Source organism: Carcharodon carcharias, chromosome 12 (assembly GCF_017639515.1).
Source record: "Carcharodon carcharias isolate sCarCar2 chromosome 12, sCarCar2.pri, whole genome shotgun sequence".
NCBI classification, from domain to species: domain Eukaryota; kingdom Metazoa; phylum Chordata; class Chondrichthyes; order Lamniformes; family Lamnidae; genus Carcharodon; species Carcharodon carcharias.
Window position 1 is genome coordinate 58,332,559 of NC_054478.1, and position 115,736 is coordinate 58,448,294.

Below are 115,736 nucleotides of genomic sequence, written 5' to 3' on the forward strand. Positions count from 1 at the left end.
AGACTGCTCTGGTGGAGCCCCGCACTATAGCCCACTCATCATTGTTGCCTGCTGCGCCCTTCACAATCTGGCATTGCAATGGGAGAGGAGCTGGCTGAGGAGGAGATGCAGGAGCTAGCGGTCTCCTCTGATGAGGATGTCAACAGAGATGAGGGTGAGGAGGTCCTCAAAGTCAGCGATGAGGCCCTCGCATTGGCCAGATGAGGCAGGAGCACTCAGGAGGCTAGATTTGTGGAGAATGATGACGACATGCAGTGAAGAGTCACCCAATGTGTCCTCACATTGCATCTGTGAACACTTGACTCTAGTCTGACTTATGGCAACGCACATTCCCTCTGTGATAAGGCATCATTGAGAGGCAGTGGGGGTCCTAAAAGTCATTCAATCGCAGGGGGATGATGGCGACATGCAGTGAGGACACTCTGTAAATCTTCACACAGCCTCTGAGAATGTTTGACTCCTGTCTGGCGGAGGATAGCTCACTTGCGCTCTATGATCAGGATCATATCATGGAGACGAAGCCATGAAACTTTAAAAGCACCTGACCCTTTGTCTGCCTTCAACACCTGACTCCTTCAGGAGCTCAACGTTACTGGCCACAAATGCTGAAGAGATGGGGGCCAGCCCCACCTTAAAGGTGCTGAGAGCACACAAAGAATGACGGAACTCTGACGCCTGCCCACAACATCCTGGCAGCAATAACAAGCACCGACAAGGTATAGGCATCAGTAATGTGTCCAGGGAGTGTGAGGCTGGACCATCACTTTGGTCTGAAGGCTGCACAGAGCACAGGGAAGAGACCCTGGACTGAGACACTCGCCTTTATCTTGTGCAGAAAGGCTTCACATCTGCTCATCAGAACAAGGAGCCACAGGCAGGGAGACATTCTTAGGAGTTTATTGATGATAGCGAAAATATGTACAATTGATTATCACCCATGCCCAGGCTGTGCAATGTTTAAGTTTCCTTTAAACTTTGTCTTGTTTTTGCAGTTTCCCTTGTAAGGGGCTGCCTTTTTTAATTTGTCCCCTGATTTGTTAACTTAGTTTATTTGGTTGGACTCAAAACAGTTACATCTTCTTAGCCTTCCTAACCCTGCCACTAATATTTGGTGTTCCCTGGAGATCCACAGTGGAGGTGGAGGTAACCCCATGCCTGCTACGCCCTGTTGGTGATGACCTTGGTGAGCATCCCCTGCAGGGCTGAGACCTAGAGGGCCCCGGCCTGCTTTTGATGTCCTGGCACCCACCACAGCCTGCGGCACCGGAGCTACTGAGGTCACAGAGGGGTTTTAGATGGACCAGTCACTCCCAGGGTCACCTGGATGGATGGCCTCGGGGTGTGCACCTGCTGATCCTCCTCCCTATGGGTGCCCAGGGGTGCCTGGCTGACTGCTTGAGAAGGGGTAGCTGGAGTTCGATTGGGCTGCCCTGCACCCCTCTTGTGTACACACTGTTGGAGGCCAACTATGGCATCAGTGATGAAGTTCATCCCGCGCAGCAGTGCAGGAGTGACATTCTGAACCAAGGTCTCCATGACAGCTTCCATCCTACCAATCTTGACCTCAGTGTGTTGGCATGCCGGCCCTATCACCTCCACCTGAAAGTTGACAAACTCCTCCATCATTCCTTGTAATCTGATCAGTGCAATGGACATCCCTTCTTGATGTTCCCAAGCTTGCCTTTGCAGCTCCAGCAACTGTGACATGACCAAGTCTAGAGGCTCGTCATCTGACTCGGATTCAGCAAATTTCTGGCCTCCGGAAGTTCTCCGAGTGCTGGAAACCTGGGAAGTCCCTGCCGCCACCTGCTCTGGATCAGAAAGTGCGATGTGCTCACCAGATTGTGATCCTGAGGCTACTCTAAAGCTAGGTCCCACCAACGTGTGTGTCTCTGCGCTGGTGGAGGATGTGGGTGAGCGCTGTGATAGGACTTCAAGGAAGGTGCCTTCAGACTCTTCTTCAGGGCTTGATTAGAGGCCCTGGGTTGTGGACTCCATTGGCTGTTTCCCAGGTATACCTGCGAAAGCAAGGAGAGATAATTGGTACACAACACCAGCCTGTGAAACAGGACACATCACTCAGTGGGTTATCTGGATGTTGCACTGCTGGACCTTCCCTTGGTAGACCACCACCGACCTCATCGTCAACACAGGAAAGGTCCAGATCCTCACCACTTAGCTGGATGGCTCTGTTTTTAAAGTCCATTAGGACCTTGAATCCAGACATTCCTCCACTAGTCTGCGACCTCTCCCTCTTGTGTGTCAGCTTGCCCTGCATGAATAGAGATGGAGAGATTGTAAGCAGGACACCTGCCAAGCCGGATGATAAGTATGCTTGGCCTGTGCGGGTGGTGAGTGGTCCCATGGACAGGATGGGGACAATGAAGGGTTGTTCATGAGAGAGTGAATGGTGATGTCCCTTGAACTGGCAGTGAGTGAGGACCCTGAAGATCATTCATCCTCTTGTGGCACCATGTGGCTATCCTCTTTTGCAGGGCATTGGCGCAGACCACTGCTGCCACCGCCTTCCAAGCCAGGTTGGTGATGTTGCCTATCCTGTGGCCAGAGCAGGGGTAGAGGACATCAGGGCTGGCATCCACAGCATCCAAAAAGCACTCGAGGAATGCATCATTGAACCTGGAAGCTGCAGTATTTTTGCCTTTCAAGGCCATGCCTTCTGTGCAGCAGCCCTGGGCTGGAAGTGTGCACTTAAAATATGGCACCCAGCGTGATGAAGCAGAGAGGTGATGGTGTGGCGGGCAAGGGGAGCCCACCTGCCATCGAAACGCCTTGTTTCCCGGGAGTGCATAATTAATGTGGCAGGAAAATATGACATGAGAAGCCGCCATTGCAGCGGTGGGTAAAACATCATTTCACCCGCATACTACCACAGTTAGTGCAAATCTGGAAAGATTCCACCCCATGTTTTTCAAACTCAAAAATGAGCGGAGCCTCATGTTGGACCGGCACAGGTGCTGCATGGGAGTGTGAGCAGTGGGCAACCGGCAATGCTGGTCGACTCAGATGGCCAACTAAGAGAACCTCTGCAAGCAGCATTGAGCATGCTCAGGACATTGAGATGAGTGTGATGGAGCAAGGCTCCGCATGGTGGGAGACTGCTTGCATAAGACTGTATCACACACACACCTCCCTCCAGGATCACTCATGGTCCTACTGCATGCTTGTGGTTGGGGCATGTAAGGGAATGACTTGCGAAGCCCGTAAATGAAGCTGAAAGACAACATTACACACTATTCAATGAAAGTGAATATATTTTCAGATTATAAAGTTACAAAATGTGTTCACCCGGGCAACCACTTGTGATCAGAATTTCTTAACTTTTCTTGGCCTACCAGTTCTTCTAGATGCTGCCCTGACATCAGCAGCAGGGTTGGAGGCAGCCTGTGCAATGATTGGCCTTGTCTCTGACTTTGGCGGGCATCCTTTGGGGAGTTGAGGCCTTGAAGGCCTCGACTTGCTTTGGCTGTCCTCCTGTGGACCAGCTACTCCCTATGCGGTGACAGAGGACGAGGTTGAGGGGGTCACAGGCAAAATGGGAGGACAGCCTCTGAGATTCCTGAGTGGATGAACCACGGGTGCTCAGCTGCTCTTGCTCCTCCCTCGGATGCTCGAGGGTCCCGGCCTGACTCCTTGAGGATAAGGAGCACCTGGAGGGACATTGAGGTGGCCCGTTTCCCCCTTGCATTGCTACTGCAGGAACTCACCCATGGCTCCCACAATGGTGTGCAGGTCTATGCATATCTCTGCATTCCCATGGACCAGGGTTTCCATGGTGTCTGCCATCCGTCTCATGGAGACCTCCACACGTGCACATGTAGACACCACTTCATCAGAGAGCAGGTGGACGCACTCCTGCGACTCATGTGTCACTCTGAGGGATTCCAACAGCTCTGCGTGATGTTCCCCCACCTTCTGCTGACTCTCCAGGATAAGTTAGAAGGGTAAATCCAGAGGCTTATCATCTGACTTGAACCTCACAGATGCCTCTTCCCCAGCAGCCCTCTGAGTGCCGGGGAGTTTGACTGAACCTGTTTCCTGCTGCAGCCATGTGTCCATGCAGTGATACCAGATTGTGAACTTGAGCCTGCTCTAGATCATCTGCCCATGAGCCTCTAGTAATAGTCCCTCACATGATTAAAGTATTTCTCAGTAAAACTCATGCTGTTGGTATGGAGAATTTGGCTTTGAGGCACAGTGAGCTGTTTTAACCCACATAATCAAGTTGATGGATTAGGTTCAGAAAGCTATCACACAGAACTTCACAAACATTACTGCTAATCAGTAATCTGCTCCCATAGAAGCCAATAAATTCGGTGCCAGGGTGTCCATTGGAAAGAGCAGAGGGCTTCAGAATGCACAAATAAAAGTGCAATTTCTCAGGACAATGTCATATCCATCACACCCAGCCTCACTTGCCTAGAATCAATGACAGACAATGTGCCAGAATTTGGACAGGATCAGCCAGCCATTACTGAAGTGACTGTAGCAGATCCAGCTCATGGCTTAGCACCAGAAAGTTCAGGGTGACTTCAATTCAAAGACCAGCAGCTAACAGAAGGACCATTACAATGTACACGTTAAACATCACAAAGTGAAACATTAGGGTAAAACATGTACGCTGAGCATATATTGAATAATAAATTGGCTTAACTTTCTTAACATTTTTTTAAGAGAGTCTATATCTAGTAGTTCATAGTGGGACATTAGCGGGTTAAATGATGGCCACCTGTGGTAATAAAGATAGGGCAGAAGACTGGTGATGGCACCATTCGAGTTTCAGCAATTTGACTAATCTCACTTTTATAAGGGTCTTGTTACGGGCAAGAGAGAGGGCAAAACTGAACTCATTTATTCTCTAACTGTCTGAGGTATTTTTTTGTTTAAAATAGACTGTGGTGCTTATTCCAAAATAACCTTGCTTTGTGTCATCAATTTTTAAAGTCACTCACAGCAAACTCATTTAGGATTAAATTGGGAGTTTAGTTTACTTGCACATTCAAATCCCGGGGTTGAGCCCAACTTTACACACACACACACATGTATAAAGTAAGGGGGATAGAAAAGACGGGAGTTTACAACTATAAATAAATTAACAGTAAAAAGACCCACAGAAATAGGTATCAGTTCACGTGATTTCCAGAGTGCAGAAAGTCCAAAGCCAGTGGGGGTTCCTTCACGAAAGTTTCACTTCAGGCAGTTTCCTAGCTGAAGCAAAAGCACAGAATTCCTTTAAGATGGTGTGCCACAGTGAAATGAGATTAATATTCATAGACTTGGTCTGCTTGGCAGGAGGTGGCCAGTGGCTTCCGGATAAACCGACTTTGTTGCAGGCTGCTATGTCAGCTTGGAGTCCTGCTGTCAGATGTTGAGAAGTTGGAGATAAATCCACAAACTAGCCTGCTTCTGAATTCCCCTTCCTCCACAATTATTTTATAAAGAGATTTTTATCTGGTGTCTGGCTTTTGTTTTATGGTTCATAATGTCCCAGTCATTAGCCTCCGAGTCATTACCCACAATAATGAGTCTGTTCCAGGTAGCTATTACCTTGATGGACCCTTAGATTGTGTTAGAGGGATAAGCTTATCAAATGCAAATGATTTCCATTTCCTTTCAATTGTTTCTTTTTGAAATGGACCCCAATAATCCCAGGTATTGAGATTCCATGAGCGTCATGTCAGGGAATGCCTCCAGTGCAATCCATATAATGCCTTAGTGGTCACCTTACAATTCCAGACATCAGGTGACTTATGACAGCCATCATTTGGTTCAGCAAAGTTCATTTTTAAATAAGCAATTCAAGAATAAAGCTTTATTTACAGAGCTTATGATTTCTTTCATGTCTTACCGACATGTCAATCTGATATACTGTTCTTGAAGGTTGCAAAGGGATTTCCATGAAGCTCAACATTGTCCACTCAGCCCTTGTCTTTGGTCCTCTCAATTACCACAGATGTCCATTATTTGATCCACTAACTAGCTTATTCTGCACAACCAGGAATAACCTCTCTGGACCAGATAGAATAAAGTTAAATCAATTTTGAATGAGGATCACATTAAATCAATCTCTGCCCAATTACTATAGACCCTTTCTTGCACCAGCCAGAATCTGTTCTCTTGCATACTTACTACACATGGCAATATGGAATAGAAAGATTTAAGTTCAGGTAAATGCCATCCATAAAGCACTCTGTTCAAGATAAAGATAGAATCAAGCAGTAAAGAGAATGATAATGCTACATACATTTTTGTCACTTTCATATGCAATTGTTAAAATACTTTTCAATCAGCTTTCTATCCTCCACCCTCTTTAAGCTTAAGGTTAAACCAAAACTTTGCCATCCATCTTCTATCCCACACTAAGTTCTGCTTATCCAACACTGCTGCCCTCACCGATCTACATTAGCTCCCTTTCCTCCAATAGCTCAATATTATGATTCTCATCCTTAAATTGCTTCTCAATCACTCCCTTCCTTCATTCTTTAATTTCCTCCAGCCCTACATCCCACCCTGAATTCTTGTACAGCTCCCTCCTTTTGGCTGACAATTTGCAAGCTATGCCACTGTCTCCTAAGCCCCATGTTCCAGAATGTCCTTCCTAATCCTCTCCACTTCTTCAGCTTCCCCTCCTTAGAAGGAATGCATTGCTAATTTGCTGGAATGTTACCAAGGCTCCAAGGGGGTTGGATTATAAAATGAGATTACACAAACTAGGCTTAATTCCCTGAAATATAGAAGGGTAAGTGGTGATTGAGCATTTTAGGATTTGAAAGTAATGAACAGTGTTAATAGGGAGAAATCTTTTTGCTGGTCGGGGAGTCTAGGACAAGGAGACATAAACTTAAAATCAGAGCCAAGCCATTCAGATATTAGGAAACATATCTATGTGCAAAGGATGACAGAATCATGAAGCCCTCTCACACAGAAAGCAGTAGATGCTAACTTAATTGGTAATGTTAAACCTGAGATTGGTTGAGTTTTGGTAGCCATGGGTGGAATTAGATTACATAGCAACTATGATATCATTGAACAGAATAGGCTCAAAGGGCTGAATGGCCTACATCTGTTCCTATGCTCTAATGCTCCTATGTTCCTTTAATACTCTTGTTAAATAAACACCTTGTTGAACATGCCTTTGGTCACCTCTACTAATATCTCCTTCTTTGGCTCAGCTTCCATTTTTCTAAATTCACCTTAGTGAGGTGCCTTGGGCCATTTTCTACTTTAAAAAATGATTTATAAATGCAAGTTGGTCCTTTTCCTCTGCTATATTGTATGATGAGCTTCTTTTCTATTACAGATATTGATAGTTCTCATCGAAGGTGAGTATGCACATATATTTACTTAGGTGCTTATAAAATGAAGCGCCTTTGTACGTGTATTTTACTCTATGGACAATAAAGCAGTTTATTTGGACACTGTTAGAATAGAAATGATTTCCTCTTTTTTACTCGTTAACTCACTCTGAATCATATCCCTGGGTTTTTTTGACAGAAATACCTACAAGGTAAATGGACAACCTACCTCAAAAAGTGAGAATAGCAACAGAGACGAGTAAGTCCAGAACAAATTATTACATAAATAGTCGCATATAAAATGTTGGCTACATGCTGATTGCAGTTTCTTCATATTCAGATATCCAAGGGTTAAATTGACATTTGATTTTGTTGTATTTAAAGATTAACAGAGAAAAAAGAAGATAGCATTAGGGTCGGATTTTTTGAGCTGGTAATTATGACTTTTCTTATTGCCAATACTTCTGTATTGTAAATGCTATGCAATACTTTTAAGCGTTCAGAATATTTTTCTGAAAAAGAATATTTAAATTGAAGTAGATTTCTTTATAATTGTTTCTTCCCTGGGTTATAACCCATGGATTTCAATTTCATACTTGAATCTTTCTGGGTGAAAGCTGGCCAGTGTATCAAAGCATTTAAATATCACAGGCCTGAAATGTCATTTTTTAGTGCAAAAATTGGTGTAATTCTGGTATAAGTGACCAGAATTTAGGACATAAATTCGATGCCTTAGATTTACACACGAAGGCCCAAATTTTCACCCAGTTGGAAGGGCTCCACACCTTAGCCAAAATGGCACTGGAGACCCGATTCTGGAAGTCCTGCCTCTGAAGCCAGCACCCACTATTTTCACAGGGGATGAGAAATGGGGCAGGTTGTAATTTGTACATCTGTGGTTTGTAGAGGCAGCTGAACATTGTAAAAGTGCAGCTGCGTTCAAACATATGCAATTTTCATAACTGGGATCTTCAAAACATGTGGGCTTTATACATTTGAGGAAAAGGTCTAAAGCTGCCAGGGTTAATTGGAGAGGCAGGGTACCCTTTTGGAGAGGTCCAGGTAGCCTTTTGGGAGAGATAAGGTGCTCTTTGGGAGAGTTCAGGTGCTCCTATGGCCGAGGTAAGGTGACTTTGGGAGAGGTCAGGTGCCCTTTGGGATTGTTGAGTAGGCATGAATGTGAGTAAAAGTAGATAAGCTCAGTGGAACTATCAAGCTGTTGACCATTCAAATCCCCAAGCCCTTTGAATTTTGGGGGAAAAACAGCCAGCTGTGGCTGCTTGCAATTTCACTCTATTGACATAAGCCTGAGGGTTATCATTATAAGATCAGTGCTTCATGCCTGATTCCACAACCTATCATTATCACAGTAGGGAGCCTGTAAGTTCACAGTTTGACTGACAGCTCCATATGATTACAAAGCTTTGATGTGAGGCTATGAATAAGAACATAAGAGCTAGGAGCAGGAGTAGGCAATTCAGCCCCTCGAGCCTGCCCCCTCATTCAATACAATCATGGCTGATCTCATTTCAGCCACAACTCCAATTTCCCGCCCTCTCCCCATAACCTTTCAACTGGTTACTAATTAAAAATCTATCTATCTCCTCCTTAACGTTGTTCAGCGTCCCAGCATCTACTACACTCTGAGCTAGTGAATGCCACAGATTCAGGACCCTTTGAGAAAAGTAATTCCTCCTCATCTCTGATTTAAATCTACCACCCCTCAGCCTAAAACTATGGCCTCTTGTTCTAGAATGCCCCACAAGGGGAAACATCTGTTCCACGTCTACTTTGTCTTAGCATCTTATATACCTCAGTTTGATCTCCTCTCATCCTTCTAAACTCTAGCGAGTATAGGCCTAAACTGCTCAATCTCTCCTCATAAAATAAGCCCTGCATCTCTGGAATCAATCTAGTGAACCTCCTCTGAACCACATCCAATGCAACTACATCCTTCCTCAAGTAAGGTGACCAAAACTGTGCACAGTACTCCAGGTGCGGTCTCACCAATGCCTTGTACAGTTGCAACAACACTTCCCTATTTTTATACTCTATTCCTTTGGCAATAAATGCTAAAATTCCATTTGTTTGTTACAAATTTGTTTGTTACAAATGTTCATTGTCATAGGGGATTAAGGAATTTAAATGTATTGAATGGGTTTTTATGATTGAGAGTGTATAAAACAGTGAAGTCTGCAACAGACACTTAGAATTTTATTTTATTTCATCTCACCATGGCTCCTGAGGTCTGCCCATGGTGGATACTGGATGAGTTGCCGCGGAGGGTGTAAGGGAAAAGGGTAGGGATTGGGGATCATGGATTGCATGAGTCGGCACTAAGGTGGCATAGGGGTTTTAAAAATGCATGGAGTTGGTAGAGGGGCATTGGTAGAGATTGGCATGGAGGATATGAGGGTGCATGGGAATTGGGTACAGGGGAATGAGTTGGCATGAATGGAGCATGAGGAGTGTGAGGGATGAGGGCTAGAGGTTTAGAGGGCTGTTTTTTGTTTCCTGTTTTCCCATTCTTATTGTAACTGGGACAAAGTCCCAGAGCGCCGAGGCTTTCCAACAGCCCACCTCAACAAGCAGCAGCCCCTGTGGTGGCATCAGCATTGTTTCCTGAGGTGGTTGGCCTGATTCCCATTAATACCCACCCCTATCCACCCCCGGAACAAAAATCCAAAGATTCGTGGCACTTTCTCCCATGTTGGTTTTGCACAGTTGGGAATTTTCCCAACTCTGTGCTCCTGACTTGGGAACAAAAATTCATCCCTAAATTAAGATAGAATTGGATATTGGCAGTAGATTCACTCGCCACCACCCCTCACCCACCATCTTCACCACCCCAACCCCATCTCCCTCCCACTGGTGTGAATGTGTGTGATAATGTGTGTCAAAGGCCAAGATACTCTGTATTTACACCAGAATTATGCCTGATGTAAGCAAAACATGAAAAAAGGGGTATGCATTACCTAAAGGAGTTGACAAACCAACAAGTGGTTTTGTTCACAGGCTTTGAATGTCTTCTTGAATGATACTAAGAAAGGATTCTGCAAACTGCCATTCAGGAGTTTCGCAGGGAATTATTTTCTTTCTCATTCTTCTGTTTTGGAGTTCTTTTATTGGGCTTAACAATGGACAATGTCTTATGATGAAAGCAGAGTCGGAACAGGAAGAAGAGAATATGAGATGCTTACAGAGTGATTCTATGTTAAAAGGGAAGACTGATTAGGAAGTACCCTTTCTCCAGGGTCTACAGACCATGCTGTCCTTCAATTATTTCTCAGAAATGTCTACTTATGGAAGTAACAGTTCAATGAACAAGGAGACATCAGCGGAACTGACCTCCAAACATCTTTTCATACATAAATGTATTTCAGAATATGTATCGCAAAGTAGCTTAACTGTGTGCATATATATTTTTGTTTTTCTAACCATCATGCCGACCTTAGTGTCTGTTCTTAAAGATCACTGAGGTTTAGACAAGCACCACACACTTGGGTGTGTTTTAGTAATGAGAAAACAATGACTGAATCACATTTTTTGGGTGTGGAAGAGGCTGATATGATGGCTGAGAAAGGGCTGGCTGCTGTTAAGTGCAGCCAAAGCATTGCCATGGAGTCTTGCTGAGTCACTTGAGGTTTTTTCCCCTCACAGAACAAGCTGTGAAATAGAGCGTAGTTCAACAATGACTTACCACCAGTCAATTGCCTGTTTGCAAAGTATAATGCAAATAATTCATCCAGAGTTAGGTCAGTGATACACTCCATGATACATTAATGATACATCATACTCCATGATACACTAATGACTGGCTTCGACACACTTGGAGGCAGATCCAGAGTGAAAGATTGAAAAGTCTCTTGGCAGTGCAAAGCAAGAGGTTATTGAAAGAACTCAGTCTCCATTAGGAACATAGGAATCAGTGAGCAACCCTTAAGTCACCACTAAACCCTTACCTGCAGCTGTCTCTAAAATAGGGAAAGTAGAAAAATACAGGGAAGAAATGATTACCATCAGAAGAGGACAGACTACTTCTAAGTGAGACCATCTGTATCTGCCATTCATTAAGGTAAACAATAGTTGAATCACAACAGGCCCATCTCAGGATCATCTTCAAGGCTCAATACTACTCCTGTACATTCTTTCATTGGTGGTTTAGAAGCCTTTACAATTCTGAGTTGTGCGACATGCTAAACAGGGTTGGTCTCTTGAGAGCCTGGCAAAAGTGCATTAATTGTCGATTCATGCTACTATATTGAATAACAAAGCATTTGTATATGTTTAGCACTGAATAGCTACATACGAATGCAACATGACATATACCTTAACTCTAATGGCACTTTAACCCCTGACTAAACATTTTGATTGCTTGAAAACAGTGAGGAACCTCCGTCATTGCCAGTGTATAGCAGAAAATCATGCATTCCTCAAGCAGGCACCAAAAAATCTTTGATTTCGTTCCCTGTTTTTAACTAATGAAGATTTTTCTAAAGTCTTTTGGGGCAGAAACTTTGGGTTGGTGAGCGGGGGCTGGGCCCGCTCACCAACGCATAAAATGACATGCGGTGACATCGGGCATGCGCCCTGACATCACCGCATGTCATTCAGATCTTGAATTCGGCGGGCGTGCACCGGAGTCAGCTGCGTGATGCCGAACTGTCAAAGGCCTATTAAAGACATTTAAATATCAAATAAACAAATAAGCTGAGCTGCCCGTCCAACCTTAAGGTTGGTGGGCAGGCAAAGAGTTCAGGTGGCCTTCGCATTTATCATGAAACCTCATCCATGGGCGGGATGAGGTTTCATGAAAGTTTTTAAAGTTTAATAAAACATTTTAATAAAATTCATTGACATGCCCCAGGGGACTCCTCCAATTGACCATTCCAGGTCTGTCTGTAATCGGGTTTTGTGTGAATTTAGCGAGATGTGCTTTGCTGTTACTGCAGGAGTCCCACTATGCACGTTTTCAGATTATAGAGAAGTAATGAGACAGGTTTTCTGAGTTTAACTCAAAGAATTAGGTAAATTTATTGACTCTGCTTCCTGAATTTAAAAAAAAGCTAGGTAAATCGCAACCCTCATTCATACATCACACAAATTCCCTGGGAGCCACACATACACTAGTAAAGATGGTAGAATGCGAGGATAGACTTAATTTTTTTTTACAATTTGTGAAGAAAATAAACAGTCAAAGAAATATACTGTTAACTATCCTTTGGCTGATCTCGATGCAGTGATTCCACATTCCGGCCATTTTGTCCAGTTATCTTCTTGGGTGTAGCTGTACAGAGCAGATTTTCACATGTTCTCCTCTTGGTTTGCAGAAGATTTTCCCTTCTCGGGATGGTTACTCTGCAATATCCATGCACAATACTTCCACACCGCTTGTAGCCTTTCAGTATATCCTTGCACTCTCTTCTCTGACTTGGTAAACAGTTTTTAAAAAGCCTTGCTGTCTGTATATTCCAGAGGAATTCAATTATCATCCCTGCTGTAGTCATGGTGTTGTAGAACAGATAGTTACATTTCTGATGCCTTATCTCAGAAACCTTTGAAGGTTAATAGTGTAAAAGTCAACAGGAGATGGGGTCTTTCATGTTCCCGGCGGTGGTGGGGAAGGAGGTGGTGTTAAGAATCTGTTCCTTTTCATCCCACTTGGGGTAGAATGCAAGGTATATATTCAGCTGGCTGGCAGTCATTCCATTGTCTTAATGGGATTACAGTTTATTAAAATCTGGCCAGAAAAAAGGCATTAGAAATGTATATTTTTTTCTTTAAAAACAAGACATCCTTGTAACACAACCTTAATTCTTAATGCTTCATTCTTTGGAAATTTTCCTTTCTTGAGATCTGAACTGGTCTCCTAATTGTAGCTCACAGGTGATTATAACAATAAAGATATATATTGTTGCACCTCCATTGCCACTATGTTACCTCTTCATTGTTGCCAATTTTTACCTCTAACATCATTTGACCCTGTCCCAACTCAACTGATTTGTTGCTAAAATCCCCAACCCATCCACCTTTGTTACCTCTAAACTTGAATAGTCCAACCCACTCTTCGTTGACCTCTCATTGCCCACCCTGTAAACCTCCAAGGTATTTGTACTACTCTTATTCTGATCACTTGCACAGACTCCACCATTGATGACTACACCTTCAGCTGTCAAGGCCCTCAACTCCAGCATTTCCTCCCTAAACATCTCTACCTCTCTTTCTTCCTTTAAGATACTCCTTAAATCCTACCACATTGACCAAACACCTACTCTAATTTCTCTTTATGTAGCTCAGTGTCAAATTCTGTTTGGTGCTCCTGTGAACCACTTGGAACATTTTACTCCCTCAACAGCACTAAATAAATTCAAGTTGTTGTTTTGTTATCAGAATCCAAGAATTCTCTCCTTAACACCGCTATGGGGAAACCATCACCATTAGTACTCTGGCAATTGAGGAGCTGACCCATCTTCATTTCAGAATAGCTTTGAATGGGCAATAAATGTGACCTGTCAGCATAGGCCACATCCCAAGAATATTTTTTTTTAAATTCATTGTTCAGTTTAATTGGCTGGACTGCTGCGGGGATTTAAATCCCACATTTTAGTTTATGAACTACAAACAGAAAATTAATTGCTGTGCTGTTTTCTTTGTAACTACTCAAAAGTTGCAAGCATTCCTTAGTTAATCCTACAGCAATACAAAAGAAAAACACTGCAGATTTTGGAAATATGCAATAAAAACAGAAATTCTGGAAATATTCTGCAAATCTGACAGCATCTGTGAAGAGAGAAGTGGAGTTAAAGGGCTATATTTTCAAAGGGCCGAGGAGTCGGGACCCAGTGCAGTCGGGATTTGAAAATCATCTCAATATCCCAACGCCCCGGGACAGTTTGCAATTTTGAGTGGGGTGGGGTGGAAGGGCTAGGGAACGGGATATCTGCTCACCACCTTAAGGAGTTTGGTAAGGGCCAGGGCATTTTGGAAAGCAATTTTGAAGTCTCATTTTGGCAATTTTGAACTGTCTGGTACATGTTAGTGCACATTTGTGAGTTCGCCACAGGCTGAAAGCAAATTTGTTTCTATTTGAGAAGTCAACTAATGCCAGGGTGAGCACTGTACCTCAATGTGGTGTCATTGGTCAATTTTCACCATCTTTATCCTCCCGACTCTATAACAAGCTGCCTGCTCTCCTCGGGAAGACAGCAGCCACCCCCAACATGGTTGTCACCTGCCTTTGCCGCTGGCGCCAGATAGGCAACTCCTGCCTCCTGGAGGCACTCGGTGCCTCCATTTGGGTGCCAAATTCACTTCCTACCTGATTAGGGCATTAGCATTTGAACACAGCATCATAACAGTGACGCAATTCAGTTGTGGGGTTGTGCTCCCAATCCTGCTCTGAAAATCTGGCCCAACCTTTCAGCTTGATGATCTTTCAACAAGCCTAGAAAAGATAGAAATGTAATAGATTTTTACAAGATAGAAGAGACAAATGAAAATCCCATCAGAGGGAAGAGCAGAGCTTCTCCAAGATAGAAATTCCTGGAGGAGAAGTGGCAGTGAATTAAACATTAGCACAAAAGCAAAATATTGCAGTTTCTGGAAATTTGCAATAAAAGCATAAAATGCTGGAAATGCTCAGTAGGTCCGGCAGCATCTGTGGAGAGAGAAATAGCGTTACACCTCAGGTCAATGACCTGAAAATTAGAGATGTAACCTGGTTTAACAAGATAAATTCCTGATTAGGATCATTTGTCCACTTTGTTTTGCACACCTCAGGTGTTTCCAAACTCCATTAATGTTATAACCAAATTCATTAATAAATTGTTAGGCACACCTTGGACTGGCCTTTATCAATTTGTTGTGTCACTGCATTAGCATTGGGGAATCTTTTGCACACTTTCCTGAGAATGGAATATGAAAAGCAGCTGTTCCTCTTACATATATGCTAAATGTTCTTTCTTCCAGTTCAGGTTTGCTTCCTGCCAAGAAATCACCCTGATGGTATTTGGAGGCCTCTGCGCTTTGCTTCATGGAGTAGCCCAGCCTACTATGTTATTGGTGTTTGGTTTGTTGACAGATACATTCATTGCATATGACATTGAATTACAAGAATTAACTGACCCGGAAAAAATATGCATGAATAATACCATTACTTGGGTGAATGGGTCAGAATACCAAAACCAAAACAATGAGACAGTGCCCTGTGGGTAAGTCGATGCCTCTATTATTTACTTTCTTTTCATATTGTAAGCTCCTCATTGACATTCCTTCTGCTTCAGGCAGGTGGACTGGGTGATGTGATCTCAGTTTCCTAGTTAGCATTCTGTCAGTCGGTTCATTATTAGCCAGTGACATGATCCAGGAGGGAACTGTGAATAAATGTTGTCCTTTAAGTTCCATGTTTGTCATCCTTCATGTCCTCCCTCATTCCTATATATTCAGTAAGCAATATTTTCTGGCTAGTGGGATGAGCCTTCAGGTGCAGAATTTATGAGAAGAGGCTGCAAATGACTTTCCTGTTCTTTTGCAGAAAATTGAGGAGACTGGACCTATAGTTTGTAGAGTTTAAAAGAATGAGAGGTGATCTATTGAAACACACAAAATTATTGATGATTTCATAAATGTTGCAGGGTAGATACAGGAAGAATGATTTCCCTGGATGGTGGGGGTTGAGTGGTGTAGGGAGATGCCTAGAACCAGGGGACACAGTCTCAGAATAAAAGGTTGACCATTTAGGACTGGGATGTGGAGGAATTTCTTCACTCAGAGGGTGGTGAATCTTTGGAATTCTCTACCCTACAGGGCTGTGGAGGTTCAGTCATTGAGTATGTTCAAGACAGGGATTGATAGATTTCTAGACATTAAAGATATCAAGAGATATGGGGATAGCGTGGGGAAATGGCTCTGAGATAGAAGATCAGCCATGATTTAGTTGAATGGCAGAACTGCCTCGGGGGTGAATAGCCTATGCCTGCTTGGATTTCCTGTGTTCCTATGTCCAAGAGTTTAAAATGTATTGAAATTAAGAGCATTGCAATTTCTCACCTGTTAAGGATAGGAATTCTACTGTGAGTCCTACACAGCCTTCCACAGCAGGCAATGGATAAAAATCCATATACAATAATTCACTTGAGGCAGTAGATCTTTGGGAATTTTGAAAAAATAATTCAATTTATTCTGTTTTTACTGAAAATACTTTTATTATCCATTCTTTGTTATTCATTTTTTTGAATTTTAGAAGAGTAGGAATTTATTCTTTTGAATCAATCAGCTGAATATTTTCAAACCTAGCTGAAAACATTGTAATTTGAAGCTGATGATTTCATAAATGTGACAATGAAAATGCCATTCAGCAACATGACATCTGAATAGAATCTAAAGAATCATATAAACTCCATGTTAAATTAAATTTAACAATGAGGGTTGACCTTAAATTGCCCAAAAGATAGCATTTTATAGCTGTAATGATATAAAAGAAGACATGCCAGAGAAATCAAGTAAAACAAGACATATCTGGCAGCATCGGTGGAGAAGAACAAAGTTGACGTTTCGAGTCCTCATGACCCTTCAACAGAACTAAGTAAAAATAGGAGAGGGGTGAAATATAAGCTGGTTTAAAGTTTGGGGGGGGGGATGGGGGGAGAGAAGTGGAGGACGGGGGGAATAGTTGTAGGGACAGGCAAACAGTGATAGGAGCAGATAATCAAAAGATGTCACAGACAACAGAACAAAGAGGTGTTGAAGGTGGTGATATTATCTAAAAGAATGTGCTAATTAAGAATGGATGGCAGGACATGCAAGGTACAGCTCTAGTGGGGGTGGGGTGAAATAAGACTAAAAGGGCATAAAAGGTATAGATTTAAAAATAATGGAAATAGGTGGGAAAAGAAAAATCTATATAAATTATTGGAAAAAACAAAAGGGAGGGGGAAGAAATGGAAAGGGGGTGGGGATGGAGGAGGAAGTTCAAGATCTAAAGTTGTTGAATCAATATATTCAGTCCGGAAGGCTGCAAAGTGCCTAGTCAGAAGATGAGGTGCTGTTCCTCCAGTTTGCATTGGGCTTCCCTGGAACAATGCAGCAAGCCAAGGACAGACATGTGGGCAAGAGAGCAGGGTGGAGTGGGAGTGTTAAAATGGCAAGCGACAAGGAGCAACGAATGCAGTACCTAAGTTGGGGGAAATGCAAATGAAATGCTGCTTCACTTGAAAGGAGTGTTTGGGCCTTTGGACGGTGAGGAGAGAGAAAGTGAAGGGGCAGGTGTTGTTCCCAATGCGGTCTCCTCTACATTGGAGAGACCAAACGCAGACTAGGTGACCGCTTTGCAGAACACCTTCGGTCTATCCGCAAAAATGACCCAGACCTCCATGTCGCTTGCCATTTTAACACTCCACCCTGCTCTCTTGCCCACATGTCTGTCCTTGGCTTGCTGCATTGTTCCAGTGAAGCTCAACGCAAACTGGAGGAACAGCACCTCATCTTCTGACTAGGCACTTTGCAGCCTTCCGGACTGAATATTGAGTTCAACAACTTTAGATCTTGAACTCCCTCCTCCATCCCCACCCCCTTTCTGTTTCTTTCCCCTCCCTTTTGTTTTTTTTCCAATAATTTATATAGATTTTTCTTTTCCCACCTATTTCCATTATTTTTAAATCTATACCTTTTATGCCCTCTTAGTCTTATTTCACCCCACCCCCACTAGAGCTGTACCTTGAGTGTCCTGCCATCCTTTCTTAATTAGCACATTCTTTTAGATAGTATCACCACCTTCAACACCTCTTTGTTCTTTTGTCTGTGATATCTTTTGACTATCTGCTCCTATCACTGCTTGCCTGTCCCTATAACCACTCCCCCCGACTTCTCTCCCCTCACCCCCCCACCTTAAACCAGCTTATATTTCACCCCTCTCCTATTTTTACTTAGTTTTGTTGAAGGGTCATGAGGACTCGAAGTGTCAACTTTGTTCTTCTCCGCCGATGCTGCCAGACCTGCTGAGTTTTTCCAGGTAATTCTGTTTTTGTTTTGGATTTCCAGCATCTGCAGTTTTTTGCTCTTATAACAAGACATATGAGAGTTAGTTGGCACTAATGCTGAACTTGACAGAGGCCTGTGATTTCTCTGTCTATTCCCTCCATGTATTTTATAAGTAAGAATATCAAGTTTTGCAAAGTCAATGTTAATGACTTCTAACCTCTCAGTTCTCTTCTAGTTTAGGTCTGTTCCCTTCCATTATCATAGAATCGTAAGATAGCCATTCAGCCCTTCCTGCCTGTGCTGGCAATTTTCTGCCTTATCCTTGGCAAGTAGTCTTTTGATGCTGTGAGTAGAATGAACAACAGCACAAGGTCAGCTTTCTGTCCAACCTGCAGCGCATCCTGTGTGCCATTAAGTCAACATACATCATGCAGCAAGGCTGCTTTATAATTACTTCAACTAGCTAGGCTTTGAAAAGGTTTCAGTTGTATATTGCAGGTTAAGTTTTTGCCTTACTAGAGTATGGACATGCATGACAATCAATTAAAGTGCTGTTAAGGTGTGTGAAGGCCTGGCCTGCAATATCTGTTGGGGCATTAATTCTCACTATTCCCAATCACCCACTGGAGAAATGGTGTAGACAGCTTCTCTGTATTTTCCCTGATCTTCTGATGAAGTTACAACAGAAGCTTAAGGGAACTCTACAGAAATCTTATCCCATGGAATAAAGTGACGAGCAACATTTAGTGGCTGCATACTTTGGTCGAGTTATCTGTTAAATGGTGAAGATGGGTCACCTTCAATGTTCCCTTTAAATTGTGCGTCGACACAAAATACCCTGCAATTAGTCGGCCCCCTTAAATTACTGTGCATGCACTCTCTCACCAAAAAAATTAAAGGAGCCATGCACTTAAAGAAATCATCTGTCCAGTTGGAAGAAAATTAGGGAAAATGTTGGTCATGTTACTAATTGGCAGTTTTTTTTAAGTGTGTCTCCTTTTCTTGCATCTGTACACAGCATCTTAATTTGTTCAGTCTTCAAATTCAGTGAATTCAAGTGTACACTGATCCATCACTTGCCCAGAGACTGGAGGCGCATGGGATGGGTTTGCCACTTGCCTGATGAAAGTGTTCAAAGGCCTCATGATCATAGTCACGTCAAGTTGCCTAAACATTTGCAGAAACTTGTTAATCAATTGGGAAAGACAAAAAATTCTAATCATGTTATGTTGGGGGGAATAGGCAATCTCACGTAAGAAGCATGCATGATTATGGCATTGGACTGGCCAATTTTTATGGGGTCAAGAGTGTTAATGCTTCTCCTGACCTCACGAGAATCACTAAAAAAAGTCCTACATCTCCTCCTTGTGGAGCAGCCTCCTGCAGTCCCTTTTAGGGTTAAGGTTTTGCTACTTTTCTTCCAGTACCGTTATTAAATTCACTTTTGTGGTTAAAGTGAAGAATGATGTTGGTGTGGAATGGATCATCCAATGAGTACCACTCCCAGGTCAAGTAAAGCAATGTTTAGTAGTAGGATGGCACTCTAAATAATTTCGATGATTTACCAAATTAAAAGAAGTTAAGGACTATTATGGAGAAATGCACATTTTGCAAAATTCAATTCTACAGTAAGAAAACCTAAAGTATGGTATGATAGGATATTCTTACTCGTGTGGTATTATGAATTTCTAATAAATCAACAGAATGTTATGAAAAACAGGATCTTTATTTCACAGAAGTCTAATTGTGCATTGTAATGAATGCCATTGTAAGCAATGACTTAATTAAGAACACAGTATTAAAGTTAGCATTGCCCAAATTATATGAATAAGTTGTTATTGGTACAAAGTGTGTCTTCAGCAATAAATAAAATATGAAACCCATAAATTTTGATGGTGTCTTTCCAGGGTCTTAGACATTGAAAAAGAAATGGTCATGTTTGCTTACTATTACATTGCAATGGGAGTATCTGTGCTCTTTTTCGGCTACTGTCAGGTAGGTTTTTAATTCAGAATCTCATTTTCAACTCTTAATTTCCAACAATGGATCATCAAATATGGCATGGTTTCGAAGTTGAGAAATATTTTGTCCCCCAGTTAAACTGAGAATGTTTTATGTTGTATAATGTTAGGGGCCTATCAGCAATGTTAAAATCTCTTACGCTTCCTATTATTAAACAAGATATTAATTGTGAAAGGGACCACATTTAACTGAATGCTGCTCAAAATAGCCAACATTGTCTCAAGTGTTGATATACAAATATAAATGAATACTTACTTAGGGAATTTAAAGTCAGTAACTTGTTAGTTCACTTTAACAGGTTACCCTTGTTTGTGGCTCCATGGAGAAGATTAGCAAGGCTTTTGTAATGTTTTATGTATGTTTTGTAAATATCGTTCTTGCTCATTGTGTGAACTTTGATCAGATATTTGTTCAGAATCGGGAATGAGGAATTATCTCCAGTGTGGGGGAATGGCTGTCATATGGATAGAAGCTCTGAATTCTTGTCTAACATGAAGACCAATTAGTTTTCCTTATGTTACTCACTTAATCTACGGATTTGTCGGAAATCATTTCAGTAAATTTACTATCTTCTGATAAAGTATGAAAGCAAACCAAGTAAATTATACTTTTTCCAGTGATGGTAAATATCTTTTCATAATTTACTAGTTTGCAATAATGTCCGATAGGGAAAGAGATCTGTTGCCCTTACCTGGTCTGGCCTACATGTGACTCCAGACCCACAGCAATGTGGTTGACTCTTAAATGCCCTCTGAACAAGGCAATTAGGAATGGGCAATAAATGCTGGCCTAGCCAGCGACGCCCATATCCCTTGAACAAATAATAAAAAAAACAAAGAGGGAGAGGAACAGTAGCATCGTGGTTATGCTATTGGACTAATGAACTGGAGAAAATCCCCCCACAAGCAGCTGCAAATCGTAAATACAATTAAATAAATCTGGAACTAAAAAGCTGGTATCGGGAATGGTGACCATAGATTGTCATAAAAACCATTGCTTCCAATTTCCACCCCTTTATCATTTTCACATGGTCCATCTCCGACATTTCGCTTCCTTTCCTTAACCTCTCTGTCTCCATTTCTGGTAATAGATTGTCCATCAATATTCATTACAAGCCCACCGACTCCCACAGCTACTTCGCCTACAGCTCCTCACACCGTGCTTCCTGTAAGGACTCCATTCAACTCACTCAGTTTCGTTCCACCTATTCCGATGATGCCACTTTCCAAAACAGCGCTTCTGCCATGTCTTCCTTCTACTTTAACCGAGGTTTCCCACTGACTTGTTGACAGGGCCCTAAACCCTGTCCGACACATCTCCCGTGCCTCTGCCCTCACACCTTCTCCTCCCTCCCAGAACCATGATAGGGTCCCCCTTGTCCTAAATTTTCACCCCACCAGTCTCTGCATTCAAAGGATCACCCTCCACCATTTCCGCCAACTCCAACATGATGCCACCACCAAACACATCCTCCCCTCACTCCCCTGTTAGCATTCCGTCGGGACCATTCCCTCCAGGACACCCTGGCCCACTCCTCCATCACCCCCAACACATTATTCCTTTCCCACGGCACCTTCCTATGCAATCACAGATGTTGCAACACCTGCCCCTTTACCTCCTCCCTCCTCACCATCCAAGGGGCCAAACACCCCTTTTGCTCCCTATGTAGTCTCCTCTACAGTGGGGAGACCAAACACAGACTGGGTGACTGCTTTGTGGAATACCTTCATCCAGGCTTTCTTGTCACTTGCCATTTCAACACACCACCCTGCTGTCATGCCCACATGTCCATCCTTGGCCTGCTGCAATGTTCCAGTGAAGCCCAATGTAACCTGGAAGAATAGCACCCCATCTTCCAATTAGGCACTTTACAGCCTTCAGGGCTTAACAGTGAGGTCAACAACTTCAGACCATGCACTCTATCCTCTATCATCACCCCTTTTTTAATCCCCTTTTTTCTATTGGGTTTATCTTTTATCCACTTATTTTTATTTTTAGAACATAAGAACATAAGAAATAGGAGCAGGAATAGACCATTCGGCCCCTCAAGCCTGCCCCGCCATTCAATAAGATCATGGCTGATCTACCCCAGGCCTCAACTCTTCTTTTGTGCCAGCTCCTCATAGCTCTCAACTCCCTGATATTTCAAAAACCTATCTACCTCCTCTTTAAATACTTTCAGTGATTTGACCTCCACAACTCTGAGAGAATTCCAAAAATTCACTACCCTCTGAGAGAAGAAATTCCTTCACATTTCAGTTTTAAATGAGTGTCCCCTTATTCTGTAACTATGTTCCCTAGTTCGAGATTCCCCCACGAGTGGAAACATCTTCTCAACATTTACCCTGTCAAGCCCCCTCAGAATCTTTTACGTTTCAATAAGATCACCCCTCATTCTTCTAAACTCTAATGAATAAAGGCCCAACCTATTTAGCCATTCTCGATAAGTCAACCCCTTCATCCCAGGGATCGGCCTAGTGAATCCCTTTTGAACTGCCTCCAGTGTCAGTATATCCTTTCTTAAGTAAAACTGTACACAGTACTCCAGGTTTGGCCTCACCAACACCCTGTACTGTTGTAACAAGTCTTCCCTATTTTTAAACTCAAACCCCTTAGTGATACAGACCAAAATTTCATTTGCCTCCTTAATCATTTGCTGCACCTGCATGCTACCTTTTTTATGTTTCATGCACAAGAACACCCAGATCCCTCTGTGCTGCACTTTTTTGGAGTGTCCATTTTAATAATATTCTGCCTTTTGTTTTTTCCTACCAAAGTGCATAACGTCACACTTTCCTACATTAAGCTGCATCTGCCAAGTTTTGCCCACTCACTCAACCTATCTATATCCCCTTGCAAATTCCTTATGCCCTCATCACAACATTCCCTCCCACCTATTTTTGTATCATCAGCAAATTTGGATACATTACACCCTGCCCCTTCCTCCGAGGCATTAATAAATAACTGAGGCCCTAGGACGAATCCTTGTGGCACTCCACTAGTTACATTTTTCCAACCTGATAAAGACCCATTAATCCCAACTCTCTGTCTTCTGTGTGTTAACCAATCCTCAATCCTTGCTAATACATTACCCCCAATACCGTGAGCTCATATCTTGTGCTCTAACCTTTTATGTGGCATCTTATCGAATGCCTTCTCAAAATCCAAATACACTACAACTACCAACTCCCCTTTATCAACTCTGCTTGATATATCCTCAAAGAACTCAAATTTGTCAAACATGATTTTCCTTCCACAAAACCTTGTTGACTCTGTTTGATTGTGTTAAGCTTTTCTAAATGTCCTGCAATTTCTTCCTTAATAATGGACTCTAGCTTTTTCCCAACAACAGATGTTAGGCTGACTGGCCTATAGTTTCCTCCTTTTGGTCCCCCTCTCTTCTTGAACAGGAGTGTCACATTAGCGGTTTTCCAATCCGCTGGGACTCTGCTGGAATCCAGTGAGTTCTGGAATATTTTGACCAATGCCTCCACTATCTCTGCAGCCACTTCCTTTAAAACCTTTGGATGCAGGCCATCAGGTCCTGGCAACTTGTCTGCCTTTAGTCCCATTAGTTTCTCAAATACTTTGTCCCTCGTGATAGAGACTGTTGCCTGCCATTTAACTGCCATTTCCCTATTCCCCATTGTCAATTCTCCAGTCATATCCTCCAAGGGTCCCACGCTCACTTTAGCTACTCTCTTTCTTTTTATATACCCATAGAGGTTCTTGCTGTTTGTTTTTATATTTCTTGCCAATTTACTTTCATAATCAATTTTCTCTCTGTTTATTAGCTTTTTAGTCTCGGCTGCTGGTTCCTAAAAAAAATTCCCAATCTTCTGGCCTACCACTAGTTTTTGCCACTTTGTAAGCCTTAGTTTTTGATTGGATACTCTCCTTGACCACTTTTGTTAACCATGGGTGGTTCATCCTTCTCATCGAGTCCTTCTTTTTGACCTGGATACATTTTTGCTGAGCATTATGAAATATCTGCTTAAATTTCTGCCATTGCTCATCCACTGACCTTCCCCTTAGTCTATTTTTCCAGCCTGCTTTAGACAAGTCTTTCTTCATACCTCTGTGATTGCCCTTATTTAAGTTGATGAAACTGGTTTGAGATCTGAGTTGCTTGCCCTCAAGCTGAATTTGAAATTCAACCATGTTGTGATCGCTACCTCCTAGAGGATCCTTGACTATGAGATCGCTTATTAATCCTACCTCATTACACATTATTAGATCTAAAATAGCCTGTTCCCAGGTAGGCTCTGCAATGTATTGCTCTAAGAAACAATCCCTGATGCAATCACAAATTCATCTTCCATGTTACCCCTGCCAATCTGATTTGTCCAGTCAATATGCAGATTAAAATCATCCATGATAATTGTAGCGCCCTCTTTACATGCCTCCATTATTTCCAAGTTTATACTTTTGTCCTACAGTCAGGCAGCTCTTCAGGGGCCCATAGACAACTCCCACCCATGACTTCTTCCCCTTTCTTTTTTCCTTATTTCCACCCAAACTGATTCCGCATCACAATCTATTGCACCTATATCACTATTCACCACCCCACTGATAACTCCCTTTATTAACAAAGCTACCCCATATCGTTTCCCTTTTTGCCTATTTTTCCGGAACATCGAATACCCTTGAATATTGAGTTCCCAGTCTTAGTCACCCTGCAACCACGTCTCTGTAATAGCTATCAAGTCATATCCATTTATTACTACTGGTGGCGTCAACTCATCTATCTTGTTACAAATGCTGCATGCATTCAGATAAAGAGCCTTAAGCTTTGACTTTTTATCATTATTCTCATTCTGGTTCTAATTTCTGCTGCACTTTTCTGCCCCTTCCTGTCACACCTTGATTATTGTTCGCTTCTTCACTCTCCTGCACCACTGCTCTCGATTATTTTTGATTTTCTAAACTTCCCTTCAATTGAATCCTCTCCCCACTAATTAGTTTAAAGCCCTATCTACAACCCAAGTTCTACAATTCGTCAGGACACTGGTCCCAGTATGGTTCTAATGTAGCCCGTCCCAACGGAACAGCTCTCTCCTTCCTCAGTACTGGTGCCAGTGCCCCAAGAATCGGAACCCATTTTTCCTGCACCAATCTTTGAGCCACGCATTTACCTCTCTAATCTTGTTTCCCCTATGCCAATTTGCAAAGGCAATTTGCAGATCTTATTTTTATTCATTTATCCATGGTTTTATCCCCCTCTTCATCCCCCCTTCTATCCCATTTTCTATCACCTTTTTAACTCTGTTTTTCTCTCGACAGATGCTGCTAGACCTGCTGAGTTTTTCCAGCATTTTCTGTTTTTGTTTCAGATTTCCAGTATCTGCAGTGTTTTGCTTTTGTCATAAAAACCCATCTAGTACACTAATGTCCTTTACAGAAGGAAATATGGCATTCTTACCTGGTCTGGCCTGGTCTATATGTAACTGCAGATTCACAGCAATGTGATTGGCTGATAATTGCCCTTTGAAGTGGCCTAGCAAGCCACTCTGTTAACAAGAAGGTGGTTCACTACCACCTTCATAAAGGCAACAAGGGATAGGCAATAAATGTTGACCTCTCTAGTGCTGCCACATCCTATGAATGAATTAAAAAAAGGAAGTTGTGTGAGATGACAAGTTTTGTATTTTCAGTCTATGGAATTATATTCAAATTCTGCAGCCACCGTACTTCACTTCTGTACTGGGTCACTGAAAGATACATTCCAATTCAAGAAAAAGCTGGCATTCCTGCTCAATCCCCACATGCCCACTAAAACTTCATAGATCTGAAATTCATGGGACTGAAGTGTTGACAGTTGCTCCAATAATGATGCTCACTGGCCATTTGTCCCCTCAAGAGAGCCAAAAATTTCAGAGGTGCAACTCAATACTCCATTCAGGCAATATACAGATTCTGGCTGAGGATCTAAGGTGTTTCTAACATAAATAATTAATTTTCTAACTGCTGCTTCCTAGTGATGCCATTAAGAAAGTGTCATTGTGGGCCCTGCTTCTGCCAAAATTTTATCCTGACACTGAACATGCAATCTGCCTTCAGGGCAAAGGAATTTTAGCAGGTGGCTTAGTCTCACCTACTCTTTTGGGCATGGGGGCACAGATTCAAGAAGCTACAATTCCTGCACATAAAGCACCCCCACCAACCCTCCCACCATCAGAATTTTACATTTTGAAAAAGAAACAAAGACTGTGTAAAATATGATCCAGCCCAAATTCCGTCTCTCTGCCCCATTTAACTTTAAAATTGCAGAGGGATCTGGGTGGCCGCATACATGAATCAAAAAAGTTAGCATGAAGATACAGCAGGTAATTAGAAAAGCACATGGAATGTTGGCCTTTATTGCAAGGAGAATGGAGTAGCAAAGTGAGAAAGTCTTGCCACAAGAGGGCAATGCTAAGAGGCACCTAGAGGTCTCCTTATTTAAGGAAACAGTTCAGAGAATGTTCACTAGATTGATTCCTGGGATGAAGGGGTTATGTTAGGAGCATGTTTGGTCTAGACTCATTGGAGTTTAGGAGAATGAGAAGTGATCTTCTTGAAACATAAGATTCTGAGGGGGCTTGACAGGGTAAATGCCAAGATGATGTTTCTCCTCATGAGGGTATCTAGAACTTGGAGGCACAGTTTCAGAATAAGGGGTCTCTCATTTAAGATGGAGATGACGAGGAATTTCATTTCTCAGAGCATTGCTGATCTTTGGAATTTCCTGCTCCAGAGAATAGTGGAGGCTGGGTTATTCAATATATATTCAAGACCGAGTTAGACAGATTTTTGATTTACAAGAGAATAAGGGGATATGGGGGACAAGAAAGTGGAGCTAAGGCCACACTCAGATCAACTATGATTTTATTGAATGGGGGAGCAGGCACGAGGGGCTGAATGGCCTACTCTTCCTATTTCTTATGTTCTCTCGAAGGCCCAGGAATTTCAAAACCATCATTTTGTTTATTAATGTTTGTGTTGATACCCAACATCTGCATTTTGCACTCCCAATTCAAGTACAGCTTGACTAGATTTATAGTTGAGTTCCATAAATTCTACTCCAATAGAATGCTTTACCTTAGATGAACCTCACAAATGCATATTTAGGAACCAAGTTTCGTCTTCCTAAATTCATTTCATATAGAACACTTACCCTGACACCGAGAAAGGAGACTTTCTTTCCATCATTCTGGTCTGAATTGAAATTCTGATTGAGGTGAAAAACAGCAAGCCACCTAATCCCCAAACCCATAACCTCACTTCCTTACATATTAGAAAAGCTGGAGATAGTGGTAAAAAAACAAATCTGCTATCCTAATGTTGTTACATCTACCTTTACAAGATATGCTTCTGGGTCACCGCAGCAGCCCGGCAGGTTCAAAAAATAAGGAAAGCTTACTTCAAACAAATTATGAGAATGGAGATTGGTTGGTTTGATTGTAATTCTGCTGGAGAATTGAACACAAGGATGTCAGAGTAAGTATATTATTTAACTTCATAAAACAGCTTTACTCTGACTATAAAAACAACTGTCCCAATAAGGATTCATATTGGATACAAAGTTAATTATGCCAATAATAATTACAACTTAAAAATAGATGTTATGGGTATAGACTTTAAATAATTCATTTGTTTTACATTATGTATACAGTACTCTAGAGCCATTTATAATTACAGCTGTTAAGTACATGAGGGTTGTTAATTTAAACAGCCCCAATTTCTCCTCTCGCCAACCATCCATAAAAAGGTATTTTGATTTGCTTCCCCCTTTTACAAGCGTTGGCATGTTTCCCAATGCCTCAGTTTTCGTATGATCCAATTTTCTATGAATAACTCCACAGTAAACCTGAGATAGGATAAACTCGGAGGTTAGTTTATTTGCACACACTCAAGATACGGTGGGGAATGGGGTCACTATGTAGCCCCCTGTGCACTTGTACAATAAAAGAGGGATAGAGAAAGAAAGATTTACAGGCTCAATACCACAGAGAAAATAATTATTATTTAACATGAGTCCTGAGTCCAGACTCCAGAATCAAAGTTCAATGAGATATTCATTCATAGAGGTTGGCAGGTTGAAAACTGATGCTAGATAATTCACTTTTCCAACAGCGTTGACTTCTACAACAAGATAAACACATAGGCCAGAATTCTTACCTTGATGGTTGAGCGGGCCCACTGGCTCGGTGGCAGGCAGGCAGCCAAACTCCGCCTCCGAAACAGGGCCTATCGCCATTTTGAGTGGGTGGGCCAATTAAGCTATGCGCTTCCTGTGTGGGGGGTGGATGGATTCCCCGTCTGTCAAAGTGTGCTCTTTCACGCATGCGCATGAAAGAGTGCACTGCTCCCTGAGACTAAGTGGTGTCTCAGGGAGATCACTGAAGTATAAAAAACATTAAAAATAGAAAAATTATTAACATGTCCCCTCATGTAACAATGTCACACGAGATGGGACATGTTAATAAAAAGGACATAAGCTTTATTAAACTTTTTAAAAATGGACATGAAACTTCATCCCGCCAGTGGATGAGGTTTCATGTATTATCGGGAGCCCACTGGGGCTCCTGGCCTGCCCGCAAGCCTTAAGGTTGGACAGGCAGGTCTTTGATGATCTTAATGAGCCTGTCAATAGCCTCAATTGGCCATTGACAGGTCGGTGGGCAGACAGCTGATTTCGCTGTCCGCCCGCCTCCCTAAAAATTTAAATGGACCGGAATGACATCGGCGGTTCCTCCCACGTCATTTCCCGTCGGTGACCAGGCCCCGCCCCCAAATCACCTATGGGAAAATTCTGGCCATGAATCAGTCTTGTAGGCGATGGTACAGAAGGTCTAGTAGAAACAGTGTAGATTGGGCCATGTATTCAGCCGGGGGGTGGGAGGGGGCCCTTTTCTGTTCTACTGCTAGGTCAATGAAAAAATGGCAGACTGAGGTTTCTTAGTACCACAAGACAATATTACTGGTTCCACTAGCTAGGGATTCATGTTACATGACTCCCACATCACTACACTGCTTTTGACAAAGGGTGTGCCTTTGTCTGGGTCCCTGAGATTGTTAATGTTCCAAACATTAAGTCTTGGAAGGGAGGCTGCTGGTTTCTTTGTCCCAGCAGACAAATCAGCTCTGGTTGGCCAAGCCTGGCTTATGAAATGTAGATTGCCTTTGCTTCATTCCCTTTAAACTTGGTCTCTGCAGCTCACTGGGAGTCGTTAGGATTTCTTCAGAGTTAATAAGGTGTCAGTTTCTGCAAAACTCCTCTATTAACTCTTATTGTTCGAGCGTCACAGACAGACCTAGTTTCAGCCATTTTAAACATGGATCTTTGTCCAGTTTTTAAAATTTTAGAAATTAGCCATCAGGATAGCTATATGTATTTTCTAAAAATATAAAGTGTGAAGTCTTAGCCCTGTGACACAGCTAATGATTTATGTTTGAACTACTATCCACACCCATATTTAAGGATGTTAATAAAGTATGACATTACAGCTGGCCAATCAGAAGGCAGATCTGCTATTATTAAATAGTATTCAAAGAACAATGAACCTGAAAACATTCTCTGGTTCCTCCATTACAGCAGCGACTGTACTTCAAATTGCCTGTAAAATATTGATGTTGTGAAAGGCACTATAGAATGCAAGTCTCTCTCTCTCTCTCTCTCTCTCTCTCACCTACGTGTAGTAAAAGCCCAATCATGATCAAAAAGATCTTGGGCAGACATCAGGGCAATCTAATTGTGTTCCCTCACCTAATGTCCTCAGTGAGAATCATGAGCCATTTTGATGGCTGGGCCTTATTTTTGTAATGCCAGCAAGCTGAGAGCACCGAATTGGTGCTGACAGGCAGCTGATTGATTGAGGGACAGCAGAAAAGCCAGAAACTCCTTTGAGGGACTAAGTCAGAAGTTCAACAGTAAAAGGTAAAATGAGGAGGGATGGCATGGAGGGGCTGGTTGCTGGCTGGAATATTTTGGTGAGATCAGGAGGAGCATTCATTGTTTAGGAACAGCTCAATAGGCTGCTTACTGCTTAATACCAATGGGCATTACCTTTGGTACCTCAAAATTACATTGGTCTTCTTCACACTATAAGGAGCCCAATTTTCACCTGAAGGCTGAACCAAGTCATAGCAAAGTGGATTAGGAGTTGGAACAAGTGGTAAATTCAGCTTCTTCATTTTTGGAACACTATTGCTCCGTTCCCATCTGAAAACAGGGTGAAAACCACTGAAAATGTTTATGATGTCACCACATTATATGTAAAATTTATTTCTTTCCTCAGAGTCTTTGATTTTAAACCTTTTTAACTCCCATTATTTTCCTCCATTGTTGCAAGAAAGTAAATGGTCGCCATTCTGTCTGGACCATTCTCAACCAAATGGTCCAGCTGGTATCCAATACTTTTCATGTGAGAATTCCAGACCTTAGTTTGTCTTACTACTTCATGGCACAGAGATTGCAAATTGCGACGAGTGCTCAAAATTGATGTGTGAATAAGAGCAAGATTATGTCTAGGTTGTAGCATACTAAAGATCACTTTTAGAAGTGAAGTCATTTGCTAAATATAGATACTTCACAATAATTTGTTATTGCTGTCAGATACCAGTGCACAGTTTGGATACGATTGCAATTGTTGCCTTTGATTCGCTTGGCTTTACTGCAGCAGCTCTGCAGTAGAACCGTACAGAGCTGAAGGCCTGTTTTCAACCAGTAATTAAGCTCCAGGTTTACTGTGTATGAGTGGGTGCAGGACGAGGGTGACAGTGTTTGATGATCTGCTTTCTTTAATTATAACAATAATCTGATCATTCTTTAGCATTGCAACTCTGTCAACGCACACAAGTGCCTTCAATGTTCTTCATTTTTTTACAGTGATATTAATAAAATCAATGATGCTATCGCTGATCAAGTTGGAATTTTTATTCAACGTTTCACTACTTTTGTTGGTGGATTCCTCCTCGGATTTGTCAGTGGTTGGAAACTTACACTGGTTATTATTGCTGTCAGTCCTCTCATCGGTCTTGGAGCTGCTTTCATGGCATTGGTGAGAAAATAATTACATGCACAACAATTTGTGCCATAACTGTGCATACATCACATACTCAAGACCTCAGATTTCGATTACTTGTCAGTGCTCAGCTTGTCAATGTGAAACTGAATAAACAAACTCCATTGTGACGTTGATCCAACAGCTTAATAATGTTAAAAGCAAAATACTGCGGATGCTGGAAATCTAGAACAAAAACAAAAAATGTAGGGCCTTACGGACTCAAAACGTCAACTGTATTCCTCTCCGCAGATGCTGTCAGACCTGCTGAGTTTTTTCTCGCTAATAATGTTGTTTTTCAGGTTACATAGAATATACAGTACAGAAATAGGCCATTTGACCCAACTGCTCTGTGCCAGTGTTTATGCTCTATATACCTTCTACCCTACTCAATCTAATCCTATTAGCATATCCTGCAATTCCTTTCTCCTTACTGCATTTATCTAGCTTCCCTTTAAAAGCATCTATGAAATTGGTAAGTTCCACTTCTACTAGTTCACAGAAATAGAAAGCATGATCTAGGCTCTTTCTGCTGAATGTTTACTGGGGACGCATATGTATTGAGAAGCATGTTCACTTTCAAATATCTGTAATCTAAGACCAGGTATTATTGGTAGTGGAACCTGGAAGGTCAATGTTGGTTCAGTGGTGACTAATCAGCTTTAGGATCAGGTCACATGAAGAATTAAAAATACTCAGCATGATGGGTACAAAAAAGACTCATACAAAGCAAAGTACTGAAAATGCTGAAATTTAAAAAAAGAGGAAATGCTAGAGTACTCAGCAGATCAAGCATCACCTATAGAGAGAGAAACAGAGTTGAATTTTCAGGGTGATGACCCTTTGTCAAAACTTTTCTCATTAACCTGAAATGCTAACTCTGTTTCTCTCTCAATAGATGCTACCAGACCTGCTGAGTATTTCCAGCATTTCTGACTTTAGTGAAGAAGACTGTTTAATTGTAAGTGGTACAATTTAATTAAAAACCAGACTTGATAATTTGTAGGTTGAATAAGTTTAAGTTCAATTGGAAAGAATTACCAAAGACTAAGGATTTCAGGAAGGAGATAGAAGGGAGAGGGAAATAGAAAAGCAGAGTAATTCTAATGGAGCTAGAGCAAATCATAGTTCCTCAATATGGAAATATTCAAAAACATGGTGAATGGCATGAGCTGCCACGCACAGAGAATCTACATATTGCAACATAATGATTAATTGGTTCTGATGCATAAGAATTAAACTGACCTAGGTTTTAGCTGCTATTTGATTGTCAGAGGAGCAGCAAGAAAATATTGTTACAGCAATTCAATTATCTCATTGTAGGTAAAATAACAAAATATTTTAATCTTGTTGAGGTTATATTGCTGATGGTAATTTTAACATTAGCTCTGTATCTGGATTTTATGCTATTGCTACATAAATTCTTGCTTTTCAATGCAACAAAGTTGCCTTTCATAATCCACCCATAATACTGCAATTTGTTGAATGCTGAGCTTTATGTGCCTGGTCCTCAGGGCGTGGGATCAAAATTCCATCATTGTTGTTGGTAGATACTTAAAAACTACTCCTGCATACCACAATCAAACACTAGAAGCAGGATGGCAGACAAGGAAGATGATCATGTACACAATCTGGCAGCATGTAAAGCAGAACAGTTGCATCAATTAAGCAAACTGTTTATAAACTTATCTTATACTTTCCTGAGATCAACTGAGGTTTTGAAACAGAACAAGACTACACTTCGTTCAGCTCATTTGAATAGCAAGCCATGCAATTCCAATACTGGCTCCACCTGGGAGGGAGTGGCCAGTGCCACGGCTGGCATCTCCCCAGTCATTGCAGCCTCATCAGGTGCCACAGTCACTAGCAGAGGGGTGGAGGAGCTGCTGTCATCATCCAGTGCACCCTGAGAGGAGCCCGCAGAGACAACAGGCAGCTCATGCGCTAACGTGAGGTTGCTTTGGATCTCTCTGGCTCACCATTGATGGACAGGCACCTAGCTGGATACTAGGTACCTCATCCATCTCCCACACTGACACTGACTACCTGAGGTCATTGCCTGTGTGAGGGCTTGCAGGTCCGAGCACAACCCCAGGAACCTCTGATTCTCTCCCTGGATATGTCCCTCCATGAGAGTCACCACTCTCTCAATGGAGGAGGCAGTGCACTCAGCCATGAGGGTCAACAGAGTGCTTATGCTCCGCATGGATCCTCCACAACAGAGATCATGGCACGCAGACCCTCATGGATCTCTGCCAGATCCTCCCACTGGACATCTGGCATCTGCCACCTAATAGACCAAACCAGGTCTCATCATCTGCCTTCGACTCAGCATCATCCTAGTCCCCGGCAGTCCTCCGACTGAAAGCACCCTGGGCACTTTCTTCCTCCGCCTGCTCCTCAAGCAAGTATGAAGCGCCCTCACCGCTGTCCTCCGGCATTCTAGCTGAAGATCTAATGCCCATCGAGGTGTTGGTGTCTGGTTCAAAGAGCGAGTGTTGACGCAGGTGTAGCTGAAGCCCGATGGTTATCTGCCATCAGAGGTGGCTCCTTGGGGTCCTGCAATTGGGTGCGTGCTGGGGAATCTAAGTGAGAACAACAACATGTCATTAGTTTAAGTGATCACACTGTCACTGTGCATGCCAGGCACCCTGGTGAGACAAAGGAGATCTGCATCATGCTGCCATCATCTTTCACATATCAGTGGGGACTGCAGTTTTGAGCCTCCCATCAATGAAGAGTCTATACAAGAATGTGTGCACCATCTGATACTCTCAACTCTGTGCATTGAACCTTACCTTTGTCTGACACCCCAACCTCTCTGCGATCAGCTGACCGAGGTGTGTGGTGCCTCTCTAGCTCCAAGGTGTTCCGCTCAAATCTTGTAAGGATTAGGAGGTTTGAGGGGCCTCTGCCTGTCTCAATGTTGATATGGTTCATCTTCTCCTGAAAGGACAGAGGAACATTGATTAGTCCATTATCTACCTGCAGCGCCATAGCAGCCTGGCCAACCCCACCTGAGGAACACCTCGCAGGGCACATCCAAGTCGTGGCCCTTGAGCCACAAGGCATTCAGTCCAAGCAGCCAGGGCTCACCCCTTTGGCCAGCTCCGGTGACATTGACAGTTGGCACTCAGACTCTAACATCGCTGAGCTCCATGGGAGGATGACCAGACCTTAACACTTCAACACACTGATCTATGCCAACACGGTACTCGCACTTGCTGAGCGCAGCAGGTCATTAAACCTTTTGCAGTTTTGCACCCACATTCACTGCAGAACATCATGGCTGCTGACTGGGGCTGCATCCTCCTCCCAAGCTCTTTTTGTCAAGTGCGGTTGCCTCCTCCTACCATCTCTGGAGATGAGGGTGTCCTTCCTGGCAGCCACCTCCCCCAGGAGGATCTCAAGGCGCTCACCTGAAAACCAGGGAGCCGAGTGCCCACCTGACCTGCCCTCCCGCCTGGCATCTCCAGCTGCACTTGAGGCCATAACTTTGGTCTTCATGCTGAAAATATGTTGTTCCCTGGCAGTCTTCAAGGAGCTGCCTGTGCCATTTTTAAACCGCCTGCTGGGTTGCTTTTGACCCTGCGGTCGACAGGGCCCCCAACCCAGCCCGGCCCTTCCCGACCATTGGGAAGACGCATTTCACGCTGGGTGTGCCTTAATTGGCCAGTGTGAAATCACAGTCAGGGCTGATCGCAGGCAGCAGCCCCTTTCCCAACCAGTCACAGGCCTGCCAATCGAACGCACCAGTCAATCGAACGCACCCGTCAATAGAACACACCCGCCAAGAGTAAAATTCAGGCCTATGTTTTGCTTTCACAGCACTGACACTTGTTCTTCTATTAGCACATTCTGCTATCCTATCTTTAAGCCACTATCAGCACCTTCTTTAGATTTTAACAGCACCATTAATACTCCCTTTGTCCTGTGTCCATGACATCTTTGTCAAATTTCTCCTGAGCTCCCGCCTATCCGTGACCTATTTTGTTCCATCTGTCCCAACCCATCTTAAATAGTATAAAATCCATCACATTTCTATTTTTCTTAGGGTCGGAAGAAGAGTCATACAGACTTGAAACGTTAACTCTGTTTCTCTCCACAGATGATGCCAGACCTGCTGAGTTTTTCCAGCATTTTCTGTGTTTAGACCAAAGTAATGGTCCGGCTTCACACCCACTGGACATATTAGTGATGCCTGCACCTCGATGGTGCTTGTTATTGCGGGCAGGCATCACAGAGTTCTGTCATTCTCCCTCTCTGCTCTCAGCACCTTTGAGGTCGGGCTGGTCCCCATCTCGTCAGCATCTGTGACCGGTGACACCATGCTCCTGAAGGGGGCATGAGCTGAAAGCTGATAAAAGATCAGTTGCTTTTAAAGTTTCACGGTTTCATCTCTATGATATGATCCTAATCTCAGTGCGCAAGTGAGCTGCCCTCAGCCAGACAGGAGTCAGACATTCCCAGAGGTAATGTGCAGATGTATGGAGCATCCTCACTGCATATTGTCATCATTCTCCTGGAATCTAGCGACTATTAGGGTCTCCATTGTGTCTCCATGACATGAGCTTGAGCGCTGGAGGTATGTGCACTGCCGTCAGACACACAGGAGTCAAAAGTTCACAGCTGCAACGTGAGGATGTCAGGACTGTCCTCAATGCAATTCATTCCTCAAAGCTATGAGGGCCTCCCGAGCCTGCCTGCCTCATCTGGCTAGTGCAATGGCCTCATTGCCAGCATCCCTGCCTTCGAGCACCTCATCACCGTCATCCCCTTTGACGTCCCCCTCATTCAAGGAGATGTGCAGCTCTTTGATTTCCCCTTCAGTCAGGTCCTTTCCCCTTTGCAGCGGCAGGTTGTGGAGCATGCAGCAAGTGACAATGATGTGCGACACCCCCTGGGCTCTGTGTTGCAGGACAGTCCTGTTGAGGCACTGGAACCTCATTTTCAAAATGACTATCATTTGCTTCACCAAAGACCGGGTTGCAGCATAAGCCTCGTTACACTGTCACTTTATTGCAAACTGAGGCCATCACATGGGCATCTTCAGCCATGTCCTCTGTGGGTAGCCCTTGTCCCCGAGGAGCCAACCCTGCAGTCTCTCTGGACCCTGGAAGATGTCAGGGATCTGAGATCTGCTAAGGGTGTGGGAGTTGTGGATGCTCCCTGGGAATTATGCACAGGCCTGCAGAATGCACCAACTGAACATTGTGAGTGGAAGCCCTTGCAGTTGACGTAGTTGACTTTTTGTTGCCTGGGAGATCTAAGTGCTATATGAGTGAAGTCAATGGCACCCTGCACCTGTGGAAAACCAGAGATCTGTGCAGATCCCAGTGCTCTTGTTTCCTGGCTTTCCTGATCCCAGGCAAAATGCACAAAGTTCTGTGCTTTTGCGAAGATGATGTCCATGACTTCCTGGATACACTTGTGCGTGGAAGCTTGTGAGATCCCTCACAGGTCACCTGTGGAGTCCTGGAAGGAGTCACTAACGTAAAACTTGAGCACTGCGGTCACTTTCACAGCCACTGGCAGTGGATGCCCTGCATGTCTCCGTGGTGCCAAATCCTGCAGTAGGTGGCATATGTGATCAACCAGTCCCTAGACAAGCACAGCCTTCAGCAGCACTGGTTCTGTCACCAGCAGATGTGGCAATCGCTATCTATAGACCCTGGCTCGCTGAGTATGAAGCAGGCATCTTGAGAGAGGTGCTCCTCCCTTTGCTGAGCCAGTCGCCTCTGTCACACTCTTCCTCTTGTTCTCTGCTCTGTCTAAGCCATGAGGCATACTGCTAAATCACCAGGCTTCATGGTCCTGATGTTCTCCTCCTGCAGGATCAAAGATAGAGATGCATGGGTTAGCAAATGTATCCTAAGAACCTCTCTTGGTTAAATCGGAAGGCTCCTTCATGCATGCAGGAGAGTGCTGGCCACCATTTGGATGGCCAGTTGGCTGACTGGCTGTCCGAAACCCCACCTTCCTCCATCCCCCTCCACTTGACCGATCGGTGGCAGCTTCGACCACTAGCCTGCATGCTGTGCTCTCAGCTCAGGTGCAGGCATTCTCCTAACCGCACTGCAAGGCTGCTCTGTTAGCTTGAACCATAATGGATACTGATCCAAACCTTAATAAAGACATTGCAAGGGGCTTTGAGCACTTCCACCAGTGACTGCTCCAAGGCCACCTTTTGTAATAGGATTCTACAACTTGCCTAGTTGTCCAATTGTTCTGCTCCCCACTAAAATGCTCATTAATTTGTAATCTGTGCCTGAGAGGTTAAAAGCTCTGGAGCATTTGGAGCTGCTTGAGTGGGTAGAAGAGCTTCAGAGGCCTGACTCCAAGCATGTCAATGGAGCTGAAGCTGAGCGGTCTCAGCTGTGGAAGAATGCTCACTTTTGACAAGCTTTTCCAAGTGTGGTATGGCCGCTTCCCTCACCCCACCCACCCCCAACCCCCGCATGTGCTTGTATACTTCCTTCACTCTGCGCTGCCTTGTCCCCCAACACCCCAGCACGTGCTGGTGTAATTCCTTTAGTCTATGATGCCTTTCCCCCACCCCATTGGCCTGACCCACACTGGAGCCCTTGCCCCCATACCACACTGAAAGCCAACCGGCAGAAAGCAACTTGCCTGTGCCCGGCCCCATTAAATGCGCGAAGCATCTTCCTTGATTTCCTACAGGCCACGTTCACGACGCTGCACAAGCTTGTGTGCACACACCTCCGAGCTCCCCTCGAAGTTCACGCCTTTTAAAGGCAGTCGTGAAGCATGCTGTTCTGAAATCACACAGACCTAGGCAGTAAATTTGACATGGGGAGGTAATTTCGGTAAGCAGGGCTTATAATTAGATGCTAAGACATTGAAATTAGGTTCCCGACGTGCGCTTGTGGGAAACGCGGCCCACCATTGATGGGTGGAATGGACATTCGCAAACTGGTTTCACAATGGCGTGAAACCGATGTTTGGCTTTCTAGCCATATTGTTCCACACCTCCACCCCCCCACCATGACACCCAATGCCAATGGGACTGAACAATTCCGTAGTCCACCTAAAATGTATACTACTCCTTAATACCAACTGGAACACTTTGTTCAGGATCCTGGCATTCAGATAGGCATCTTTTGGCTGCATAAATCACACCAAGACATCCAAAGTACAGGCTAAAGGCACTGACCATAAAACATATACCTGAATGCTCAGGGCATAATACTGCATATAATCACTCTGATCACCACACTCCACAACATCTTTCTAACAACAGAGATCTTACGCAACTCACAGATAGCAAGTTCTAAAATAGAGGGCATGTTCCTCCACACTTGAACCTTATACCTTTGCTTGGTTGGAGGCTGGCTTTAGATTCCTGTGCATACAAGTTACACTGAAAATTATCTTGATAATAAATGAAAAAGGTAGGCTTTGAGCCCCTTGAGCCTGTTAGATCATTTAATTAGATCATGGTTCATTTGCCTTTGAAATCCTTACTCAATAGGAATCTGTCAACATCAATCTTGAAAATTTTAGTAGCCTTTTGCAAGGAAGCGTTTTATTTTTCTACTACCCTGTGTGTGGAAAAAAATTGCTCCCTGACTTCAAGAACTAGAATATCCTAGCTGTAATTTTAAGATTTTATTCACCTGTTCTGGATTCCTCCTCTAGAGGAAATAGGTGTATCTACTTTTCGAATTCTTTTATTATTTTAAACACCTCAATTAAATCATCCGATAACCTTCCAAACACAAAGAATCTCAACCAAAGATTATACACTCTGTCCTCATAATTTAACCTATTTAGCTCTGGTATGATTCTGGTGAGTCTGTGCTATATCCCCCACCCCCCCACCAGGCCAATGTCTACTTGAATTGTGGTACTAGTCTGAACGTAGTACAACATATGGGGTCTGACCAAGACGATGTAAAACTGAAGCATGACATCCCTTTGTATTCTAGTTCTCTTTAGATAAAGGCAAAACATAAAGTTTATCTGGTAAGATTTTGTACCTGTCTATTAGTTTGTTGTGATTTATGTATCTGGACACCCAAAAGCCTTTGCTCCTTGACTATCTCTATTCTCTCACCATTTAGAAATTATTCCAATTTGTCTTCCTTGGAGCTAAGTGGATTACCCTATTATTCCCCACATTGAATTATATATGCCACAGTTCTGCCAACTAATTTAATCTGTTTTTTTGCCTTTGTAACTTCATGCTCCTGTCTACAGAACTTACTGTTGCTCCTAATTTAATGTTATCTGCAAGTTCTCTGTCTTCTATCTCTGAACCAATTTTCAATCAATGTTCTAAAGTTACTACCAATTTTATGCAGTCTTATTTTTGCTAATAACTTTATCTAATATATTTTGCAAGTCCATGTTGATTATATCCATAAACATTCAGTACACCTCCACAAAGATTTCAACTAGATCAGTCAGGCATGACCTATCCTTCATAAATCCATGCTCAGTTTATACTTAAGATAAAAACAAAATATTGTGGCTGCTGGAAATCTGAAACAAAAACAGAAAATGCTGGAAAAGCTCAGCAACTCTGCTGAGTTTATCCAGCATTTTCTGTTTTTGTCTCAGTTTATACTTGTTCAAATGCTCGATCACTCTATCTCCAGTAATAGTTTCTAGTAACTCCCTTACCAATGATATTCATTTGACAGGTCTTTACTTTCCTGGTTCCTCCCTCCCCACTATCTTAAATCATTGCATTTGCAGTTGCAAATAGAATTTGTTGAAAATCATTGAAAATGCTAATGGTTTTCTAAAGGTTTCTATGTAGGGTCCATACATTTTTATTTTTCAGGACATTTTCTAAAGCTGCTTAAAGAAGTGTTCAATTTGCAAAATACCTTTTGCTAAAGCTATAGGTGATTTTTTTGCAGTTGCTTAATTGCTAGTAATAAGTAAATAAGAATATGAAAATAGTACATAAATATGTTTAATAAAAGGCTTCAAAAGGGGTTAGGAATTTAAGTCCATTTCATATGAAATTGATGCAGCATGAGAGCCCAATTTGATATCATATATATGCAGTATCCATTATACTAGGGGAGGTGATGGTGCTGCTAGACTAATAATCCAGAGACCCAGGGTAGTGCTCTGGGGACCTGGGTTTGAAACCCGCCAAAGCAGATGGTGGAATGACCATGAAATTATTGCCGATTGTTGTAAAAACCCATCTGGTTCACTAAGCCCCTTTAGGGAAGGAAATCTATCGCCCTTACCTGGTCTGCATGTGATTCCAGACCCACAGCAATGTGGTTGACTCTTAAATGCCCTCTGAAAGCCATTCAGTTGTGTCAAACCATTACCAAGGAATTAAACCGGATGGACTGCCTGGCATTGAACTGGGCACCAGAAACGACAATGGCAATTTTGGCCCTGTTGACCCTGCAAAGTCCTCCTTGCTAACATCTGGGGGCTAATGCCAAAATTTGGAGAGCTGTCTCACAGACTAGTCAAGCAACATACTCATGGAATCATATCTTACATAATAATGTCCCAAACACCACATCACCCTGACCCACCAGCAGAAGTAGCAGCACAGTGGTATACAGTAGGGAGGGAGTTGCCCTGGGAGTCCTCAACATCGACTCCACACCCCATGAAGTCCCATGGCATCAGGTCAAACATGGGCAAGGAAACCTCCTGCTGATTACCACATACTGCCCTCCCTCAGCTGATGAATCAGTGCTTCGAGGAAGCACTCAGGGTGGCAAGAGTGCAGAATGTACTCTGGGTGGGGGAGTTCAATGTCTATCACCAAGAGTGGCTCTGTAGCACCACTACTGGCCGAGTTCTAAATGACATAGCTGCTAGACTGGGTCTGCGGCAGGCGGTGAGGAAATGAACGAGAGGGAAAAACATACTTGACCTTATCCTCGTCAATCTGCCTGCCACAGATGCATCTATCGATGACAGTATTGGCAGGAGTGACCATCACACAGTCATTGTGGAAACAAAGTCCCTCCTTCACATTGAGGATACCCTCCATTGTATTGTGTGGCTCCACCACTGTGCTAAATGGGATAGATTTTGAACAACTTAAGACTGGGCATCCATGAATTGCTGTGGGCCATCAGCAGCAGCAGAATTGTACTCAAACACAATCTGTAACATCATGGCCCAGCATATCCCCACTCTACCATTACCATCAAGCCAGATAATCAACCCTGGTTCAATGAAGAGTGCAGGAGAGGATGCCACGAGCAGCAACAGGCATAGCTAAAAATGAGGTGTAAACCTGGTGAAGCTACAACACAGGACTACTTGTGTGTCAATCAACATAAGCAGCAAGTGATACAGTAAGTAATCCCACAACCAACGGATAAGGTCTAAGCTCTGCAGTCCTGCCACATCCAGTCGTGAATGGTGGTGGACAATTAAACAACTCAGTGGAGAAGGAGGCTCCACAAATATCCCCATCCTCAATGATGGAGGAGCCCGCACATCAATGCAAAAGATAAAGCATATGATAAGATAAAGATAAAAGATAAAGATATGTAGCATTTGCTACAATCTTCAGTCAGAAATGCCCCAAGTGGATGATCCATCTTGGCATCCTCCAGAGGTCCCCAGCATTACACATGCCAGTCTTCAGCCAATCTGATTCACTACACGTAATATCAAGAAACAGCTGAAGGCACTGGATATGGCAAAGGCTATGGGCCCTGACAATATTCCGACAATAGTACTGAAGACTTGTGCTCCAGAGCTTGCCGTGTGCCAGAACTTGCCGCACTCCTAGCCAACATGTTCCAATACAGCTAAACACTGGCATCTACCTGGCTATGTGGAAAATTGCCCAGGTATGTCCTGTACACAAAAAGCAGGACAAATCCAACCCGGACAATTACCACCCCATCAGTCTACTCTGAATTATCAGTAATGGAAGGGGTCATTAACAGTGCTATCAAGCGGCACTTACTTAGCAATAACTTGCTCGCTGACACACTGTTTGGGTTCTGCCAGGGGCACTCAGCTCCTGACCTCATTACAGCCTTGGTTCAAACATGGACAAAACAGCTGAACTCCCGAGGCGAGGTGCGGTGAGAGTGACTGCCCTTGACATCAAGGCCACAATTGACCGAATGTGGCATCAAGGAGCCTTAGCAAAATTAGAGTCAATGAGAATCAAGGGGAAAACTCCCTGTTGGCTGGAGTCATACCTAGCACAAAGGAAGCTGGTTGTGGTTGTTGAAGTTCAGTCATCTCAACTCCAGGACATCACTGCAAGAGTTCCTCAGGGTAGTGTTCTAGGCCCAACCATCTTCAGCTGCTTCATCAATGACCTTCCTTCCATTATAAGGTCAGAAGTGGGGATGTTCGCTGATGATTGCACAATGTTCAGCACCAGTTGCGACTCCTCAGATACTGAAGCAGTCCATGTCCAAAGGCAGCAAGACCTTGACAATATCCAGTTTGGGCTGACAAGTGGCAAGTAACTTGTGCACCACACAAGTGTTAGGCAATGACCATCTCCAACAAGAGAGAATTCAACCATCGCCCCTTGACGTTCAATGGCATTACCATCACTGAATCCCCACTCTCAACATCCTGGGGCCATTGATCAGAAATTGAACTGGACGAGCCATATAAATACTGTGGCTACAACAGCAGGTCAGAGGCTAGGAATCCTGTGGTGAGCAACCCGCCTCCTTACTCCTCAAAGCATCTACAAGGCATAAGTCAGGAGTGTGATGGAATACTCCCCACTTGCCTGGATCAGAGCAGCTCACACAACACTCAAGAAGCTTGACACCATCCAGGACAAAGCAGACTGCTTGATTGGCACCACATCCACAAACATTCACTCCCTCCACCGCCAACGCACATTAGCAGCAGTGTGTACCATCTACAAGATGCACTGCAGGAATTCACCAAGGGCCCTTCGACAGCACCTTCCAAACCCACAACCACTACCATCTAGAAGGGCAAGGGCAGCAGATAGATGGGAAAACTACCAACTGGAAGTTCCCCTCCAAGTAACTCACCATCCTGTTTCAGAAATATATCACCATTCCTTCACTATTGCTGGGTCAAAATCCTGGAACCCTTTCCCTAAAAGCACTGTGGGTGTACCTACACTACATGGACTGCAGCAATTCAAGAAGGCAGCTCACCACCACCTTCTCAAGGGCAACTAGGGATGGGCAATAAATGCTGGCCCAGCCAGCCAAGCCCACATCCTGTGAATGAATTTTTTAAAATGCAAATTATTGTATATTTAACTGAACCTGCAATCAGTTACACAATCCAATTAAATATTTTAATAGAGAAAATAGTTGGTATTCTAGAATAATGTTAACTATAATTGTGTTACAGTCTGTCTCAAAACTGACTGGTCTTGGACTAAAGGCTTATGCTAAAGCTGGTGCTGTAGCAGATGAAGTGCTTTCTTCCATAAGAACAGTGGCTGCATTCAGTGGTGAGAAAAAAGAGGTTGAAAGGTTAGTTACCATGATAAGGTTGCCCTTTTACTTATTGTTTCATTTATTAATAAACAAGAAAAAGGTTATATGATACATGCAGTGATTTCTGTATTAAAGAGTCCAAATCCATAATCCAAATAATAAATCAGGATTTATACTTACAAACAAAAGAAAGGGTCAGGGATGTGGAAATTCTCCATGGTCCAGAATTTATTCCAACATTCCTGTTTTGGATATTAGGAAATGTTAAAATATGTTCTTCAAAATAAAATAACATGCTAGTGAAAAAATGAATCCATCAGAAATGAATGAAAAGAAGTGTGCTATATAAAAAATAACCACTCTCCTACTTCACCAGCACCACACAGCTTTTTATATATTTAACAAATGAATGATGTAAAGCATTGGTAGAACAAGCTTTTGTTTGCATGTACTCTGCAGAATAATTAATATTTCAATATTTTTTATACAGATATGACAAAAATTTGGTGTTCGCTCAACGCTGGGGTGTTAGGAAAGGCATGATAGTGGGATTTTTCACTGGCTACGTGTGGATGATCATCTTCTTCTGCTATGCTCTAGCATTTTGGTATGGGTCTCAACTAGTCATAGAGCAGAACGAATATACACCTGGAGGTCTTTTACAGGTATGTTTAAGAAAAATGCCCAATTATTAATTGACATTTAATAAAGTCATAATGAAAATGAAATAAAATTTTAAACCAAAGAAAAATAAGGTACATTTATATTTTGTTGCCCACAGGATCAGTCATAATCTTATAGAAAGTAAGAGTAGGCTCGAGGGGCCAAATGGCCAGTCCTCCTCCTAATTCATGGGCAGAATTTTCTAGTTGGCATGCAGGAATGGGCCCTGCACGCTGATGCGTAAAATGACGAGCGGTGACGGTGGCCATGTGTCCTGACATCACCGCGCGCCATCCCAATATTTCGGTGGGTGAGGACGCGATTATCTCCGATGCACACCCGCCATTAATTAACTGTCCAGTTAAGGCCCTTGAGCCACTAATAGATGGCGATTTTTCGGGGCCCATGCAATCTTCAGATCGTTGCACGGCGCAACGGGCAGGCCACATTTTTAAAAACCTCATCCACAGGTGGGATAAGAGAAGAGTGGGGTCACAAGTGGTCTTTGGTAGACATTTAATGTGTAAACTTACTGCTACTTGCCTGTGTGAGTAGGACAACTTCAAATCTCTTCACAGCTGCTTGTACAGGAATAACAGGCTTCAAGTCAGGACTCTGGAGTAAACATCATTCTTGGTGCCTTGTTGGTTTCAGGAAGACTTCCCTTAGCCTGGGAATGGGAGTTGTGCTCTCCACTGGAGGCATCCCGTCTGAGGAGGAAGGGAGGGCCAGAAGGGGGAGGAGGCCAGGAGTCCCTATTCAGCCTCCAGAGAAGCCATCTTTGGGAGGACAAGGGGCACAGGGCCAATAGGAAGAGCAAGGCAGAAGGGGCTGCAGAAAATGCCACTGTCCTGCTGCCAGGGTTTACTGGTGGCAAAGCAGCTACCTCAATATGTCTGAGGCGCAATGCTGAATGAGGATCCGTCTCTCAAGGGAGACAGTGACCTCCATCTGTCAGATGATAGGCCCTGAGATCTGCGCCAATTGTGTGGGTGGGCACCCCATTCTAGTGACACTGAAGGTCACAGCTGCCCTCAACTTCTATGCCTCCGGCTCTTTCCAGGGGTCGATGGGTGATCTTTGCAGAGTCTCTCAGTCAGCTGTCCACACGTCTATCAAGCAGGTGACGGACACTCTGTTTAGGCATGCATTGACTTTCATTCACTGCCGCTGGGACGAGGCCAGCCAGACCAAGCAAGCCAGAAGCTTTGCAGTGACTGCTGGGATCCCCTGAATCCAGGGTGCAATAGGCTGTACACATGTGGTCATCAAGGTGCCAGTGTGTGAGCCTGGTGCCTTTGTCAACAGGAAGGGCTTCCACTCCATGAACATGCAGATAATGTGTGATCACAGGATGCAGATTCTGCAGGTCTGTGCAAGGTACCCAGGCAGCTCCCATGACGCATACATCCTCAGACACTCCCAGGTGGCGAGGTTGGTCAGTGCTCCAGCCCGACTGGATGGATGGTTGCTGGGTGACAAGGACTATCCCCTCAAAAGGTGGCTCATGACTTTCAATGCCCCTCTGCCATCCAAGAACAGAGGCCAAGCATCTGTGGTAGGGAAATTATGGGAGAAGATTCTTCGTGACAGGATTTACTACCATTTGGAAGCAAATGGGCGTATTAGTGAGAGGCAGCATGGTTTTGTGAAGGGGAGGTCATATCTCACTAACTTGATCGAGTTTTTCGAGGAAGTGACAAAGTTGATTGATGATGGAAGGGCAGAGGATGTTATCTATATGGATTTCTGTAAGGCCTTTGAAAATGTCCCTCATGACAGACTGGTACAGAAGGTAAAGTCGCACAGGATCAGAGGTTAAATGGCAAGATGGATACAGAATTGGCTTGGTCATAGAAGACAGAGGGTAGCAGTGGAAGGGTGCTTTTCTGAATGGAGAGCTGTGACTAGTGGTATTCCACAGGGATCAGTGCTGGGACCTTTGCTGTTTGTAGTATATGCAAATGATTTGGGGGAAAATGTAACTGGGCTAATTAGTAAGTTTGCAGATGAGACTAAGGTTGGAGGAGTTGCAAATAGTGAAGAGGATAGTCAAAGGATACAATGGGGTATAGATCAGTTGGAGACTTGGGCAGAGAAATGACAGATGGAGTTTAACCCGAACAAATGCGAGGTAATACATTTTGGAAAGTCTAATACAGGTAGGAATTATACAGTAAATGGCAGAATCCTTAAGTGCATCAACGGGCAGAGGGATCTGGGTGTACAGGTCCACAGGTCACTGAAAGTGGCAACGCAGGTGGATAAGGTGGTCAGGAAGGCAAATGGCATGCTTGCCTTCATCAGCAGGGGTATTGAGTATAAAAGCTGGGAAGTCATGCTGCAGCTGTATAGAACCTTGGTTAGGCCACACTTGGAATCTTGTGTGCAATTCTGGTCGCCACATTACCAGAAGGATATAGAGGCGTTGGAGAGGGTGCAGAGGAGGTTTACCAGGATGCTGCCTGGTCTGGAGGTTATTAGCTATGAGGAGAGGTTGGAGAAACTCAGATTGTTCTCACTAGAGCGACGGAGATTGATGGGCGACTTGATAGAAGTTTACAAAATTGAGTGGCATGGACAGAGTAGGTTGTCAGAAGATTTCCCAGGGTGGTAGAGTCAAATACTAGGGGACATAGATTTAAAGTGAGAGGAGAAAACTTTAGAGGAGATGTGCAGGACAAGTTATTTATGCAGAGGGTAGTGAGTGTCTGGAATTTGCTACCAGAGGAGGTGGTGGAAGCAGGTACAATAGTGGTGTTTAAGAGGTAGCTTGACAAATACACGAATAAGATGGGAATAGAGGGATACGGACCCCGGAAGTGCAAAATGTTTTCGTTTGACAGGCAATATGATCAGCGCAGACTTGGAGGGCCGAAGGGCCTGTACTTTTCTTTGTTCTTTGTTCTTTGAGCAGCAGTACAATAGGAGCCATGCCTCCACAAGGGCTGTGGTAGAGAGAACCATCGGTTTTCTCAAGATGCGCTTCCGATGCTTAAACCGTTCAGGGGGCACACTCCAATACCCCCCAGATCATGTGTCGCTGATGGTGGTTGCATGCTGCGCTCTCCACAATCTGGCACTGGAAAGGGGGAACACAATGGAGGAAGAAGATGTAGGTGCAGTTGCTCCGGCTGCGCACAATGAGTCCAATAGAGAGTCCAAGGATGAGCATGTACAGGAAAATACTGAGGGGATAGATGTTGACCTGGGCAACCTCCAGAGAGGCAGAGAAACCTGGGAGGTTTTAATCCATGCTTCTTCAGCTATCCCACCTCAGATGGACCTCCAACACATGCCAGGGCTGCAGGCTCCATACTTGATACCTCAAAGCAACATCTGCCTGGTTAGGAACATTAACTGTGTGCGTTGTCAATAAAACTCAATGACAAACAAGTCACTCATAACATCATGGATACCAGTACACCTGCAGAAGTAAGGGATCACCCTGAGACATGTTCACAAATGAAGCATTTAATGAACGTAACAAATAAAGCAGAAAAGAGACTTAATTCAAAGGTGTTGAGCTGCATATCAAATTATAATCAACCAATAGCGGGGCAACATAGAACCACCAGTGAGAAGCCCGTGGTGTGCTTAAGGTGCCTTAAGTTTTTGGGTGTTAGGTCTAGGTGCTCCCCCCTCACTGGCCCTGGCATTGGGGGGGCCAAGTGGGGAAAAGGAGTGGGGGAGGCGGGGGGGGGCATGGGCGGGGGAGGGGGGCAGGGGGAGATGGGGGGAGTGGGGGGGAGCCTAACTGCTGTGTTAAATGATCCATGCCAACACGGTACTCACTCTTCCCGAGTGCAAGATGTCATTGAAACACTTGTGGCACTGAACCCAGGTGCACAGCACCATGTCGTTGGAACTCACAATCTTTACCACCTCCTCCCAGACACGTTTAGTTATGTGGAGGGGTCTCCTCCTCCCGTCCCTTGGAATCAGGATCTCAGGCCATGCTGCCACCTCCTTGAGGAGGGCAGGAAGGCACTCACCCAAGAAGTGAGGGGCACAGTGCCCTGCTGACCTGCCCTCCTGCCTGGATGCTCACCAGCAGCGCTCTGGGGAGCTCTTCTGCCGGCCATAGTTGACAACCTTTGCAAGGCTGCCTGAGCATTCTTTAAACAGACTGCCGGGGTTGCCACTGGACCCAGTGATCATTGCAGTTCCGCCACCGCCCACCCACTCCCGCTGTCCTCAGGAGCCGCGTTTCACATTGGGCGGGCCTTAATTGGCCCGCCCACTTAAAATGGCGGCCCGGAGCCAATTACGAGCAGCAATCGGCTCCGCGCCACCCCCAGCCACTACCAACCGGCCCACCCAATGGGGAGAAAATTCTTCTCCATATGTTGGACGTTGTGTAATCAGCTCTGCAGATCAGCTGCTTTAACTTTTCATAGATAACTTTTAATATGTAGTTTAAATATTGTTTCATATTTACTTAGATAAATACAGGACACATATCATGATATTCTGGTAGTGTAATTGACTCCATAAGTGTTTCTGCCTCAAGAATCATTCAATCTTAAGTGAGTTACTCCAATATCAGGCTGTGATCTGTCACACCGCTCCCTCAAAGCATTCTGGCAACTTCCAGGTGTCCAGGGTGCTTGCCTGAAAAAAGCATTAGGCACCCTGATTATGCAAATCAGTATGCAAACATCATTTAGGACCCCTTTTGCTTTTGTTTATTAAAAAACAATACAGGTGACATATGCTCTGAGCCATTGTGAAACAATTGCCAATGCAAAGGGTCAAAGTGCTTAATATATAGGATATTAAGTAAAACTGTAAACATTGCACAATGTACAGCACCATTCACGACTCCTCGGATACTGAAGCAGACCATGTCAAAATGCAGCAAGACCTGGACAATATCCAGGCTTGGGCTGACAAGTGTCAAGTAACATTTGTACCACACAAGTGCCAGGCTATAACCATCTCCAACAAGAGACAGTCTAACCATTACCACTTGACATTCAATGGCATTACTATCTCTGAATTCCCCCACTATCAACATCCTGGGGGCTACCATTGACCAGGAACTGATTATGCAAATCAGTGTGCAAGCACCATTTAGGACCCCTCTCCAAACTCAACATCAACTTGGCGGATCATATACTGTTTGTGCTCCATTCAGTTTTTCTGGTTTACAGTGGCTTAACTAACATTCCTTCAAGAGACTGCTGGAGGCTCCCCACAAGTCAGAAAGTAACCTTCTTATTCTGTGGTGCAGAAAGATTGTCCCTCTTGGCTCCACTAAAGTATTATAGGCTGCTGCCAGCCCTGCTCACCTCCTTTCCCCCTGCTAAGCATTATCTACATGCTGGTTAAACATTGGAGCTGACCAACTTTCTTAAGGCCCTAACTGAAGGCCTGATTGGCCTTTTGTGGAAGTGAGGCCTGAGGATCACTTTGCAGCGAGTCTCAGTCCAGCATGCTCTGGTGCGCATTTTATCTGTGGTGTCCGTTTCATGCCGGTTCTGGCGCTACACAAACTTCTCCTCCAGAAAATGTGGATTAGTGCAGTCTCATCATTTATAGGATATTTGGAAGTAATTTTTCACTACAAGTTATTATTTCCCTATTTCATAAATATTCATGCACCAAGGTTAGATTTAGAGTGAGCTGTAAATGTTTTATTTTATTTTAGGTGTTCCTGGGAGTACTAGTAGCTGCTATCAATCTTGGTCAGGCTTCACCTTGTTTGGAGACATTTGCCTCTGGCCGTGCCGCTGCCACAAATATATTTGCAACTATAGACCGAGTGAGTTGAAGTATTTTTATTCAGGTCTTTAATTCAGATTAAAATAGTGTGAACTCAGCAAGCTAGGGTAATAAATTAACTCTTCTTATTCATCTTAGGAGCCTGAGATTGACTGCATGTCAGAAGAAGGATACAAATTGAATAAAGTAAAAGGCGATATTGAATTCCATAATGTAACCTTCAATTATCCCTCCAGGCCAGATGTTAAGGTATTCAAATGCTTTCTGAAACATGTTTTTGTTTATTAAAAAACAATACAGATGACATATGCTTCAAGTCATAGTGAAATAATTGCCAATGCAAAGGGTCAAAGTATTTAATATATGTGATATTAAGTAAAACTGTAAACATTGCACAATATTCAGCACCATTCACGACTCCTCGGATACTGAAGCAGTTCATGTCCAAATGCAGCAAGACCTGAACAATATCCAGGCTTGGGCTGACAAGTGGCAAGAAACATTTGCACCACACAAGTGCCAGGCTATGACCATCTCCAACAAGAGTGAGACTAACCATTAGTACTTGACATTCAATGGCATTACCTTCTCTGAATCCCCCACTATCAACATCCTGGGGGTAACCATTGACCAGAAACAGAATTGGACTAGCCATATAAATACTGTGGCTTCAAGAGCAGGTCAGAGACTAGGGGTCCTGCAGCAAGTAACTCATCTCCTGACTCCCCAAAGCCCACCCACCTTCTACAAGACACTAGTCAGGAGTGTAACAGAATACTCTCCAGTTGCCTGGATGAGTGCAGCTCCAACAACACTCAAGAAACTCGACGCCATCCAAGACAAAGCAGCCCGCTTGATTGGCATCCCTTCCACAAACAATCACTCCCTCCACTACTGAAGAACAGTGGCAGCAGCATGTACCACCTACAAAATGCACTGCAGAAACTCACCAAGAGTCCTTAAGCAACACCTTCCAAATCCATGACCATTACCATCTAGAAGAACAAGGGCAGCAGATACATGAGAACACCACAACCTTGAAGTTCCCTTCTAAGTCACTTTCCATCCTGACTTGGAAATATATCACCGTTCCTTCACTGTCACTGGGTCAGAGTCCTGGAACTCCCTCCCTAACAGCACTGTGGGTGTACCTACACCACAGGGACTGCAGCAGTTCAAGAAGGCAGCTCACCATCACCTTCTCAAGGGCAGTTAGGGATGGGCGATAAATGCTGGCCTAACCAGTGAAGTCCACATCCTATACATGGATAAAAAAATACTTATAGCACGTTGGTCCTGAAAGCTATCTTCAGAATTTATGACATTATTACACCATTATTGCATTAAAAGGATCAAAAAAAGTCATGTTTAGCACATTTTGCTGGTTATATGCTAATAATGTACTAAAAGTGGGTTTTGTTTGATAAGATGAAAATGACAGACTAAAAAAGCCCCATCTAGCCTGCCCCATATTGTTGTGATGCCAAATGTATCACAATATAGATACTCCCCATCCAGAGTCATGTGATCTCCTAGGAGTGGTGAAAAACCAGACAAAATCTCAGGGCATTGGCGAAGAGAGTCCGGGATACTTCCTCTGCAGCCTTAACAGGCAATCAAACTAATCCATGTCGTTTTGACTCTCTGATATCACAAACACCAATATTATGTCTTTGGATACCCACCTCTTTTACAAGGTGAACTCTGTCTTAGCCAGAAACAACTCTAGCTCTGAATACAGTGAATTGGTATTTAGTGTTTCATAGGTCTGCTCTTCTCTGGGAAAAGAAGAATCGCCTAACAGCCAATCTAGTTCTGCTCTTACATGATTTGTAAACATGAACCTCGGTCCTCCATAATTTATTAATCTGAAACAAGAATCCTTATGAACTGCTTTTAGTATCTTGCCTATTATTAATGGCTAAGTTAATAAATCTATAGTTACCTGGTTCTGCCTTTGACCCTTTTTTTAAATTTGGAATTATGTCAGCATTTTAAAAATCTTTTTGGTAGATTTGTCCAAGCCATGGATGCACGGTTCCATAGAAACAGTATCCAGCAATGTGCATGAATCCCCTGCTTTTAGGACAATTATACACTCTGAGAAAGTTAGACCCATATTAGGCAGGTGCTGCTGCTGCCCCACTCACTGATGTAGGGGGATATTACGGGGTAAAGAGACTTGAAGATCTCCAACTTTATGATGTCTCAGTTCATGGAACATTTTTTTCAAACCCATCCCTGAGCTGGGACATGTTTGTGAAGTCTGGAAAACTTATTTATTTATTTTATAAAACCTTCAGGAAACCTCATCCCGCCCATGGATGAGATTTCCTGAAAAACGCGAAGGCCGCTTCGGATCTTCGCCCGCCCACCAGCCTTAAGGTTGGACGGGCCGCGTTCTTAACAAATTTAATTACTTTTTTAATGGCCTTAATCGGCCTTTGACAGTTCGGCAGGTGTGCAGCTTTCTCTGGCATGTGCCCGCTGAACAAAATGTCGAAATGACACACGACGACATCAGGATGCACGCCTGATATCATCGCACGTCATTTACACATCGGCATGTTGGGCCAGCCCCCGCATGCCAACCAAAAGATTCAATGGCTTTCAGACCGCACCTTCCCACAGCATTATGGATGTGTTAATTACCGTGTTGCTCCTTAACTAAATTAAAAATAAATGAATATTTAAAGACATCACCACTACAGATCTACTGTTTGCTGGTGTATACATCAATGATTAACTTACTTTACTCACGTGGTTTATAACTTGCCTTTATACCAGATTCTTGACCGGCTCAATATGGTGATTAAAGCAAGTGAAACAACAGCCTTTGTTGGACCAAGTGGGTCTGGTAAAAGCACAACAGTACAGCTCATTCAGAGGTTCTATGATCCTAAACATGGAATGGTATGCTTTCAAATTGTTTTCAAAAATAATAAATAAATATTTAAGGGTTTGTATGATTGCCTGCCTTTAATTATATGGATAAACTTTTTGTATAACTTACCGTCATAGTCATTTGGAATATTATAGTTTGCAGCATAAACCATTACTCTCTCAGCTGTAGAATCTCACTTTTTATTCATACCTGCAATATTCAGAATGCATTTAAAAACCTCAGGTTATTAATTTGTTGTTAAAGTCCCTGGTTTTGACTTTACTCTGGTCGATTTCTCACTGGAGATGTGGCAATGCAGTGCTTCCAGCCACAGTTGTAAATCTACTGTGGCCATATTACAGTTTCCGGCATTGGGTTTGTCGTCATAGGTCAAGCTCCCTGACAAGCAATATAAGAACTAATAGCAACTAACTGAGATCAAAATGGCTTGCTTGAGGGTATGCTGCAAGGCAAAAAGCCTCTGAGTTTTTAGACTCTTCAGAAGAGGTTTTATTGGCCCATATAAGAGAAAGGGAGCAATTATTTGGTACCAATGGAAAGAGGCCAAATGAAAGTTGGCTTAAACACAATGCAAGAAGATAGCTTAGCCAATCCATGAATCTTACATAGCAATTATGTGCTGGAAAACAGTTGAATGACCTCCTCGGCTAACCAAGGTAACTAAGGGTAGTTGAACCTTATAACAATGCAGCGTGAAAAGCATATTTCACATTTGCATTCATCTTACCTTTAATAGGATGAACACCAATTACAAATTATCAGAAATACTCATAAGAAACCTCTCCCCTTTCCAATTGAGATGTTTTCACTTATTGAAACGTGGCCAGAAATTTCCCCTCGTTGGGGGGGGTTGTGTGGGGGCAGGCGTAATCCCGATCGGCACCTCCGATCGGGGACAGGCCGCCATTTTACATGGGCCGACCAATTAAGGCTGAGTGCTCCCTATGCAGGCAGGTGGGGGCAGGATTTCCTGAAACGTTCCCTGTGCTCTTTTGCACGCAGAGAACACCCTGAGGCACCTCTGTGCCTCAGGGAGGTTTGTTTCAATACTAAACTTTTAAATAAAGATTTTTAACACTTTTAAAACATACCCCCTCATGTGACACTATCACGTGAGCTGGGACATGTCAAAGAAAAAAAGTTAGAAATTTTTATTAGATTTTAAAGCACTTCATGAAATCTCATCCCACCTGTGAATGAGATTTCATGAGAAACATGAATCTTAAGGTTGGATGGGCAGCTCATTGAATTGAATGAATTAGGTTTTAAATGGCCCTAATAGGCCTTTGACAGTTCAGCGGGTGTGCAGCCGAATTGGCTGCCCACCCGCTGAACTGAAAATCTAAATGGCGATTGGTGACATTGGGACGCCCGTCCGACGTCACCGCGCGCCATTTTACACATCAGTGAGCGGGCTCCGCTCCCGCTCGCCAACAGGAAAATTCTTCCCATGAAGTCAAGAAGTAAAAGCCTCATAAAGATGTGTAGGTGTTCCTTAGCTGTACAGAATTGAGCACAGATTCCAGGCTAATGATTGGGTATAATATCTGCCTGCTCAGGTAGATGTAAAACATTCCATGATATCTTTTGCAAAAAAAGAGCAGAGAGTTTCCTGGTGTCCTGACCAACAATCATCTCTGAACCAACAGCACCAAAATAAAACAAAAGCAGCTGGTCATTTATCTCATTATGCACAAATTGTTTACCTTATTAACTACAGTAACCACAAAAGTAATGCATTAGCTATGAAGTACTTTGCAATATCCTGAAGATGGAAATGGTGCTGCAGTAAATGCAAGTTATTTCTTTGTACAAAGCAATAGACAGTTAGGGCTGAATTTTCACCTTGGCATGCGGGCGCGTGCCTGACACACACGAGCGTGAAATAGCACACGTTGAGGTCAGGTAAGCATCCCGATGTCCTCGCGCACTCACGAGATTTTTCAGTCATTGGATGTGTGCGGAGTCAGCAGTGTGCCCGCCGACAATTAAGAGGGTTGTTAAGCCCATTAACCAATTAATTAAATAGAATTTTTCCCTGCTCATCCAACCTTACGTTTGGCGGGCGGGTGAATAGGCCAAGCAGCCTTTGCATTTATGAGGAAACCTCATCCACAGGCAGGATTAGGTTTCCAATGTTAATTAAAAATAAAATAAAAGTTTTCAGAACTCATTTGCAACATGTCTCTGCTCACGTTACACAGTCAGGGGACATGTTCTCATTTATAAAAACTTTACTTTTAATGTGGAAAATCTTCAGCTGTCTGAGGCAGTTCTGTGCATTCAGGGAATGTTCTGTGAGCGCACCTGCGCGCATGCGCTGACATTCATGCCGCCCCCCCCCCCCACCCACCCAGGCAGCGCTGAGTTTCAGTGCATGATTCATGCTGGCTGGCCATTAATTGGCCAGTGGGGAGAGAAAAGGGATCTTAAATTAGTTTGGATTTTTTCTTGCCAAAGTATATTGTGCACCTATTAGGCAAAATGAATATCTAGAACAGCATTCATGTTTGAGATTCAATTTAGATCATCTCACATTCCATAAAGTAGATATTTTTATTTATTTCTTAAAAACAATATTAATATTTATAGATCATATTTGAAATAACGAACAGATTATATTAAATTAACTTGTTTAATATAGAATACCTCATATATATTGTGTTGTTATAAATTTGACCTGCTCTTGCAGGTCACTCTGGATGGCCACGATATCCGCTCTCTGAACGTCCAATGGCTACGTTCTTTGATTGGAGTTGTTGAACAGGAGCCCGTCTTGTTTGCCACCACCATCGAAGAGAATATTCGCTATGGTTGTGATGGTTTGACAAAGGACCAGATTGTCAGAGCAGCCAAGGAAGCTAATGCATACAACTTCATTATGGATCTGCCAGAGGTATCATCTAAAAATTACTCTTCACATGTGGCAAGAGTAGGTATTATCCAATTAGTGTAGTGGCTCAATGGAACAGGCTCCCAGACAATATAATTAATGTTAGCTTAATTAAACTCTTTAGTTCAGAATTGTACAGAACAAGTACAGATTGAAATAATCAAATTTTATGGTCCCTCCCACCAGCGGGACTTCCCTGCCCCGCCGAAATCAATGGACTTTTGAACAGCTCGCCGCATTTTACGACTCCACCTCCGGCGCTACTGGCCATAAAATTCCACCCAAATGCTCTAATGAAGATAATAACCTAAGATAAAAATGGCACATAGAAATAAAATCTTTATTTAACAGGATCACCAAACAACTGTCCTTCTTGCATTGAAAGACTTTCAGTGTTGCTCTTTCATAAATTAGATCTGCAGGGGTGGAATTTTAATGATCCCGTCATGGCGGGGACGGGATTGTAAAATGCATCGAGTCATTCAAAAGACCATTGACTGCGGCGGGTCCGTAAAATCCCACCGGTGTAAAACTCCGCCCCAGGATATTATCACTGCACCTATATGATGTTGTACTAATCTCCAACATAAGAGGGACACATTAGATTATTTTTGCAAATATCCTGAAAATCAGTGCTATTATTAGACTGCTATACTTGTTCTATAATATAGAAACGAAAGAAAAATATACTGACAATCTTTTAAAACTATGTGAATTACTCTTTTTATTAAACACCATGAAATACTTTGTTAAGGATAGTATATTATTCCTTGTATCAGGTCGTTTATATATTTTTGGTAATAGCCAAGATACTTTTGCAGTCACAGAATATTTGAATGGTGTGCCATGCTCTGAAAACAAATACCTGTTTTATTTAAATTTCATTTTTGCTGAATATTTTGTATATTTGTATTCTTCCAAATATAGGGTCTACTTGCTCATTCACATTCATTTTCTTTCAGAAATTTAATACTCTTGTAGGCGAAGGTGGAAGTCAAATAAGTGGAGGACAAAAGCAACGTATTGCCATTGCTCGAGCTCTTGTGAGAAACCCCAAAATTCTGTTGCTGGACATGGCAACTTCAGCACTAGACAACGAGAGTGAAGCAACTGTTCAAAATGCACTGGACAAGGTGTGCTTTTATTACAAGGTTACAGAAAACTGGCAGATATGTCCCCTGAAATTTCCTTCAGCTTAACAACCTCCCCGGGTTCTCCAGTCTTGTATGCCGGCCTTTACTGCATCCCTCCTCAGCACACTCCCCTGTCTTTATCCTATCTTTCGTGGTTGTGCCTTCATCTGCCTATAGGCCCCACTTCCATGATTTTTCTCCCAAAACCTGTCTGCCTCTCTATCCCCTGCTCTCCCTGTAAGCCTATCTCTTTTATAAGTTTTTGATGACCCTGCTTCCTTATTTGCTCATTGGCTTGATGATGTCTTTACACCTTTTGAAAAGCGCTTTGGATATTTTTCAACTTTAAAGGCACTATATAAAGGATTATTGTTGTTGCTATTATTCTTTTTGTTATATTGAATTATTGTTTTACCAGCTATCTGTTGTCCTATATAGTTTGGTTAATGAAGTAATTATACATCATTATCATTTTTAAAGAGACTAAGTTCAGAATTTCTGAAAGCATGTTGAAATTATTTTTGTGCAAAGGTTCGGTTGGGTCGAACAACAATCTCTATCGCTCATCGTTTATCCACAGTAAGAAATGCTGATGTGATCATTGGTTTTGAGCATGGAAGAGCTGTAGAACGGGGAAAACATGCAGAACTACTTGAAAGAAAAGGGGTTTATTTTACTTTGGTAACTCTGCAAAGCCAGGGAGATAAGGCTCTCAATGATAAATCAAGGCAAAGTAAGAAACTTTAACTCCTCTTTTTGTGAAGCAATAACTTTATTTACTCTGTTAAAAACAAAATGCTCATTGAGTAACTTTATAACAAACGACGGAAATATTTTTGGTTACTTTCTAAGTTTACTCATTTCTTCGTGGCAGCAAATCGCCCGCTTGAAGAACCAACAATTGAAAACCAACAGGCTTTCAGAAGAGGGAGCTATCGAGCAAGTTTACAGTAAGAAGCAAAAATATACTGCAGTAGAATCCTTCATGACAAGCTGAGTAGTTGACACCTACGGCCATCTCACTGTCCCAACAAAGGTTTCCCTCTAATGCAAAATACTGCAGGTGCAAGAAAACTGAAATAAAAACAAAAAAAAAATACTGGAAATACTCAGCAGATGAGATAGTATCTTTAGAAAAACAGAGTTAATAGGCTGGATTTTCATGAGCTGGGAAGACTCTGTGGAGGGGTGATAATGGCGGCAGGGACCCAATTTCGAGACTCCCGACCCAGTTTCTGGAGTTTCCTGTTTTTAATAGCGCTGTTTAACAGTGTGGGCTGAGATTAGGTCAGCTTTTAAAGGACTCTGAGGTGGTGCGACACATAGTCTAGATGTGGAAAACTCTTCAAAGGTAAGTTCAAAAGCTCTTACCCAGGACCCCCCGGTAATCTATACCCCCACCCAGCCCCATGGCTTCTCATACCCTCCATGCTGAGCTATGCCCCCCAACCATCCCCACAGCCCCTCATACCCTCCATGCCAAGCTACGCCTCCACCTACACCCAACATTCATATCCCCATGCCAAGCCATGGCACTTCAATGCCCATTCACCTACTGTATAGAACCAATCAACCCTAAAGTGACAATAACGTGTTTAAAAATGTCATTCATAAATTTCCACTTTCTTAAAAATAACTTTCACTACAGGCTTTTCTAACACAAAGTGCCATAGCTTGGCATGAGCCGGAGGCATATGACGGTCCACTGGAATGGGTAAGGAGGGGTTAAAGTTTGGCATGAAGTATATGAGGGGTCATGGGGGGTGGTGAGGGCCATATCATGGCATGGAGGGTATGAGGGGCCATGGGGGTGGTCGGGGAAAGCTTGGCATGGGGGTATGAGCAATGTTATGATTCTTGGCCTGACCCTAAGACGTTTGGGGAGATTCAGTTAGGACCAATAATGTTGTGTTTAAAATAGATAGAAGTTGAGATTCAAGACACCTGCTTTTGGAATAAAGGCACAAGGTTCCACAGGTTTTGAGCAAACAAAAACAAACTTTACTGTACATGCTCAGAAAAGAGTATTGCTGAAAAATAGTCATGTCAAAGGTTTTTGTCTTGCACTCACCAGGACATGTCACAAGAATACCAATATAAGGGCAAAACAGCAATTTATACTGTATGTGAAGACAGTGCTGATTGGTTGGCAAGTGGAATCTGATTGGTAGAAGCATTGCCATGGAGAATGCACCACTGATGGTGACTGACAGTTAACTGCCAAGCATTGTTTGAAATTTAAATCAGGCAGCTCGACCTGACTGGTCAAGGTTTTGACCTGAGGAATGACTGTCATTCACTTTGTTTAGCTGAAACAGGTGCACTATGTGTACATTATCTCTGCAAAAATCAAGGCCCTGTGTATTAATATATATAGCTTCCAGTGCATGTAAATGTACCACACTGTAAGCCTGACTGACAATCTTAAATTGGCTGTCAAGGTAATTCTTAGTACACTGAGGGCTATTTAGCAAACGTTGTCCAATTGCAGAATCATATTGAATGTTGGACACTGTGTTTTGAGTTTTGCAAACATGGGCTGGTTGGGTATGGTCTTGCCCATTGCAGACAGTGGCTGGGGGATACTGTGATATGATATCCACCAGTGTTTGGGATGTACGACCTACATAGCTAGCATCACACTGGCACTGAAATCCATTTGCCACATTACTCATTTGTGCGAAAGGCAGAACATCTTTTTGGCTTGATGGCAGCATCCTGTTAGTGGCGAATATCACTCATGTTGCTACTGCATAGTAGCAGCGTGAAGCAGCTAGCTTCACCTGTTGCTCAAATTTTTGAGAGACTTTGCTCTTCCGGGTAATCTGAGGTAGACTGGGCATTTTTTAGGGCCAAGAGTAATGGCCTTAGGCTCGTTCATGAGTTTGCGTGATATACAGCATGAAATGATCTGATCAGAGTAGCCATTATTCTGCAGGATGCTTTTGATGCGCCCTACTTCAGCATCAAACTTGCATGGTGAGCAAATGGCTCAGGCCCTTTTTACAAGGTTGCTGATAAGAACAACTTTATAGCGCGAGGAACTGTCAGAATCCCAATGTGTATATTGATCAGTGAAGGTAGGCTTGCGGTAAACCGTGGTAGAGAACTTCCCGGCAGATTTCTCAACTAGTATGTCAAGGAAGGGAAGTTCATTTGACTGCTCCATTTCAAAGGTGAGTCTGAGCGTAGGATGGAACCCATTAAGACATGTAAGGGAATTATTACGTGCTGTAGATTTAAATATAGCATATCATCCAAATACCAGAAGTGGGCGAGGGGTAGGAGGTTAGGTGCCATTCCACCAAAAACGCATTTCTGATGGAACCCAACAAAGATGTTTGCGAGAGCTGGGCCTAGAGGGGACCCCATGGCAACACCTTTTATTTGGGCATATGTAGTATCATTAGTACTGAACTCAGCTGTGCGAGTTGCTGAGATCATAAGTTCATTGAATACTGATTCACGCAATGGTGGCAGGTCTAGATTGCTATGATATAATGATGCAGCAGAAATATCTATGGATTCATAAGTAGAACATTGGTGAATAGGCTAGCTATGTTTAATGAGCACATGGACAAGCATTGCAATTGATATGCAAGTCTTGTAAGGAATATGAAGAAATCCTTCACTTTGTATGTGGAAAACTTATTCAAAACTGGTTTGAGCAGAATTTGAGTAATGTGATATATAACTCATGCCTCAGGGCAATGCCTTGACCAATCAGGGTCAGGATGCATGGTTTAAATTTCAAACAATGCTTGGCAGTTAACTGTCATTCACCATTAGTGGTGCATTCTCCATGGCAATGCCTCTACCAATCAGAGTCCATTTGCCAACTAATCAGCACTGTCTTCACATACAATATAAATTGTTGTTTTCCCCTTATATTGGTATTCTTGTGAAGTGTCCTGATGAGTACAAGACAAAAAGCTTCAACCTGTCTGTTTTTTCAGCAATACTCAAGCCCTGTACTACCTAACAACAATAAGTTCAGAAAGATAAAACAATTCACAATTTGTATCTTATCCTCTAACATTCAGGGTAAGTGTGAGGTATGTGTGAATTAACAGATGAACTGTAGTTAAACACACCACACTTCAGAGTAATTGATGGATGCAACCAAGACAGAGTCCATGGATTTCTCAAAAACACACCCAGATGTCAGTCACCACCAAGTCAAACAATCTCTTTGAAACTCTGTCTCACATTGAATTTCCAGCTTCACCTTCAAAGATCTCACTTTGGAATTCTCTCCAAAAGTCACTCCCACCAGGATTGCTTTAACAATGGCTCACCTCAAAGTGTTTCAATCTCGCCTTCCAAGATTCCTTTTCCCTAGATTCCTGAATACACTCAAACACTATCTCAAAAGCACAATTTCAGCTCTTTGGCTATGCCAAGCAGAACACCACTGCTCTGAAGAGGTACTTCTGTCCCAGAAGCCCACAATAACTGCAGCTCTTTCTTTAATTTGGACCCCATTTCTTATCTTCCTTCTTTTAGTATACTTAACAGGACCTATTCCTATTACTGTGTCTGTGACACTTCTGGCTGACTCCCCCAAAACTGACTGACTGACAACTGTTGATCACTGATTCTTGAACTGATCTGGTGGCCTATCAAAACACTGCCAGAGAGTCCTACCCTTGTTACTAGGCAGGAACTAATCTAACAAGCATTTGAATATTCTGTACCTTAAATGTTACGATCTCCACAGACAGCTAATTTAGCACCAAGGGACACAAAGATCAATGGATTTCATGATAGGGGCCACAGGGGGTGCGGGTATAGTTTGGCATTGGGGTATGAGGGGCCATGGGGAGTGAGTGGAGGGACATGGCTAGGGCATGGGGAATGTGGGGGGAGGGGTGAACGGGTGTGAGTGGTGAGGGCTAAAGGGTTCCACTGTTTAATAATAACTGGGACAAAGCCCTACAGCACCAAGGTGGGCCTTTCCCACAGCCCGCCATGGCACCCAGCAGCTCCTGTGGCTGTCTCCGAACTCTTTCCAGGGTTGCTTAGCCTGACTGCAGCCCACACCCACATCACCCAACAGCCCACCCAATCCCCACACTACGCAATGAAAATCCCAGCGTTGCTGGCACTTTCTCCCAAAACGGGTGTGCCAAGCCAGGAAATTTCCCAACTCCCACTACCCACTCAAAGATGACAATCCAGCCTAATGTTTCAGTTTGAAGAAATGTTAACTCTGCTTCCCTCTCATTGCTTGACCTGCTGAGTATATCCAGCATTTTCTGCTTTATTAAACTTTTTTGTCTCCCGCCCCCACCAGGTCCACTGCTGCCTGTCCCTTTCACACCTGCTGCATGCAAATATTAGAATGGGCACAGGGCCCAGGTCCCAGAGGATTTTCCTTCTTTCTGTCCTATGTTACCAACACTTCTTGGGATCACCTTGGGAAAGTGGCAGTGGGCCATGGTAAATAATGGTATATTGTTCTGAAGTGATGTGTCCATTCCGCCCCAATGATTTGTTAATAAAAGGTCTCAATCTCTGCTGAGGCCCATCAATGGTTTGTGATTTCCAATCTTTGAAACATTTCCACTCCTTTAAGATCCATTCCAACTTTCACCTCTGTCCTTTCTCAAATAGGATAGCTCTCGCATATTAAATTCTTCAATATATATAGCCTTCTAGAGTGCCTTTGTCTGAGTTATTGCCTACTTTGAAATAAATAGCTATTTAGTGAGTAAAGCAGCATTCTAGGGGATGACCCCTCAGTTGTGCGTCACTTTTAGCATTATAATGCATCCAAGCTTCACAAAGGCAAGCGCATCCCTGTAACATCCATTTACAGACTGCCTGTGCATCAAGAATAATTTCATCCAGATGCATGTTTTGATTTAATTCCAGTGCACAATTATACCTAATTGATCTCTAACTTTGTTTAGATTAAACAACTTGATTAAATTCTTCAAGTTTTAATAATGCAAAAGGACAATGATAATCACAAAACTGTTTCCTTCCTTAATACTTTTCAATTGAACCAACTGAACCTGTTGTTGTTTTAAAATATATATTGGAAAATATAACAGTACTAGAAATCATATATCTGCAGATCCTCAATTCGTCAGCGTTCTAGGTCTCAGACGTCAAACCTACTTGCTGATCTGTCTGTGCCCGGAGATGTTGCTTCAACTGTCCGTCTTTCCTCTGGGTATCTTGATGATAAAGACAAGGTTGGAAATTCCATTAATTTAATATAAAATCCATTGTCAATTACCTGACTAGATTTATTTTATTGTGGGCAGAAGAAAAGTCACTTGTGATATTAAGTTGAGAAGAACAAAAAATGAATGATCAGGTGTCTCAGGGAGAAGAATGAGAGCAGAGTTCACAGTGATTTCCTCAGAATCCAGCAAGTTGATCCACTTCTTTCTGTTATATCTTATTCACAAGGAAAATAATATATCCTTTATTGTCCAGTTTAATCTTTCGAGAAAAGGTATTTTCCATGATTTTTTTCTTCAAACTTGCAAAACTGAAATGCAATTTTTTTTTTAAAACAAGTATGCATTGCTTTCAGTTCTGCTGTATTGGATTTTATAACAGACTGAGTATATCAGGAACTCTTGTGTTACATTAATAAACAGTGCAAAGCAGAATCTTGCTCCTATGGCACAATAAACTCTCCAGTCCCACTGGAGCAATCATATTTGTAATTAAGCTCTAAAGTGTTTCATCTAGGATGTCTATCAGGCAATGACAGATAAATTTATTCTTTGCATTATAAGAATATCTCTGCAAAATTTTAGATCTAACAAAACTGGTTTGGGAATCGATAACAAATGTAAGGAACAATAAGATGTTATGATGTTAAGTAAAATACACCCTAAATCCTCGGGGGAGAGAAACTAAAAACATAAGCAAAGCTCTAACTAATTTTTCAGGAGCTCCCTGAATCAGAGAGGGGATTTTTTCCAAATTTAAAGTGTGAATTTGCAATGATAAAATCCAATTGTCAAAGCTCTAAAAGCATTAATAACCTGGCTTGTAGTTTTTAAACACTGAGAAGTGGGACAGCAATAGAGAAGAGTAAGGACCATCTCTGCAAAGTGGTTCAGCTAGCAACTATCTCAAATATTGGGAGCATTGGTCTGTGCTTCCAAGCATGAGATGTTTGCAGCACAGTCTGGAGCCCTCCTACTGCCTGTGGTAGTGTAGTGTATTGTTTTAGACCCTTTTCTTGATGTTGTCCATTCTCCCTCGACATACATTCTTGTTGGCTTTCAACCTACCTTAGCAGCCTCTTTTCTGTTCCCATTATCTTCTGGTCTTCAATGACCACATATCCTATAGTCTCTTTCCCCTTCTTCCTCCCATCCACCTAACCAGAATGTAGGCACAGGGAGGGAGGAAAGCAGTAAAGAGAAAAGGACAAGGGAAAGAAAAGTAGATGAGAGAGAGATAAGCAGGAGGAATTGGAAAGAAACAAATGGGAGAGGAGAGAAAGAGAGGAATAATAAAAATAGGAAAAGGAATGAATCAATAAAGAAGAGAAAGGATAGGATACTAAAAGAGAAATTCAAAAAAAAATCTAGAACCATATTATAATTAATGGTCAACATCAATTTCAAAAGGTAAAGTCTTGTTTGACCAACATTATTAAATTCTTTGAAGAATTAGTAAAGAGGAGACTGGGGTAATGTAGTACATCAACATTGATTTCCAAAAGACCTTTGAATAGGTACAATATAACAAACTAATTAATAAGATCAGGGTATGAGAAGTCAAGGGACATATAGCAGAAAGAATAACATGCTGGCAACAAGACAGAAAGCAGAGAGTAGTAGTATTGAATCTTAGTTAGACTGCACCTGCATATTGTGTACAATTCTGCTTACCACAGAAGAAAAAAAGAATATTGAGACACTGGAGAGGGTGCAGATAAGATTTACAAGGATGATACCAGAACTGCAAGGTTACTCCTATTAAGAAAGGTGGAAAAGCCTGGGCCTCCGTTCACTTGAATAGAAAAAGCTGATGAGTGACTTAATGGAGGTCTTTTATAAAAAGCTCTGACAGAGTACACATAGAAAGGGTGGGAAAATGCAAAAGCAGAGGCCATCAATATAAAATAGTCACCAAGAAATCAAATTGGGAATTCAGAAGAAACCTCGTTACCCTGAGAATGGTGAGAATGTGGAGAATGTGGAATTCCCTACCATGGGGAGTAATTAATGTGAATAGTATAGATGCATTTACGGGAATACTAGACAAGCACATGAAAGAAAAGAAAATAGATGGGTTATGCTGCTATAATTAGATGAGGAAGGATGGGAGAAGGATCAAATAGAGCATAAATACCATGGACTGGTTGGGCAGATTTGCCTGTTTCTGTGCTGTATATCCTATGTAAGAACTGGTTTATTCTCAATAACTCTGTTGTAAATACTTGTTGAAGATACTACTTCTATATAAGGAAATTAACCAATAAAGAGAAAGAAATTAGTGATGTACATACACAAAAATGGAAAAGGACATAGACATACTCAGGAGGCTCATGGTACATAGAACGGGAAGAAATACAAAACATGGCAAAAAGGTGTGTATGGTGGGAAGGAGATAAGGAAACTAAATATGGAAGCGAAGAAGAAATAATGTTAAAAGCAAAAAACTGCAGATGCTGGAAATCCAAACTAAAAACAAAAATAAAAATAAAAACACCTGGAAAAACTCAGCAGGTCTGACAGCGTCTGTGGAGAGGAATACAGTTAACGTTTCAAGTCCGTATGACTCTTCAACAGAACTAAGGAAAAATAGAAGAGAGGTGAAATATAAGCCGGTTTAAGTTGGGGGGTGGGGGAGGGGTGGGGGGTGGTGTGGGACAAGTAGAGCTGCATAGAGGGCCAATGATAGGTGGAGATTGCCAAAAGATGTCATAGACAAAAGAACAAAGAGGTATTGACAGTGGTGATAGTAGCTAAGAAATGTGCTAATAGGTAACAGTAATGGTAGAAAGCAGGACGAGCAAGGTACAGATAGCCCTAGTGGGTGAGGTGGCGGGAAGGAATCGAAATAGGCTAAAAGGTAGAGATAAAACAATGGATGGAAATACATTTAAAAATAATGGAAATAAGTGGGAAAAGAAAAATCTGTATAAATTATTGGAAAAAAGTGGGGTTGGAAAGGGGGTGGAGATGGAGGAGAGAGTTCATGATCTAAAGTTGTTGAACTCAATATTCAGTCCGGAAGGCTGTGAAGTGCCTAGTTGGAAGATGAGGTGCTATTCCTCCAGTTTGTGTTGAGCTTCACTGGAACATTACAGCAGGCCAAGGACGGACATGTGGGCATGAGAGCAGGATGGAGTGTTAAAATGGCAGGAATAATGTTAGAAGGGAAAGAAGAGAGAAAACAGTATTGGCATGAGAAGTTGGCTCCTTAACTTGGACTTCTCTTCCACCTAGAAAACAAGTTCAGCAAAGTCCAATTTAATCTACCTGATGCCTTGACTTTGTAAAGGAAATTAATGGCAAATTGGCTGAGATGAGAAAAGGGCAAGGCACTGCTTATAGAGGAATAAGAGGAGTGATAGGTGGAACCCTTCAGGTGTTACAGTTCTTTAAGCAGCATTTCTTAATGAGATGATGAACAGTTAACAAGTAATATCATCAAATTTATAAATGCCTTAATTTGTGGAACTATCACTGAGGTTCCCTGGTTCCAAGATTAGCTAGAAAATAATATAGTCTGAAAAAGCCAAGCTTCAAGCTTCTACGGGATATTTCCTCCATTCTAGGTTACTATTGACTGCATCTTGGGCTGGATACCCTTTGATGAATAAGTTATAATGATGAAGGGGGAGGAATATCTCTGAACTTCAGTGGATGCAAGGCATATGTAACAGTCCAAATGATTTGTTTTGAATTTTAAGTAAATCAAATATGACCATTCATAATTCAAGATTTGATTTTTGCTAAATTTTGCATTTTGGTCCTAGAAACAGCCACTTTTATTTTCTCATTGCTCTTTCACAGTATGTAGGCATTGCTGACTAGGGTGGCATTTGCTGTCCACCCCTAATTGCCATCAAGAAGGTGGTGGTGAACTGCCTTCTTCAACCACTGCAGTCCATGGGGTGCAGGGACACCAACAGTGCTGTTAAGAGAGCTCCAGGATTTTGACCCAGCGAGAGTGAAGCAATGGCAGTATAGTTCCAAAGCAGGATGGTGTCTGGTTTGGAGGGGACCTTGCAGGTGGTGGTGTTCCCATGCATCTGATGTCCTTGTCCCTTCTAGTTGGTAGAGATTGTGGGTTTGGAAGGTGCAATCAAAGGATGCTTAACAATTTGCTGCAGTGCATCTTGTATGTGGTACACACTGCTGCCACTGGTTGTCTGGTGGAGGGAGTGAATGTTACTGGATGGGGTGCCAATCAAGCAAGTTGCTTTGTCCTGGATGGTTCAGCTTCTTGAGTTTTGTAGGAGCTGGACTCATCCAGACAGGTGGAGAGTATTCCATCACAATCTTGACTTGTGCCTTGCAGATGGTGGACGGCTTTTAAGAGACAGGAGGTGAGTTACCCACCACAGGATTCCTAGCCTCTGACCTGCTTTTATAGCCACGGTATTTTTATGGCCAGTGATAATCCCAGAGTGTTGATACTGGATGAATTCAGCATAACTGAAGTCTCTCATCCCTGGAACCATTCTTGTGAATCTTTTCTGCACCCTCTCTAATGCCTTCACATCCTTCCGAAAGTGTGGTCCCAGAATTGGACGCAATATTTCAGTTGAGGCCGAACCAGTGTTTTATACAGGTTTAACATAACTTCCTTGCTTTTGCACTCTATGCCCCTATTGATAAATTCCTGGATGCCATATGCTTTATTAACCACTCTCCCAATCTGTCCTGCTACCTTCGATGATTTGCGCACATATACCCACAGGTCCCTCTGCTTCTGCATCCTCTTTAGAATTGTACCCATCATTGTCTCTCTGCATTCTTCTTACCAAAAAGGAGTCATTTCACACACCTTTGTATTAAATTTCATATCTTTTTATATCTCTCTTTGTTGCTGTGGTCTTCCATGGTCTAAATATTAGTTTGACAATCATGCAAATCTTTAAAGAAAAAATAAAAAGGTATCAAGTTTTATTAATTGGTTTCAACTGTCCTTCACTCAGAATTGAAAGCCACCCAAGAGTCAATGCCATCTCAGCATTCAGATGAGTTTTGAATGAATTCACAATCATGTTCAGCTAATTTACATTTTTTATTACCAGTGCAGTGCTCTCTTTACTCTATCACATCACAAAATTTGATTGTTTTTTTCTTAATAGCTGCCATCCAGTATATGGTCTATAAATTTAATCTGGACTAATTTAATTATAGTCTAAAAGAGATTTATTTTACAATAAGGTAATGGAGAAGGAGGGGGAGGAAGAGGAGGAGGAGAATATTGAGCCTGCACCTGTGACTAGAATTCTCAAATACAATGTTGCTGAATGGCCGTATATGTTGCTTGGTTCACTTGGTGCTGCTGTTAATGGTGGAGTCAGTCCAGTCTACGCACTGTTATTCAGTCAGATTCTTCGGGTAAGAAAGTTCTTTTTCCCATTTTACTGTTAATTTAATTTGGATAACATAATCCGGGTGAAAGGTAATAATTGTTTCTTTCATCTCCCCAGATATTTTCTATGCAAAATGAAGAAGAGAAAAGGAATCAGATCAATTCAATATGCTTATTTTTTGTTATTGTCGGAATTATATCATTTCTGACACAGTTCCTACAGGTATAAACATGTTTTCTTTCAGCAAAATATTTGTTTTTGATTCTAGATTTTTCCTGGTGATTTTTGTTTGTCCCCATTAATCTTTCATGCTTTGTGGCCTGACTTTCTGCAGTTAACACCATCAGATCAGGTTTAGCACAGGCTAGCTGCAAGGACAAGTTCTGTCTAATCCACCCCAACAATACATCTTAACTCCAAAGTTTGACATATCCACCATCTATCTGACCGCTCTGAGAAAAACAATCAATTACTACTGGCCAGGTCATCTGAGCAGTGGCAATGATCATTGGATTTCCGCTGCAATCAAAAATTCCCCTGACTTGAACAGTGCTGCACAATTTTACAGGGATCTTCCAGGCCCGGCTTTCCCAGAAATGCACAGTACCAACATCCTCCAGGGAACTCTGTTGAAGCGGAGTAGAGTTTGGGGAAAACAGTAACTGCCACCGTTTTATGGCACTAGATGTCATATGATGAGCTTAAAGGTCCAGTTTGAATGTTAGTGAACGGATGTGTAGGTGGGTGAGATGGTAGATGGGTTGGGTGAGTGAGATGGTAGGTGGTTGAGGTGGTGGTTGGGTGGTTAGTCGGATCAGGTTAGGAGGGTAGTTGGGTCGGGTCGGGGGTAGTCAGGTCAAGTCTGGAGAGGGGACTCAGGTTTGGGGGGCGGTGGCGGGAGGGGGTCAGATAAGGGGCAGTTGGGTCAGGTTTAGTTAAGCGGTCAGTGGCATTAGTCGGGTCAGGTCTGGTTGGGAGGGCAGTCAGATTGGGTCGGTCTAATGGGTACTAGGGCAATATAAGGTGTAATCGGAGAGAAAAAAACAAAAAAACTGCGGATGCTGGAAATCCAAAACAAAAACAGAATTACCTGGAAAAACTCAGCAGGTCTGGCAGCATCGGCGGAGAAGAAAAGAGTTGACGAGACTCTTTTCTTCTCCGCCGATGCTGCCAGACCTGCTGAGTTTTTCCAGGTAATTCTGTTTTTGTTAAGGTGTAATCGGATCAGGTCAGTTCGGGAGGCATAGTCGGATTGGTTCAGGGATGTAGTTGGGTGGTCAGGAGGTAGTTGATTCAGGCGGTTAATTGAGTCCATTCACTGGGTGGGGAGAGGGGAAGTTGACTGAGAAATTAGTTGTGTAGTAAAATCCAGACTAGGTTTCTTCTGTCTAACATTTCCTCGGTGACTTTTCAGGTAAGTAAATCGGAACTGTCCGAAGTCTCTGACTCTAACCCAAAGTCGGAAACACTTTTGGAACGTCCCAGGGAGCAGCGGAATTGCCCATCGCAGTTGAAGCTTCTCAGTCAATTCCCACATAGGTCCGTGCATCTGGACTTCCACAAGGTCCCAACGCACGTCCTCAGTTGTTCAACTGGAGACCAGAAGATTTGGGCCATTGAATTTTAGGTAATTTTGTATTTTCGTAGAGGAATGTAACCTCATCTGTCCAAATTAATATTAGTTAGGACTTTACATTTTGGACAGGTAATTTGCAATTCAAACCCAGGCCCCAGATATGAAGCGACAGCCTTTCTTTGTGCCATCCAACCTTCCATTATTTTTAGCAGGTCTGACAACATCTGTGGAGAGAAAGACAGAGTTAACGTTTCAAGTCCGTATGACTCTTCTTTGGAGCTAAAGGGCAGTAGAAATGTGGTGAAATATATACTGTTTAAGGGGGGCCGAACAGGTGAAGCTGGATAGAAGGCCAGCGATAGGTGGAGGCAAAGGAGAGATTGCGAAAGATGTCATAAACAAAAGGTCAAAGGGTTGTTAATAGTGGTGGCACTGGCTAAAGGAGGTGCTAATGGTGATATTAAGAGTGGAAAGCAGAATCTGATAATGGACGGACCAGGGTAAGCACTCTAGAAAGTGACAGATAACCCTGATCGGGATGGAGTGGGGAGAGGGGATGCTGGTGAGAAAAAAGATCGAAAAGGCTAAAAGCTGGGAATAAAACTATGAATAAAAATGGAAATAAATTTTAAAAGTAATAAGAATGAAAATAATAAATATATAAAAGTAAAAATGAATAAGAAAAAAGGGGGCAATCAAAAAGGAGGTGGAGATGGAGGAGACAGTTCATGGTCTGAAGTTGTTGAACTCAATGTTAAGTCCAGAAGGCTGTAATGTGCCTGATTGGAAAATGAGGTGCTGTTTCACCAGTTTGCGTTGAACTTCACTGGAACATTGCAGCAGGCCAAGCATGGACATGTGGGCATGAGAACAGGATGGTATGTTGAAATGGCAAGCAACGGGAAGGTCAGGGCCATGCTTGTGGACAGACCAAAGATGTTCCTCAAAGCGGTCACCCAGTCTGCATTTGGTCTCTCCAATGTAGAGGAGATTGCATTGGGAGCAGCGAATGCAGTAGACCAAATTGAAGGCTGTGCAAGTGAAGCATTGCTTCACTTGAAAGGAGTGTCAGGGCCTTTGGACGGTGAGGAGGGGGAGAGTAAAGGGGTAGGTGTTGCACCTTCTGCGATTGCATGGGAAGGTGCTATGGGAGGGGGTTGAGTTGTTGGGGGTGATGGAGGAGTGGACCAGGGTGTCACGGAGGGAACAGTCCCCACGGAATGCCACAGATGCTGTCAGACCTGCTGAGTTTCATTTTTTGTTTTTGTTTCAGATTTCTAGTATTTGCAGTATTTTGCCTTTCCATTATTGTTAATTATATTCTACACTGCCACTTTATTCTGTATCTTGTTGTCAAAAATAGGCACTTTTTTTTCCTACTAGAGCTACTTTTTTGCCAAATCTGGTGAATTGTTGACACGACGACTCCGAAAGTTAGGTCTCCAAGCAATGTTAGGACAAGATATTGGATGGTTTGATGATCGCAAGAACAGCCCAGGGACATTAACAACGAGGCTTGCAACAGATGCATCACAGGTTCAAGGGGTAAGCAATGGTAATTTCTATCAATGGCACTTTAAAAAATGAATAGTTTCATAATGAGCATTGGTGAAGCCCAAAATTTACCCCCTGATATCATGGTTTTGTGGAATATTGAGTTGATCAATGAAATACCCTTCAAGTGTCCTGAAATTAAAAATTGCTGAACCGCCCAGGCAGATTGGCAAGTTCATTTGGTTTTCAAAAAGTAGAGTTCTGTGGCTGTATAAAATAGACATACCAAGTAATCTTTGTTTGGTGAATGAAGCCAAATTTAAAGATAAATTCTATTATCGTATATCATTATTTGAAGATCTAGATTCTTATTCACAATAGTCCATGCTGCTTAGATCTCTGTGTTAAACTTACTGCATCTCCTCTCTGAATAATTTCTAGTTCCTGCAAGTGGAACCTGTGTAGATGAGAGAATTGAGAGTTCTGTCCATCAATGGAAAACCTTGTACACCAGCAGCACAACTAGAAAATTCATGTGGATACTGCCCATGCATTTCCGATGTATTTAATGGTTGGAAAGTCATGGACAATGCATTACTAGCTCCTGGCAGTGCTGCCAATAAGGAAGAACTCCCGGCATTGCTGATGCATAAAATTACTCTTAGTGGCAGAATATGACATAGCAAGGGAACAGGATTCAGCTATTGTGGAATAGAGTACAAAAAGAGGAGATGTGGGCCAGAATTTTACAGTCCTCTGCTGGCAGCTTTGCAGGTGAGGGAGTCCTGTAAAATTCCATTGATACCTTTCCTGTCACTTGCCCCCAACTTGGACATGATCTAATGGGTGGTGGGCAAGGCCTCGGGCTGCCTGCCTGCTATCGTGCCAATTGAGGCCCTTTAGTGACCAATTAACGGACAATTAAAGGTCACTTCCCACTCAGCCATAGTTTTTCAGCCAGCAGGAGGAGTTGGCGATAGGTGGGAAGCCTGACAGGTAAACCTGTTTGGACCTCAGAAAGGGGTTCTGCCTCCTTCATGGGCCCTCTTTCCTTATCAGAGGTCCCTGCCCCCTCCCCCGGAGCCTCCACACCTGGCCCAATGTGCCTGTCATCCAACTCCTGGCTCTTCTTTGCTGGGATTGGGTGCTGTTCCAGCAGTGGCCACCACTCCCAGTCTGCACATCTACACATGTGCATGAAGTGCTCCCCCCTAGTGTTATAGCACAAACACATAAGTGCTGCCTTCATCAGACCGTGTGGCCCCAGGAAGAATGGTGACATTTGGGGAAACAAATTACTGAAAGGACCTCTGGACCTTCTTTGGTTTCCGGCAACTAAAGAACCATATAAAAGCAATTCCTCTCAGTCTAAGGTCCATGGATACATTGTTCAGCAAGGGCACGAGATCATAGACATTTTGCCTCAGTAACAGCATGATAGACAACACAATTCTATAGCGGACATTCTCAATGCAGGTAGTTATCAATTGCATAAAAGCAAAATACTGCAGATGCTGGAAATCTGAAACAAAAACAAAAAATGCTGGAAAAACTCAACAGGTCTGACAGCATCTGTGGAGTGAAAGACAGAGTTACTGTTTCGAGTCCATATGACTCTTCTTCACAGACTTCTTCCTCTGGGACTGAAAGCGGTAACCGGCCCCAGTCCAGTGGGCAGCGAGACCCTGAGGTGGCATGTTGCTGGCAACAGCTTCTTATTTCATTTATAAATTTGGTTTGAAATGCATATTTTGGCTTTTATTTTTGTATTGCATCAGCTGTGATGACCAATGACAGGAAAGTCAGGTTTGGGACTGTTGTTGAATGGAGAATTGGGGCTGTGGTTACTGGTATCGCACTCAGACGAGTTCTTCCAAATCCACAGGACCAGAAAGGAGTTGTGTAGGTTGCCTCCTCATTCTTCTCCTCCTTGTGCTCCTTCTCCTGCTTCCCCTCTTCCTCCACATTCTCCTCCTCCACATGCCCTGTATACTATATAGTTGATATACTTGGTGGCGAGGGATGTCCCCTCATGATGGCAAGGTTGTGCATCATTAAGCAGAACATGATGAATCCTGACACCCGCTCTGCTGAGTACTAAAGACTCCTCCAGTGGCGTCCAGGCAGCAGAAGCATTGTTTCAGTGTGCCAATGATTTGCTCTAACACATTTTGTGTGACAGCATGAATTTATTGTATTAATGCTGCACACGTATGTATGGGCTGCACACTGGTGTCATCAGTGATCAGTGGATAGCTGTTGTCACCCAGTAGCCACTCTTTGGTTTATCATGATAACTCAAATGCAGCGAGTTAACACAGCAGATTGCTATGAAACAAAGTAATCATGACTGCTTCCAGGATACCAGGCTTGACCTGCATGATTTTCTGCCTATGGTTACACACCAGTTGCACATTGAGGGAGTAGAATCCTTTACAGTTCAAGTGCAGGGTAGAATTGGCGTGCAATTCCCACAAAACCATTTGAATGCAGTCAACAGCACTCTGCACCATGGGAAGCTTGCAATCCTAGCAGAGCTACAGGCTCATTCTGTCTGCTTACCTCTGGCAAGAGAGAATGAAATGTAGTTAGCTCTCAATGAATAGAGAACCTCGGTGACCTCCCATACACAATGGTAGATGGCAAACTGCAAGATGTAACAGATATCTCCAGCTCCAGACTCATAAATGTACATCACCTTCACTATCATTGACAATGTTATCCTTGCTCTGCTCTGAGGTTGCAGTTGTGCTTGCAGCAACTGGCAGATTTCAATAAGGACATCTTTGTTGAAGCACAGATATTGCGCACATTGTTCCTTGCTGATGTTCAAGTCAGAGAATTGCACCTTGAACACTCTCATTGAATATGGCCTCCTGCTGAGAGTTCTTCTCCCTACCTCCTCTTCCTCCCTTTTCCAGCAGTTTGTCCTGCTCTAGCGTGGCCTCTGCTTATTCACCCTGTTATAATGTATTCCAGAGGGAATGCCAACTAGTGCACCATGTATGGGAGCAACTTGTTTGTGCAGAAGCCTTGAGGTCAACAGAAACTCCTTGAGCACCTGTCATTGCAGACTTTTGCAACTTTAAGCTATAGAAAGCATCAAATACCTCTAGAATCAAAGCAACAGGCAGAAGAAATCAACCAACAACTATCTTTTAAATAGCACTGGTGGAGGGTTCTTCCTGCTGTTGAACATATGTTCAGCTATGTGAGGTTAATCGAGAGCATTAACTGGAGCACAACACCAAAATGGCACCACTGGGGTCAAATCAGCATTACATGCTGACTGATATCATAATCTTCCTGCTCTGCATACTTCCAGCAGCCATTTACTGTGCCCATGCTGACACTGTCACCAATATAGCATTTGGTGCAACTTACCTAAAAAGTACGCACGTGCACTGCAGATATCATTTTGGTCACCAAATAGCACCAAGAGTGCCCAAACACTGGGTGCTCCCAATTCCAATTTAATGCCAATAATCTGTTTTCTCTGGAGAATGGAGCTATACAGTAATGCTACATTAAGGATGATAATTTTCTTTTCAGTTTGAACAACAGTTATATGAGTGAAGTGGTTGGAGTGGGCGCAATTTATATAACTGTTTTTTTTATTGATGATTGTGTGCAATTTCTAAGCTTGTTTTTCTTTTGTTTATCTTCCCTCAGGCGACTGGATCTCAGATTGGAATGATAGTGAATTCTCTCACCAACATAGGAGTGTCCTTGATCATCGCTTTCTACTTTAGCTGGAAACTAACTTTGGTTATACTCTGTTTTCTACCCTTTCTGGCATTGTCTGGGGCTCTGCAAGCTAAAATGTTAACAGGATTTGCAAATCAGGATAAGCAAGCCCTTGAAGTTGCTGGCCAGGTATATTTCAGATTATTATCTCCATTGCCACACAGAGTTTTGTCTTATTCCAATAAACATACTTTGAATTCAACATTCTCTTACTCTTTAGATTTCCAGTGAAGCCCTGAGTAACATCCAAACTATAGCTGGCCTAGCAAAGGAGAAAATGTTTGTGCAATTGTATGAGACACAGCTAGAAGCCCCTTACAGAGCTGCAATTAAAAAAGCCAATGTTTATGGCTTATGCTTTGGTTTTGCCCAATCTATAATCTTCATGGCCAATGCTGCATCATATAGATTTGGCGGTTATTTGGTTGTTGCTGAAAACCTTCACTTCAGCATTGTATTCAGGTATGATTACTCTGTTATATAACAAAAATATTGTATCATATGTAAGTCACAAAGTTTAACAGTTTTAAAATCAGTAATCTTACTTTATTTCAGAGTGATTTCTGCCATAGTAACAAGTGGCACAGCACTGGGAAGAGCCTCATCATATACCCCAGACTACGCAAAAGCTAAGATAGCTGCTGCACGCTTTTTTCAACTGATTGACCAAGTTCCCAAAATCAATATCTACAATGATGAAGGGGAAAAATGGGTATCGTATCAATTTTTTATCAATAGAGAGCTAGGCTTTTGTTTCAGAACAATGATGTATACAGTGTTAATAAGTTTCATATTACCTCTTTTAAAGGTAATAGAACAGTTTGCTGCATAATCAGGAAAACAAAAACTGAAGACAGCCCTTTTTTAAAAATTTGGTTTACCATTTCAAGCAGTGATTTATGAAATTAGTTTACAATTCTATATAAAGTAGCACAGACTGGAGTTCGTTACAGGACTGTAACACTGGCTAGGAGTGTAGAGTAAAGGGTTAACGTTAGGAGCTCCTGATACAGATGTAACTACTGATTAACCATAATGCAATGACACATAATTAAAATACTGAGATCTGATGGGAAGCAAAAGTACAACCTCATGTAGAATACTGGGATATACAAAGATCTGTAAATAAACAAGAATGGTTTTTACAAATAATGGTCTATGGTACCATTCTTAGGTTAACAGTCAAACCCTAAAGAAACCCCATCATGACCCCCAAGCTCAAGATGAAACAAGGAGCTCTGAGAATTCATTGAATACAATGGTTTTGAAGTAAACTTCTTCTTTCACATGGTTGGGTGGAAAGCAACAACTATAATTTTACATAAAGCAATCAAGTCAGGATATTGTGTCAGGAGTGGTGGTGTGTATCACTGTAACACCTGCTTCATATTTAGGAGTCAGGCATTGAGTTGTTTTGTGTTCCATTTTCTGTTCTGGGTGACCACAATCTCACACAGGAGAGCTTTTAATTTTCCATTTGACCATCAGGTATCCACATCTGCCATTGTTTGCAAGGATGTATTGCAGGGGTGCCCATGAGCTTTGTGGGAGGTCAAAACCAGGGACCTTCAGTGTCAGGTCTTTCATGAGATGTTTGTTCATGACTTCTTATGAGGACTTATATCATTTGATAGAAAGTATGACAGAGCTCATAATAAACGTTTTCAGTTATGTTGTGTTGGGTGATATAAGAATAAAGTGAATAGTAAATGTTTCTGCTTAAAGATCATTAATTTATTTCACCCATTTTCAAAACTCTGCTGTTCAAAATCTTTAATAAAAGAATCAACAGACGTGCAGGCTGCTTTGGAAGAAAGTTGATTGATTTGTTTTAACAAAGAAATAGATTTACTTTTAACAATGAACTGATTGAGAACATATGAACTAAACAAATTAGGAGCAGGCGTAGGCCACTCGGCCCATCAAGCCTGCTCAGCCATTCCGTAAGATCATGGCTGATCTGATTGTAGCCTCAACCCCACATTCCTGCCTGCCCCCAATAAGCTGTCATCCCCTTGTTAGTCAAGAATCAGTATGATTAACAGATTGAATTGTGGGTGAGGGAGTGGGTGTGGGAAATATCTTCCACCCAAATCAAGTGCAAATGCAGCAGAGCGACCCCAATTCCTGCCCGCAGCCCTAACTATTTCCAGGTTGTGGCTTCATTTAGGGACATAGGAACAGGAGTAGATCATTAGCTCCTCAAACCTATTCTGCCATTCAATGGGATTGTGGCTGATATGTGACCTAACACCATTTGCCCACCTTTGCCTCATAACACTTAATGCCTTTGGTTAACAGAAATCTATCAATCTTAAGTTTAAACAATTGACCCACCATTTTTGAAAGAGAGTTCCAAACTTCTATCACCTTTGTTCGTAGAAGTGTTTCCTAACTTCCCTCCTGAAAGGCCTGGCTCTAATTTTTAAGCTCTGTCCTCTAGTGGAAATAGTTTCCCTCTATCTACCAGTCAATTGTCCTTTATATCTTGAAAGCTTTGATCAAATCACCCCTGACGTTCTAATGTCTGAGGAATGCAAACTTGTTTGTGCAATCTTGCCTCATAATTTAACCCTTGGAGTCTAGATATCATTCTAGTAAATCTACGCTGCACTCCTTTCAAGGCCAAATTATCTGTCATAAAGTGTGTTGTTCAGAGTTGCTCATAGCACTCCAGGTGTGATCTAACCAGAGCTTTCTTCTAACTCTTTATATTTTGACCTCTAGCTACAAGGCCGGCATTCCGTTAGCCTTTCCTGACTTTTAATGATCTATGTACCTGGACCCCAAGTCTTTTTGGAGCTCTGTTATTTCTAACTTTTCACTGTTTTGAAAGTACTCTGTTCTATCCTCTTTAGGTCCAAAGTGGTTGAGCTCACACTTGCCTATATCCATTTGCCATCATTTTTCTCTGTCACTTAATTTATTATTATCTCTTTGTAGTTTTAGGCTTCCATCTACAATGCCGCCTATGCTTGCTTCATGGCAAATTTGGGCATGTAGTTTGGATATGTAAAATTTGAATGTAGCTAGTTAGCTGCAGGCATCAAATGGGTGCTCCTCTGCAGTTCGTCACATGTGGGGAGGGGGTGGAGTGAGGTGGTGGAAATCAGCTTGGTTCTGTGTTCAGCAGGCCAACAGGCCAGGCCTGGGAGCAGGTGGAAGCCAATCTCTGCTCCTGCTGGCTCCACAAAATCCCCTGGAATAAAAATTCTGAGCCTTCTGTGCAGCAGCCACCAGCAATCCTTTCACAGGGTACTCACTGCCTAATTTCAATCTGATATGATTATTTGCCCCCAGTCCCTAACCACCACAGCATGTCACCAGCAAAAAAAAATATTGGCAAAAATTGTAGAAATCCTTCTCTCCCTCACCTCCAGAAGATAGAGGAAAATGTGAATTGAACTGTGATTCATCAACATGACACTTCCTCTGAGTCAAAATAACATTGACAAACCACTCAAGCTTCAATGTCACATTTTATGTCCATCCGCTCTAGTTAACCTTTGATCCAGTATTTATTTAATTACTGCTTTAGTTTTGCAATTCTGTAATGATGAAGAGCTGGCAATCTTACTGGCTCATGTTGAATTAATGATTCGCATTTAGCAACAGACCTTTATCAGACTAGAACAATACTTTAATTCCATTTAGGTAGATTATTAAATTTTGACAATTTTATTAGCTAAGAGCAGGATTAATCTGCAGTCGAAAGTTTCCATCCAACCATAGCACATAGCTTTCTAGCCAAGTAATATGTTTCAATAAAAACACAAAATGCTGGAAATACTCAGCAGATCACATGGCATCTATGGCAAGAGAAACAGTAATCAGGGGAAATTTTATTTCCTAAAAGGTATGTTTGAGTCAATTGGGATGTAAAAATATTTAAAAGCTCAAAACCAACTCCAATCTACCTCAAACCCCACCCACTTGCAGTTTACTCAGAGAGTGGACAAGGTTAGGGCAACCAAATCATGCCCAGGAGATGATTCAATCATTTAAATATCATAATGAGGCTGCATACCTTAGATTTAATCCCTATTTTAATTTAATACTTGGGAAATGAGCTTGAGGAAATCTGGCAGCTAATGGAGGTCAAGACTGCTGGATCCAACAGGTATATGCGCTTCCATGTGCCTGCTGCAACCAGCTTGCCTGCTTCCACTAACCCCCCAATCACCAACCCACCCCTTGCCCTCTGCGCCCCTCCGCCATTCTACTACTTGCTCTTTTTCTTTCCAATCATTCTCTCCAATCATCCCCATGCTCTCACTTCCTGACCTCCCCATTTCATCTCTGCAGCTCAAGATCTCTCCATACTTGGCTTCCAATCTCCTCCATCACTGACCTTTCTGGTCTCCGCTGAGTCCATACCAAGATCTTTGATCTCCTCCACTGACCAACCCAATCTCCTGACTCTGAAATGGCCTAACAAGCCACTCAGAAAAGGGCAATTAGTAATGGACAATTAATGCCAGCATTGCCAGCAATACCCACATCTTGTGAATTATACAAATGCTATTAGCCTGTTTTATGTGGCCAACAGGGATGCCTGAAAAATTGTCCAACAGGATTGGATCTATTTCAGGCACTCTTGGGACATGGGAGATAGCACTGTGAAATTGGGGCTTTGGTCTCTTCTCTGTGTTTTAAATCCTGTGAAAGCTACAGCACCTTAACGCAAGTGTGAAAGACATGTGAAATGCAACAGAAAATGCTGGAAATACTCAGCAGGTCTGGCAGCATCTGTGGAGAAAGAAACAAAGCTAACGTTGCAGGTTGATGACCTGAATCTGGTATGCAAAGTAATTTGAGATAGTGTGCTCTGTTTCCGCTTAACATCCAAGAAGATGATTATCAGTTATGCCACTTTCTTAAAATTATTCAAGGATAGAATATTTTAAAATTGCAGCAAAATGTAGCCAAAATTAGCACAGTTAGTTTGAATAACAATTACTTTGAAGCATGTAAGGAAACAATTAAGCAGACTAACCAATCAGTGAGTTCCTATGATTCAACTTGATATGAAGAGTTTTCAGGTAATAGTAGATTCTATTAGCACCATGGTGGCATCCTAAACCCAACTATTTGCGATAACATTCATACTAAGCAGCCATTTCTTTTCTTCGTTCATGGGATAGCAAGGCCAGCATTTATTTCCCATCCCTAATTACTCTTGAGTGGGTGAACTGCATTCTTGAATAGCAGTGGTCAATGGGTGTAAGTACACTCGCAGTGCTATTAGAGTGGGAGTTCCAGGATTTTGGCCCAGTGAGAGGGAAGGGATGGTGATATAGCTCCAAATCGGGATGGTGATATAGCTCCAAATCAGGATGGTGTGAGACTTGCGGGGAAATGTGGAGGGAGTGGTGTTCATATGTGTTTGCTGCCCTTTTCCTTCTAGGCGGTTGAGGTTGCAGGTTTGGAAGGTGCTGTCAAAGGAAACTTGGAAAGCTGCTGCAGTGCATTCTGTGGATGTACAAACTGCTGCTGATCTGAGCCGGTGGTGAAGGGAATTAAGTTTTAAGGCAGTAGATAATGTGTCAATCAAGTGTTTTATTCTGGATGGTGTTGAACCTCTTGAGTCTTGTTGGATCTGCTCTCATCCAGACAAGTGGAGAGTATTCCATTGCACTCCTGATTTGTGTTTGTAAATGGTTGACAGGCTTTGGAGAATCAGGAGATGAGTTGCTCGCTGCAGAATTACCCGCCTCTGACCTTATAATGTAGTCACAACATTTACGTAGCAGGTCCAGTTAAATTTCCGGTGAATGGTAAGCCCCCCAGTATGTTGATGGTGAGAGATTCAGCAAGAGTAATGTCGTTGAGTGTCAAGGGGAGAGTGGTCAGTGTTCTATTCCGGAAAGCCAGTTGATGAAGGATAAGACAGTTTTATAATCATTTACGGGGTTACAGCCAAGCTGAACAATTAGTTTTAGTCCGTGTCTATTTTTATAGGGGTTAAAGTAAATCCTCAGTTAATGCCCACTAACGATTGTTATGATCCCCAGCTGAGGTTACCACTGGACAAGCCTAATCCCAGGGTGGAACCTGGCATGACGGATCCTAACTTTTATTTGTTTGTTTAGATACATGGAAAGTGGCTACTGAACAAGGTCATTGGAGTCAGCTAATGAACTTTTAACAAAAAAAAAAACATTTATTTAACAAGAAAAGTTGAACTATATTACAATACTCCTTCACCTACAACAATACCTTTACTGATATATACAGGTTTCTAAATGTAACACAAGTTACAAAGCTATCTTATACTCTAATGTTCACAGTAAGTACGCAGTCCACGTAAACCAATTGCGAACTATGGTCAGACACGCCACAATCTGACACCAAGTGACAGATGCCATCCCACACAGATGCTATGGATCTCTCCTCAACTCCCTGCAGATGTCTGTTACACCCTGAGCCAACCAGTCTCACTGAACTCCATCTTTCACATGATGTTTCCAATCTCCATTCTCTAAGGACTTGCTTTGGAATCTTCTCCCAAACTGATGCTTTCTGTCTCTCTCTCAGATGCCTTCCACAAGGTTCATCTCTAGGGTTTCAAGCCCTCCTTCCAATGTTCCTCTCCCCTGGGTCATCACATGCGTTCTTACTTTCTTCCATGCACTTTCTCTCACAGACTCAGCTTTCAACAGAACACCACTGCTTCACATGCCCATAGCAAAGAGCTATAGACCTTCAGTTGTCTCTTTGGACCTTCTGACCTCTTTCAAGCTGTTCTCACTTTAAATCTGCTTTCTGCAGCTTTTGTCTCTTTAAATCTGAAGCTTGGAGCCTTTCTTTCTACCCCTCAATCTTAACTTCATTTAACAGGACCTTTTCAGGTTCCTGTCTTTCCCTTGGACTAGAAGGTCTTTTTGGGACTTGCTCCAGTTCCACACCCCTGGATTTTGGGGTATTTTCCTTAGCTTAGGATTGACTATCTGTGCCCTTTGCTCCAGACTCTCCTGGCAGCTACTTTCAAAACCAACTGAACTCAAACAGCTTCCAAATCAAGCTGCTGTTTCTAGTTTCTTCTGTGTGTCTGTGAGAGGGACCTGCCTCTTTGGACCCCTATTGCTAGGCAACAGCCCAGTTCCTCTACTTTTGGTTGTTTAACTTAGCTTAGAGTCGTAAAACTCTCATTAGAAACGCAGGCAGCTTTTAAAGTGAAACTAAAGCTCCATTTGACCTTTCTTAACACATAAACACAGAAATACAAATCAAACTTAAACATTAAACTAAAACTCATTCCTAACATCCACGAATCCAAATATATCCTACTTAAGCTATCTCTATTTCATAATACTATATACAATTAAACACAATTAATATACAGAAAACACATTCTCTCTTGTTGGATAAGGTCATTGCCTGGCACTTGTGTGGCATGAATGTTTGCCACTTACCAGTCCAAGCCTGAATGTTGCCCAAGTGTTGCTGTATGCTGGCACAGACTGCTTCATTACCTGAAGAGATCTGAATGGGACCAAACACTTTGCAATCATCAGTGAACATCCCCACTTCTGACCTTATGTTAGAGGGAAGAACTTTGATGAAACAGCTGAAGATGATTAAGCCTAGGATACTACCCTGTGGAATTCCTGTAGCGATGTCCTGAGGTTGAGATGATTGGTCTCCAAGAACCAAAACCTTTGAGCTAAGTACAACCCCAGCCAGTGGAGAGTTTTCCCCCGATCCCCAATGATTTCAGTATTACTAAGGCTTCTTGATTCCTCACTTGGTCAAATGCTGCTTTGATGTCAAGAGCAGTTACTCTCACCTTATCTCAGAATTCAGTTTTTTGTCCATGTTTGTACCACGGCTGTAATGAGGTCAGTACCCGAATGGTCCTGGTGAAATCCAAAGTAAGCATTGGTGAGCAGGCTATTGCTGTTGTTGTAATAGTGGAGCTTGATAGCATTGCCAACAACACTTTCCATCATTTTGCTGATGATTGAGCATCAACAAATTGAGTGATAATTGACTGGATTGAGTTTGTCTTGCTTTTTGTGGACAGGACATAACTGGGCACTTTTACAAATTGTCAATAGATGCTGTACTGGAACAGCTTGGCTAGGAGTGTGGCTAGTTCTAGAACAGAAGTCTTCACCACTACAGTCTGATGTTGTTGGGTCCCATAGCCTTTGCTGTATCCATTGTGCTCAGCCGTTGCTTGATATTACGTGGAGTGAATTCAATTCAGGATAAAAGAGCGTGAGGAGAGCAGCGGAGACACAGGGTAAAACATTGCAAGGAGAGCAGCGGAAACACAGGACAAAAGAGCGCGAAGACATTCCATGTAGTTAAGAACCACATAATCTTAGTTGTCACTGGTACTAGTATTCAATAAATACAGTAAGTTGTAGCATACATAGAAAGAAAGTAATTAAAGTAAATTAAATAACATAAGTTAGAATGGTGGGAGAGGTGTTATGATGCAGCTGTGAAATGTGGGATTGTTTTGGACACCAATGTGATCCATGACAAACAGGTCTGCAGGAAGTGTAAGCAGCTTGAGGAATTCTGGATCAGGATTATGTGCAACATAAAAGAGGGGGGAAAATGCCTGGATACTTTGTTCCAGAAGACAGTCACACCTCTTAGAATAGGGTCATCTGTTTTGGTCAGCAGTGAAGGACAGGAGGATGTGACTGTCAGTGAGGCAGGTAATGGGACCGAGCAGACAGTATTGAAGGGGCCTCAGACTTTGCAATTGTTAAAAAGGTTTGATGTGCTGACAGCCTGCATGGAAGGAAGCAAAGTGTGCAAGGTGGATGAGCTGGCTGACCATGGCGCTGTGGTACAGGAAGCCATTCCAGCGGGGGTAGCAAAAAGGAATGTAGTGATAGTAGGGTTAATATAGTGAGGAGGATTGACACTGTTCTCTGCAGCAAAGAGCGAGAGTCCAGGCAGCTATGTTGCCTGCCTGGTGCCAGGGTTCGGGACATCTGCTCAGGGCTGGAGTGGAACTTGTAGTGGGAGGGGGATGATCAAGTTGTCGTGGTCCATATAGGTGGCAATGACATAGGTAGAACTAGGAGACAGTTTCTGCAAAATCAGTATGAGAAGCTAGGCACCAAATTAAGAAGCAGAACCTCAAAGGTAATAATCTCTGGATTATTACCTGAGCCACGTGCAAATTGGCATAGAGCAAATAAGATTACAGAGGCGAGTGCGTGGCTCAAAGACTGGTGTAGGAGAAGTGGGTTCCGGTTTGTGGGACACTGGTATCAGTACTGGGGAAAGTGGGGGCTGTATTGTTACACCTGAACCATGCTGAGGCAAATGTCCTTGCAAATCACATAACTAAGGAAATAGAGTGGGCTTTAAACTAAACAAGAGGGGTGAGGGATCAAGTTTGAGTAGAGGTAGCAATTCAAGGTGTAGAAGTCAAGACAGGAGCAAAATAGTAACATGAGAAATGAGGGTCAGAGAATGGCAGGAAAAGACAGAGAGAAAAAACCTAAGAATTCATCAACAGTCAAGACTAGATGTTACAAATGTAAGAAAAAGACTAAACTGAAGACTCTCTATCTGAATGCACATAGTATTCATCAAAGTAAATGAATTGATGGCCCGCATTGAAGTAAATAAATATGATATGATTGCAATTACGGAGACACGGCTGCAAGATGACAAAGATCGGGTCCTTGATATTGAAGGGTCCATGACATTCAAGAAGGATAGGAAGTTAGGTAAAGGTGGAGGGATAGCACTGTTAATCTAAGAGGGCAATAGTTAGAGATGACCTTGGTTCAGGAGATCAGGATGTAGAATTGGTTTGGGTGGAGATGAGGAATAGTAGGGGTAAAAAGTCATTAGTGGGAGTGGTCTACAGGCCCCTTAACAGTAGCCACAGTGTAGGACAAAGTATTCAAGAGAAAATATTGTGTGCTTGTGATAAAGGGACGGCAATAATCATGGGTGATTTTAATCTACACATAAATTGGAAAAATCAGATTGAAGTAGTAGCCTAGAAGAGGAGTTCTTAGAATGCTTTTTGTGGTTAACTAATGATGTTAAGGAAAACCTCAAACTTAAGGAAAAAGCATACAACTCCGCAGAGATGAGTGGCAGGACGGATGGAATGTTTTTTGTATCCTCTATAGTGATACATGCTTAGACTAGACATACTGTACTTGGATTTCCAGAAGGCATTTGATAAAGTGCCACATGAAAGATTATTACAGAAAATAAAAGCGCATGGTATAGTGGATAACATGTTAGCATGGATAGAAGATCAGCTGGCTGGCAGAAAGCAGAGAGTATGCATAAATGGATCTTTTTCTGATTGGCAGGATGTGACGAGTGGAGTCTCACAGGGGTCTATACTGGGGCCTCAACTTTTTATGATTTACATCAATGACTTGGATGAGGGGAGTGAAGACATAGCTAAATCTGCAGATGTCACAAAGATGGGTAGGATAGTATGTTGTGAAGAGGACATGAGGAGGTTGCAGATGTATATAGGTAGGTTGAGTGAGTGGGCAAATGGAATTTAATGTGGGAAAATGTGAAGTTGTTCACTTTGGCAGGAAGAACAAAAAAGCAGTGTATTACTTAAATGGAGAAAGGCTGCATAATTCTGAAGTGCAAAGGGATCTAGGTGTTCTAGTACATGAGTCACAAAAAGTTAGTATGCAGGTACAGCAAGTAATTAAGAAGGCTAATGGAATGCTATGCTTTATTACAAGAAGGATTGAACACAAAAATAAGAATGTTATGCTTCAGTTATACAGGGCATTGGTGAGACCGCACCTCGAGTGCTGTGTGCAATTTCAGTCTCCTTATTTAAGGAAGGATGTAACTGCATTGGAGGCAGTTCAAAGGAGGTTTACGAAATTGATACCGAGAATGAGTGGGCTGTTTTACGAGGAAAGGTTGCACAGATTGGGCTTGTTTCCATTGGAGTTTAGAAGAATGAGGGATGATTTGATTGAAGTATACAAGATCCTAAACGACCTTGACAAAGTGGACGTCGAAAGGATGTTTCCTCTTGTGGGTGAGTCCAGAAATAGGCAGCACTGTTTTAAAATTAGAGGATGCCCTTTTAGGACAGAGAGGAGGAGAATTTTTTTCTTTCAGAGGGTTGTGCGACTTTGGAATTCTCTGCCTCAGAAGGTGGTGGATTGCATATTTTTAAGGCAGATGTAGAAAGATTCTTGTTAGGCAGAGGAATCAAAGGTTATCAGGGTTAGATGGGAATATGGAAATCGAAACACAAGAAGATTAACTATGATCTTATTGAATAGCGGAACAGGCTCGAGGGGCCGAATGGTCTATTCTTGTTCCTATTTCTTATGTTCTTATGCTCTAATTGGTTCCTCGTGTCCAGGTATATCTAGTACTGCTCCTGGCATGCTCTCCTATTGAATCAGGGTTGATCCCCTGGCTTGATGATAATGATAGAGTGAGATATAGGTCAGACCATGAACTTACAGATTGGTTGAGTACAATTTTGCTGCTGCTGATGGCCTACAGTGCCCCATGAATGTCCAGTTTTTTGAGCTACTGGATCTGATCTGAATCTATCCTGTTAAGCAAGTGCCTGCCACACAACATGATGGTGGAGTGTCATCAAATGCATTTGTGACAAGTAGATTGGTGAGGATGACAGCAAACAGTTTTTTCATTCATGTTAGTTCCCTCACCACTTGCTGCAGGCCCAGTCTGGCAGCTGTGTCCTTCAGGACTTGGCCAGCTCAGTCAGTAGAGGTACTAACAAGCAACCCTTAGTGATGGACATTGAAGTCACTCATCCAGAGCACATTCTGTGCCCTTGCTACACTCAGTGCCTCTTCCAGTCATGTTCAATGTGGAGAAGCACTGATCCATCAGCTGAGGGAGGGTGGTAGGTAGTAATCTACAAAAGGTTTCTCTGGCCATGTTTGACTTGATGCCATGAGACTTCCTGGGGTCTACAGTCAATGTTGAGAACTCTCAGAGCCGCTCCCTCCTGACGGTCTACAACTGTGCAATCACTTCTGGTGGGTCTGACCTGGCGGTGGAGCAAGATATACCCAAGGATGCTGCTGGAGTATCAGGGACTTTGGCTGTAATGTGTAATTCTGTAAGTATGACTATATCAGACTGTTGCTTGACTAGTCTATGAGACGATTTGCCCATTTTGGGCAGAAGTCCCATACATTAGTGAAGAGGATTTTGCAGAGTCGACTGGGCTGTGCGTGTCTTTGGTGTGTCCGATACCTATCATCCTGTTTTGTTCCTATTTGACTTTTCTGTAGCAGTTTGACACAACTGGATTTTTTACTCAACTGAGTGGCTTGCTGGGCCATTTCAGAGGGCAGCTAAGAGTCAATCACTTTATTGTTCTGAGTCACATGCAGGTCATTAGTGGAGCAGATGGGATTTTACAAGGATCCAGTACGTCCATGTTCACCAGTACTGAGAGTAGCTTTTTTAAAATTTATTTCAATATTTGAATTTAAATTTCCCCTAAATGACCCCCCGTGATGGGATGTGAACTTGTCTCTCCAGAGCATTAACCCGAGCTTCTGGATTACTACTCCAGTAACATTGCCACCATGCTACAGTTCCCCATTCAGTTCTACCCATGGAGTTCACAGCTTGCTCCATCTTCATTACAGTTTGGTCAAAGTTATAACACCTGAATCAGTGAAATATCTAAAACCACTGAGCCAAAACTAACAACATAGCCCATAATCTACTCACCTACACTATTACATGTATAAAAACAATTACATAAAAAAAGCATTTTGAAGACTATCAAAAGGTGTGGCATTCAGTGAAAGCCAGAGTTCTTCTGACTAGATTGTGGCTTAGTTAATTGCCCTACGATATATGTTAAGTACCTTTAGCATTGGGATAATTGATTTTATGGCCTTGCCATTTACAGAGAGGCAGGTGGAGTACAGGGAAGGGTGGTAGTGTAGCTAGGGGAAACATGTTGAGGTTGGGGACACGGAGATCCTGCTGAATTTAAGAACAGGGCCTCATTATAAATTTTTTTCTTCCATTTCTCACTTAGCAGTTGGCTAAATTGACAGGCTGGCTGGTTGGAAAAATCAGTGAGTGATAGGAGGCCATAGCCCGGGACCATTGGGAACAGTCTTCAGCAATCGTATTTGCAGGGCAGATTATGGTGTTGGGGAGGAGAGATGGCCATAATCATGGTGTAGCCTTCAGATCAGGGGTTTGGGGTCACCGATTGTGGGCAAGCTGCAAATATGGGGTTAGCAGGGGGGCATGTTGCAATTTGTAGCACTGGATAGAGAGAGAGAAGCTATGATTGGCAGAGGGGAGGCCAAAGGCTTCCTTTGGGGTCCTGAGGGGAGCTCTCCAGTTCCTCATTGCCCACAAGGAGTAATACAAAAGTGCTTACTTCTAAAGTCCGCAGTCCTGGCCTTCCTTTTGTTGCCAGGTTCCCAATCCCAGGGAGAGCAGTAGGGCAACTGTTAAATTTAAATCAGATTTCCAATTGCATTGTGGGAGTCTGATTTAAATATGGCAAAGAATGAATTGACTATCCACAATGAATGATCATAATGACTGCATCTAAAATTATACATTTTTTTAAACAGGACTGACTGCATCTAAAATTATACATTTTTTTAAACAGGACAACTTTAAAGGAGGAATTAACTTCATTGACTGCAAATTTACATATCCTTCTCGGCCAGACTGCCAAGTTCTTAATGGCCTTTCAATTTCAGTCAAGCCTGGGCAAACACTTGCTTTTGTTGGCAGTAGCGGATGTGGAAAAAGCACTACCATGCAACTGCTTGAGCGATTTTATGACCCTAATGAGGGGAAAGTGGTGAGAGAATATATTCTGTTCCAATTTATGTTTGCTTCTAAACATCCTACTTTAAAAATGCCATTTACTTAACTCAGCTTTTTTTCTCTGTTCCATTAATTTCAGTTAATTGATGGCCATAACACAGAGAATGTCAACACTGTCTTCTTAAGATCTAAAATTGGAATAGTGTCCCAGGAGCCTGTCCTTTTTGACTGCAGCATTGCAGAGAATATTAAATATGGTGACAACAACCGTCAAGTCAGTATGGGTGAAGTTATTGAAGCTTCAAGGAAAGCTCAGCTCCATGACTATGTGATGTCATTACCAAAAGTATGGTTTGTTATACTTACGAGATTTGGAATTGGGAATTATTTTTACTATATAATATGCTCAGTCCATTGGTAATTACGTAATATGAGATCATCATACTGTATAATAGCTGCAAGGTTCTCTGATGGATCAACTGATAAAGTCGGCATTAAAATAAGACACCGCAGTAAGAAGGCTGTTAATTCAATTCTGAGGATGTGCTGAGTTAGCTGATATCACAAAATCACAGGGCGGAATTTTCCCATCCTGCCCGCAGCGGATTTTGTGGCAGGCAGGAGCGGAGAATCTAGCGAGAGCGAAAAAGTTGGAAACCCGCCGTCGTAAAAAAAGCTTGTAATTCTCCCGTTGGTGGTTTAATGGTGGGTCAGGTATTCCACTGACTAGTGGCATGAATGCCATTTGCATTCATTACCATCTCATGATGCTCACTAAATTAGCTGCTCACTGGAATCACATGCCAAAGATGGCATCATGCCAGCGGGAAATTACATCGGTCTGAATCTTAATTGAAAAAGCGTGGTGTGCACCAGTCAACTTTGAGGTGAGTGCAACATATATAGCCTAACTGCCACAGCACTGCACCGGTGTCATTGCGATGCCAGTGGAACACCATACTTCTGTAGCTGTACGGTTGGTCTGTCCCTGCCAGCTGCCCCCGTAGTCACGAGGACACCACTGTGCAGCAGTCCTCAGGCAGGACTCAATGTACAAACTGAGACCAGTATTGTGACCATGGGCAGAGGGGGTTGGCGTGGTTTACTCCCTCTCCAGGAAGGGCCAAGGGCTCAATTGAAATAATACACAGCTTAGTGTCAGGGCGTTTTTACAGATGCTATCCATGGGCATGTCCATCTCTGTACTGGGCTGCAAATGCGGACGTAATGGTTATGGGGGGCATCTCCAGCCTGTATTTGGGAAAAAAATAAGGGGGAGGGGAACAGTATGTGAAGCTTTCCTGGTGGGTGTTCTGCTTGGCAGATGACCATGCACACAGCCTATAGATGAGGAGGTAGAGGACAACAAAGGGGCATGGGCGGATTGGGGAGAGGGTAGGAATGTTGACTACAACAACTATAGGATCCAGCGTTACTGGGGGAGGTTGGAGAATAACAGGAGGGAGCTCTATCTTCACATTGTGAGGATCCAGGTAGATTTCTGGGACACGGATAGTGAGAGAAGGAGCATTAAAGTTGGTCTCGAAGTAATAGTGCAGAACCACCGTCTTGCACTATCGAAGTTATGACGCAATGAAAAGTCAAAAGTAGGAGCGCACCTGAATGGTCTGAGGCAGTGTCAGAGGAGCGCACTGCTGGACTAACGGGCCCTTTTTGGGGGCGCTCCCTAACTTGTTGGAGCCACAAGAGTAAACTGGAGTCTGAGTTGAGAGAAAGGAGGGAGACCTCCTTGAGAAGATAGCCATTGGAACCCATGCCTTTTGCCGCGCAGTAACAGGGGAGTGTAGGAGTCACTGGCTTAACATCACAGTCACTCCATTTCAACATTAACACACAGGAATGTGAAATTTGGGAACGCAGGCAATGGTTAAGGAGGTGCTGTATATATGGCATCCCATCAATGAAAGACTTTCATATGCTTTCCAGAATTGGCATTCATAATGGTCCAAAGATCATCCAGTCATTAATCATGAACAACTAACTGTTAATCAGTATTCCAGATCAGAGGTTGGAGCACTGAGCTAGGTCAGGTCTCGCAAGTCATTCAAACCTTCTTCAATACTGTGAAATTCAATGTTAAGTCACAGAGATGGCATCTTGGTCACCTTGCTGTGTCTGTTTGTGCCTCAGATACAAGGCTGCATTAGCTTCAAGGCTAGTTGGTCTGAAACCACTATAGAATATTACAATAGCCATTAGCTACAGATTGTGAGATTCACTATGTTCACCCATTACTCATTAATCTACTCGATCTTTCAATTCGGAGAGAAGGATAAAACAATTATGGATCCAGGGCTCAATGCTGCCTTTTTGATGGTTCTACTTCAATGGAGGAGGAGGAGAAGGGTGAGGAGATGCGGAGCGCAGCATCAGGAGGTGGCCCCGCCTGAGGTCCAGGGTCAAGGGGAGCCACAGCAAGAACATGAGGGTCAGGAAGCTAGACCCTCACAATGAAGGCAACTTGCCAGACCTAGGGTATATCGAGGAAGACTCTCCTGTTTACAGATGATTGAGAGACAATGCTGCGCAGGTCTGCCCTTGTCCTGAGCTCTGGTGGATCACATCTGTCACATTCTTCACGAAGACCAAACACCTCATGGAGTGGGAGGCTATCCCCTGCCAGTGGCTTTATAGGTGACCACTGTGCACTATTTTTTTTGCCTGCAGGTCGTTCCAGGGATCCACAGGGGAGCTGTGTGGTATCCGCAGTCTGTAACACATAGATGCATCAAGGAGGTCACAGGTGTCCTCACAAGGCAAGGCACATCACTTTGTGTGGTTTGCTCTTGACGAAGATAGCCAAGCTCTGAGATTGCAGTTATCTCAGACTTCTCGAGTGCAGAGTGCAATTGACTGTACCCATGTGGCTTTAAAGCTCTATGGCAATAGCCCCTAATGTTTAACCATAAAGGCTATCATTCCATCAATTTTCAACTGGTGTGTGACATTCAGAAGTACATAATGCACATTTGTGCCAGGTTCCCTAGGAGTTGCCATGATTCATACATCCTGAGTCATTCCCAGGTGCCTCAGATTTTCGAAAGGCCTGAGCATGTGCAGGGATGGCTGCTTGGGAATAAGGGGTACCCACTAAAATGCTAATTGATGACATCATTGTGTCAGCCTCAGAGTGGTTCAGAGGAGAGGTACAAAGCAGCTCACAATTCCACATGGTCCCTAATTGAGCAGACCATTGGCATCCTGAAGATGCGCTTTCAATACTTAGACCGCTCAGGTAGTGCACTACAGTACACTCCAGATAGGGTCTCCCGCATCATTGTTGGTTGTTATGCCCCTCACAACCTGGCGCTGCAAAGGGGTGATCACTTGCCAGAGGGAGAAATGGAGGAAGATGAGAGCTCCTTGGTGGATGAAGATCAGGAGGCCCAGGAATCTGAAGAGGGTGATGACGGTCAGCTTCCATGAGGCATTGCCATAGAGGAAACAAGATGTGGGAGACTTGCCCGTGCCACTTTAATTGCTACCAGATTCCAGGAGGAGTGAAGTGAAGTCAAGGGGAGATGGTCACATATCTCCTCGTCCTGAATTCCATTCCATTGCATTGAAACAGATGTCTGACTTATCACATGGGGAGCAAGTTCAGCATTCACACTTGCAACTTCTAGCCTCATGATTCACCAGGCCATGATCCCTAAGAAGGTCAGTGGTACTCCCTCTATGTGCTCACTCTGGGAAGTGAGTCAATTCAACAGTGAGAATGCTGCGAAAATGTACTAGAGGCAGTCGCTGCCACGTTAATAATTACAATGGCCAGGGACATAAGGACATGGTTGGGGATATCCTCCTCCTGTCCAGGTCTTGTCCTTTGGCACTACCACTGAGGAGACACAACTGCTGCTAATCCTTCAAGGCTGCTGGACTGTCCTCACACAATGGTGTTTCGTCAGGAAGAAGGGTTACAAATATTTTAATCACACCCTTCCAATAAAAATGTTAAGACATCTCCCTGACATTACACAAGGTGCAGAAACTATCTTCAATGAGGTTGCCATTATATGAATGCGAAGCTCACAAAGGGAAACTATCACTGAGTGGGAGGATGGCTAAACCTCAAATTGAGAGATTTGAATGTACATAATCACAACACCTTCAATTGACCAAGCCACTCACATAAACAGACAAAAGTGTAATATTTTTACAGTGGTTGCACACCCCTGACCCAAAAGTGATTTTGATATTCCTTTGCTTTCCTAGACCTACCACTATGCCTGGGTGCAGCCCTGACATCCACAGCAGAGGTGGGAGCAGCCTGTTGACTGTTACGTCCTGTTGTCTGTGATGACCTTGGCGGATACGCATTGGTGACCCAAGGCCTGGAGAGCTCTGGCCTGATCGGGGACCAAATGTGATTTGCATTCCTTTGGATTCTACAGGGAGGTCGAGAGAGGGACCCTGACATTTGGGCAGCCCAAGGTCTCCATAAAATTTGCCTAGGCTTGCGTCCTCGAGGACACTTCAGTCTTGCTACAGTGTTAACAGTAATCACAAGTGATAAACCCAACTTAATTGGTGCAGGGAACAGGTGTTACAGGCTATCTCTGGTGTTGGGAGGGAACATCGTGTACCAATAGTCAGCCACTGCCCCTTATTAGTAAAGTGCTGACCCGCCACTGTCCAGCTGCTTCACTGGATGCTCAGAGATTAGAATCTCTGCTCAACAAGTGGACAGAATCCATTGCACCAGACAAGCAAATCATGTGCGCAGGACTGACAGGTCACTTGCAGCTGGTGGATAATGCACGTGATCAACATGGAACTTGACAGGCTGAACATAGACATAGCATCCCTGCAAGAGACCAGACTCGTGGAGAGGAACACACAAAAACAAAACACATTCATCCAGCATAGAAAGAGTTTAGAGGAAATAAATGAGCAGTGTGCAGGCTTTGCTGTAAAGAACTCACTACCCTCAATGATAGGGGCCCCACAAATGGTTCAGAATGTATTCTCTCCATCCACCTCTCAACTCAAACAGGTCCAGTTAACCTCATCAGTATTCATGCTCCAATGTTGTGCTCCACTTCAGAGATGAAAGACCAGTTCTATGAGGAACTTGACACTGCTATCAGGAGAATCCCTAAGTCAAACCATCTTTACCTACTTGAGGACTTCAATGCAAGAGTGGGTGCAGGCCATGAGGCATGGCCCTTCTGTCTCAGACATCATGGCCTGGCAAAAATAAATAAGAACAAAGAAAATTTGAGTTTTGCTGCTACCATGACCTTTGTGTAACTAACACCTTCTTTCAGAATAAACCATGCCACAAGGTGTCCTGGAGACATCCACCAACTGGATCTTCATCAGACATGATTCTCTGAACAGCATTCTCAACGTGCACAGCTACCAATGCATGACTGTAATGCAGGTCACTTCCTGTTGTGCTTTTGGTGAGGATGAAACCCAGCTTTTTCATTCAAAGCTGAAATGCTGTCCTTATCAATGTCACCCACACTGCTTTCCCAGATAAAACACAACAGTTCTGTGTCTTGATTGAGCAGGCACTCTCTGGCATTCCCACACAAACTGCACAAGCAAAATGGAATATGCTTTGAGATAGCATCCACAATACCACACTCTCAAGAAATGCAAGAGTGGAAAAATGCTGACTGGTTTGAGGCTAACATCACTGTGATAGATCCTGTCATTGGAGCCAAGTGGTCTGCTCTCATTAATTACAAGAGAGATCTGAGGGAGCCACCTCTGAATGCACTAAGAGCCACTCGAAGTAAAGTCCAATAGACTGCTAAGTGATGAGCCACTGACTACTGGTTACAACGCTGCTAGAATATCCAGATGTCTTTTGACACAGGGAATGTCTGGAGCATGTATGAAGGGATAAAAAAGGCAACAGGTCCATCAGCAAATAAAATGGCTGTACTGAAAACAAAGGTAGGGGAGGTCATCACCCACTGCAATAAATAATTGAAGAAATGGGTGGAACACTATCTTGAGTTGTCACTGTCATCAAGGAAGCTCTAGACACCATAGAAGGCCTGCCTGATATGGCAGAGCTGGATATAGAAACCACAGTGGAGGAGATTAGCAAAGCTACTGAGTCCCTTGGAAAAGGAAAAGTTCCAGGTGATGATGTTATACCGCCTGAGCTCAACAAGCACAGAAAACCGGCACTCCTGCACAAACTTCTCTATCTCTGCTGGAGGGAGGCGACAGCGAACCAGGATATGTGTGATGCAAATATTGTGACCCTGGACAAGAACCAAGGGCAACCACAGTGATTGTAATAACTATTGAGACATCTCCCTGCTGAGTCTCATGGGAAAGTTATTTGCCTATGGTGCCCTTGTCAGACTCCAGATCTTGGCTGAACGAATCTACCCTGAATCCCAATGTGGCTTCAGAACTGGAAGATCTACAATTGACATGATCTTCTCAGTCTGGCAGCTGAAAGAGAAATGTTGTGAACAAAGGAGGCCACTATATGTTGCCATCATCAATTTTACCAAGGCATTTGATCATATGAGCAGAAGCGATCTCTAAGTTGCAGGAGAAAATTGGCTGCCACTGAAGCTACTCAATGTGATGTCCTCTTTCCATTAAAACATGATGGATAAGGTCAGATATGACAAGGCAACATCAGAACTGTTTGAGATTCACAGTGGAATCAAACAGGGTTGTGTTCAAGCACTGATAATCTTTGGCATATTCTTCTCTTTGCTGCTGCCATTTGCCTTCAGGTCATCTACAGAGGGTGTCTACTGAACTGACAGAAAGGTGTTCAGCCTTGCTTACTCGAGATGCAAGACAAAAATGTGCCAAGTCCTCTTCAGAGAGTTCCTCTATGTTGATGATGCCAAACAAGCATTTGTACTGAGGAACATCTTCAGTAGTGAATGGACAAACTCTCTCATGCCTGTAAAGTGTTTGGTTTGCTCATCAGCATCAGGAAGACAAATATCACAATGCTGGATGTTGCCATACTGCCATCTATCAGGATTAATTATGTGACACAGAGATTGTTGATAAGTTCACATGTCTAGGTTCCATAATCACCAGAAATCTGTCGCTTGATGATGAAATCTACACATGGATCATAAAAGCTGCAGCTGTTATGTCCAAGAGTAAGAGTGTGTGGAACAACAGCAAACTGAATGAGAACACCAAACTGCGAATCTACCAAGCCTGCACCTTTAGCTCACTCCTCTACAGTGGTGAGACCTGGACAACATTTTCTTGGCAGGAGAAAAGGCTGAATAGTTTCCATCTTCACTGTCTCAGATGTATTCCCGGTATCTCTTGGAAGGACAAGGTCACAAACTCAGAGATCCTGGAATGTGCAAATTCCATCAGCATACAATCATTCCTAAGCCAACGACATTTGAGCTAGCTCGGCCATGTTCATCAAAGGCACAGTGGCCTTATAATGAAAGACCTTCTTGGCCATGGGATCATGATTTCCTGGGTGACCCCACTTCCGCTAAAAAGGACACCTGCAAGCGAGATATGAAAATGGCAAATATTGATACTGACAACTGGGAGACCACCTCTAATAGTGATTTTTGGAGGCTGACTTTTTGGAAATGCACTGGAAGAGGCAAGCAGAAACAAAATATATAGATATAGATATATTTTCTTGGACTCGAACTCAAGTTCTGTTGAAGGGTCATGGGGACTCGAAACATCAGCTCTTTTCTTCTCCGCCGATGCTGCCAGACCTGCTGAGTTTTTCCAGGTAATTCTGTTTTTGTTTTTGTTGTGTAAGCAGAAACAAAAGTTCAGCTGGCCAAAAAGAGGGTTCAGAGAAAACGGAGGCCAGCAAATCCTATACCTCCTCGGTCTACTGTTTTCCTCTGCAGCAGATGCAGGAGAGACTATCATGCCAGAGTGTGGCCTCCGAGCCACAGGTGATGCTTAACAGAGTTGACCACCAAGACACAAACCATCATCTTATGAATAGAAGGTTGCCACATATAATCCAAAAAACCACTTATTCACCACTACACTACACTATGTTCTCTGTCATTCAGCCAACTTTGTCACTGTTCCTTTTATTTTATGGGGTTCAACTTTGCTGACAAGCCTGCATGTGGCACTTTATCAAATGCTTTTGGAAGTCCATGAATTAAACTTCAAACACATGACCCCTTCAACCCTTTCTGTCAGCAGAAAAAAGAACTCAGATAAGTTAGTTAAAAATGATTTGCCCTTAATAAATCCATGCTTGTTTACCTTAATTAATCCACTTTTGTCTGAGTGACTATTGATTTTGTTTGTAATTATTGTTTCTAAAAGCCACCACTTAACTTACTTGCCTGGAGTTGCTAGGCCTTATCCTTACACCCTTTTTCAAATCAAGGTGTAACATTTCCAATTCTCAAGTACTCTGGCACCAACCCTGTATCTAAGGAGGATTGGAAGATTATGGCCAATGCCTCTGCAATTTCCACCCTTACTTCCTTCAGTATCCTTGGATGCATCTCGTTCAGCTCTGGTAACTTACTGATATTAAGCACAGCCCAGCCAAACCATGCTTCCTCTTTATCAATTTTTAGCCCATCCAGTGTCTCTCCCAAGCCTAGGGTGGGAGGATGTAATTGCAGTTGATCTCAGTTTTCCTGAACTAGGAAGGAGAAAATCACCCTGAGTTCTTGCCTCAGATTGTTACCCATTGACTCCATCCTCAAAATTTGCATGTGCAGGCATCAGGTGAGGACTAGATTGGATTCAACCCCGAAGAATGAAAAAACAATCAAAATCAGGAAATTTACAAATATTGAGATAACTAAGATATTGAAAATTATTATTTTATTATTATATGTAAAATTACAATGCTATATTCTGGAATAGTTTTAAATGTTCACATCTGACATAAAATGCTTAAAATCTCCTAAAGGTTACTTCATTCAAACACATTATTTTATGTGTATTTTTGTATTTTTTCACTTAGAAATATGACACTAATGTGGGTGCCCAAGGTTCTCAGTTATCGCGTGGACAGAAACAACGTATTGCTATAGCTCGAGCCATTATCCGGGATCCAAAAATTCTTTTACTGGATGAAGCAACATCTGCATTAGATACAGAAAGTGAAAAGGTAATCACAAAGAAAATATTGAGACATGATTGGTTAGAAGATGGTAGATATGTGGGGACATGTTACAAGGCTGTAATGCACCAAAAAGGGGGAATGTGCTGCTTAGTTTATCATCAAACCATCCATCAGAAGATGTGTTATAATCTTCAGCACACTTTCTGTTATCTTTTAACTTCTTCTATTTTGTTTCAAACCATTTCCTTTTCCACCTTGACATTACATTTCCATAATCGAATTTGTAATTGAGTTTTGTTAATGTAGCATGACAAGAATAGCTTTTATAAGATTGAGTGACTGTGGATCAGATTTATGTACAGCTATATGCATATATATTTTTATTATTTTTGACAACAAATCTTGCCACAGGACATCAATTAGTATCTTGTTCTATAATTAAAAGCCCTATATTATGGTCTGTGTTACACTCTAAATCTGAATGTTATACTTTAAATCCACCACTCTTGAATAATTTGTCTAAATAATCATAAACTCTTTGGTTACTCATTCTAATTTGCTCAAATAACCCATTTCATTAATGCCAATCAGGAAATAAAATGGACAATCTTTCGCTCTCTGTCCACCTCATTTTAGATGGATGCAGTCAAGGGGGTAGGGCTGGGAAGTTGGGGAGGGTACCATTCAGCTAATTCCCTGCAGCCTGATACCAATTCTACCAAAAGTGATGAAAAGTGCTGCATGCAACATTGCTATGGAGGGTGAAGGGAGATTTAAGGTTCTATTTTCCTTGCCAGTATTTTTGCCTTCAGCTGCACCAAAGATTAACGGTGCTGCTTGATGGGTCTAATGTTTTCAGCAGCAATGTTCCACATGTATCTCAGGTGTGGGCTCACAGGTGGGAATTTTTCGGGGCGGGGGGGAAGGGAGAATAAAATTATTTAAATGAGGTAAACCTCCTAAAATCAGCCAGGATTAGCATTGATTATTTGGATATATAGTACTCCCAGCCTGCTAGAGTTGTGGCTAGTTTCTAATCAAGTAGAAAATCTAGTCTTATAAGCAGCTACCACAAAACCAACCAACCAATCAAATTACTCAACTTCCTAAGATTATTTTGATACCATGTTGCTTTTACCCCCACAAATAAAATTTCTAATAAAATATTTTTAAAGAAATCACTATACATATCCATTAAAATTGATCTTTAGCACTCCCTTTAATAATGTTCCCTGTACAAATGCATTCCTTTCTCTGAGCCCTGTATCTTGCTTGCCAGTATTTTTTTGGTTTCTGTTGATGCATTGAGCTCAGTGCTTCTATTGGAACCACTGTGCATGCATACTTTGTCAATGATTTCTCCCTTGAAATGTTTGATATTCAAGATATCACAATCCAGCCTTTGCTAAATGGCACCTAGAGGAAGCCACTGACCCAACATGTGAGCTGGCCCCAATAGGTGAAATAGAATTATTTTATGACCAACCTACAATGTAGCATGATAACCCTTATGCAATATGAGTGCTACAACCCTCCACAGTCAGCACCTATCAGTATTTCAAATATATTACTTATTGTCTGACATTGATAGAAGTTTAATGCATTCTCTTGAGTTTAGATCGTCCAAGCTGCTTTAGATGAAGCAAAGCAAGGAAGAACTTGCATCGTGATTGCACATCGGCTGTCAACCATTCAGAACTCAGATATTATCGCTGTCATGTCTCGAGGACTCATTATTGAGCAGGGAACTCATGGGGAGCTAATGGCTCTTAAAGGGGCTTATTATAAACTTGTCACAACTGGTGCTCCAATCAGTTAAGCAGTGTTAAACTAAATCTGCACTGTTTATTAGACAAATTGCTTTCCAAATGACCAGGTTTTTTGTCCTGCATAAATACAGTAACCTATCTACAGTAAGTACTGTAAAACAAAATGTGTGTAAACTATATTTTTGATGTCTGTTCATTTGCAAGTAGAATTTCTTAGTACACTGTTGGTAGTTTTTTATATATTAGTAACACACATATCCCTTTAGCTCTGCTAATGTGAGCTACTAAAATGGTATTTGTCTATAGTATGTATTTAAATTAAAACTGTGTAACTTCAGTAAGAGAAACTTTACCTTGAATTAAATAAAAGTGTATTGATAATATTTTTGGAGAATTTAAAACATATTCAATGAATTGCAGAAATATTTTTAACACATAATTTTAAGATTACTGCTTTGAATTAGAAATAAAAATGATGGTATTAGTGTCCATATGCAGTGTTGTTAACATAAACAATGGGGAAGATTTTACAGGAGCAATAACAGCAATGCATTATCGGACTAGTCCAGCAACTTCCGAACTGTGCACACTATAGTGTGTAGTTCCGCAATTTGCGATGGGCCAACCAATGCTACTTCCAAGGCCTCACAACTTTTATCACTGAGCTGCAGATTTAAGCACTAAGATGAAGCGGATGTTGGAAATCTGAAATAAAAACACAAAATGCTGGAAAGCTCTGAAGAAGTCATACAGACTCGAAATGCTAACTCTTCTCCACAGATGCTGCCAGACCTGCTGAATTTTTCCAGCATTTTCTGTTTTTATTACTGCAGATTTAAGCAGTATCTAGGGAACAAGCATGAATTTGGTATAATTATCCATTAAAGCAAAGTATTCATAAAGAATAATATATATATATATATATATGGTTATTTCCAGGCATTAAGGGTTGTCGTATTAATCTAAGTGCATGCTCGAGTGGCATAGGCGATATTGGTCTTCCAAACCTTCTGATCTCAGCAATGTTGGTGGCTCATTTGGCGTTCTGTATAAGCCACTCCTTAAAGTTGTCTAACGGCTTCCTTTGCTGTTGGCCTCTTGCTCTGCTGTTAATCCTTCCATTGGTGATTAGGCACTCCTCTTACTTTGTTAATGCTTAATGAGGAGCCAGCACTAGAAAGTATCTTTTAAATGTTAAAATGGATTCCAAATAAATGAGGTTTTAAGAACATTAATCTGACTTTTTAAATGTTTTAAGAAGATTCATCAGATTTTTTCACTAGTTTAATGTAAATAACTGCAAATTTTATCAGACTTTTTCATTAACTTTAATGTTCAATTGTTTAACTTTCGAAAGGAGAAATTTTGTTAAAAGGTCAGCATGAATGCTTTTTAAAAGTCTAATAAATCTTGTTAAAAAGTCATTTACGTTAAAGTGTGATAAATCATTTTAAATCATGCTAAAAAGTCATAAGTTTTACTTATCATTTTTCAAATGTTTCAATATACATCACTTTTTAAATTGATTTTTTTAACTTCCTCAAAATAAACATGGCTCTGATCAAAATTATTGCATTTTATAAAAAACGTTTAAATTTTTAATTTGTAAAATGATTTATATCAAATAAATCTGATTTAATCCTTTGTTCCAATGCCTTTTCACTGAAGCAGCCTGGTTTATACAGATTTTGTAGTGCAGTGAGTGGAAACCCCACCCACAACTGCCAATCATTTCTGCCTGTGCTGCATATAGCGCTTCTGGCCCTTGCTTGGGCTGACACCGGGAGGAAATGCCCCTCCTTCAAACTGAAATTCTCACCATGGGAATTGTGGCTCATAGTTTCATAGTTTGATTCAAGGTCAATGGCTGCACTGTTGCTGCACCACTGACCATAAAATCTGGCTCTTTATATCTGTTTGCTTGATTTTATTCTTGACTATCCAGTCATAGTCAAGATGTCTCCAGTAATGGCTTCTATTCTTGCCATTACACTATTACCCATGGAGTCTCCAAAAAAATCTATCCTTGACCCTTTCCCTTCCTCATCTATATCCTTGGTGGCATCATTCGAAGATATCAGATTGGCTTCCGCATGTAAGCTGATAACACGTGGCTGTAATTTTCTGCCACTAACAGATCAAACAAAGAATTTAGGAGGAATTTCTTTCTTCAGAGAACGATGAAGATGTGAAACTTTCTGTCGCACGGAGAGATTATAGAATAAAATCATAGAATGGCTACAGAAGTAGACCATTTGGCCCCTCAAGCCCATGCCATCAATTCGGAAGAGCAATTTAGCCAGTCCCAACACACCTCCTATGCCAGCCCTTTCCCCATTGCCCTGGAAATCTTTTCCCTCAGATGCTCATCTAATTCCCTTTTGAAAACCATGATTAAATCACCTCCATCAGATTTTCAGGCAATGCATTCCAGATTGTAACCACTTGCTGCATAATTAAGTTTTTACCTCATTTTGTATTTGGTTCTTTTTCCAATCATCTTTAAACGGTGTCCTCTACTTCTTGATCCTTATGCCGGTGGGATATGTTTCTCTCTATCTACTCTGTCTCAAACTCCTGACAATCTTGAAGTAGATAATATTGATGCATTTAACGGGAGACTTAATGCAAGCATGAGAGAGCAGTGAATATAGGAATATGGTGAGGGATTAGATTGGGAAGTGGTAATTAGAATGGGATGAAGCATTAAGAAATCTACACTGGCACTGTTCAGTTGGGCCAAATGGCCTGCTTCTATGCTGTAGATTATATCTATGTAACCACTGCACTGCCTTGTACTGTCAGACTGTCTGACAGTCTTGGATCAGCAGCAACTTCTTCCATTTAGCCATCATCTTCAACTCCACTACAAACTCAGTACCCTTGCCACCAATTCCACCCATCTCCTGAACCATTTTCTCAGGTTGAGCCAGATTGTTTGCAACCCCTTATCCTTTCTGCCTAAAGCCTCCTCTACGTGGACCCCCAAACATTCCCCACCTCTGTACCTTCTTCAATCCACCTGCTGCTGAAACCTTTTTCCATGTCTTTGTCACCACAATCCTTTCCTGACTGGTTTCCTATTGTTTATGCTCTATGAACTTCAGCATCCAAAACTTCCCATCTGTATTCTCTGGTCTCCCACCTATTGGGCTGGATTTAATGCAGCCCATCATGGAGGAATCATGGTGGCTGGGCCCAATTAACCATGGGAGAAGTTACATATCAGTCACCTGGTGACGGGAAAACCTCCCCATAGTTAAGTTGGAGGCTAGAAGGGGCCTGCGGAGGAGAACTCACCTGCTTGTGAAAGGATGTCAGTTAGGCTCACTATTGACCTGACACCAATTATCCCTGAGCCCACCAGAATTTGGAAGTGGCTCAGGGATTACATGTGAGTGACGTAGCTTTCCCATGCCTCCTTAAGGCCACCAGGCAAATCTAATAAGGGAGGATTCCTCTTTCACTCTGTGCCCAATTGAAGGCCCCGGCATTGAGAAGGAGGGTGGCCACTGAAAGCCAACCTCATTTGTTTGCCTCCAACCCCCTTGTGCCACTTCTCCTTCGACCCCTTCTCAACAACCCCCATACCGCCCTCAGTCACCTGAGTATGGAGGTCCAATGCTGATCTCTGATAAAGACTCTGGAACATTCCTGCCAATGGCTACTGCTGCTCGTGGAACTGCAGGCAATGGAGAGCTGCTGGCCTCTGATTAGCTCTCGGAGGGCGGGATTTCTGTTACCAAGGTCCTAAATCCTGGAGAAAGTTTGATGATGGCCAGTTAAATTCCAGGCACCTAATTTGATCAGACCTCCTCCTCAGAAGCTATGCTGGTTTCTGGACCCGGGTCAGCTACAGTAAGTTCCCCATTGTCTCCTCTCTAATTCTTATTTACTATAAGGCTGTTATGTATCTTAATAACTGTTACATAAACAGGTCAATGTAATTTGAGTTTTCCATGTCCATTCACATGCTCATTTTGACTGTTGCTCCAGACTTGAGTCCATCATCTTCTATATCCACTTCTTCTTCCTTGAACTTCTTTTCTCTTTATCCCTCCTAAATTATTTGTTTCTATAGTCATGCCTCCTTTCACTTCTCCCCTCACAGCTGCTCTGCCCTTCCAATTCCCCATCCTAACCCTTCAGTATTCCTCAATGTTCCTGCTCTCTTACCACCATCCCAAGCTTAGCTCCCTCTTAGATAAGTCTGCAGCTTCCCTCTGTGATTCCCTTGACATTCTCTGAAATGAGGCACTTGCTGTTGGCTAATTATGAGCTGCAAAGCTAATTGCCCCACACTACTATCTCACCGAACTTCCACTTGGGGCTAATTTTGCTAATCTCCTTCACATCCAACTCAACGCTTCTACTACTAACCCTGTAGATTCAGCCAGTGGATCAGCTCTCCCACTCCTCTTTGCATCCCTGTCAAGAGTGTGAACAAGACCCTTGCCACCCATGAACTTATTGGAGATGATTGCATTGAAATCATGGAGTTGGTGGAAGCCTGTTTGATGGATGATGTCATGGATGATGTCACATTCCCCCTAAATGATGTCTCCCCACCTTCCACCACTAGAACCGCCAAGACTGTTGTGATGATGCTGTGGCTCTTATCACCAAATCTTACGTTTGCCTAATCGCATACACCTCTGGCACTTTCTGCTCCTTTGAGCATCTCAGAATGTCACTGTAGATTTCACTGACCAGCACAAATGTGCTATTATTCAATATAGCACGACAATTAAGAGTTTATGACCATAAATATTCAAATTATATAAATAAACCAAGATCCCTAGTTGCCCTTTGAGAAAGTGGTGGTGAGCTGCCTTCTTGAACCGCTGCAGTCCATGTGGTGTAGGTACACCCACGGTGCTGTTAGGAAGGGAGTTCCAGGATTTTGAACCAGCAACAGTGAAGGAACGACGATATATTTCCAAGTCAGAATGGTGAGTGACTTAGAGGGGAACTTCAGATGATGGTGTTCCCATCTTCTGTTGCCCTTGAACTTCTAGATGGTAGTGGTCATGGGTTTGAAAGGTGCTATCTAAGAAACCTTGGTGCATTCATGCAGTCCATCTTGTAGATGGTACACACTGTTGTTACTGTGTATCAGTGGTGGAGGGAGTGAATGTTAGTGGATGTGGTGCCAAGCAAGTGGGCTGCTTTGTCCTGGACGGTGTCAAGCTTCTTGAGTGTTGTAGGAGCTGAACTCATCCAGGCTACTGGGAAGTATTCCATCACACTCCTGACTTGCCTTGTAGAAGGAGGACAAGCTTTGAGGAATCAAGAGGTGAGTGCTCATCGCAGGATTCTTAGCCTCTGACCTGCTCTTGTAGCCACAGTATTTATATGGATAGTCCAGTTCAGTTTCTGGTCAATGATAATCACCGTGGATGTTTATAGTGGGGGATGGTGATGCCATTGAATGTCAAGGAGTGATGGCTAGATTCTCTCTTGTTGTGAAATGGAACTGAATTACTGTGCTTACTCCCTTGACTTTGCAATAATTAAACATTGGAACTAGCCATATAGACATATGGAGCAAAAGTCTTGGGGCTGAATTTTAACTTTGTCAGGTACGCGCATCAGTGGGCCTGGGAGCAGTCGGGAAATGGGCCCCCGACTGTGATTAGCCCACGATTAACGGCCAGCCAGTGTGAATGCGCACTGTAAAGCTCAGCGCTATTGGGGCAGGGTGGGAAGAGGGAGGGCGACGACGTCACCACGGGTGCAGGTGAGCACTTCGAGAGAGTTCCCTGAAGGCAAACAGCTGCCTCAGGGGGCTGCAGACCTGCAAATAATAAAAGAAAGCACAAAAAAGCTGCAAAAAATGGCCATGTAGCACAATCAGGCACCTGAAAGCATACCTCATAAAAATGCTGTCCCCAGATATTTCTTTTTCACTGTTTCCTTACAGAGATTTCATCCCGCCCTTGGATGAGGTATCATCAAAAATGGCCACACGGCCGATTCACCCATCCGCCAACCGTGAGGTTGCACAGGCCACAAAAAAATTGTGGACAATTGCGTCATTAATGAGTTTAAATTCCTGCTTAATTACCCACTTAAATATCGCACAAGTGTGTGATGACATCGGGATGCTCACCCAACGTCATCTCGCACAATTCCATGCCTGTTCAGTTCAGTTCGGATGCACGCATGCACACGCAGAAGGTAAAATTCTGCCCTTGGATAACTTTCATGCTTTAATCTTTACAAATATAGCTGCCTTTTAGAATTTGTGTTAGCTTGTATAGAAAACTGAGACATATACAATAAAAGCTAAATGCATAATCTAATTATCCTCTGTACAGGGTTACCCGCTTGACTTAAACCCCTCTGGGTGAAACCCGAAAAAGGACAGGATAATATTAGGATCCCAACCCAATGCCACTCTTAACTCAGAGATAAAAACAAAAAAACTGCGGATGCTGGAAATCCAAAACAAAAACAGAATTACCTGGAAAAACTCAGCAGGTCTGGCAGCATCGGCGGAGAAGAAAAGAGTTGACGTTTCGAGTCCTCATGACCCTTCGACAGAACTTGAGTTCGAGTCCAGGAAAGAGCTGAAATATAAGCTGGTTTAAGGTGTGTGTGTGGGGGGCGGAGAGATAGAGAGACAGAGAGGTGGAGGGGGTTGGTGTGGTTGTAGCGACAAACAAGCAGTGATAGAAGCAGATCATCAAAAGATGTCAACAACAATACTACAATAGAACACATAGGTGTTAAAGTTAAAGTTGGTGATATTATCTAAACGAATGTGCTAATTAAGAATGGATGGTAGGGCACTCAAGGTATAGCTCTAGTGGGTTTTTTTTTTTATTTTATATAATGGAAATAGGTGGGAAAAGGAAAATCTTTATAATTTATTGGGAAAAAAAAAAAAGAAGGGGGAAACAGAAAGGGGGTGGGGATGGGGGAGGGGACTCACGACCTAAAGTTGTTGAATTCAATATTCAGTCCGGAAGGCTGTAAAGTCCCTAGTCGGAAGATGAGGTGTTGTTCCTCCAGTTTGCGTTGGGCTTCACTGGAACAATGCAGCAAGCCAAGGACAGACATGTGGGCAAGAGAGCAGGGTGGAGTGTTAAAATGGCAAGCGACAGGGAGGTTTGGGTCATTCTTGCGGACAGACCGCAGGTGTTCTGAAAAGCGGTCGCCCAGTTTACGTTTGGTCTCTCCAATGTAGAGGAGACCACATTGGGAGCAACGAATGCAGTAGACTAAGTTGGGGGAAATGCAAGTGAAATGCTGCTTCACTTGAAAGGAGTGTTTGGGTCCTTGGACGGTGAGGAGAGAGGAAGTGAAGGGGCAGGTGTTGCATCTTTTGCGTGGGCAAGGGGTTGTGCCATAGGAGGGGGTTGAGGAGTAGGGGGTGATGGAGGAGTGGACCAGGGTGTCCCGGAGGGAGCGATCCCTACGGAATGCCGATAAGGGGGGTGAAGGGAAGATGTGTTTGGTAGTGGCATCATGCTGGAGTTGGCGGAAATGGCGGAGGATGATCCTTTGAATGCGGAGGCTGGTGGGGTGATAAGTGAGGACAAGGGGGACCCTATCATGTTTCTGGGAGGGAGGAGAAGGAGTGAGGGCGGATGCGCGGGAGATGGGCCGGACACGGTTGAGGGCCCTGTCAACGACCGTGGGTGGAAAACCTCGGTTAAGGAAGAAGGAGGACATGTCAGAGGAACTGTTTTTGAATGTAGCATCATCGGAACAGATGCGACGGAGGCGAAGGAACTGAGAGAATGGGATGGAGTCCTTACAGGAAGTGGGGTGTGAGGAGCTGTAGTCGAGATAGCTGTGGGTGTCGGTGGGTTTGTAATGGATATTGGTGGACAGTCTATCACCAGAGATTGAGACAGAGAGGTCAAGGAAGGGAAGGGAAGTGTCAGAGATGGACCACGTGAAAATGATGGAGGGGTGGAGATTGGAAGCAAAATTAATAAATTTTTCCAAGTCCTGACGAGAGCATGAAGCAGCACCGAAATAATCATCGATGTACCGGAGAAAGAGTTGTGGAAGGGGGCCGGAGTAGGACTGCAACAAGGAATGTTCCACATACCCCATAAAGAGACAGGCATAGCTGGGGCCCATGCGGGTACCCATAGCCACACCTTTTATTTGGAGGAAGTGAGAGGAGTTGAAGGAGAAATTGTTCAGCGTGAGAACAAGTTCAGCCAGACGGAGGAGAGTAGTGGTGGATGGGGATTGTTCGGGCCTCTGTTCGAGGAAGAAGCTAAGGGCCCTCAGACCATCCTGGTGGGGGATGGAGGTGTAGAGGGATTGGACGTCCATGGTGAAGAGGAAGCGGTAGGGGCCAGGGAACTGGAAATTGTTGATGTGACGTAAGGTGTCAGAGGAATCACGGATGTAGGTGGGAAGGGACTGGACAAGGGGAGAGAGAAGGGAGTCAAGATAACGAGAAATGAGTTCTGTGGGGCAGGAGCAAGCTGAGACGATCGGTCTACCGGGGCAGTTCTGTTTGTGGATTTTGGGTAGGAGATAGAAGCGGGCCGTCCGAGGTTGGGCAACTATCAGGTTGGAAGCTGTGGGAGGGAGATCCCCAGAGGAGATGAGGTCAGTGACAGTCCTGGAAACAATGGCTTGATGTTCAGTGGTGGGGTCATGGTCCAGGGAGAGGTAGGAGGAAGTGTCTGCGAGTTGACGCTCAGCCTCCGCGTGGTAGAGGTCAGTGCGCCAGACAACAACAGCACCACCCTTGTCAGCGGGTTTGATGACAATGTCAGGGTTGGACCTGAGAGAATGGAGTGCAGTAAGTTCAGAGAGAGACAGGTTAGAATGGGTGAGAGGAGCAGAGAAATTGAGACGACTAATGTCCCGCCGACAGTTCTCAATGAAAAGATCGAGAGAAGGTAAGAATCCAGAGGGAGGGGTCCAGGTGGAGGGAGAATATTGAAGATGGGTAAAAGGATCCGTTGAACTGGGAGAGGACTCCTGCCCAAAGAAGTGAGCCCGGAGACGAAGACGGCGGAAGAAGAGTTCAGTATCATGCCGAGCCCGAAATTCATTGAGGTGAGGGCGTAAGGGTATGAAACTAAGTCCTTTGCTGAGCACTGAACGTTCAGCATCGGAGAGGGGAAGGTCAGGGGGTATAGTGAATACACGGCTGGGGTTGGGATTGGAAGATGGGGTGGGGACGGAGGGACAGGCAGGGGTGGAGGGTCCTAGATGGGTGTTGGTGTCGATGAGTTGCTGGAGCTTGCGTTCCTTAGCACTTGAGAGAAAGAGAAAAAGTTTCTTGTTGAGGCGTCGGATGAGCCGAAGGATAAAATGAAACTGGGGGCACGCGCAGCTTTGAAAAAGGGTACGGCGGTGCTGCTGGAGGGAGAGGTCGAGTGTGTTCATATGGCGGCGCATGGCACTGAGAGTGGATTTCAGAATGTGACGGGAACAGCAGTCCGAGAAACGTTTTATGTCCCGGAGATACCTGTAATCCTGGGTGGGTTCGAAACATGAGGGGTGGAATTTCAGTTGAAATCCATGTGGGGTAAGTCGGAGACGGAGACAGTCACTGAGAAAGGAGATATGGCTGTGAAAGCGGGTTTTAGTAAACACCTTGTCAAACACTAGGAGAGAAATGGAAAGCAATGAAGGTGAACAAGGCAACAGAGAAATCCGGAAATCTTGTCGCAGAGAGGAACAGAACTTCTTCAAGGAGGTAGGCATTTCTTGAAGAGCAGTGGCAGTCAATTAAACACAGAGATAAAAACAAAAAAACTGCGGATGCTGGAAATCCAAAACAAAAACAGAATTACCTGGAAAAACTCAGCAGGTCTGGCAGCATCGGCGGAGAAGAAAAGAGTTGACGTTTCGAGTCCTCATGACCCTTCGACAGAACTTGAGTTCGAGTCCAGGAAAGAGCTGAAATATAAGCTGGTTTAAGGTGTGTGTGTGGGGGGCGGAGAGATAGAGAGACAGAGAGGTGGAGGGGGTTGGTGTGGTTGTAGCGACAAACAAGCAGTGATAGAAGCAAAACAAAAACAGAATTACCTGGAAAAACTCAGCAGGTCTGGCAGCATCGGCGGAGAAGAAAAGAGTTGACGTTTCGAGTCCTCATGACCCTTCGACAGAACTTGAGTTCGAGTCCAGGAAAGAGCTGAAATATAAGCTGGTTTAAGGTGTGTGTGTGGGGGGCGGAGAGATAGAGAGACAGAGAGGTGGAGGGGGTTGGTGTGGTTGTAGCGACAAACAAGCAGTGATAGAAGCAGATCATCAAAAGATGTCAACAACAATAGTACAATAGAACACATAGGTGTTAAAGTTAAAGTTGGTGATATTATCTAAACGAATGTGCTAATTAAGAATGGATGGTAGGGCACTCAAGGTATAGCTCTAGTGGGTTTTTTTTTTTATATAATGGAAATAGGTGGGAAAAGGAAAATCTTTATAATTTATTGGGAAAAAAAAAAAAAGAAGGGGGAAACAGAAAGGGGGTGGGGATGGGGGAGGGGACTCACGACCTAAAGTTGTTGAATTCAATATTCAGTCCGGAAGGCTGTAAAGTCCCTAGTCGGAAGATGAGGTGTTGTTCCTCCAGTTTGCGTTGGGCTTCACTGGAACAATGCAGCAAGCCAAGGACAGACATGTGGGCAAGAGAGCAGGGTGGAGTGTTAAAATGGCAAGCGACAGGGAGGTTTGGGTCATTCTTGCGGACAGACCGCAGGTGTTCTGCAAAGCGGTCGCCCAGTTTACGTTTGGTCTCTCCAATGTAGAGGAGACCACATTGGGAGCAACGAATGCAGTAGACTAAGTTGGGGGAAATGCAAGTGAAATGCTGCTTCACTTGAAAGGAGTGTTTGGGTCCTTGGACGGTGAGGAGAGAGGAAGTGAAGGGGCAGGTGTTGCATCTTTTGCGTGGGCAAGGGGTTGTGCCATAGGAGGGGGTTGAGGAGTAGGGGGTGATGGAGGAGTGGACCAGGGTGTCCCGGAGGGAGCGATCCCTACGGAATGCCGATAAGGGGGGTGAAGGGAAGATGTGTTTGGTAGTGGCATCATGCTGGAGTTGGCGGAAATGGCGGAGGATGATCCTTTGAATGCGGAGGCTGGTGGGGTGATAAGTGAGGACAAGGGGGACCCTATCATGTTTCTGGGAGGGAGGAGAAGGAGTGAGGGCGGATGCGCGGGAGATGGGCCGGACACGGTTGAGGGCCCTGTCAACGACCGTGGGTGGAAAACCTCGGTTAAGGAAGAAGGAGGACGATAGAAGCAGATCATCAAAAGATGTCAACAACAATACTACAATAGAACACATAGGTGTTAAAGTTAAAGTTGGTGATATTATCTAAACGAATGTGCTAATTAAGAATGGATGGTAGGGCACTCAAGGTATAGCTCTAGTGGGTTTTTTTTTTTTCCCTGCACACATCCAAATGCCCATCCCCCGTTTTGAAAACTGTCTGCACAGAATGAACTTAATGACCTAGAAAGCTATCCAAAGAGCTGAGCAAACAAGCCTGGGAAAGAAGAAATTACAACTTCAAAATATTTTTTAGCAAGAAATCAAACCAGTCAGTTACGTTCTGGGGCTGAATGCTAGAAGTCCAGGACTTCCAAGTGTTCAAGAATGAGAGATTGCAAAGAATCATCGCTCCAGAAGTAAGGAAGGATAGAAAAAAACCTAAGAGGAAAGAGAAACTCAAGAAGGATAGGGAGCATGCAAAGCACAAAGAGAGGGACTAAACTGCTTAATCAAATAAAGAGAGAAGGAAACGTGGTCGAGAAAAGCGTAATAGTAAAAAGAGGAAGAAACAAATCAAGTCCCGATCCAGAAGTCAGATCAAGTGAAAGCATTAATAATCCAGAGAGGTGACAATCAACAGAGATCACATGTAGTACATACTTCAGGAGGTACTACATATAGAAACCAGAGGAATCTTATTTCTATTCATCCAAGATGACAATCAGTCATACGTTTTGAAGAACCAGACATTAAATCAGAAACTAACAAAGAACCAGATAGTATAACTCTCAATGAAGACAATCTGAGTCAAGAAAAAGGAATTCAAAAGAGACTACTGATCTACCAAGTCTGACAAGAACACGATCAGGGAGGTTTGTGAAGCCTACTAACATATTGGGGGCAATTTTCCAAGGCGGCTGGCGGCCGGTGTGATAGGTGGGGTGCGCAGAAAATATGGCACAACCTGCTTCACAATGGCATGAGGGCAGGTCGCGATCGTCGGCTCAGCCCGCCAATGGCAGGCCGCATTTCCCACCATCGGTCAGCGGGGAGCTAATTGTAATACATCAGCATGTAATTAAAACGCCATCCTGCCAGGCTCTTGGAACCCCACCGTATCATCTGTCCACGTCGGCGGGAAAGCACACCGACATGTTCCACAACAGCACGCAGGCAACGTGCACTTAGTGGCCTTGACTTTGGGGAAACTGAGGTGAGCAGCAGCATTCTCCACAGCTCCCCTGTTGTTTACAGGTCTCAGGGGCGCCGGGGGGTGGGGGCAACTGATGCCTGGCCTCGGAGGCAACCTGAAGGAGGGTGGGGGGCAAGTGCTGGCCAGCCTCGGATGACTGCTGATTGGAGGGGTATCCGGGGGCAAGTGCTAGCCAGCCTCGGAGACAATTGCTGAGGGGAGGGGTAGAGTCCGGGGGCGGGTGCTGGCCAGCCTCGGAGACGACTGCTGAGTGGAGGGGTATCCAGGGGCAAGTGCTAGCCAGCCTCGGAGACAATTGCTGAGGGGAGGGGTAGAGTCCGAGGGCAGGTGCTGGCCAGCCTCGGAGATGACTGCTGAGGGGAGGAGGGGATGTCCAGGGGCGGGTGATGGCCAACCTCAAGCAGCGACCATAGTCGGTAGCTGGGGGGGAGGCGTCAAATGCTGCCCTGGCGCTGCATCGTGCGCACAGACAATCGAGGTGGGGGGGGGCAGGGTAAGTGAGGGAAGTGGCCGCGCATTAGGGACACCTGTATAAACTGACCATGCCTCTGCAACTGAGACAGATCAGGCACAGCCACAATGATAAGACCAAAAAACATAGTAGCAGAAATTAGGCCATTCGGCCCATTGGGTCTGCTCCGCCATTCATTCATGGCTGATAAGTTTCTCAACCCCATTCTCCCGCCTTCACCCTGTAACCTTTGATCCCCTTACCAATCTCGGTCTTAAATACACTCAATGACCTGGCCTCCACAGCCTTCTGTGGCAATGAATTCCAGAGATTCATCACGCTCTGGCTAAAGAAGTTTCTCCTCATCTCTGTTCTAAAAGGTCTTCCCTTTACTCTGAGGCTCTGCCCTCAGATCCTAATCTCTCCTACTGATGGAAACATCTTCCCCACGTCCACTCTATCCAAGCCTTTCAGTATTCTGTAAATTTCAATCAGATCCCCCCTTATCCTTCTAAACTCCATCGAGTATAGACCCAGAGTCCTCAAACGTTCCTCATATGTTAAGCCTTTCATTCCTGGGATCGTTCTCGTGAACCTCCTCTGGACCCTCTCCAGGGCCAGAACATCCTTCCTGAGATACAGGGTCCAAAATTGCTCACAATATTCTAAATATGGTCTGACCAGAGCCTTATAAAGCCTCAGCAGCACAACCCTGCTTTTATATTCTAGTCCTCTCAAATAAATGCCAACATTGCATTTGCCTTCCTAACTACTGACTCAGCCTGCAAGTTAACCTTAAGAGAATCCTGAACTAGGACTCCCAAGTCCCTTTACACTCCAGATTTCTGAATTCTCTCCCCATTTAGAAAATAGTCTATGCCTCTATTCTTCCTACCAAAGTGCATGACCTCACACTTCCCCACGTTGTATTCCATCTGCCACTTCTTTGCCCATTCTCCTAACCTGACAAATCCCTCTGCAGCCTCCCCGCCTCCTCAATGCTACCTGTCCCACCACCGATCTTTGTATTATCTGCAGACTTAGCCAGGATGCCCTCAGTTCCTTCATCTAGATCATTAATGTATAAATATGATTGGGGTCGGGGTCCTAGCCTGCCTGCCCATACAAGCAACGTAGAGGCACCAAAGGGCCACCCAGCACTCCATACCTTAGCATCCACCCAGCCCCCTGGCACAGACTTCGAGGTCGCCACCACTTTATTGGACCGCAGAGCAGTTGGACTGCATAGGTTGTACAATCTCTTCGCCAACACTGGCCATGTAGCAGTCACTACTGGAAGCGCTTACCCTTGCAATCTCAGCATCCTGGTTTGAACCAGTGTCCCCCATGTCACAGGCTGACAGGGCAGCCATGCAGCGCACTCATCTCTGGCCACCCAAGGGGTGACCAGCACTCTCCGGGAAGGTCTAAGGGGCAGTCAGACAAGGCTAGGAAAGGTGCTAAGTACAGCCATGATAAACACGTCTCTCTCTCTTTCATGCTGCAGAAGACCCTACATCAAAATCATGGATCCCGGTGACCTAGCTGTATGCCTGATAGCCTACAGAGACTGTAGAAGGTGGAGGAGAGAGTGACTGAGGCTGCCGGCCACACAAAGGCAGGAGCAGCAACCTCATGAAGAAGGGGCAGCAGGAGCTCCAGCACACGCTGCCAAAGAGCGACAGCGAGCCGTGGCTACTCGGCGCCTAGTGACACCCAGGATCCATAAATGCCACTTGCCATTCCTGCAGATGACTGAGAACCAGTGTCGCCGACAACTGTGTATGTCCAGAGACCTGGTGGCTCACATCTGCCATTTAATGCAGGACTTGGCGCCAAGGGGGCATGGAGGGCATCCATTGCCAGTGGCTGTGAAAGTGACTCAATTTCTATGCCAGTGGCTCCTTTCAGGGCTCCACAGGTGACCTCTGTGGGATTTCACAATCCACCACCCACAAAATGCATTCCTGAGGTCACGGATGCCATCTTCTCCATGGCACACAACTTTGTAGATTTCGCTCAAGACCATGACAGCCAGGATGCAAGGGCCATTGGATTCTCCCCGATCTCGGGATTCCCACAGGTGCAGGGTGTGATTGACTGTACTCATGTGGCACTTAGATCTCCATCGCTACACTCGGTGGACTTCATCAACCGCAAGGGCTTCCACTCACTGAACGTGCAGCTGGTGTGTGACCATCAGAAATGCATTCTGCAGGTGTGTGTGCACGGTTTCCAGGGATAGTGCACGACGCTTACATCCTGAGTCGCTCACAGATCCCTGCAGTCTTCCAGGGTCCACAGAGGCTGTAGGGTTGCCTCCTTGGGGACAAGGGCTGGCAGAGGCTGTGGCTGATGACACCTGTGCAATGGCCTCAAACTGCAGCAGAGCAATGCTATAATGAGGCTCATGCAGATGCTTGCATCTTGGTGGAGCAGACCATCAGGATGCTGAAGATGCAGTTCTGGTGCCTGGACCAGTCTGGTGGAGCCCTGCAATACAGTCCGCAGAGAGCTTCACGCTGTGCCCTTTACAACCTGGCACAGCAATGGGGAGAGGAGCTGGCTGAGGAGATGGAGGAGCTGCACATCTCCTCCGATGAGGAGGACACGGGTGGGGATGAGGGTGAGGGGGTCCTCGGTAGCGACAATGACGGGGATGAGGCTCTCACACTGGCTAGACGAGGCAGGCATGCTCGGGAGGCCCTTATAGCTGCCAGATTTGTGGAAGATGATGACGACATGCAGTGGGGTGTTTCCAAAGATCCTCACATCGCAGTTGTGAACATTTGACTCCAGTCTGGCTTATGGCAGCGCCAATACCCTCT

General features: G+C 43.3%; 1 protein-coding gene across 2 annotated transcripts; it reads left to right on the plus strand.

Annotated features, from left to right (window-relative positions):
• The first annotated feature begins 31,227 nt into the window (after positions 1-31,227).
• Positions 31,228-100,127, plus strand: LOC121284853 (bile salt export pump-like). Of its 2 annotated transcripts, none has more exons than XM_041200673.1 (20): positions 31,228-31,354; positions 43,688-43,812; positions 44,267-44,441; positions 50,093-50,206; positions 50,305-50,415; positions 52,954-53,079; positions 55,764-55,967; positions 56,927-57,097; positions 57,629-57,830; positions 57,972-58,047; positions 63,180-63,300; positions 68,751-68,855; positions 71,593-71,754; positions 75,376-75,579; positions 75,671-75,912; positions 76,006-76,162; positions 89,060-89,257; positions 89,363-89,569; positions 98,171-98,317; positions 99,891-100,127. In XM_041200673.1, exons 1-20 carry the CDS (start codon positions 31,346-31,348, stop codon positions 100,089-100,091), a joined length of 3,057 nt encoding a protein of 1,018 aa, XP_041056607.1. In that variant the 5' UTR covers positions 31,228-31,345; the 3' UTR covers positions 100,092-100,127. The 2 variants fall into 2 exon arrangements, with proteins under 2 accessions (XP_041056607.1, XP_041056608.1); XM_041200674.1 differs by lacking the exon at positions 99,891-100,127 and adding an exon at positions 68,482-68,658 and having other exon boundaries at positions 89,363-89,574; positions 98,171-98,294.
• The last annotated feature ends 15,609 nt before the right edge of the window (positions 100,128-115,736 follow it).

Coding starts and splice junctions, on each gene's coding strand:
- LOC121284853 (XM_041200673.1), top strand. Junction 57,831..57,971: donor CAATGATAAATCAAGGCAAA/GTAAGAAACTTT, acceptor TCTTCGTGGCAG/CAAATCGCCCGCTTGAAGAA. Junction 63,301..68,750: donor ATCTTGATGATAAAGACAAG/GTTGGAAATTCC, acceptor TCATCTCCCCAG/ATATTTTCTATGCAAAATGA.